General features: G+C 37.7%; 4 protein-coding genes across 9 annotated transcripts; 3 read left to right on the forward strand and 1 right to left on the reverse strand.

The window, feature by feature from the left end:
- Positions 1–16,512: 16,512 nt before the first annotated feature.
- EI24 (EI24 autophagy associated transmembrane protein) lies at positions 16,513–35,409 on the forward strand. Of its 2 annotated transcripts, none has more exons than XM_079102845.1 (11): positions 16,513–16,638; positions 20,078–20,190; positions 23,818–23,963; positions 24,846–24,906; positions 25,585–25,651; positions 26,182–26,306; positions 26,866–26,985; positions 27,334–27,445; positions 28,304–28,415; positions 30,373–30,447; positions 32,072–35,409. In XM_079102845.1, the coding sequence occupies exons 2-11, from the start codon at positions 20,149–20,151 to the stop codon at positions 32,232–32,234; spliced, it is 1,023 nt and encodes a 340-aa protein (XP_078958971.1). In that variant the 5' UTR covers positions 16,513–16,638; positions 20,078–20,148; the 3' UTR covers positions 32,235–35,409. The 2 variants fall into 2 exon arrangements, with proteins under 2 accessions (XP_078958971.1, XP_078958970.1); XM_079102844.1 differs by having other exon boundaries at positions 16,520–16,634.
- Positions 35,410–40,815: 5,406 nt separating this feature from the next.
- STT3A (STT3 oligosaccharyltransferase complex catalytic subunit A) lies at positions 40,816–64,768 on the forward strand. Of its 2 annotated transcripts, XM_079102818.1 has the most exons (17): positions 40,816–40,946; positions 42,180–42,240; positions 44,535–44,656; positions 45,018–45,163; positions 48,590–48,680; positions 49,684–49,790; positions 50,786–50,950; positions 52,439–52,619; positions 53,407–53,562; positions 54,659–54,750; positions 55,399–55,554; positions 55,791–55,979; positions 57,158–57,274; positions 57,388–57,490; positions 61,573–61,761; positions 62,446–62,561; positions 63,415–64,768. In XM_079102818.1, exons 1-17 carry the CDS (start codon positions 40,859–40,861, stop codon positions 63,451–63,453), a joined length of 2,118 nt encoding a protein of 705 aa, XP_078958944.1. In that variant the 5' UTR covers positions 40,816–40,858; the 3' UTR covers positions 63,454–64,768. The 2 variants fall into 2 exon arrangements, with proteins under 2 accessions (XP_078958944.1, XP_078958945.1); XM_079102819.1 differs by lacking the exon at positions 42,180–42,240 and having other exon boundaries at positions 40,864–40,946.
- A 772-nt stretch (positions 64,769–65,540) lies between these two features.
- Positions 65,541–91,969, forward strand: CHEK1 (checkpoint kinase 1). 4 transcript variants are annotated; one of them, XM_079102820.1, is made up of 14 exons: positions 65,541–68,268; positions 68,604–68,721; positions 68,934–69,018; positions 69,833–70,056; positions 71,413–71,477; positions 71,569–71,638; positions 77,738–77,926; positions 79,303–79,407; positions 81,360–81,455; positions 86,207–86,315; positions 87,305–87,482; positions 87,739–87,870; positions 89,284–89,385; positions 90,958–91,969. In XM_079102820.1, exons 1-14 carry the CDS (start codon positions 68,266–68,268, stop codon positions 91,051–91,053), a joined length of 1,572 nt encoding a protein of 523 aa, XP_078958946.1. In that variant the 5' UTR covers positions 65,541–68,265; the 3' UTR covers positions 91,054–91,969. The 4 variants fall into 4 exon arrangements, with proteins under 4 accessions (XP_078958946.1, XP_078958948.1, XP_078958947.1 ...); XM_079102822.1 differs by lacking the exon at positions 68,604–68,721; XM_079102821.1 differs by lacking the exon at positions 68,604–68,721 and having other exon boundaries at positions 65,541–68,180.
- A 14,706-nt stretch (positions 91,970–106,675) lies between these two features.
- ACRV1 (acrosomal vesicle protein 1) lies at positions 106,676–114,378 on the reverse strand. Its single transcript, XM_079105337.1, has 3 exons — positions 112,978–114,378; positions 111,248–111,364; positions 106,676–107,507 (listed from the first exon to the last, which is right to left on the reverse strand). Exons 1-3 carry the CDS (start codon positions 113,525–113,527, stop codon positions 107,383–107,385), a joined length of 792 nt encoding a protein of 263 aa, XP_078961463.1. The 5' UTR covers positions 113,528–114,378; the 3' UTR covers positions 106,676–107,382.
- Between the last annotated feature and the right edge of the window lie 29,801 nt (positions 114,379–144,179).

The following is a 144,179-nucleotide window of genomic DNA, read 5'->3' on the forward strand; positions in this document are numbered from 1 at the left end:
GGAACTACCTTAAAGGAAAAGCCAAAGGAGAAACCAAGTCAAGTTAAAAACCAAAAATAAGCCCAAATGACTGGGAATACAAATCATATCTCAATAATAACCCTGAAGATTAATGGCCTAAATTCATCAATCAAAAGACATAGACTGGCAGATTGAATTAAAAAGAAAGACCCAACAATATGCTGCCTGCAAGAGACTCATCTCATGGAGTAGGACATCCACAGACTAAAGGTGAAAGGATGGGAAAAGAAACCTACCACACACACAGACTCAGTAAAAAAGCGGGGGGTTTCCATCCTTATTTCAGATAAAGTGGACTTCAAGCCAAAGATAGTCAGAAGGGATAAAGAAGGACATATCATACTGTTTGAGGGAACCATAAATCAGGAAGACGTAACAATCATAAATATTTATGCCCCAAACAGCGGTGCATCCATGTACATAAAACAAATCCTTCTCAATGCCAGGAATCAAATAGACCACAACACAATAATTCTGGGTGACTTTAACACACCATGGTCACCACTGGATAGATCTTCCAGACAAAAACTAAACAAAGAAACCATACAACTCAATAACACAATAACTTAGACTGAACAGACCTATATAGAATGTTCCATCCATCAAAGAGCAAATTCACTTTCTTCTCAGCAGCACATGGAACCTTCTCGAAAATAGATTATATGTTATGCCACAAAGAAGCCCTTAGTAAATACAAAAAATAGAGATACTGCCTTGTGTTCTATTGGATCATAATGGAATGAAATTACAAATCAATGACAAAATAAAAAACAGAAATTACTCCAACACCTAGAGACTAAATAATATGCTATTGAATGAAGCATGGATAACAGAAAACATCAGGGAGGAGATAAAAAAATTCTTAGAGGTCAATGAGAATGACGATACAACATATCAAAATCTCTGGGACACTATGAAAGCAGTACTAAGAGGAAAATTCATTGCTTGGAGTGCATTCAAGAAAAGAATAAAAAAATCAACAACTAAATGACCTAACATTACAGCTCAAAGTCCTAGAAAAAGAAGAACAGAACAACACCAAAAGTAGTAGAAGACAGGAAATAATTAAAATCAGAGCTGAAATCAATGAAATTGAAACAAAAGAAACAATTCAAAAAATTGACAAAACAAAAAGTGATTCTTTGAAAAAGTAAACAAAGTGGACACTTAGCCACACTAACAAAGAGGAGAGAGAAAACTCAAATTGCTAAAACTTGTGATGAAAAAGGAAATCCACAACAGACACTACTGAAATACATAACATAATGAGAAAATCTATATTCCAACAAAATAGAAAATACTGAAGACATTGACAAATTTCTAGAGTTTCCTCCCAAACTGAACCAGGAGGACATACACAATTTAAATAGATCAATATCAAGCAATGAAATAGAAGCCACCAAAAGCCAACCAACCAAGAAAAGCCCAAGACCAGATAGATTCTCAGCCAAGTTCTACAAGACCTTCAAAGAAGAACTCATTCCAATACTTCTCAAAGTATTCCAGGAAATAGAAAAGGAGGGAACCCTACCAAACTCATTCTATGAAGCTAATATCACCCTCATACCCAAACCAGGCAAACACACATCAAGGAAAGAAAATTTTAGACCAATATCCTTGATGAATATAGATGCAAAAATCCTGGCAAACTGCAACCAAAAACATTAAGAAGATAGTGCACCACAATCATGTGGGGTTCATCTCAGGAATGTAAGTTTAGTTCAACATCCATAAATCAATAAATGTAATCCATCATATCAATAGACTTAAGGCTAAGAATCATGGTTATTTCAATTGACACAGAAAAAGTGTTCGACAAAATACAACACCCCTTCATGTTCAAAACACTAGAAAAAATAGGGATAGTAGGAACATACTTCAACATTGTAAAGGCTATTTATGCTAAGCCCATGGCCAATATCATTCTTAATGAAGAAAAACTGAAAGCATTCCCTTTAAAAACAGGAACAAGACAGGGATACCCTCTTTCAACACCTCTATTCAACATCATCCTTGAAATACTAGCCAGAGCAATTAGACAGACTAAAGAAATTAAAGGGATATGAATAAGAAAAGAGGAACTCGAGCTGTCTCTATTTGCTGATGACATGATTCTATATTTAGAGGACTCAAGAAACTCCACCAGAAAACTTTTAGACCTCATAAATGAAATCAGTAAAATAGCAGGATATAAAATCAACACGCATAAATCTAAAGCATTTTTATACATAAGTGATGAAACATCTGAAAGGGAAATGAGGAAAACAATTCTGTTTGTAATAGCCTCAAAAAAAAAAAAAAAAAAAAAAACCAAACTTGGGAATCAATCTACCCAAAGAGGTGAAAGATCTCTACAATAAAAACTACAAAACATTAAAGAAAGAAATTGAAGAAGACCTTAGGAGATGAAAAGTTCTCCCATGTTCTTGGATAGGCAGAATTAATATTATCAAAATGGCCATACTTCCAAAAACGCTATACAGATTTAACACAATTCCAATTAAAATCTCTATGACATTTTTCATAGACATAGAAAAAGCAATCATGAAATTCATCTGGAAAAACAAAAGAACCAGAATAGCCTAAGCAATCCGGGCAGGAAGAGTGATGCAGAAGGTATCACTGTACCAGACCCTAAACTCTACTATAGAGCAATAGTAACAAAAGCGGCATGGTATTGGCACCAAAATAGGTAAATCAATGGTACAGGATAGAAGACACGGAGACATACCCACATAAGTACAGTTATCTCATATTAGACAAAGGTGCCAAAAACTTACAATGGAGAAAAGATAGCCTCTTTCAACAAATGGTGCTGGGAAAACTGGAAATCCATATGCAGTAAAATGAAATTAAATCCCTATCTCTCACCCTGTACAAAACTCAACTCAAAATGGATCTAGGATCTAGGAATTAGACCTGAGACCCTTCACCAAACAGAAGAAAAAGTAGGCCTGAATCTCCATCACGTTGGCTTAGGACCAGATTTCCTTAACAAGACCCCCATAGCGTAAGAAATAAAAGCAAGAATCAATAAATGGGACAGATTCAAACTAAAAAGTTTTTTTCTCAAGCACAGGAAAAAATCAATAATGTGAAAAGAGAGCCTACAGAGTGGGAAAAAATCTTTTCCACACACACTTCAGACAAAGCACTCATCTCCAAAGTTTATAAAGAACTTAAAAAATTTTACACCCCAAATTAAAGAACCCAATTAATACATGGGCCAAGGAAATGGGCAGACACTTCACAGAAGAAGATATATAGGTGATCAACAAATATATGAAAAACTGTTCATCATTCCTAGTAATTAGAGAAATGCAAATTAAAACCACCCTAAGATTTCATCTAACTCCAATTAGAATGTCTATTATCAAGAACACAAGCAATAATAAGTGTTGGCATGGCTGTGGGGAAAAAGGCATACTTTTACAATGCTGGTGGAGTTGCAAATTGGTGCAGTCACTCTGGAAAGCTGTATGGAGATTCCTCAGAAAACTTGGAATTGACCCACCATTTGACCCAGCTATCCCACTCCTCGGTTTCTACCCAAAGGACTTAAAATCAGCATACTACAGTGATGCAGCCACATCAATGATCATATCAGCTCAATTCACAATAGCTAGATTGTGGAACCAACCTAGATGCCCTTCAATTGATGAATGGATAAAGAAACTGTGATATATATACACAATGGAATATTACTCAGTCATAAAGAAGAATAAAATTATGGCATTTGCTGGTAAATGGATGAAGTTGGAAAATATCATGCTAAGTGAAATAGGTCAAGCCCAAAAAACCAAAGGCCGAATGTTTTCTCTGATAAGTGCATGACGATATATAACAAGGAGGGGTGGTGGGGGGAAGAGAAGAATGAAGGAACTTTGGATGGTGTAGAGGAAAATGGGGTGGAAGCGGGTGGAGGACAGAAAGATAGTAGAATGAAACAGACAGTATTACCCCATGTATATGTATGATTACATGAATGGTGTGAATCTATATTGTGTACAACCATAGAAATGAAAAGTTGTACCACATTTGTGTACAATGAATCAAAATAAAGTCTGTAAAAATAATTTTTTTTTTTTTTTTGCGGTGCTGGGGATTGAACCCAGGGCCTTGTGCTTGCAAGGTGAGCACTCTACCAACTGAGCTATCTCCCCAGCCCAAACATAAAAAATATTTTAATAAAAAAAATAAAGAGGTGATTCAGAGAAAATGAGATTAGGGAGGAGATATCAGGAAGGAGATCAGGGAAAAGAAGGTTGGGAAAAAGAAACCATGTAAGTTTCAAAGTGACAAGGGATATAGTCAAAGCATCAAGTGAACCCGTGTTACATCTGGGACCAGAGTCCCCTGTGTTTCTCCCTTGCTAGCAAAGCAATAAACTTTCCTTTTCCTTTTTTCTCAAAATCATGTCCTCATTATTGTATTGGCATCCGGGACAAGGACTGAGCTTTCAGCAACAATACTACAAAATGGGAATTAAATTTCAATGCACAAACTCTTGGGAGACACACTCAAACCATATCCAAGCTGTACATTCTCATACATAGTTTAATTTACTTCTCAACATTATTCTGAGGTTTAAACCTCAATACTGCAAAACAAACAAAAACAACAACAAAAATTACTATGAGGTAGATCCTATTAGTACAAATAAAGATCTGAAACTTGGAGAAGCCAGGCATGATGGCACATTCTTGTAATCCTAGCAACTCAGGAAACTGAAGCAAGGGCACAGTAAATTGGAGGCCAGACTCAGCATTTAACCAGCTCCTCTCTCAAAATAAAAAATAAAAAGGGCTCTGGGTTTGTAGCTCAGTGGTAGAGTACACGCCTAGCATGTGTGAGGCACAGGGTTCAATCCTCAGCACCACATAAAAATAAATAAATAAAATAATATTGTATGCATTTACAACTAAAAAAAGTAAATAAATGAAATATATAAAAATAAGAAGGGCTGGGGATGTGTAGCTCAGTGATAAACACCCAGTAACAGAAAAAAAAAAAAAAAAAAAAAAAAAAAGAAAGAAAAGAAAAGAAAAAGAAAAAAAAAAAAACTTGTACAAATTAAGTGGTCTTGCTTAGACTTTGCATGGTATGCAGTCTAAGGGCACTAAAATAAGTACTTTTGCTGCCTTCTAGATAATTTATTTTGCAACACATTACTGCACAGTTGTAAATAACTTATGTGCTGTAACATCACTTTGAGTTACATGTAAATAAATAAATTAAAATGCTCAAAAACAACAACAAAAAAACCAAGCCAAAATAAAAACCAAATGAACAACACAAAACTTTCCTTATGAAAGGTGAAATGGCAAATCAAGGATGTTGACAAAAATCCTCTCCCTCCAAGTATAGCACCATTTCTGCATCTATCACTACTTCAGGGACCTGTTTCTCAAGCTGAAATCTGGGAACACCTGAGTACAAAGACTTGGAGGGCTAGTATCAAGTGCAAATTCCTGGGTTCCATCCCTGATACACTGAATCCAAGTCTCTGGTGTGAATCCTCAGAATCTGCATTTCTAATGCATTCCCCAAATGCATTCCCCACTCTTCTCCTCAAGAAATAGAAAGGATCCACAGAACTTCTGATTTTATCCTTTCTTCACATCTCTTCAAGAATCTTTCTCCAGCATACTTTTTTGACTTCTTCAATTTTCCTTTGTTTCTGACTCTTTCTCCTTATAAAAATATTCCATTTTCTCTCAACTTAAGAGTGGGCTATTGTCGTTTTAATGACTTGATGCCTGATCTCTTCTTTTTCAGACTTTTCTTTTCTTCCTTTTCTTTCTTTCTTTTTTTAATAAGCGGTACTTTGAATTGAACCCAGGGCCTTGCAAATGCTAGGTAAGCACTGCACCACTGAGCTAAATCCCCAGACTTAGATTTTTTGATGAAAATTTTTGCAATGAAGTATAACATACATATAGAAAAAGGCACAAATTTAAGTGCACAGCTCAATAAATTTTCTAAGTGAACTCATACATGTAACCCCATCCAGATCAATAAACAGAGCAGTACCAACAACTCAAATATCTTCCTTCTTGTCACTTTCCTTTTTCTTTCCTAAATAAAACCACTAATGTGATTTCTATCAACTAGATTGATTTTGCCTGCTTTTTACCATTGTGTAACTATAACCCTGCAACATGCATATTCTTTTGTGTCTGGGTTCTTTTGCCTAATTTAATATTTATGAGATTGATTTGTTTTCATTTATATAGTATTCTACTGTATAAATATGTTATTTTAAAAATCCATTTACTGCTGATGGATGTCTTGCCTGTTTCTTGAGTTTGGCAGTTAGGACTAGTGCTTCCATGAACATTTTAGGGCATGCTTTTTGGTGAATTCTGAAATTAGAGGAGGTCAGTCTGCAAGACTACTCTTCTAACACCAATGTTCAGGTGTCCCCAAGACAACCCCTAGTTTTGATAATTTGCTAGATGGGCCCACAGAACTCATGGAAATTTACAGTTTATTATAACTTAAAGATCTAGATTGAAATCAGTCAAGGGCAGAACATGAGGAAGAATCCAGAAAAGTTCTAAACACAGAGCCCTCCTCTCCCCATAGATTCATGAATAGCATTACTTTCCCAGTACTGATGCATGACAATGCATCAATAAAGTATTGACAACCAGGAAACCTCCCCTGAGTCTGTGTCCATACTTTTTTTTTTTTTTTTTTGGTACTGCGGATTGAACTCAGGGGCACTCTGTTGGCATCAGATCTGCTATTATTCTCCCTCCCCCACACCATTTTACAACCCAGATTGTCAATCTGTGAACATCCCAGCCAGCTCTTGGTCCACTCGTCAACCTGCGAGCATTCTCTGCAGTCATTGGTCCACTCATCAGCCTGTGAACATTCTCAGCAGTCACTGGTCCAGACTGTTAGCCTATGAAATTCTCTTCAGTCATTGGTCTGTTATTAGCCTGCAAATTATTTAAGAATAGCTCCCCCGCCATTTTCTCTCTCTCTCTCCTCCTCACTTTCATGCACTCTCCTTCTGGCTTTCATTCTCTTTCGTGCTCACGTGCTCTCTCTCTTTTCCTCTCACTTTCTCTCTCTCTCCCTGCAGGTAGACATTCTGCCTATTTGCTTAATAAAATCTCTTGCATTAGTTTTCTCGCCTGAAGTGGTTGCTGGGTGCTTTCACACTCAACCACTGAGTCACATCCCCAACCCTATTTTGTATTTTATTTTAGTGGCAGGGTCTCACTGAGTTGTTTAGTGTTGGGGGCTGTGCCATGTTGGCGGTGCCGGGATGGCCCCTGATCACATCAGCAGCGAGGAGGTTAATTGACATAAGCACACTCAGGTGATTTTCTCGTCCACGCACACAATGTATGCGCATGTGTTCTCGAGCACTAATTGCCTGCTCGGAGCATCTCGCCTAATCTTTGCATAAGAGGCGTGGCCCTGCTCTCCGCCTCCTGGAGGTGATATAAGCGTAGGCGGAGGGAGACAGAGACACAGCAGCCATTAGCAGAAAAGCAGTAGAAGAAGACACACACAGGGAAAAGCAGCTAGGAAACGCGGGACAGCAGCTAGTAGGGAAAAGCGGCACAGCAGCGAGTAGGGGCAGTGCGGAAGGCAGATCGCGGAACGGAGAACTGAGACGCATCACTAGGGCACCTTGGGTGGACGTACCCTTAGTTCACAGGATGCAGGACTTTAAGGTGTAGCAAGTCTCTTCCTCTAAGCTCTAAGTAAAGCCTGTCTTTCTCTCAAAGTTTCTCTCTTAAGCAAAGTCTCTCTCTGATAAGCGGGGTCTCTCTCTCTCTCCTCTCAAAGCAAGTAAACCTCATTTCCTCTATCCTCTATAAACAAACAAGCAAGAAAGCAGTGCACTAAAGAGAAAGATAGAAGTGCCTCAGTTTCCACTCCACCACCCATAAGACCCTTGCAAGTTGTTGCTGCAAGCGGTGACAAATATCCACGGATTTTGTACCGCAAAGAGCCAGCGACAGTTTAGCACCTCACCTTTGCTGCAGCTGGCTTTGAACTCACGATCCTCCTGTCAGCCTTCTCAGACTCTGGGATTACAGGCACATGCACCACCGCACCCAGCATGTGTCCATACATTTTACTGGGGCCTCATCACATAAGCATGGTTGACTCCCCACATGATTGATAGGTCTTCAGTCCCTTTGGAGGTCAACTTGATACCATATGACAGACCCAACCTCAATCACATTGATAATAATTCTGTGTGACCAAAGGCCGTCAGGTAAGCAAAAATGCTCTATCAGGTATGATATCCCAAAAGTTTGAAGATTACCTCCTGGAAGCTCTCTGGACAAGATTACATTCTTTACTACACATGCACATATGCACACTGGACATTCTTCTGTTGGATACTGTCTTAGTTGGGACAACTAACAAAATATCATAGACTGAGAAACAGACGGTAATGATTAATTTGAATTGTCAACTTGATTGGATTAATAGACGCCAAAGATTAAGAGGCTTCTGGGTGTGTCAGTGAGGATGTGTCTAGGAATGATTGGCATGTGGGATAGCAAACTGAAGGGGAGACCCTCCCTAAGCGTGGGTAGCACCATCCAATAGGATGGTGGCTTGGATGGAATAAAAGTTGGAAGAACAAGGAAGTTGCAGCAGATGGAAACTCAGTTCTTCTTAAATGGGTTCATGATTGCAGTTGCAATCTCTTGAGGATATCAGACTCTCGCTCCTTCACTCTTCCAAAGCAGACTCTCCAGTGATTCTCCAGGGAGTTTCCAGATGCCTTCAGTCCTGGACTAGTGTAACACTGTTGATCCCTCTGTTCTGCGGCTTCAGCCTCTTGGACTGCGCAGTTACTGGTTCTTCCAACTCTCCAGCCTGCAGACCGGCCATTGTGGACTATCCAGCTTCTGGTCATGTAAGTCAATCTAATAAATCCCCTTTTTATCATACTTCCTATTGTTTCTGTTCCTCTAGAAAACCCTGATTAATACACAGATGTTTGTTTTTCAAAATTCTGGAGGCTATGAAGTTCAAGACATTGAATTACTTTCATGATCAAGTTCTTGATGTGGGACCTCTTCTGGCTTTCTGATGGCCACTTTCTCACTGTATAGTTGCTTTATTCATGAGAGAGAGAGCTCTTGAGAGCAAGGCACTAATCCTGTCAAGGGGACCCTGTGCTCATAACTTCATTCAAAGGCAATTACCTCCCAAAAGGCCCACCTCCAAAACATCAGGGTTTAGGGTTTTAACTTTGACATCTGCATTTTGAAAGAACACAAATATGCAGTCCACAAAAAGTACACATTTAAATTCCTTCTTGAAACTCTTTTCTCTCTTGGTTTCTGAAAAACAAAAAACAAAAAAGAAAAAAACAAAAACAAGAAAGAAAAAACGCACTTCGCCCAGGTTCTCTTTTAGGCTTCACTGTTGTGTTCTCTGATTTTATTCCTCAAATGTTGGTATTACTTGAATTTTGGTGCTCAGTCATCTTCCTATTCATTTCATGCTTCCTTCCCTGAGTGATCTATTTCCTTTATTTCAACTATCTTCTGTATGCTGATAATCTCCAAACTTATTGCTATCTAGAATTCTTCCTGACTCAGATCCAATTGCATGCTAAATAAATATTTCCATTTTTATATATAACAGACACCTGGAACTCAACATGTCTAACTGAACTTATTCTTTCATAATTCCTACTCCTCTTCCATTTCCAATTTCAGGTAATGGCATTTCTATCCATCAATCTGTCAAGTTAGCCAACTTAGAAATGTTCAAGTCATTTTTGAGTTTATCTTTCCACTTTTTTTTTTTTTTTTTTCTTTTTGGTGTTGTTGATTGAATGCAGGGGCGCTTTATCACTTGGGCCACATCTGCAGCCCTTTTTTGTATTTTATTTAGAGACAGGGTCTCCCTGAGTTGCTAAGTGCCTCGCTAAATTGCTGAGGCTGACTTTGGACTCATAATCCTCCTGCCTCAGCCTCCCAAGCCACTGGGATTACAAGGCATGTACCTGTGTGCCCAGCTATTTCTCCACTTCTTTACTCAATCACCAAATCCTAAAGATTCTTCCTTCTTCTTATCCTGCTAAACTGTTTAATGGAAGTTCAGATCTTCATCATATCTCTCTTAAATGTTGGAAACAACCAGCCTCCTACTTTTCACATTCAATGCTGTCAATTTTGTTCCTTCAAATCCATGTGTCTTGATGCTACTAGAGTGGTCTTTCATAAATACAAATATAATCATAGCATTCTCTTTAAAGTCTCTCAGTGACTCCTTACTCCCACCAAGGATGTCCAAAAGATGTGGATTGACATAAAAAGTGATTACTAACTGCTTAGCTCAACTTCCCTTAATCTTTTCACTTATTCTTCCAACAATTTGTTTTTCTCTATGGACGGACATAATACCTTTTTTTAATTAATTTATTTTTATGTGGTGCTGAGGATGGAAACCAGTGCCTCACACATGCCAGGCAAGTTCTCTACCACTGAGCTACAACCTCAGTTCCATCTTTCAACATATTTTGAGTACCTCTTCCAAAGCTAGACACCATGCTAGGCACTAGAGATACAAAAATGAAAAAAAAAAAAAAAACAAACAAAAAAACAGTAATGGGGCTCCTCCTAGTCTACTGGGCAGACAGATAATTAAGCAAATAAATAGAATTTGGCAGGACTGGTAATTTTTTTTAATGAATTTTGTTTATTGTAGGAAATAGTTTCATGGTATTTTCAGAATTCAGAAGAATTTCTATGAAATGAGTTCAAATCTGTGAAGCTAAGACAGCTAGGAGGAATTTTTTTAAGGAAAGAAAAAGTAATCAAACAATCAAAAGACGCATTTCACAACCACAAGAATGAGAAATTGTACTCCATGTATATATAATATATCAAAATACTCTCTACTGTCATGTATATCTAAAAAGAATTTTAAAAAAGAAAAAAGGATGCATTTCATATAACAAAATATAAAAATGGGAGCCAAGCAACAGAATGAAAAAGATACCTATACAATTGAATTTTAAGAAACTCTGATATATCCATGTGACTTGTGGCTAATAGTCCTCTTTATCCTTCCATTATTGTATACTTAAAACAGGTCTGATATTTTAAATGGCCTTGCAAGACTTTTTAAGAGTAAAAGGAATTACTGATAAAAAGTTTAAATACTTTATAAATACTATTAACAAAAGTAATTATTTTACTTTTTGTCTTGCTTCATTCAGTGAAGATGTCCTTTTAGGTTTGGTTTTTTTTTTTTTTTTTTCTTTTTTGTTGGGGAGTCAACTGGGGATTGAACTCAGAGGCACTCCATCACTGAGCCACATCACCAGCCCTATTTTGTATTTTACTTAGAGACAGGGTCTCACTGAGCTGCACCTGGCTTTTGCTGAGGCTGGCTTTGAACTCGAGATCCTCCTGCCTCAGCTCTCCCCCCACCACCAAGCCGCTGGGATTACTGGGCGTGGGCCACCTCGCCCCATGGAAAGGATTGGTATTTTGATAAGGGAAGTTCAGGGGACTCTTGCAGCTCAAAGGAGAAATGGGGAAGGCTTCGTAGGGGGTGTGAGTGATGAGTAGGACTTACTGGTTAAGTTACAGTGTAGGGTACAGCAGGAGTAGGGAGGCAGAGGGAATGCCATCTGAAGACCTGGGAGAAATAGAAACATTGGTACACTTTACAAAAAATGGCCGAAATATAGAGTGCAGAGGGAGTATGGTTTAAGAAATATGTAGGTAACCATACTCAGAGCCCTGGGAATTCACTATATAAATATGGAGTTTGGATCTTATTGTGATGAGAATGGTAACTGGAAGTTACTGATGAGTTTAAGGCAGAAAAGATGATAACATTTTGATTTTTTTAAAGCTCTATCTGGCGGGGTGCAGTGACGGGAGGCTGAGACAGGAAGGTCTCGAGTTCAAAGCAGCCTCAGCAACTTAGCGAGGCCCTAAGCAACTCAGTGAGACCCTATCTCTAAAATATAAAAAAGGACTGTGGCTGTGGCTCAGTGTTTAAGCACCCCCCTGGGTTCAATCCCCATTACCAAAAACAAATAAAACTCTCTGTCCACTGTATGGGGGAATGGATTAGTGATGGCTGACTAGGGACAGGAAGACATTTGTAATAATTTAGGTGAAACACAATAGTGGCAGTAGAGTCAGGAACAAGGGGTGGGCTTGAGATGCTTTTAGGGGGTAAAATCAAAACAATTTGAATGAAGCCAGACATGATATATTCATATTTGCAGCCACATTTTTGTGCCTGGCTCGTATTGGGCAGATTTTTTCCTTGGGGCTTATGTACTTGGTTTCCTCCGTTAGCCTCACATCTTACATGGCACACTCCTCTGCATTCAGATCTCAACCCAAGTGAGTTCCTCAAACTTTCCTCCTTCCTACACTTCAAATAGTCAATGGTGACCACCTTGCCAGATATTCTTTGACAGTTCCATGTTTTATTTTTCATCATTTATCAATATTTGAAATAATATTGCTTTTTTGCATTTTATTTTATTCTTTCCTACCTTATCTTACTTATCACTCTATTGAATGTGAGCTCCATTAAAATAGACAGCTCATCTGCCTTGCTTATCACTAAATCCTATTATTTGAAAAAGAGCCTGGCAAGTAGAGGGCACTCCTGTTTATTATAGAAAGTGTTTCTCTTGCCAATTCTCTTCCTATTCTAAATTTCAACCATGCCAAACAAATTATAGTGCTGTAAAAATGCCAGACAATTTTGCTTGTACTTCTTCCACAGTGTAGAATTCCCTTCGTACACTCATTATATTGCTTTACCTTGTCTGTTTTCCTATTGAAAATAAAGCAAGTTAAGGGCATCATGTGTCTCAAACATCTAGCCAAGATAGATAACAGGCACTCAGTAAATGTTTACTGGGATCACTTGGGAACTTGTTAGAACTACAGAATCTTGGCCTTCACCCCAGATCAACTGAATCAGAATCTGTGTTGAGCAAAGCCTCTATATGGTTTGTTTACCTATTAAAACTCAAGGAGCACTATATTAGTGATGGTGATACAGGAGATACAGAGTCTAAAATTAACTGGAAGACTTTGTAATAACCTATAATGGAAGGCAGAAGTAGTAAAGAAAAGCATGTGGCATTGGGTATGGGACAAACCTGGTTGGAATTTTTAAAAAACCAGTTGCAACACAAGTGGTTGTGAAATAATAGACATAAAAGGCCTGGTGTATTGTAGATGCTTAATAAATGATAGTATCTTTCTCCCTTGGAAGATTCTAAAGCTAGAACCAGAGTTAGAAAAGACCTTCACATAGATACCATATATTTTAGCAGTTTATGTTTCTGAAGATTTTCAACCTAAATTAAAAAACAATCAGTTTCTTCAAAGAATACTGACATTAATACATTAATTTGAAAATAGCATTGCAATAGAAATATAAATGCTGTAGTAAACTATGGACATAGTCAAAAAGGTTGAAGCAAGGGCAAGTTGCTAAGGCTGGTCTATTTTTGTTTTGTTTTGTTTTCATAGTTGTAGCATGCCTTTATTTTATTTCTTTATTTTTTTTCATATGATGCTAAGGATTGAACCCAGTACCTTATACATGCTAGGCAAGCACTCTACCATTGAGCCACAGCTTCAGCCCATCGAGGCTGGACTTGACTTTGCCACACTCCTGCCTCAGCCTCTCAAGTCATGGGGATTACCATCCTGGTTTACATCAGATATTTTGAAACAATAGTCCTTTGTCACAATGATTAATAACAACAGTGGTGTCAGGTGCTTGGGAGATGTCCTATGAGGTTTGTGGTACCCTCTATGCAAGCTTATGGTTCTGGCAGTCTTTTGCGATAGCTAGCTATCATCAGGCAAATACAAGAATTTTTCCTTTATAACCTTCAAGTTTCATTTACATTTTTGTCGTTAGAACTGACACAAGTGACACCATTTTGACTGATAACTTCCACATGTCTTTCACAGGATATGGAAACTAAGGCTCATAGCTAGCCAGAGAGCTTCCTTATTTGTAAAATTACTAAACTAAAATGCCTCCCCTATTTGTCTCACAGGTGGCATTTAATTCTACAAAAGTATGTGAAAATTCTTTAAAAATGCAGGGGAAGTAGAGGGTGGTACATGTGGTTGCCGGATGGTAGTAAATAAATAATTCTATTAAAATAAAATCCCAAAATAAATAAAAAGCTTTTCTATATGGTATTTTCTTATAATAAGCAATTAAAGAGATTTACCAACATGGAGCAAAAGATAAGTTTAGGAATGTTCCCTCTTCATGGTGGAGTAAATGAGGTACTAGATTTTAAGAGCAGAGGATTTGGGAGGATATTCCTAGATCTTTTTTCAGTGAAAATAAGGTTATTGCCCATGGCCTAATAGAACAGCAACAACAAAAGAGTCTTGCTGTAGGAGTTTCCATATGTAAATGTTGGCCTTTTACTTCTGGGCTTCTACTTTATGTTGGCCTTTTACTTCTGGGCTTCTACTTTTCTTTCTTGACTCTTTTGGATGCTTCATTCCTTTCTCCAATCTTTCTGGTTTTGAGTCTCCTCTTCCTTAAACAGAAGGTAAGGTTTCAGCAGACTGAAATAAGGGGTGAGTTTACTCTGGAATGGGGCTGGAAGTTGGGCCAGGGAATAAAAACCAACACTTCCCAGACCCACTGAATTGGAGGAGAGTCAAGAGGTCTGGGTATTTTTTCTGGCACTGGTCTTGACATCTGGACTTTAGGCTTCCTTAAACAGGAGGTTGCACTGAATAGCTTGTAATTGTAAAATTATGAATAGGTGGTCCTAGGACTAGCAGCTCTAAGTATAGCCAGAGACAAAGGAAGACAGGCAGTGGAAAGAAGGAGAAATGAGTGATAGAAGAGGTACCAAATAGGAAAGAAAAAGCTTGTAGTTGAGGCTTAATGGTTCAGAAAGGTGGGAAAACATGGCTTATCCTTTTGCATAGGAATTACTTTGAGCTAAAGGCACTTAAAAAATAAAAATGCTAGATGAAAGAAAGGTAATTTTAACTCTACCCTTTTCTTTCTGAAAGCAGGAGATAAAAACCTCCACGTGGAAGATGGCTTCCCTATATCAGTAGTAACATCAAGAACAGAAGTTGAGAATTCTATATAAACATTAAAATAGTTATTTTACTTTAGTCTACTCACATTTTTATCACAATTACCCCTTTGTTCAATGTAACATGAAAACTTAGAATTTGCCTCATTTTGAGGTCTTCATTTCCTTCTTATGGCTGTCATGGAAAAACTAATATTAAATAAATTTGTATGCTTTTCTTTGGTTGATCTATTATGTCAGTTTAATTCATAGGCCCAGCCAAAAACCCGTAAGAGTGAAAGAATGAACATTTTTTTAAGCTGTTTTAAAGAATGAACATTTTTTAAGCTGTTTTATCTTAACTCCCTAAGGTCACCCTCCCAGTGATGGGAGCAAAGCCCCTAAAGCTGTTCCAGGAAATAGCCCCAAACAGAGAGTAAAAGAGTAAATTGAGCCAGATAACTAGATAGTGCTCAAACGGTAGGATTACCAGAAACTATTGACCAGAATCTACGCCCTGTTGTAAAACATTGTAAAACGTGTTGTATGTTATCAGACAACTCAGACCCCCTTTGGAATTTCCCGGCAGCTTTGTTCCCCCATTTTTTCTTTTTTTTTTTTTCCTTTTTCTCCCTTTCATGTGCGACCCCTCCCGATGTGTGGTTTTCTGCCTTTATTATAAACTTGTAAGATTTTCTGCTAGGGACTCGACCCTTGGACTCCTGCGTGAGTCACGAGTCCAGCGTGCTGGAATAAACACCTCTTGCGGTTTGCATCAAGTGACGCCTCCTGTGGTTGATTGGGGTTGCCATCAATCCGAGGGATAGAGTTGGGGTCTCCTTTTTGGAGGTCCTTCAAGAGGTAGAGGTGAACTTTTGTCTTCCTTACAGTTTCTTGCCAAGAAATTGACTTTCCTATTAGAACTGAACTGGTGGGGATGCAGATGAAAAAAGTAGGCTGTTTTTATTTCAAGCATCACGTTACTAGAACACACACTGTAAGGCAGCTGAAGTGAAGGGTGGCTTGTCCAGTTGTAACTTTGAGTGAAGCTTGACCTAAACCGAGCATTGTTTAGTAAACTTTACAGAAACTCTCTAACCAATAAACCAAGGTGACCCCTACTTTATTGTTGTGTTATTAGGGTTCCAGGGTTTTAGAAAGACCAGCAATGCTGTGGAGATAAATAGTGAAGGGGAAAGAGAAAGGAGGGATCAATGAGCCGAGCTTTAGGTAGGAGGTGGTTGAGGGGTTCGCGCGGCCGCCAGGAGGAGCCCACAGACTACGCGTCCCTACACCCGGCCCACTGGCGGGTTGCGTTGACTACATTTCCCAGGCTCCGCCGCCTCGGCCCGCCCGCTTAGCCACCAGCCCCGCCCCCTTCACAAGGCCCCGCCCCCGCCCGGCGGCCCAGCTCCGCGCCCGCCTGACTTCCCAGCGGCCCCGTGCGGCCCGGGCATGCCCAGTGCGGGCGCAGCGGCCCCGTCCCTGGGAGCGCCCCGGCGGAGCGGGCAGCCGGGCGCGGAGGGGTCCAGACGGCCCGCGGTGGGCTAGGGAGCTGCTGGTAGGTGCGCGGTGCGGCGACCCGGGCCCGGGGCCAACGCGCAGCCGGTTCTGGGCGGCAGGGGCCGAGAGGGCGCGGGAGGGCAGGCCGGGCCGGGGAGTGGGTCTGAGAGGTTTCGCAATGACTGCGGGAGAAGACCCTTGACAGGAAGAGACCCGGGACGGCAAGGAGCCCGGGGAGCGGGGCCAGGCCGCAGCGCCCGACGTAGCCCTGACGAGCCTCTGCCCAGGTGTGGCGCGGCTATCTTTAGCTCTCCGTGTGACCGGACGGGAGCGTGGTCCGCACCTCGTGCACAGCTGTGGTTGAGGAGGGAGACCTGTTTTCAGCTTAATTGCCCAGGAGCTACGGGAGAGGCGGGTCCAAGCGCTCAGGGATACGGAGGCAGTCGGTGGAGCCTGGAGAGAAGTGAGGATGTTTACCTTCACCCTACCTGGAATGGGATATTCCAGCTTCCTGCTTTCTCGGACTTGGGTTTATAGCTTTTAAATCAAAGTGCAGGACTGTGCCTCAGAAGTTACTTCATCTATTCTAATGACTGTCAGGAATTTAATGTGTAGCTGTATTTCAAGATTTAAGAAACCTTGTGTGTCCATGGGACGCTCGGGTTAGACAAAAGCCCTCATTGCAAAACTTAAGCAAAAAGAAGTCCTCACCGAGGGGATGGAATGTCAGGGTTCTGAAGTTTGCTGTGTCTTTTGCTTGTTGTGACGCTGGACAAGCCAATGAACTACGAGACTCAATGCTACCCCTGTAAAATGCTGTGAACCAGATGCATCTTAATCCCCTCAGTTGCAGGATCCCCACGGTGTCTTTCAGTCAGTGTGTCTCAAATTGTGGCAAGTTATTTTTCTCTGCCTCATCTGCTTGTCAAACTAAATAATTCATACCAACTATACTTGTAAGAAATGTTAGGATGTTAATATAAAATTAAAGTGACTTGTCTTTCAAAGGCCTTTGGTCAGTAGATACCCTGCCGGTTGTTACATGCAGAAGCCAGGTGTTAACTGGCTAAGATTAAAATAACAGCAATTCTGGACTGGGACAGACAGGCTCCCTGTCAATGTCCTGTAAGAAATCCGGACGAAGTGCTCCAGAGGCTGAGGCAGGAGGATTGCAAGTTCAAAGCCAACCTCTGCAATTTAGCCAGGCCCTAAGCAACTTAGCGAGACCTTGTGTCAAAATAAGAAATATGAAAGGACCGAGAATGTGGCTCTGGGCTCTATCTGCAGGATTGAAAAAAAAAAAAAAAAATCCGCATGAAGTAATGGGCTTCCTCACACCTCCAAGCTGATACATTGTTTAGTGGGATTATGTTTATACAGAATTTTAAGTTTTTTTTTTTTATTCCATTGCATTCTGTACTAAAAAAATTTACAAAGATTTTTAGTACTCTTAATTTATACATAAGCAAATAGCTGGTTAGGAGGGTGGATCCATGGTGGTCTTTACAAACTGATTCTTGTTCATTATTGAGCTCTTATCATTCACCTGGCTCTGAGTTTTCACTACAACCTTGAGAACCCTGTCTATACCTGTACTCACATGCTTGGAACTCTGAGGTACATGTTTTTAGGAGGGAAGAGTAGGAGTATTAACTGATGTGTCTTAACTCTAGAACCTTCTGTTCCTGAAGTGAGCACATCTGGGTAGGATATGACCTAAGGAGCTCATAGTAAATATAGTGTTGTGCAGGTTGCCTTCTGTCTGATGTATTCCCTGCTCTACCAGTTTTGAATGGCTTTAGTCCAGTTGGGTTAATGAAGTGCTCTTTAGTGAAGTGTTGAAAGGTCATGGAAAGTGCTTATGTTTTGAAATTTGAACTTTTTATAAACTGTGAAATTGTTATATTAAGGTTATACCTTTTAAATTGAGGACCACACAGTGTGATTTAGTGGGGTTGGAGAACGTTAGAATACTAAGTTCTTAAAAAATTTCTAGGTGCTGGGGATGTAGCTACATGTACCTGCCAAGTATACCTGGGGCCCTAGGTTTGATCCCTAGCATGGATGGATGGGAGCATTTCTGCAAGTGGGTTTTCCATTCACCTTAGAATTCACTTTAAATACTATTTATATATGTGAATTTTCAGTTTCTTGACTTTTGAAGTTAGATTTACCATTTATCCAAGAAATAAAATGAGAAAAACCTTCCCGTTTTGAAGACTATACATAGGAACTTTTTCTCTGGCCTAGTGTATTTTATGGTGCTGGGGATTGAACCCAGGACCTCACACATATTAAGCATAGTTTAACATTGAGCTACACAGCCTTGGCCTAGTTTAAAATTTACTCTGTTGCATGCTTATTAAGATTATACACACATTTATATATGTAAAGTTGAAAACAGACCGATTTGGAGGTCTTGGTAGGTAGCTTCACATCATAATTCAAAGCTTTCTGTGTTCTGGAGGGCTCTGTGTCTGAAGGAAGTACATATTTAGTAACTTTTAGAACTTTTTCTTGCTCATTTTCATTCAAGTGTTTGAAGATATGCAGCAAACATAAAAATTGCTTAAGAGGATATTGAAATGTTATTTTTACCCATCTCCAAATCCTCAAAAGAGCTCGGAGTCTGTACGAGGAATAGTTTGGACACCAAGATTCAGAGATGACCGCTGGTCTAAGTCCATTTACCTAAAGTAAAAATAAAAGGGTGGTAGCTGGGCATGGTGACCCATGCTTGTCACCATGCCTGTACCATGTCACAGCATTTGCAATCCCAGCTACTCAGGAGACTGAAGAAGGATTGCAGGTTTTTTTAAAAATTTTTAATTCTTTTTAGTTATGACAGTAGAATGTATTTTGCCATATTATACACACATGGGGTATAACTTCCCGTTCTGTGGTTGTACATGATGTGGAGTTAGTTACGCTGGTCGTGTATTCATATATGAACATAGGAAAATAATGTGTGATTCATTCTACTGTCTTTCTTATCCCCATTGCCCCTCCCTTCCCTTCATTCCCCTTTGTGTACTTCTATCCCACCCCCTCCTTATTGTGCATTCTGCATAAAGGATTGCCAGCCTGGGCAAGTTAGTGAGACCCTGTCTCAAAATAAAAATTAACAAATGGGTGTAACTCAGTGGTATAGCAACCCTGGGTTCAATCCCCAGTCCTTGGGGGGAAAAGTCCAGGTGCACAGAGCACGCACCTGTAGTTCCAGCTACTCAGGAGGCCTAACATGATTACTGGAGCCCAGGAGTTCAAGACCAGCCTGTACAACATAGCAAGACCCCATTTCAAAACAGGCCAACCCAACAAATAATTATATGGATTTTAGGTTTCAGCAGTTAGAGGTACTTAGTTCACTGTATTAGTGCTACAGTCTATTGCTTCCCTATTAGAGCCACAGGAATATGGGGTGGTCATGTAGAGGTGTACCTGAAGTAATCTATCTTTAAGATAAATATTTTTCTTCCATTATGCTTCATCTGTTTCCAGGTCCTTCATGATGAGAGATTCTGGGGTGCTTTTCTCTCTTCTGTGTAGTTGACAGTCTGGGTGGTGAGGAGATGGCTGACAGTGTCAAAACCTTTCTCCAGGACCTTGGCAGGGTGAGTACATCTTATTTCAAGGAATTTGTCTCTTGACCTTTTTGCCAAGAAACTGACAAGGAAATTCTTCAGGTGCTTTTGGAGATTTTACATTTTTGGGTCCTTCTTATATAGTTTCTCATTTTAGTCCACACTACTCTGATAGAAATCATCCTGTACCATGTAAGAGCTTGGGAGACCTGTCCAGTGAGTGTTTCTAGGATTGGAACCCTGGTCAGTTTGACTCCAGAGCCTTTATTTTAACTTTTTACTTTAAAATAGTTTTAGAATTATAGAAAAGTTGCAAGATAGTAAAAGCGTTACTCTATATCCTTCACCTACTTCCCCAAATGTTAACACCTTATCTGACTGTGATACATTTGTCAAAACTAAGAAATAAACATCGGTACAGTATTATTACCTCAACTACTTTATTTGGATTTATATTACATAGTCTTATTTTTTACTCCCATTTTACAAGTGCATTGAGGAGGGTGCTCTAAGACAATGCCCTAGAAAGATGTGTTTAGGACCTGGTCACACAAATTTTCAGTGTTACAAGATTCTGTTACTTGTAATGGGTGTCTGAGGTCCAGTGTCTCCTCTGGAACTTCTCTTGCCTTATTCTGAGCAGGAGGTTCTTCCTTCAGTGAGAGTTTAAAAGATTATCGCCCTAAAGTTAAAAAGGAGAAACCAAAGGAGTATTATAGAAAGGTTAAAGAGACTGCAATATGATCCACTTTTAATACCTTTATCTTCTTTTCTCACATTCTTGACCTATAAAATTTTAACCCTGCATCAGTTCTATAATGTGTCATTTATATGTTTCTCTACCTTACTATACTGTATCTAAGAGATGGGGATCCTGTGAGCACATTGGCTATTTGAATTTTATTTTCTCAAAGATTGGAGTTTTCTGATTAAAAAAATTATTGGTGGACGATTTAAAGGTTAAAAGCAAAAATAAGATTAACAATCACTCAAAAAAGATCAAATGCACATTATCCGTTTATGCTGTCATCAGTAGGTAAGCACAAGCTTGCCTACTTCTCTGTCTCCTACTGATATTTCTAAAATTTGTTTCAGCTAATAATAGTTGATGAGAATGCTGTTCTTAAATTCAGCTTGGCCATTACCTTCACAATACCTCTTTTTGCATCTTCCTAAAGTTGAACAATCCAGTGCTATTGGTCTACTTTAGATGTAAATCTGTTTGGTACTTATTGAACTATAACACAATTTTGGGGGTTTATTTGAGTACTTTTCTGGCTAAGTTATAAATTTCTTGAGCATTTTCATATGAACAAGGTGTATCTCATTGATATGTTCAATATGTGGTTGATTGAGTAGATGGATAAGTGAATATAGTTCTTTGGGCTAGGTGACAGGTAATTTTGGTATTTATACTACCAACAATTACCTGGAACTTTTCATGTTTGGTTGGCAGTTGCCTGTTTCTGTCTTTATAGACTTAACAACTCTTTTCCCCATCATATTTAAAAAGGATATTTTCTCCTCCAGCTAACTTACTATGTTCTTCTGTTCTTCTGTCTTATGTGGTGGTCTCTTATCCTAGAGTTCACATTTTGCAATAATTTCTTTTTTCTTTCATTCTTCTTATAACAGTATTTCTTTAATGTCTTTCTTCAATGTTGGTCCAGCCCTAGTCCTTTCTAGAGACCAGTGTTTTATTTATCCTTCTATCTCTCTATTTAGCAAAGGATATAGGAAATACTGTAGATATTTAATCGATACTGAAAGAGTATAGGGGAAGACAATTTGGCTTCATAGTGTTGATAAATATGGAGGAGTTGGAAAATGTTTTGCAACTTGTTTTTCAGGATTGATTTGGACAAGAATTGAGTGCTAAATCTAGAGGGGAAAACTTGATAAGAAAGATGTTTGCATGATTTTGGAAGTGTCTCCCCACAGATTGCTTATTAGTTGCAAGAGGAAACAGTTTGAATCATACAATAGAGAAATTGGACAGTACCTTGACTGGATATGTAAAATTAACGTAATCACAAGGGGAAAGAGCTATCATTTTTTTTTTTTTCTTCAATACTGGGGATTAAGCTCTATGCCTCACACATGCTAGGCAAGTATTCTGCCACTAAGCTGCATCCCTAGCCCTTTTTTTAGAAAAATTATTTTGAGACATGTCTTGCCAAATTATCTAACCTATCCTTGAACTTGCACTCTTCCTGCCTCGACCACCTGAGTAGCTGGGATTACAAGTGTGTGCAACTATTCCTGACGATATCATATACCTCTTGATATCATATACCTTGAGGGGCACACCATCACTTCTATGATATTCCTGCCAGAAATGCTTAACGGTGTCTAATTATGAAGAAACAAACCTCAATTGGAGGGAATTTCATGAAATAGCTGGCCTATATTTTCATTTTTGTGTGTGTGTGTGTTGGGGATTGAATCCAGGGGCACTTTACCATGGTGGTACTTCCTCAGTCCTTTTTATTTTTATGTATATCACCAAGTTGCTCAGTCTGACCTCACACTTGCAGTCTTCCTGCCTAAGCCTCCCAAGTCACTGGGATTATAGATACATGTGCTACCATGCCTTGCTGGCCTGTATTTTTCAAAAAGACAGACAAAGGCTGAAGAATTGTTACTATTTTAAGAGACTAAAGAGACATGATAACTAAATGCAGTCACAGTGGAGAAACTGGACAGTACCTTGACTGGATATGTAAAATTAATGTAATCACACGGCGGGAAAGAGCTTTTTTTGTGTGTGATTCTGGACTAAACATTCCTCCCCGCCCCCTCCGGTACTGGGGATTGAACTCAGGGGTAATTTATTGCTGAGCTATATCCCCAGTCCTTTTTATTTTTTATTTTGAGACAGGGTCTTACTCATTAAGTTGCTGAAGGTCTTGCTAAGTTGCTAAAGGCCTTGCTAAGTTGCTGAGGCTGACCTTAAACTTAGAATCCTGCTTCAGCCTCCTGAGTTGCTGGGATTACAAACATGCACCTCCTCACCTGGCTGGACTGAACTCTTGAGGGGTAAAATGCCATAGAGGGCATTATTGAGACAAATGGAGAAAATTGTGATGTATACTATAAAGTATTTCAATATTAAATTTGAATAACTGTCTTGTTATGTAAAAATATTTTTCTTAGGGAATATACACTGAAAAATTAAAAGAGAACATGATATAGTAACCTATTTAAATCATTCAGAAAAAAGTAATTATTTGTTAATATGATAAAACATTAAACTGACACATCTGGAAAAATATATTTGGAAGTGCTCCATTATTCTAGCAACTCTACTGGATTGTGGGAATCATTTTAAAAAATTAAAAGAAAAAAATAAAAACTAAGGGCTGAGGGTATAGCTTAGTGGTAAAGTGTTTGCCTATCATGTATTAAGCCCTGGGTTTGATTCCTAGCACTGCCAAAAAGAGTATATATATATATTTTTAATATTATATATTTATATATGAGAAATATATGTTTATATACACACATACGTACATATACGTACACATAGCAAAAGGCCTTTTAAGCTCTGTAACAAAATTAATACAATGGTTTCCATTCTCAACTTATATATATGTAACTGTGGAAAATCTTCTCCAATCTGTAATCTCCCCTCTTTAAAAATATCCTTGTCTATAGGGAATCAAAGACTCCATCTGGGGTATTTGTACCATCTCAAAGCTAGATGCTCGAATCCAGCAGAAGAGAGAGGAACAACGTCGAAGAAGGGCAAGTAGTGTCCTGGCACAGAGGAGAGCCCAGAGTATAGAGCGGAAGCAAGAGAGGTAAGGAGTGTAGGCCCATGTCAGAAAATGTCCCAGGGAAAGGCACTTTAGAAGTGACTGATTCTTAGGTAGAATAAAGACCTACAGAGTAACTTAGAGATTCAGCACTCCATTGTTTTTTGTGTTTCTTCACAGAAAAATGTTATGGTTGAATCATTCTCCCACGCTGACTTAAACTAGGATATAGTAATACACCTTGCTTAAAATTTCAAAATGTTGCCAAGTGCTTTGGGGCACGCCTGTAATCCCAGTGACTGGGGAGGCTGAAGTAGGAGGATTACAAGTTGAGGCCAGCCTCAGTAACTTAGCAAGGCCCTCAGCAACTTACTAAGACCACCCTGTCTTAAAAAATAAAAAGAACTGGAGATGTAGCTTAGTGGTAAAGCGCCCCTGGGTTAAATCCCTAGTATCCCCCACCCCCCTCAAAAAAAATATTCATCATGATTAAAAAAAGAACAGAATACTAAATAAAGAACAACAGCAAAAAAAAAAAAAAAAAAAAAAAAAAAAAAAAATTTGGTTTATTCGTAGGAAAGGCTATGTAGATTTACTTATTGATAGAAGAACCCCAACCAAAGCCTTTCTCTTTTAATCTTCTATAACCTATTTCATAGTTCAGAACATACATGTTTTATATATTTATATGTGTATGTGTGTGTGTGTGTGTGGGTTTTTGTTTTTTTCTTTAATCTGGTTCCTGAGAAATATTCTAAATATTTTCTCATTGACTGAATTATAACATTGGAACATTGGGGGAGCAGTAGGTGCCGAAAAATAATATGGTACCAGTGGAAGGAATAAAATGGAGAGCTACCAAATTGACAATTAGCAAGTAACCTAATTTATATGTATTATAAGCTAAATGCATATGATCTTTTCCAGTGAGCCACGTATTGTCAGTAGAATTTTCCAGTGCTGTGCTTGGAATGGTGGAGTGTTCTGGGTAAGTTCTTCTTTCAAGGTCCAGGTGCTTATAAGTATCTTCAGATTATTGCTAGGCTAATAGTTCCTGTTTTCTTCAAAATGATTCGTTCACAGATGTTGTTATTGTTATAGATAACAATTTCTGTTGACACTTCATAATCATTTTGGTTAAGAGATCTATGGGGTTCAGAAAAGGGCAGATATGACTGGATAAGGTTCTTCTCGCTTTTGATGATAGCTATTGATTAGAATTGATTACTATTGAAACCCAGAGCAGAAGAGGTTGCCTACAGTTAATTGAGAACCAACATAGACTAAAGTGGAATTTGGGTACTTTAAATATGAAGTTAAATATTTCCTTTGACTTGGAATTCAGTAATTCAATTTATCTTAAACATTTCACACATGTTTTAAGATGCTAGCTTTAGACTTAATAAACATTACCATGTACTTTGTATATGCCTATATACTTTGGCCTGAATACTATTTAAAATATTCTTCTTTGAACCAAAAAGTTTGCAATATCAGGTTTTACCACTTGAGTTTTGGGAAATAGAAATGGGTGTGATTTTTTGGTTATTCTTCAAGCCTCCTAATTTATATTATATATTTCCATTTGGAAAATCATTACTGAAACTTGAAACTCTTGTTTTAAAGAAGGACTTTTGATGCTTACCTTTTTGCTTCTTTCCTTTAGTTCAGTCTCCTCCTGTTTTATCGTGTGTTTATTCCTGTGCTTCAGTCAGTAACAGCCCGAATTATTGGTAAGTACATACTTGCTTCTTGGTGTCTGCTAGGGACAGGGGAGATGATGTTTCTAGTTCCTCAGTTCATTGAATATTTCTTGTGCGCCAAGAGTTTTAGATGTTTTTAACCCAGACTTCTCAACAACCCTTTGAGATAGGAACAGTTGTTCTATCCATTTTATCAATGAAGAAATGGAAGTTATTACTACAGTTAAACTATTAGTAAGTGGCAGAGCTGTGATTTAAACCCAGGTGGTTTCCTGCCAATTGTATTCTGTTAGTCGCTGTGACACTTCAGTGGTTACCTGGTGAGCAGGTTTGTTTTAAGATAAGCAGCATGTATCTATGGCTATGCTGAATTGGAGTTGTGGCCAGAATATACTGTGTTTACTATGAATAGGTCTCTTTGAGTTAGGTATTATGACATACTGGCAAGAAACAGAAAAATGTGTGGGGGGAAGAAGAATATTTGCAAAAATAGGGGTTCCATATTTGGTCTTCTGATTTTCTATTTCTTGCTTTAAACTACTATTCTTTTCTCTTTTCAGGTGATCCATCACTACATGGAGATGTTTGGTCATGGCTGGAATTCTTCCTCACATCAATTTTCAGTGCTCTTTGGGTGCTTCCCCTGTTTGTGCTTAGCAAAGTTGTGAATGCCATTTGGTTTCAAGTAGGTCCAGGGCAGAATGGAGTCTGGGTCCTACAGCATGATGGGTTGACAGGTGACAAGTTTTAGCCTGTGAAGTTAGTGGTCATATAAGACCCTATGTATTTTTTCTGTCTTTTTTCTTTTCTTTTCTTTCTTTTTTTTTTTTTTTTTTTTTTTCCACCCAGGGGTGCTTAACCATTGAACCACATTCCCAGCCCTTTTAAAAAAATTTTTATTTTGAGGGGTCTCATTAAGTTACTTAGGACCTTGCAAAGTTGCTGAGGCTGGCGTAGAACTTGTGGTCTTCTTCTCTCCACCTCTTGAGCCATTGGAATTACAGGTGTGAGCCACTGTGCCCAGTAGGACCTATTTCTTAGCCTTAACTTTTCAGTAGCCAATGAGTGATCTATTGCTCTTGTAAAATGGAATTATTATCTTAGGTCATTGAAGCATCCCATTGACATATGTCTGGGGGCTTTTCTCTCCTGGCAGTTCTAGTGTCAGACCAGTGGTATTAGCTTTGGAGATGGATAACAAGGACATTTATTCATGTTTTGGTGTACTATTTTCTCTTTTATAGGATATTGCTGACCTAGCATTTGAGGTATCAGGGAGGAAGCCTCATCCATTCCCTAGTGTCAGCAAGATAATTGCCGACATGCTCTTCAACCTTTTGCTGCAGGCTCTTTTTCTTATCCAGGTGAGACAGTCCTTCAGGACAAATTTAAAAAATACTTCACTGGAGGGAATATCACAAAGACAGGATATTGCATTTATATGGTGGTATTAAGATGTGTCTTGTGGAAGGTAATGATATTTAAATCATTTTTCACAGAAACAACTAGAGAATTTACATACCATAAAATTAAAAGAGATAAGAATTTACTTGTGCTTTCCTGCCACCCTAGTATCTTCACTCCTGCTGTTCAGAGGCTTGAGAAGCAGCTAAGAGACTGTCTCAGTAGGAAGTGAAGATTGTAGAGTAGTGGGTGAATAGTGTTAGGTCTCTGGTGCTTTGGAATTAAGATTTGCCCTATTTGTTCTTCAGGGGATGTTTGTGAGTCTCTTTCCCATCCATCTTGTTGGTCAGCTGGTCAGTTTGCTGCATATGTCTCTTCTCTACTCATTATACTGCTTTGAATATCGTTGGTTCAATAAAGGTAGGTACATCTAAAGAAACCCAGAATATAGAGGCCCAGTTTAGAAATGGCTACTGCTAAGCAGACTACACTTAAGCCCTTAGCAAATCATTTTTGAAAGGAAGAAGCCACATTGGCAAGAGGGAGCTTATATTTATATTAGTGAGTTTAACTCTTAATTTTGAGACTGGGGGCAATGCAATGTGGAATTATGTTTTTTGTGCTTAATATATTATAACACTGACTGGACCAGAGGTAGCATAAGTGAGCATGAGTTGTTCTGATTTAGCAAAATTAAATTAATATCAGCATATTTAGATTCCTTGGGGGATCTTTTAAAAGACTTTGGCATATTCAGCTGGGTGTTTGTGGCAGAAAGAGGTTAACTGATTTCTGCAGGTTGGCATCCTTTTTTTGGGGGAGAGGTTTGCAACTGGGATTGAATACAGGAGCACCACCATTGTGCTTTCTTTCCAGTCCTTTTATATTTTTACTGTGAAATAGGATTTAGGTTGCCCAGGCTGTCCTCAAGCTTGTGATCCTTCTACCTCAGCCTTCGAGTAGCTAGGATTATAGGTTTGTGCTACTGAGTTTGGCTTATTTATCAGACTATTTGTCAGACTAGTTCTGACAAAGGATGCTGGTACTGAAATTCACAAATCATTTACCCTATCAACTTTGAAATTGTGATTATTGAATTGTAAACTTTAAAAGAAACTTTATATCAGTATTCACAATTCTACTTTATATGCTATAGCTATGCTCTTTAGATGGTAGCTCCGTATCTGAATCCCAAACCTCAAATAGTATGCCTACAATAGGTAGTCACTTGATTAAAAGAAAATAGGCAGTCTAATGGCATTGTTGTCCTTGTTCTAGGAATTGAAATGCACCAGCGATTGTCAAACATAGAAAGGAATTGGCCTTACTACTTTGGATTTGGTTTGCCCTTGGCTTTCCTCACAGCAATGCAGTCCTCATACATTATCAGGTAATTTGACTAGAGAGATTTAAAAGATACTAGTAAAAGTAAAACTCATGGAACAAGCATCTTTTCTTTGCTTGGTTCTATGCCAGGCATTCTGTGTTCTTTTTTCCTTTAACTTGTTCTACTTGGTTATACATGACAGTAGAATGCATTTTGACACATTATATACAAACAGAGCATAACTTCTCATTCCTCTGGCAGTATGCGCCAATACCATGCCACGTGATGCAGAGTCACACCAGTCATGTGATCATACATACATATAGAGTAATGATGGCTGTCTCATTCCACTGTCCTTCCCACTCCCATACCCCTCCCCTGTACTCCCCTCACTCCTCTCTGCCCCATTCAAAGTTCCTTCATTCTCCCCACCAGCCTCATTATGGATCAGTATTCACTTATCTGAGAAAACATTTGGCCTTTGTTTTTTTGGGTTTGGCTTATTTCGCTTAGCATGATATTCTGTAACTCTGTCCATTTACCTGCAAATGCCATAATTTCATTCATCTTTGTGGCTGAGTGATATACCATTGTGTATAATACCACTGTTTCTTTATCCATTCATCTGTTGAAGGGCATCTAGGTTGGTTTAGCTATTGTAAATTGAGCTGCATAAACATTGATGTGGCTGTATCACTGTAGTATGCTGATTTTAAGTTCTTTGGGTATCAACTGAGGAGTGGGATAGCTGGGTCAAATGGTGGTCCATTCCAAGTTTTCTGAGGAATCTCCTTACTGATTTCCAGAGTGGTTGCACCAAATTGCAGTCCCACCAGCAATGTATGAGTGTGCCTTTTTCTCCACATGCTCACCAACACTTACTGTTGGTTGTGTTCTTGATCATTGCCATTCTCACTAGAGTGAGATGAAATCTTAGTTTTGATTCACATTTCTCCAATTACTAGAGATATTGAGCATTTTTTCATAATTTGTTGATTGATTATATTTTTTTTCTGTGAAGTGTCTGTTCAGTTCCTTAGCCCATTTATTGATTGTGGTTTTTTTTTTTTTTTTTTTTTTTTTTTTTTTTGGTGTTAAGTTTTTTGAGTTCTTTATATATACTGGAGATTAGTGCTCTATCTGAGATGTGTGTGGTAAAGATTTTCTCCCATTCTGTAAGTGTTCTCTTCACATTACTGATTGTTTCCTTTTCTGGGAAGAAGCTTTTTAGTTTTAATCCATCCCATTTATTGACTTGATTTTACTTCTTGCACTTTAGGAGTCTTGTTAAGTTAGTCAGGTCCTAAGCCAACATGATGAAGATTTGGGCCTACTCTTTCTTCTTTTAGGCACAGAATCTCTGTTCTAGTGCCTAGGTCTTTGATCCTCTTTGAGTTGATTTTTGTGCAGTGTGAGAGAGAGGTTTAATTTCATCTTACTACATATGGGTTCCAGTTTTCCCAACACCATTTGTTGAATAGGGTATCTTCTCACCAATGTATGTTTTTGATGCCTTTGTCTAGTATGAAATGACCATATTTTGTGGGTTTGTCTCTGTACCTTCTATTCTGTACCACTGGTCTACATGTCTATTAAATGTGCCAATACCATGCTATTTTTGTTACTGTAGCTCTGTAGTATAGTTTAAGGTCTGGTATTATGACAGCTGCTGCTTCACTCTTCTTGCTAAGGATAGGCATTCTGTTTTTCTATTTGACCTTCAGGAGACCTGTAAAAATTTTTCTCCTTGACAGCTAGTCATAGACATTTATCAGTTAGTATTAAAAGTAGTCTGTATGGCTTTTATCCCAAATTCTTTCTTCTATGTTGACTTCTGGAGCCATGCTAAATATTCACAGTGCTTAGAAAAAATATTTTGTTCTTTTTGAAAGTTGTATTTGATATATTAAGACTTTCAAGCTGTGGTGTTTGCACTGCGGATAAAGGAGCTTTGGGCCTTTAATATCTTCTTCAAACTCATGACTGTTGTGAAGGTGACTAATTATTATTTTTTTTACAGTGGCTGCCTCTTCTCTATCCTCTTTCCTTTATTCATCATCAGTGCTAATGAAGCAAAGACCCCTGGAAAAGCATAGTAAGTATCAGCTAGTAATGAAGTTTTTGCTACGTAAAGGAAGGCTGTAACATCTCAATTACGTCAGACCTTTTTTTTTTTTTTTTTTTAATAATCTCTTACATTGCAGGTAAACCTTAATATATATTTAAGGAGAGAAATACTTCTGGGATAAATCCCAAACTTTCAAACTTTCCCATGAATATGTGCACATTGGTTTTTATGTATTTCCTGAACTGATACTATTATACACACTATTAAAATTTAACAATCCACTGAATATTAGGTACTTGTGAACATCTTTAGTTTTAAGCTCATTTTTGCATGAATGGACAGCTAAAAAAAAAAATAGTGCGTTACTAGGCATGGTGGGACATGCCTCAGGAGACTGAGGCAGGAGTATTGCAAGTTAAAAGTCAGCCTAGGCAACTTAGGGATACCGTGTTTCAAAATTATTAAAAATAAATAAATAAATAAAAGACAACAAAAAACAAAACCAAAAAATTTGCTGCAGATACTAGCATGCAAGAAGCCAAGGGTTCAATCCTAGTACCACACACATACACAACAGTGGGCTATATAATCTGGTCACATGAATTTACTGATAATAATAGTAAAATGTTTTAAAATGAGTTTGTAGCAATAACAAGTCTAATTACTTCAAAGAAAAGCCCAATCACTTAATTTTTGATCAGTTTTGGTTAAGTCAATGAAGACACTAAATTAGAGAAATTTCAGTTTGTTTTGAGGTTTTTCATTCTCTTGCTATCCACTGGTACTCAGTGTTTATATTATAAGGGATAACTGACCTTTTTTTTTTTTTTTTTATGGGTACTAGGGATCAAACCTAGGGGTGCTCTGCCACTGAGCTATATCCCTAGCCTTTTTTTATTTTGAGACAGGGTTTCACTAAGATGCCCAGGCTGGTTTTGAACTTCTACTCCTTCTGCCTCAGCCTCCTGAGTCGATGGGATTATAGGTGTGTGCCACCATGCTTGGCTTGATTTTATTATTTTTTTTTTAACTTTATGTATTTTTGGTGCTGGGGATTGAACCCACACATGCTTTACCACTGATCTACATCCTCATTCCATTTTTGGTTTTTTATTTTGAGATAGAATCTCATGAAGTTTCACAAGCCTTTGCTAAGTTTCTGAGACTGATCTTGAACTTGCGATCCTCCTGCCTCAGCCTCTTGACTTTAAAAAAAAAAAAAAAAAAAGGTACTTCTTAAAAATGAACCACAGACATGTTACATCTTTAGTTCGAAGTTTGTATCCTGAAATTAGGCATAGAAAAGTACCTTTAAAATTATAATTAATCTAAAGTATAATTTGATTTCTGCTAAGAGCCTCAATACTTCAAAACTAGTGATTTGTTTTGTTTACAGAAACTGCAGGACCCAGATTTTTTTTTTTTTAATTACAGTGTTGGGTCCTTGCTCATACTAAACGTTCTACCACTGCACTGTAGTCTCACCCACTTTAGTTGCTTGTTCAGCCCATGTGTCTGATCCCTGTTCTTCCTTGATAAATTTTAATTATCTTTTTCTATGTATTTTAATTTAATGCAGTCAAATAAGCTGTCACATGACAATAATTTTGCTCAACGGAGGGGCTAACAATGTTGAATCTTTTTCCTTTAGCCTTTTCCAGTTGCGCCTGTTCTCCTTGGTGGTATTCTTAAGCAACAGACTCTTCCACAAGACGGTCTACCTGCAGTCTGCCCTGAGCAGCTCAGCCTCTGCAGAGAAATTTCCTTCACCACATCCATCTCCTGCCAAACTGAAGGCTGCTGCAGGCCACTGAGCTGCCTGCCATCTAAAGGGGATGGGTGGATTGGAAGGAGGCTGTGGAAGCTCCTCTCTTTGTCCTACCCTGGCTAGAGAAGGCAGGACCCACTCTGCCAAGGGCCCTCTGTGTATTCCCTTCTCTTTGAGGAATTGGAGTTTTTGTCTCTGGTGCATGTAAGGCAGAATCTTTCTGACACCAGTATGGATTTTTAATACCACCGTGAGTCTGAAAGGACCACAGGTTTTTCTGCAGCTATTTTCTAGCATTTACCAGCCCCTGTGCCTGGACTGATTTGAATACTTTGTTTTTCTCCCTGTGCCAGTTACCCTCCCACCTCTCCTTCCTGCCTTCTAGCACCCTTGGATGAATGGGTTTTGTAATTCTAGCTGTTGTATTTTGTGGATTTGTTATTTTTGTTGTTTTTCTGTGAAGCACATACATTGGATGTGGGAGGTAAAGGAGTATCTCAGTTGCTCCTTGTTTATTCCCTTTATAGCCATCACTGTCTTGTTTCTTGTATCTCAGGTTAGGTTTTGGTCTCTCTTGCTCTACTGCAAAAATGTAAAAGAAAAAGGAGAAAAAAAAAAAAAAAAAAAAAAAAAAAAAAAGAGCCTGAAGAGAAGATGGGACAGAATGAAAGACCTCACAGCCAGGTTGACTGGGTTTTGAGGAGTCATTTTTTTTTTTCTTCCCCTTGAAGGGGAAAAAGCTTTTTTCACTGGTACATTTAAAGCTCCCCAGCTATGGGGAGGTACCAGTTCTGGACAAGTGCCACTGTAACACAGAATTGTCAGAGAAACTGAACTTTTCAACTCTGGAGGGTGGAAATTTACTCTTGGTCACTGCCAGGTCTGACTGGTATTTCAAAGGAATATTGGGTGCTGCAAATAGGAACTAAAGGGGTAAACTTATTAAACCCATTAAACCTGTGATCAGTGATGTTTTCCTGTCATTTTAAGAGACTAAATATGGGCTGGGAGGGTAGTGGTCAAAATACTTGTATAATTTTAAAATGTCACAATTAAATGTGAGCTGGTTTCCCACAAAGTGTGTAATGACTGAATTTGCAAATTATGACACTGAGATATGTATTCATCAAACACAAGACTTAGTATTGGATAATCTGGTTATAGTTTTTAGAGATTAGCCCTGAAGAATGTCCCCTGAGAAAATTTGGGTTATATAATTATAATTTTGTGTGTATTTCTTATGAAAGACTTTGGGTTATTTAAAGTCTATATGTGTATCTTGTGTATTCATGAAGGGAGGAAGGTTCATCTAGATTTCAGTGTACTGAATATGGCATTCATTTGTCAAGGAAAAAGAATCAGACATTTGGGTAATAGAAACCTTCATGTATACAACAAAATAAGGAATTAAAAATTGTTGCTGGAAATTGTAAACTAAGTTTGAAGTGCTTATGCAATTGATGGAAAGAGGGTTTTTTAATAGTGGGCATCTTAGAAGTGATCACTATTTCCAGCTTGTAAACAAACAATCTGTGAAAGACAGTTTAAAATATACTTCTAGTATTCCTGTGATACTTTTGGTCATTTGATGGTATTGCAGAGAAGTACTTCCTGGTTGTTGGGGGCAGGATGGTGGTTGAACAAGGTCTTACCTAAAGAGTAATGGCTTTATTTAAGTGTAATTTTTTAAACTAAGTTTTAGAAATAACTAGTTATTGAAGCAGTCACACCTTTACTACCTGAAATTAGTTTTTATGCCAAATAGAAGCATCTTTAGTATAGAAGGCTGAGTGGATGAAAGTACCTGATTTTACCCCTTGCCCTCTGCTTCTCTATAGAAACTTTTTAAGGCTTATTTAAAGTGAGAAATCAATAAAGTTTTATTAATATATTTGAGAGGACAAAACTGTAAAAAGGCTAGGTTAGGCATATCTGCAATAGTAGAAATTTGACAAGCAAACTTTGTATTTTTTCACCAGGGTGTGGGCACTGAGCAGTGATTAGGAAACTGAGGTCAGAGGGAAACAAGGCCTTATTTTTGCCCAGTTCAGAATGGCAATTTGAGGCAAACTAATAATTAGTAACTAAAAACACGGGAACTAACGTTACTAAAAATGAAAGTTACCTTGAGTTTTAATAACTCATTCAGTAGGATCTGAAGAATTACAAAAGTTCTATTCAAGAACAGAAATGACAGCTTGGACAAGCATGTGATTCAAAACACTAACATTTTTATTCTATCTTTACAGTCCAGTTATCCTTTTTAGCAACTCTTGAAGAAGTAGAAAGTGAATGCTTCAGATCTGAGCATGTTAAACTTTTTTTTTTCTTTTTCTTTTTCTTTTTGCAGTGCTGGGGACCAAACCCAGCGCCTTGTGATTGCCAGGCAAGTGCTCTACCACTGAGCTACACCCCAACCCAACCTTTTAGATAGACAGATCTGTGCACTGACTTCTGTTAACTGTTGTGCATTTAATCAAGTCTGCTAAAATAAAGGATTAAGAGGAATTGTGACAAACTAGAACAAATCTAGATGATTTTAACTAGTGCTCAGATGTTTATAAACCACCTTGAAAAGATGACATCTATGGGGGAAAAAAGAGACAAAGGTTAACAAATTATAACAATTACACAGAAATTTGAAGTTACTACACCCATAAAGTAAGAACAAATTGCTGTGAAGAGGAAATAGAATTATTGGAAACTAAAGCAGTTGTGGAAATTAAAATAAGATGATTAATAGAAGTGGTACTGAGTAGGCTAATTAGGGAACTCCAAGATAAAATCATGGAAATTTCCCCAAAGCAAAAAGACATGGAAAAATTGTGGTAATCAAGAATCAGAAGATCCAGAACCTGCTAATAAGAACTTCAGAAAATAACAAAAATGGAGACAAGAATAAAACCATCCTGGGTTTGAACCTCAATGTTTTAAAAAAAAAAAAAAAGAAATTGTTTTTCAGACATAAAGAGCTTATCAAGTTTAAAGCAGGAAAAATAAACAGATGGCTAAAGAAAAAATAACCAGAGAAAAATAGATAACCTATAAAGGAATGTGTCTCAGATTGGCATCAAACTTCTCAAGAACAACACTGAATGATAGTTTTAATGCTTTGGAAGTATACTTTTATGTGTGCTTATGTGTATATATATATATGGGGTAGGTGAGTCCTAATTTTTTCCTTAAAATTCTAAATTTAGCCATGCTTTTCAAGGACAAAATACAGGCATTTTCAAACATGCCTGTTGGTTTTCCAATCAGCTTTTCTGAAAATATGTGAAAACACTATCAAAAATGAAAAATCGAAGAAATAGACGTTTTATTAAAATACCCAAACAATATGAAACAGCAGTGGAATCCAGAACTGCATTGGGAGGAAATATCAGTCTTAAAGGTTTCAAGCAGCTGAGGAAAGCTGTTTCTGGGGAGAAAGAAAACATCCTGTTACTCCAGTGTGCCACAGATGAGATAGAGGCACATACTTCTTTTGATCTATGATAGTGCTATAGTTGGGATGTTCAGTGCCCCCCCCCCCCCCAAAGGCCAAGGTATGATGTGTTCAAGGCCTGGCTCCTCCAACTCATGGCACTTTTGGGAGTTGGTGAAACTTTTGGGAGGTGGGGCCTAATGGAAGGAATTAGTCACTAGGTGTGTGCCCTTATAAAGGGGATATTAGGACCCTGATTCCTCCTCTTCCTATTTATTTATTATGGTCCTGAGAATTTAATCCAGGGATACTCTACCAGTGAGCTACATCTCCAGCCCTTTTGATTCAGGGTTGCACCTAGTTGCCCAGGCTGGCCTCTGACTTGGGATCCTTCTTCAGTCTCCTGAGTTGCTGGGATAATGGATACAGGCTACCATGCTCAGCTCCTCTTTCTTTGCTACTCACTTGCACAGGGTGAACAGGACTTTTGTCTCTGGATTTCTGCCTTTTGTATATTTCCAACTAAAAGCCCAAGTAGGACAGAACCAACCAATCAGACTGAAACCTTTGAAACTATGAGCCAAAATAAATCTTGTTCCTTTTTAGTTATCTGGGATATTTTTTCATAGGATCAAAAATCTGACTAGCACAGATAGAAAAGGTATGTAGACACTTTCAGAATGACCAAAAACTCTCAAGTCATGACTTACACAAAACATTATTTTGAGCAATTAATGGAATAGTAAGAACTGCTTTCTGAGACAACTAAATCAAAATTTCTGGTCAGGGGGGAAGAGACCTGATATATTGAATTTACCTATAATTTGTGGGTTTACAATATATAGTAACTTTTTGATTTAATTTTTCCTGACCTTGATTTTATTTATAGATTAGCTTTTTCCTATAGACTTGTATCAAAAATTCATCCTAGGGTCTGCGGGTATAGCTCAATGGTAGAGTGCTTGCTTGGTATGTTGGGACCCATGAGTTCCATCCCCAGCACTGCAAAAACAAAAAACTCATTTATTTAAAAAAAAAAAAAATAAGCTTAGGTTTTAAACTTTTTTCCTTAATATAGTTCACTTTGGTTTTTGCAAAAGGTGGCTTAATTTTATCACCGAGAATTTAAATATATTGCCTTTAAAAAACGTGCAATGATTTTTTTAAAAAATGAGAACACAGTAGTCTTAAAATTAAAGTACTTTTTTTACCTTTAAAGGAAGAAATGCCCTTTTAAAAAAAAGAAAAACTTGTTTTGAGGACACATTTACTTGAAGTTCTATGATTTCTTCATGTGCAGCTTCAATTTTCACCTGTTAAAATTAATGTGGAATACTTAAAAACGGAACAAAAGCGGTCTATTCAATTTTAACAGCCCTGGGAGGATCCTGGTCATGTGTGCACTGTGCTTTTGGTACAGGGGATTGAACCTGGGGGCCTTAACCACTGAGCCACATCCTCAGCCTTTTTTTAAGATTTTAAGACAGGGTCTTCTTAAGTTGCTGAGTCTGGCTTTGAACTTGCTATCCTTCCGCCTCAGTCTCCCAAGCCGCTGGGATTAGGCATGCACCACCGCGCCCAGCCCGTGTATGTTCTTTCACTAAGTTCGATCAGTCCGTGTCATGGGAAAGGAAACGGGAACACAGGTAGCGGCATGGCACCAAATTTGAAGAGTGGCCAACGCTTCCTACTTAGGTGTAGCCTGAGCTCACTGAAGCACGTAGGGAGCGGGAGTGAGTGAACAGATTGGTGTGTCTAAAAGATGGATTTGGTGGCTTAAACTGTGCCCCCTTCCCTGCCCTCAGCAACATTCTTTTTTTGGGGGGTGGGGGCGAGTGGGAAAGAGAAGAGAGGCAAGAAGGGGTGGGGAGGCAGCTCTCTCTGGCAGGTGTCTTAGAGAGCGGTGGACTACTCAGGCGGGCTGGGCTGCCTCCCAGGTCCACAAAGAAACCGCCCTTGAGAGAACTCTGCTGGAGGCAGCGACTGTCCCTCAGTCGGGCAGTGTTGGTCCTTCCATCTTCACCTGGACACCCCTTTTAGGCCTACAAAAGCTCTTTCCCAAAGCCGGGCGGAAGAAATGAAAACGCCTAATGAAATCTTTTAGGGGTCCCTTGTCTACGGCAGTTACCAGAGCAAGTAAAAAATAGCCCTCGAGCGAATTAGCAGATGAATCCTGTACCAGATCGAAAGGTCGGTCTGGACCAGGAAGCGTTTGAGTTTTCACCGAGAATAGTACGTTTTTCGCGCCTCTCCTTTAACTTTTTACTAGACAACGGTCCATTTCTTCCTTACGAAACAGAGACAAGCAGCTTCACGATCCCGCTTTTTGGGATTTGTAGTGTTAGCTAGTACCTAAGCGTAGTTTCCGTTTCTGGTCACATGACTGGGGTAAACGGACCACACCTTCGCGACGCTACTTCTTCCCAGTCCGCAGACTGACACGTCACTCCTCGTTCCTCAACCAAACTGCTCCAAGCATGCTCTTTCCCGGCTCTTCGCTCTCACGGGCCGGCCTATCACAGCTCGGTGGGAGCACATAGTCCCGCCTCTGGACTGATAAAGGATAGTTGTTTTAACCAATTAAGAAGTGGAATTGCGACTTGGTCCCCGCCTCCGAGCCTGACAGACAATGTCGTGATCTTATCGTTCCTCCGAAGTGTTGTATTGGCCCGGAACCAGCCAATGAGGAGCGGTCAGGGAGGCGGACTCAGCCGTTGCCAGGGTTGGGTGCACCGCTGAACGGATGGCAGGAGGAGCCGAGCGGGTTCTTGAGGAACGCTGGCCAGGTGAGAAGGCCGTAGGCTATAACTTGAGAATTAGCGTCTGGTAAGGTCCCGGGTGTTGACGGGCGTAAACGAAGTTCACGAGGTAGGGCTCTAAAAGGTGGTGGGGAGCAAAGCTTAGGGCCTTGCTGAGGAGGGGGCGTGGGGTGTGGTGTGGGGATCTCCTGGAGTGTGAGGATGTGACGGTCTGGGGAAGGAGGGTCGTGGGGACGGGGCATGCGCTTAGGCCAGGAGGGCGTGGGAAAGGCTGAACGTCGCCACTAGTGACGGGGGAGAGGCGTAGGGTGCTGAGGTGGTGGTGGGGTCCCGCGATGGGTGGGGTCGGAGGTGGTCGGCTCTGTGTGGGTGGAAGGAGAGGGAGGCAGGACCTGCCAAGGAGAGCCGAAGGGAGGAGCGGGAGCAGAGCTGTGTGAGGGTGTGGACACGTGCGTGGGAGAACGGGGCTGGAGAGGTCGCAGTCGTGGAAGCTGGGTAGGGTGGGACGAGGTGCCACAGTTTGCAGGACACAGTGAAGGAGGAGAGCAGAAAGAAAAGTATTTTAACTACGTGTCTTTGCCCTTATTTGCTTTGGCGCTGTGCGAAAATGACCGGAGAGCACAACATGAAAAGTACCTTGATGGTCCGGCCTTAAATGACCAGTTCCTTTACTCAGTTTTCAGGTTGAGGTACAAGCACACTCATTTCCTCTGCTTACTCTTATAGGTGTGTGGGCCATATCAAAACAGTGGTGTTAAGTTTGTTTCTATTTCAGTCATTCCAGAAAACAGCTTCAAACTTGAGAGATAAGGCTGGATTGTGTACCTCCTGGAGTTAGATCTTCGCATCAGAAGTTTTTACCTTCGGGATTATAATTAAACACATCTATAACTGCTCCTCTGCCACGGTTAATTATAGGAAATATGTTTGAATTCTCAGTGTTGAGGCTAGGAATGTGTGTTTCTCCATGCCTTCCTCCTAGTCCATGTTATTTCCCCCCCTTTACTGCAGTAGTAGTGGGAAACAGATTAGGACTGATGTAGGTTCCTTTTGTTTCCTGCATAGTTTTGAACAATATTATTTGTTATTATATTCATCCCTTTGCCCTTGGTCAGCTTATAATTTAAGAAGGTAGTACTGTCTTGCACAGAAATGGCTAACCTGCTATGGTTTAAGAAATGCTGTGTAGCGCGTGTCTATCAAGTGATTATTTTTTCTGAAAAGTCTGTACACTACTTCCTGAACATTTTATTTTAATACAGTTTTCCCCTCCCCCTGCCTTTTTCTGCTTCAGTAGGAAAAATTTATTTTCTTTTCCCTCAAGATTAGCATCTGGTTCCATGAATTATCTTTATGTCATGAAATCAGTCGTTTCAAATCAGCAGTGTAAGTTACAGAGAGGCCTGGAAATAGATAATTTAATAGATCTGTGCAGTAGTTACAGTATGATGTAGGGATTAAAAGTACAGTGGTCTATGTATGTTTATCTTCCCCTCTTGGGTGCATGCTTTCACTTGCTTTAGTGATCAGTCAATGCTCTTTAGTTGACCCTACAGCCCTTTTGAGATTTGGAACAGAAAGAAACTTGTAGCCAGTCAATTGAATCTTACATTTAGGGCTTGAAATTGTGCCGATGCAGTCATGACTTCTTTTTTTCCTCTTTTTACTTTCACTTCTGTACTTAATGTTTACTCCCTGCTCCTCACCCTCCTCCCATATATTTGTGTCTTTTTCTGAGTGTTTTCTTTCTTCATTGTTTTTTCTCACTTTGTCTTTCCTATTTATTTTTGCCTCTCTCCTCTGCACCCCATTTTGTCTTTCTGTTTCTACTTTACTCTTTTCTTGGTGCTAGGGATTGAACCCAGGGCCTTGAACATGCTCAGCATGTGCTTTGCTACTGAGCTGCATCCTTAACCCTGCTTTACTCTTGTGTGATAGTATTGCCAGTCATAGTTATGTATTTATTAGGTGTGAAGGAGTGGGAAGCATAATCATGAGTAGTTTCTTTTGATAATTCCTCTTTAGGGTTTTTTTGGGGGGGGGGGTGTATTGGGGATTCAACCTAGGGACATTTAGCCACTGAGCCAAATTCCCAGCCCTTTTTATTTTTTATTTTGAGACAGGTTCTTGCTAAGTTGCTTAGCGCTTTACTGAATTGCTGAGGCTGGTCTCAAACTTGTGATCCTTGCCTCAGACTCCCAAGATACTGGGATTACAGGTGTGTACCACCACATCTGACTCCTTTTTAGTTTAATCTCATAGATCCAATTGTGTCTGCTTCCTTGCCAGTGTATCATACTTTGGGCAAGTTTTGGGTATTGGTACTAAGTTTGTTCTCTTTTTGTGAGCTCATATGTCCCTTATGGTTCTCTACTACCACATAAGATGAAAGTTAAGTAAATTGAGGGTGTTCAATATCCTATGATCCTGACTTTTCCATTTTAGCTATTTGCTTGTCTTCTGTTGCCGCCCATTGATGTCAAGATGACTAAGCTTGGATTTTTGCGGTTGTCCTACGAGAAGCAGGACACACTTCTGAAGCTTCTCATTCTATCAATGGCTGCTGTGTTATGTGAGTATGCACACGGACATCTGTTTCTTTGGGAATAAGAAGAATAAAATGTTTAAAAAAGTCAAACATGGCTTTCTTAAATGCTTTGAGATTGGGTTTTTTTTTTTTTTTTTTTTTTTTTTGAGAGAGTGTGTGTGTGTGTGTGTGTGTGTGTGTGTATAGAACTTGGAATTTAACCCAGGGAGGCTCTACCATTGAGCTGCATCCTTAGCCCTTTTTGTTTTTTATTTTGGGATAGGGTCTTGCTAAATTGTCCAGGCTGGCCTCAACTTGCGATCCAAGTAATAGGGATTTTAGGTGTGTGTCACTGCACCTGGCTAAATGCTTTGTTCTTTTAATGGATGGTAATTTGTTCTTCTTGCATTTTTCCTTCATGATAATTTTATGAAGGCAAAATGAAAGAAACAAGGAATATAAAAGGACTGGCAATCATCTGGAAAAGAACAAAAGCATACTAATTGTGTTTTCTCATAGGGCTGAAAGAGATAATGGGGACTGTTGGATACTGAATTTTGTAGAGGACAATTTTCTTCAGTTTAGGTACTTAGTATTTTTGACTGTTCTTGAGAACTTACTTTTATAGATTTTCTGGTTCTTCATAGTCATAAATATAGTCACGTTTGACATAACTTTTGGGTTGCTCCAAGATTAAGGTTAGTTGTGTGTGTGTGTGTGTGTGTGTGTGTGTGTGTGTGTAGTCAGCATTTACAAAAGATGAGCATGTAAGCTGAATTGAGTATTAGTAGGTAAATGTAATGTTAATAGGCTTTGTTTACTACAATAAGTAATTAAATGTGTTCTACCTAAGTGTAAAATGTAGATGTCACTGTCAAACTTCTTTTGTTTCCTGTGTGTGGGGAGGGATGGATAAAAACTTTATTCAGAAAATTCTTTTATATTTTATGTGAGCCCCTGTGCTGAATAATTCTATTTTCTTTATAATGCTCTTATTTATCTGCTATTGTTTTCATGACACACTAACATTAAAATATTTGCCTAGTGTGGTGGTGCATGCCTGTAATCCCAGCACTTTGAAGGCTGAGGTAGGAGGATCATGAGTTCATACTCAGCCTCATGAATTTACTGAGGCCCTAAGCAACTCAGGGGACCTTGTCTCTAAATAAAATACAAAACAGGACTGGGGATGTGGCTCAGCGGTTGAGCACCCCTGAGTTCAATCCCTGGTATCAAAAAAAAAAAAAAATTAAATTATTTATGCTCATGTTTTTGTAGCTTTCTCCACTCGTCTCTTTGCTGTCCTGAGATTTGAAAGTGTTATCCATGAGTTCGATCCGTGAGTACCTTTACTTGGTCTGGTATTATTTCCTTTGGGAGGCATTCAGGTTCATGGGTTTCAGATTCAGATTTAAGTCAGCTCTAAGGATTGGGGATGTGCTTTCAGTACATTGAAGGGGAAAATCCTGGAAGTTTTCCAAATTTTTGAAAGATTTCTGTTGGAATTGACCAGCTAAGTCTGGTAAACTAAAAAATGAAAGAAGCATTGCTGGTGTGACTGCCTGTCACTTAAGATCTGGCTATGCTAAGAGAAGTCTGACTTGAGTTTGGTCAAAACTTAGAGATACAGATCGACAGAAAGGAACCTGGTGTATATTTCAAGCTCAAAAGAGAATTAAAAGTCATGAACTTGAGAGTCATGACTTTTTTTTTTCCTGTTTACCATTTATAGGCTAGAAATTGGACTATTGTTAAATTCTAAGGCATTGAAAAATAGTAAAGCTATGAATTTTATTAGATTTTATTGAATTTAAAAGAATGTGGGTTAAAACCCTCAGTTTTCATTTACCGAACATTCATTTTCTTCCAAGCACTGTTTTACAGATAATTTCTAAATCCTTACAGCAAACAGTAAGATGTAGGTACTTCCCTTTTTATATATGAAGCTCAGGCTGGGAGAGGTTATCCAAATTTACAGTTTAGTAATGGAGATGCCAAGATGAATGTGGATTTGTCTGACTCCAGAGACTGGTGTCACTGTGTTATGTTACCTAGTGTTAAGGCTTATGAAATGTTTGGAAAGCCAGAATCAAAGGTTCTTTTTTTTTTTTTTTGCGGTGCTGGGGATTAGAACCCAGGGCCTTATGCTTGCAAGGCAAGCACTCTATCAACTGAGCTATATTCCCCAGCCCACCATAGGTTCTTGAAGTATCATTTGTATCTTAAAAATATTCACCTGCTGGAACATTGGTTCAAAAGTTTAATGCCTGCATTGGTATGCAGATTTATCATTTTGTTTTGTGTAGATACTTTAAAGCATTTTAGAGGCATTACAGATATTCTTTTTGGGGCCTCCAAAATCAACTTAATTTTTTTTCTCATGAATGAGGAAACTTATGTTCTTATGATCACAGTCAGGGTTTCTTTCTCAGATCCTCTAATTGAGCAGATATTGAGGAGAGACAGGGAAAACAAAGGTATCTGCTTTCTTCCAGTTCTATGACTGGAAAAAATCTACTGGTGTTCCTATCTCAGAGGCCTTGTTTTCTGGGTGCTTTAATACTCTCACTGCTCCTGTTGCCTACCATGTGCTAGCCTGGTAAAGTGTCCTGCTTGGGTGCTTTGTGGTAACAGGCTCTAGTTTTATTTCTTCCAGTTCTATGACTGGAAGAAAGCATAAAGATTATGGGATTTGACCATCCTTTTTTGGAGAGGAGAACCTTGTCCCACTAACATACTGCCTCTGTATCACTCTGCCTCCTGTTAGTAGGTAAAGGACATAATTCTGACGTATGTTGACTGCCTTCTCCCCTCATCCCTTCTCTCTCCGATGGTTACCAAAATAACATTCTTCAGTGATGAACAGAAAGAGATTTCTGCCATCCGTTGCTTCTCTTACCTACTTCAGCCGCCAAAACTTGATTGACCAAAGAGGAGATAAGATTAGGGAGGGCAGGAAGGACATAAGTCATGATTAAGACTTATTTGTTTATGTATTTATTTTAGTCTGCCTTCCTTCTTCCTCTTCCTCCTCCCTCCTTCTCCCTCCTTCTTTCTCTTTTGTCCCTCCTCTCCCTCAAGCTTGGTGTGTTAAAATTTTTCATTCTGCATATGGTGTTATACCAACATCTTTGAGGATGCTTATCACTTGAATTTATCTATGTGTCCCCATGTGTGGTATATAGAACTTTTTTTTTTTTATGTTCCTGTCAATTAAAAAATCTACTGGTGTTACTATCTCAGAGGCCCTGTTTTCTGGGTGCTTTAATACTCTCATTGCTCCTGTTGCCTACCATGTGCTAGCCTGGTAAAGTGTCCTGCTTGGGTGCTTTGTGGTAACAGGCTCTAGTTTTATTTCCTTATGAGAAAAGCATTGCTTTAGTTGTGGCAAGCATGGAGTAGAAATAAGGAGACTTATAGTAATGTAGTGACTTTTTGGTACTGAATATCACCATATTTCTGATGTAGTTATTATTAAAAACTATTTGTATAATTTTAATACCAAACTGACTTATATTGAAGTAATGGTAAGTTCCTCAGTGGTATACCCTGAGGAATAAAATTTACTGTAAATTAGTATAAGTATTTGGATAGGAAGAAGAGGAGACACAGATCTTTTCTTTCCTGCTGTAGGTATTTTAATTATCGGACTACTCGGTTCCTGGCTGAGGAGGGATTTTATAAATTCCATAACTGGTTTGATGACCGGGCCTGGTACCCTTTGGGACGAATCATTGGAGGAACAATTTACCCAGGTGAGAGGAACAGAACTTTTTTTAAAATACAGGACAGTATTTGTATATTATAGAACAGTTTCTTATATTTCTAATAGTTTCATGACACTCATAATTTCATCCTGATTATAGATTTTTCAACAGTTTATCTTATATAAGACGGGAGAGTATGTGTGGGAGAAGGGTGATGGATGGTTTTTCATATATTCCAGACTTTTCATTGAATCCTTAGGAAAGAACTTTAGAGGCCTACTGCAGTTGCTGTGTTAGTGTTCTGGTGGTTTGTCAAGACCTGTGTAGTGACTTTACTAATCCTTTCTCTTTCCCTGAAGTTCTTTGTCTTACCAGGACAACCTAATAGAGTTTCTCCTTCCTGTTTCAGGCTTAATGATCACCTCTGCTGCAATCTACCATGTTCTTCATTTTTTCCACATCACCATCGACATTCGGAATGTCTGTGTGTTCCTGGCCCCTCTCTTCTCCTCCTTCACCACCATCGTCACGTACCACCTTACCAAAGAGCTCAAGGTGAAGGATTTGGGGTGACAGGAGACTTGGGAATGAATGTTGTTCAGCCTTTCTAGTTGATGCTAGAGGGTAGGGAACTGAGAACCTTAGAAGAATAGGAAGCTAGAGGCTATGGACATTGTTTGCTAGACTATATTGAGTTTACTCCAACCCTTCCCTAGAATATGTGGTTCTTACCATCAGCATTTATTTGCCCATAGGAGAGAATATTTGAAAATCAAATGTAAATTGCTATTGAAAGAGGGAGAAAAAAATCTGGACATGTCTGAGGCAGGAGGATCTCAGGTTTGAGGCCATCCTGGGTAATTTAGTGCAACTCTGTCTCAAGATAAAAAGGACTGGAGGTGTAGCTCATTAATAATGCACTTGCCTGGCATATGTGCAGCCCTGGCTTCAATTCCTAGTACTCCCCACTCCCCACCATCAACAAAATAAAACATTTAAAATGCATAATGTGAACTTTTGATTTTAAGCCCTCACAATGTAAGGAAGAAGAAAAAAATAACTATACAAAAATTTCCAAGGTAGTTTGTTCTTTCTACTGGAAATAAGCACTTACAAATTGTTTAATTTTTTTTTTTTTTAAGTATTTATTTCAAAATTTTTAAGCCATCTGGCTTTTCTACTCCCTAAGTGCTGACTCCTTTTTTTTTTTTTTTTTTTTTTTTTTTCAGAATTTCAGCTTTGCTGATCCTGGTTTCCTGTAATCTATTCTTAGTCTCTTAGTCTGTGGTTGTGTTATTAGGGGAACACCTGAGAGATGATAGCCTAGTAGAAGAGCTTTAGAAGCCTGAGTTTAATTTGGGAAACTTTTTATCCTTCTCCTTGCTGCCTTTGTCCCAAATTTGACTCTTATCAACAGACAAGCCCTTTTTCTTTAGGAGTGTGGTTTATATTTTGTTTCTACTTTTTCCCTGAATTCCAATAAGCCTGGTGATACTCCAGCTTTATTACCTAAGTTCCTGGTATCTTCAGTTCAAGTGGATTATCACCTATCTTTTTTGCCTTTTTGACTTACATAATAATTTTCTTCCTTTGTTCATCGTTGCATGGCTTTTAGAGGTATGCCTGGTATTCCTGTGCAGTCATTGTTAGAGGAAAGAACTGATAAACCTGGGAATACCTGTAGTCAAACAGCCCATTCTGTGGATTGGGGACATGGCTCCGTGGTAGAGCACTTGCCTGGTATGAACAAGTCCCTGGGTTCAATCTCCAGCACTATAAAACAAAAACAAACCAAAAAACCCCCAAGGCAGCCAGGTGCAGTGGTGCATGTCTGTTACCCCAGCAGCTCAGGATGCTGAAGCAGGAGGGTTGCAAGTTCAAGGCCTCAGCAATTTAGGGAGATCCTGAGTCAAGATAAAAATACATATATGAGTGAAGACCTGGGATTGGATGGTACATATACACAGTAGAATATAAGCCATAAAGAAGAATGAAATTATGGCATTTACTGGTAAATAAAAGGAACTCTAGAGACTGTCATGCTAAGTGAAATAAGCCAATCCCAAAAAACCAAAGGCTGAATGTTCTCTGATATGTGTCTGCTGGCTCACTTTGAGCAGGGGAGTGGAGGTTCATCAAACAGGGGGAATGGCGGGGGAGAAGGGGAATAGGAATGGGAAAGCAGAATGAATCAGACATTACTTTGTTCATATATGAATATATGACAAGTGTAACTTCACATGTACAATCACAAGAATGGGTTATTGTCTTAAATCAGCTCAGGTTATTCTGTTAGAAGTAGTACTTCTGCAAAACACTAACAGGCAACAGTTACAAAGTTTTACAAGGAATACAAAATGAACATAATAGTATCTTTGGTATCTATTTAGCCTCTACAAAGACACATGTATTTATCAGCTCAGTTACGTACATGTTTTACATAAAATAAAAAAAGCTCTCACAAACCTAAATACCTTTCACAATTTACCCAAGCCTTTACTTAAGTTTTGTATTTATCCCCTGTTTGGGGATCATAGTAATCTTCACAACAAAAAAAAACTATCTTTTGAATGCAACTTTAAATAAGCTTAGGTCTAGCCTACTTTGGAACCATCCTATAATGGAGAAGGATGAGAGAGGCAGAGCCTTAATTCAGGTGAGACTGGCCTCTTGACAAATCTTAAAGTGTTTTATATCTGAATCTGATCTTTGCCTCTTTTTTTTTTTTAAAAAGTATCAATCCACAATGTTCTCTTGTGTTATTTCCTGAATGTATCTGAATAACAGTTAACATAATACAACATTACATCTAAAACATGAATTAAACAGAAGTACTAAGAGGGTTTCTAACTTCCTTTTTATGGAAAAAGTGGCACAATGTTTTTATGTTCCACACTGTCATCCTTTGAACAAATCAGGCTCTCCTTATTACCTTTTGAAAATTAATTTAAATCCCATCCCAATGTAAAGAGTAACACAAAATTTTATATATAACTTATAACAACAGGTTACCTTTATCTGGTTGTAAAACATTAAATGACATAAATAAATACCAATCAAATTTGTTATATCTATATAAATCTAAAGGAGCCTATTGCTGCAGATAATTTTTGTTTGGGACAACACCAACTTGGTAAAGTGTTCTCCTAAGTTTTACATTTTAAAAGACTTGTATACTTGAAGAACATTAATGCACCTAATACATCTAAGACATCTGTGTCACAATTACACATGTCCTTATGTTAATGATATTTAACCTTTAAAGTAAAATATAGAATCCATAGTGTATGGTAACAATAATCACAGGTCTTCATGGATTAGCAGTACTAATAAAAATTGAAGGATAGTCTTGAATTCTTATACATTTAGGAAACAGTGTTGATAACCAAAAATGAACTTAGTCAAAGTAAACAGATATAAGATAGTTCTTCAAATGATAGTGTCACCCTCCTATGTCAGCTACAATGTATAAAAGAGCACATTTATTGGATACCTTGCCAGTAAACCTACATAAACTTTCATTTTACAAACTTTTACATAACAGATAAGACCCAGACAAACATAGTTCGCAGATGTATACATATCTTTAGTCACATATATTTTTTAAAAAAATGAATGGGAAGTTATATTGCATGCATGTACAATATCTCAAAATACATTCTGTCATGTATAACTAAAAAGAAAAAAAAAAAAAAAAAACGACCTGGGGTTGGGTGAATGGGACCCAAAAAAAAGCAAATAGCACATTCTTGGGCAAGCGCTGATATTTAGGTAGTTTACATGACTTACTGTATCATGGTATCATGGGTACTTGGTTATAAAATTTTTAGCTTTTTGGTGCTATGAACATTTTTAGTATTTCACCTCTGCCTTGGAAATTGTTGGGTGCTCTCTCAATCTGTTATAATCAGAATGGACCAGTGGGTCATTTGTTCTCTCTCATAGATGTGTTGGTGTTAACTCCTATTATTTTTTCTATAGGATGCAGGGGCTGGGCTTCTTGCTGCTGCCATGATTGCTGTAGTTCCTGGATATATCTCCCGATCTGTGGCTGGCTCCTATGATAATGAAGGTAGACTTGTTAAAATGCTAAAGGGGATCTGTTCACTTCATTAACTTCATTGTCCAAAAGAACTTCACAAAGTACTGTAGAAATTGGGCTCATATATATTGCTCAGCAATAATAAAAATGATACGTAGTAAGAAGATTAGAAATGAGCAACAAGGGATCTTGGACAAGTTTGTTTTCTCCTTCTGTCATCCTTGTTAGAAGGTAACTGGTAAATCTTAAAAGCTCTTGGCTCATCTCAGGACTCAGAGTTAACTCTGGTTTTAACATTATAATCATTTGCTTTATTTTCCTAGATAAAGGGGTTTAGTTGTCCTTAAAATTATAATGACTTTTATTGAGTTTTTAGTTTAAAAATATTCTGGAAGACAGTGTTAAATATTATAAAGATAGATGATGAATAAGATTATTTTGGCTCATAATTAAAGGGATAGATTATAAATATTATGTTGGCCCATAATCTGGTAAGATAAAAATGGACCTGTAAAAATACTCCAGTAACAGGCAAGTAATGCTTTGTGCTATGATAAAAATACAAAGAGTACTTTGAAGTGAAGTACAAGGAAAGATTAATTTGTGTTTTCGAGTTTGAACTGGGCCCTGAAGTTGGTACTTCAGTAGGCAGATATTAAGGTTAGTTGCAATCAGAGCCAGCTTGTGTTAAGATGTAGAGGCAGGATGGCACATGATAGTATAGTACTTCTTTAGAAGTAGCAGGAAATATAATGCCTGGAAAGAACAAAAATAATAATGGCAGACATTTACTGAGTGCTTACTGTTCTAAATTCTGTAAGTGCATTGTTTATGTTTGTCTTCACCACAGTTTTAGGGAGTAGATACTAATATAGACACCTTTTTTATAGGAAACTGAGACAAAGGGAGGTAAAATAATTTACCTAAAATCACAGTGTTACTAGGTAGTAGATCAGAGATCTTAATCCAGGCAAGCTGTTCCAGAACAGTATTCTTAGTGGCCTCTTGAACTTCGGGTGTGTTTTTTCTGCAGGGATAGCCATCTTTTGCATGCTCCTCACCTACTACATGTGGATCAAGGCAGTGAAGACTGGTTCCATCTATTGGGCAGCCAAGTGTGCTCTTGCTTATTTCTATATGGTAACTTTTTCTATGTGTGTTCTTTTTTTTTGCTTTAACCCAGGGCCCCACACATGCTAGGCAGATGCCTTACTACTGAACTATATCCCCAACCCCTCTACATGTTTTTCATTTTTTGAATTTTTTTTTAAACCAGTACCAGGGATTGAACCTAGGGGCACTTGTAACTTGTACCACTGAACTACATCTCCAGCCCTTTTAATTTTTTTATTTTAAGACAGGATCTCACTAAGTTGCTGAGGGTTTCACTGAGTTGCTGAGGCTGCCCTTGAATTTGTGATCTCCTGCCTTAGCCTTCCGAGTCACTGGGATTACAGGTGTGCGCCACCACACCCAGCTTTTAAGTTTCTTTAACTATTTCCTGTGGGTACATATTAATTGACCAACCTCTTCTGATTATGTTCCCTCTAAAATTTTCCTTTTCCAATATATTTTTTTCTGTTTAGTCTTACATACATACTTAGACTTTCGTCCCTTATCTAATTCTACTTGCTTACATATCCCTAATTCTCTGGGGGACCTTAAAGTGGGTTGCATCTAGATTTACTCTGCTGCCTTGGATATGTCTTCCCATATGATCATAATGCTAGTAGCCATAAGGGAGCTGGTAATGAATTTACAATAGTGGGTTTGAATGTAATTTTTCCACCAAAAAAGAAAAACAATTATTTAAACTCTGTGTGTGTGTGTATGTGTGTGTGTGTGTGTGGTGTTGCAGTTGAACTCAGGAATCCTCTACCATTGAGCTATATCCCAACCCTTTCTATTTTTTTACTTTGAGATAGGGTCTCTCTTAGTTGCCAGGGGTGGTCTGGAACTTATGATCCTCCTGCCTCAGCTTCCTGAGTTGCTAGGATTACAGGTGTGTACCATGTGTCTGGCCTATTTAAACTCTTTAAGCCACTTGGCGTAAGTAAAGTTTATAGTTACGGTAAAGTATAGTGGTGGTGGTGTGAGGAGGAGTGCTCAGAGTAACTGTTCCTTTTCCATCACAGGTTTCTTCATGGGGAGGTTATGTGTTCCTGATCAACTTGATTCCTCTCCATGTTCTGGTACTGATGCTCACAGGCCGTTTCTCTCACCGGATTTATGTGGCCTATTGTACTGTTTACTGCCTGGGCACCATTCTTTCCATGCAGATCTCCTTTGTGGGTTTCCAGGTGAGTTTTAAACTTAGTGTTTTTAGCAGCTTCTATTCTAAGCAGCTTCAGCTAGATTGATGTAACTTGGCTTCTGTTAAAAAGAGTAGGACTTTTTCGCAGCTTTGATCTTGTGTTAACCAAAGCAATAGAATCATTGGTCATTTACGTCTGCTTCCAGAAACATGTTAATATTTGCTCCACAAAATTTGAATTTAACAACTTATAATTTAGCTTAGGTTGTGGGAGGGGAAGGATGTTTCAGTTGAGCTGAGTTGATATGAGTGATCAAAGTTATGTATGTGTATATATATATATATATATATACACACATATATATATTATATATATATATATATATTTTTTTTTTTTTTTTTTTTGGTACTGGGAATTGAACTCATGGGCACTCAACCACTGAGCCACATCCCCAGCCTTATTTTATATTTTATTTAGAGAGGGTCTCACTGAGTTGCTTAGTGCCTTGCTGTTGCTGAGGCTGGCTTTGAACTTGTGATCCTCCCACCTAAGCCTCCAGAACCACTGGGATTATAGGCATGTGCCACTGCACCCGGCTCAAAGTTATAATTTTATAAACAAAAAAGTTATAATTTCCAGTCCCTTTTAATGCTTATGATCCCATTTAATAACAGTGAATCCTGATATTAATGGGATCTTTGTGTAAGTCCTTCAGGAAGCAAAGTGCAGACCTTTTAACCACATTGCTCTGTACACAATGATGTGTTTGATTTCTTATGTAAAATTCTCATGAAAGTGGAATCTTTATTCAGAGGTCAACAAATATTTCTTTCTTGATCAACTACTATTTATAATTTGCTAATCACTTTGAAATATAAAGATAGTAAAAATTTGTCCAGGTTCTTAAGGAAGTTAGTCTTGTTGGGGAAAAGAAATATATGCAGCAATCTACAGCCTATAGTATACTGGTTCTCAGAAAGTAGTTCTCAGAACCAGCAGCATCAGTGGAAACTTGTTAGAAATGCATTCTAGAGCTCCATAGATGTGCTGAGTCAGAGACTCAAGTTGGGGCTCAGTAACTTGTTTTAACACTAAAACAAATGTTTTAGTGTTAAATTACGATCCCACTAAAGTTGGAGAACCACTGGTCTAAGGCAAATAGTGATTTAAGTGCTAGGAGAGATCTAAAGTACTGGAGAACATGGAGGGGAGGGATTGGTTTGGCTAATTTAGAAGAGATGGTGTTGCACTGGGTCTTGAATGATGAGAAATCAGTGAATGGAAATTTCAGGAAAAGTGCAGTCCAGGCCAAGGAAATGGCCTGAGCAAAAAGAGATGTGATTATGATGGTGTATGGTATGCTCTGGGGGACTCTAGCTATATTTGGAAAATATGTCAGATGAATTAAACCCTCCCCTAGTTTGGGCCTAATTCCTTTTGGAAACCTCAGAACTTATTTGACCCCTGAAGTAGATCAGGATAATGTAGGTCTGAGCTGTATTATCACCATATATAATGTTGTTTCCCCTACAGCCTGTCCTTTCATCAGAGCACATGGCAGCCTTTGGAGTGTTTGGTCTTTGCCAGATCCATGCCTTTGTGGATTACCTGCGCAGCAAATTGAATCCACAGCAATTTGAAGTTCTTTTCCGGAGTGTCATCTCCCTGGTAGGCTTTGTCCTACTCACTGTGGGAGCTCTCCTCATGCTGACAGGTAGGGCAGGATCGCTCCTTTTAGTGTTAAGTAAAATGGATACATAAAATAAACTCCAGAAAGACAGAGTATTTCCTGACCGTAGGAGATTCTTTTACTCCTATTTCTCTTTATTTTAAACACTAAAGTTCTGCTTTTTTACATTCAGTTCACTTGTCACTCCCAGTGTTTGGATTCACCATAGTAGAGAATGTCTTGTTAGAGATACTTTTAATTACACACAGTGAAAGAACTGTATCTTACTTTGTTAATCTTTTTCTTTTCTTTACTATTGGTTGGTCGGTAGACATTCTTCCATTCTTTGTTATACCTTACATTATGGCACTTATCTAATCCTATGGTAACTTAGTCATAGCTATTCAGATTGGTTGGCCTGCCACATTTTCCTCCTCCATTTTCCTTACTTCCACTTCTCAGAAGCTAATTTGTTTTTGCTCAAGTATTGTCAAATTTGGAGCAGGAGTAGAGGACATGTTTTATTTAATCTCTGGAGTTTTCCAGATTAGGCCTAATGCCTTTTCAGGAAGCTCTTTTGACTCTATTTTTCTCTCTGAATTTATATATAGTCTAATTCCTATTCTGCTGGCTATTTTGACTGAAGTACTCCCAAGTTTGAAAGAAAAGGAGTGAAACTCTTAAGTATTATTGGTAGCATTGAAGCAAAAACTTAGTCCTTCTCTGTCTCTAAGAGTCTTAATAAAGTGGAATGTTGTGATTAGTTAGGTTAGGATGTTTATTTGTTTTAGGAGTATAGTATGTGAAATATTTATTGCTTCTTTGCTGCCAGGAAAAATATCTCCCTGGACCGGGCGTTTCTACTCACTGCTGGATCCTTCTTATGCTAAGAACAACATCCCCATTATTGCTTCTGTGTCGGAACATCAGCCAACAACCTGGTCATCCTACTACTTTGATCTGCAACTCCTTGTCTTCATGTTTCCAGGTCGGTCCACCTTGTGTTCTGAAGCGGCCTTCTTCATAAGAATCACCATGTGATTTCAAATATATCAACTATCCTCATCTTTGTTCTTATTTGCCCGTTTATGATGTTCCAGACGGAGGATGGCTAAGCACATTTTCCAGATATTTGAAGCAGTAGGAGTCAGAAATTGAAGTTACAGATATTGGCAAGCTTAGTTCCTCCTGGTTGTCTGTTCATTTATGTTATGTTAAAATTCAACCCTCATTCAGGTTTTTTTGTTTGTTTTTTCTCTTTTTCTTTTTAGTATTTCTGGTATATACTCCTTTGCCTTCACCTCATTTCTCTTATTGCAGTATTGAAGTTCCATAATGGGCACTACTAACTGTAAAGTCTTTTCATTATCTTCTGGCCAATTCAGATTATGTTTTAGAACTTACCAATGTCAGTGGTCTTTTTCTTTTATAAAATAACTTAGACTTTCTTTTATTATGAAAGTATTTGTGTATTGTGAAAGCAATATAAGTAAGTAAAAACATGGTAAAATTGGAGTTTTTACCACCTATGTCTAACTACTATTGATATTTTAATTTATATTCATCCATTTATTGATATTGTGAATATCAATATATATTCATTCACTTATTTATTGAATAAGAATGAGATCGTACAGTTTTTCCCCCTGATCCTAAAGAATCATGATAGGGTTGAGAATGTGGCCCAGCATGCTCAAGACTGTTCAGTTCCTAGCACTGAAAAAAAAAATTTAATTTCTCTGTGATTTAGTATTATTTTATAGAAATATTTAAGATATATTATTAATTTTGTTGTTTTAGTAGAGAGAGGCAGAAAGATGTATAAAAGGGTAAATAGTCTATAACCTTATATAGCGATGTCTTAATTGATGTATTCTATTTTTAAAATACACTGTAATTAATTAGCTCCTTTGCTGGTCTTTTGCACATTTCTATGATTTTTTTTTTTTTTTAGGATAAATTCCTGGAAGTGGAATTACTAAGCTAAATGTGTAGAATCATGTAGTGATATAATGAAGATAATTTCCCTTGTAGGTTTCTGCCTACAGGGCTCACCTGCTTACTTCTCCTTCCCTCTTTTGTAGTTGGTCTCTATTACTGCTTTAGCAACCTGTCTGATGCCCGGATTTTTATCATCATGTATGGTGTGACCAGCATGTACTTTTCAGCTGTAATGGTGAGGAACTCCCTCAGTCCTAGCAAAACTTTTTACCCTTAACTCTGAGGTGCTTTTTTTGTTTTTGGTTTTTCCTGGTAGGATTCAAAAAGTACTAAAGTTTGTGTAGATGATTCCCTCTGAGCACTTTAAGGACTGAGTTGTAGAGCTACTTGCTATTGTTGATTCTTGCTCGGGATGTACAAGACATTCATACGTTCTGGTTGTGGTGTTCAACTTTCTTGGGTTTTTATAACCCTGTGTTAGTAAGGCAGTTTTGCATTTTATTGAATAATTTGACCCTGGATAACTTAAAAAGGGAGATGATGCTTTTTTTCTTGAAGGTGTGGGAGGACTATCTAGGGATAGATTATTAAAAGAGAGGAGAGATTTTATATATTATAGGAAGACAATATTTCTCATACTGTTTTGATCCCAAACCACAATTAGGAATATACTTACATCATTTCTCAGGACACACACTATGTACCTATGACAAAGTTTAAGAAATATATACTTCTACTGTAGGTATACCAAATATTTTCTATTCTTTCTTCACTGAAAAATCATGTTTGATGAAAACCCCTAAATTGATGTCATGGTCTACTAATAAACCAAAATCTATAATTGTAAAACATTGGTTAGACTGATTATTCCTATCTCTTTTAGGTACGTCTAATGCTGGTGTTAGCACCTGTTATGTGCATTCTTTCTGGCATTGGAGTTTCTCAGGTGCTGTCCACATATATGAAGAATCTGGACATAAGTCGCCCAGACAAGAAGAGCAAGAAGCAACAGGATTCTACTTACCCTATTAAGAATGAAGTAAGAATTAAGGGACAGTATAACAGACTTGGGAAACTACATGTGTGCGTGTGTGCACACGTGTATGTTTGTGTTTTGAGTCGGGGAGTAAATTAGAGCACTGTAACAGGTGGTTAGAATCAACTCAGATAGCCCCTGACTTATTTTGATTCATCTCATTTATATTGTCTGCATATAAGAAATTGTTCTGTTTTAATTTAGTTTGGTTTACTATGTAATTCTTTTTCCTTGTTTAGGTGGCAAGTGGGATGATATTGGTCATGGCTTTTTTTCTAATCACCTACACCTTTCATTCAACCTGGGTGACCAGCGAGGCCTACTCTTCTCCTTCCATTGTACTATCTGCCCGTGGTGGGGATGGCAGTAGGATCATTTTTGATGACTTCCGAGAAGCATATTACTGGCTCCGTCACAATACTCCAGAGGTGAAAATATGAGAGGAGTGAAATTGTGGGGTAGGGATTAAGGGAGAAACACTGGATATTATCGTGAATCATATGGCTTTTATATAGGTGACAAGCTAGAAGAAATTGGAATTTTAGAAACCCAGCCTTGAATGAACTTTAAAGGTCAGCTTCCATTCAATTCAGGGAATTCTTCTGTAGTGATTTTAATTATCTAGACTTTCCATAGCCACTTGCATTGATATAATGGTGGTTTTAATATGAAATAGACCATCCTTCCCAATAGTAAAAAAGAAAAAAAAAAGCTAGTCATGGTGGTGCACACATATGATCCTAGCAACTCAGAGGACTGAGGCAAAAGGATCACAAGTTTGAAGCCAGTCTAGGCAACTTAGCAGGACCCTGTCTCAAAATTTAAAAAAGGGCTGGAGATACAACTCAATGATAAAATACTTCTGGTTCAATTCCTAGTACTGGGGGGGAAAAGTTATATAATACATGTTTACTGTAGAAAAATCAGGAAACAGAAGCAAGGAAAAAGATGTAAATTTCCATCAAGTTAACACCTAATGATAACAACTTTTTAACATTTTAGCTTATACCTTTTGAGAATCTGAAGTCATTTCTTTTGGAAAAAACTATTAGACATGGCATTTCTGAGCATATTTGTTAAGAGTCAAAACAAAGAATCATCCCCCCCACCCCCTGCAGTGCTGGGAACTTTGCATATGTTAAACAAGTGCTCTACTAGTGAGATACAAGCCTCAGAACTAAGAGTCTCTAATCCTTGCCCATCACATCGTGTAATTTTGTGTTTTTCCTTCCATCTTTATAATAACTGATTTTTGTGATAGTGTTAGAAGGTCATTAATTTAATAAAGTTACTTAGCGATACTAAGTTATTCATTTGGCTGTATTGCACATTTGGCTGTATCCCACATATTTGTGCTTATTTATATAAAGTGATCTGGAAATGTTGGGTTGTATATAACTTGTGCTGAATTTTCATGATCATATATAAATGGAGGAACAGATGCCAATATTTATTTTCTGTTTTGGAGTGCACTATGTAGTGAAGAAGTTGGTTATTGAGCCAGGCCTCACTTTGTATCTGACCACAGATGCCCTTCTACTCCTTCTCCTGCATTTTATTTTTAGGGGTAGTAAGAATCCTGTTCTTTCCTTTCCTGTTCTTTCAGGATGCAAAGGTCATGTCATGGTGGGATTATGGCTATCAGATTACAGCTATGGCAAACAGGACAATTTTAGTGGACAATAATACGTGGAATAATACCCATATTTCTCGAGTAGGGCAGGTAAGTTAAGGAATCTTGTGAATGTTTGATATGCACAGTCTAGTGGAAAATACTCATGAGGAGATTTTATGATTCAAGGTTTTGTTCTGAGGATGGTACATTCATTTTTCTAGGCAATGGCATCCACAGAAGAAAAAGCCTATGAGATCATGAGGGAGCTTGATGTCAGCTATGTGCTTGTCATTTTTGGAGGCCTTACTGGGTATTCCTCTGATGGTAATGTACTTGATTCTATTACTAACCACAGGGTACAGATTATGAGAAAACTAGATGAATCTCTTTATTACTCTTACCAAGACTTCATTTCTTTTCTTTTGTTTTCTCTTCCTCATTCCTTCTCACAGTGTGACATGCATTAATTGTTTAAAGACAGAAGTATTTCCCTGACTAGTAAAACAAAGACTGTAAGACTTATAACAGTGAACTTAAGAATTAGCATTATTTAGTGGATTTAAGCCATGTAATCATTTGCCAGCTTAAAAAAAATATATGTAGGTATATTCTTAAATATATGTAGGTATGAAATGCGTTTACATATAAAAATGTATATGTAAGTATACACATAAACATATGTACCACCCTGTTATTTATGAGTTACACATCCATGAATCCAGTGAAAATACTGGGGAAAAATGTGATAAATATGTATAGACTTTCTTACCATTATTCTTTAAATAATGTAGTATAGTATAAAAAGTATTTACATAACATGTTGTATCAGGTATTATAAGTAATCTAAAGATGATTTGAAATATATGGGAGGATTTAAGCTATATGCAAACACTATTTAAGGGACTTGAGCATCTGTAGACTTGTTTCAATGGGAGTCCTAGAAGCAATCCCCTGCAGATACTGAGTGGCAACTGAACTATAAAAGAATAAGTGTTACCATGTTCTTTGTGATAACTGGCAAAAAGATAATTTTAGAAGAAATATGAAAATATAGTTTACTGCTTTAAAAATAACTTTTACAAGATTAAAGTAATATGTGTTAATTTTCTAAAAAGTCAAACAGTTCTGATGGTTTATAATAAAGAATGAGAGTCTTCCCTAAACTGGAGCCTCTTTAACACCAGTCCCCAGAAGCAATTATTCCTAGCATTTATGTTTTTTTTTTTTTGGTGCTGGATATTGAATCCATGTTCTCATGTGCATGCTAAGGCCAGCACTCTACCACTGAACTATACCCTAGCATCTCATAATTTTAAGTAATCTGCGTATTCTGTTATTCAGTGATTGGTCAGTTTTACATATACTTTATGAACTTCTTAGAGTAAACAAGGAGTTTGGCAGTTTTTTTCGCATTATCCCCTTTTTCATTTCTTACCATAGTTAATTTATAATTTTTGATTAAATCCAGAAGTGTTTTCAATATCAACTTTAAATATTATTGACAGCTGAGTCGACTAGTACACTATAACTTGTTTACCTGCAGTTAATGATTACTTTGTGTTTGTAGCTTTTTTTTCTTTTTGGTGCTGAGGTTTGAACCCAAGGTTTTTGCTCATGCTCAGCATACAGTTTACTCCTGAGCTAACCCCCCAATCATAAGGCTGTTTCGTAAAGATGTTTTCATATTTTAAATTGGCTTCTAATATAGACACATGACAATTCCATCCAGATGGTATATATAAAGTAATAAGACTATGTCATGTGTGTCTTGTTTGAGCAAAGTAAGAATGATGATAGTAGGGACCTGTCACCAGACTTCAGCTTTCACAAACAATTGAACCAGAACTATTTGGTTGTGTGCAACTATTTTTAGGTTTTGTTTTTATTATAATACAATATTTCTAAATACTGTAGAAATATTTTTATGTATATATGTGTACATGTTTTTAAGTGCATACATACATGCATGCTGTGTATACATATGTGTGGTAGAAGGGGAAAGTCTTAGGATTAACTACCATTAAGTAACCATTGTTAACAATATTTTATTATAGGTGTTCAACACCATATTCAGCTTATTAATTAGGCTTTATTAGTAAGAGTTTTGAAAATATTTAGAGGTTCTATATAATACAAAAGAGTGAACCTAAACCTGAGAATTGAACAAACAATTCTGAGAAGTGAACAAACCTGAGATTGTTACTATTGCTGTTATTTAATCATGATAATGTTCCAGTTGATTCTGTCTGAGCATACTTTTAATATTTTAATATAGCAATCCCTACATACATATACACAGGTATGCCAAAAAGTAAATCTTGGTATTTGACATTGCCTTAATTGCTCATCCCCCCATCAGCTCCTTTTGTTTTCAACTTCAACTTCAGTCATTATTCTTGTCTATCTTGAGTCTATTAAAAACCAACCAGTCAACAAATAAGAAAAACCATAAAAAACAAAAACCTATGGCTTGGGCTTTGAAAGCAATCTTTTTTTTTTTTGTAATGCTGAGGACTGAATTCCAAACATTGGGTGGACTAAAGATGCACTGTGGCAGAGTTACACACCCAGGCAATCTTAAATAAATTCAAAATGTTTTGAATATTTTTATGCTGAGTGTTATGGACTCCAAAAATGACATTTTCTAACATGATTAATAGGCATTTGGGTAAAAATGCTTTTTAAAATGTTTCATTATTTCATGGTCATATCTCACTGCATTTCTTACATGTTCTTAATTTAAATTTCCTTTGAGTGTTCATGTCATGGACAAAATTTTTTTCTTTTGCATTGTTATATATATTTCATTTTACTTTCTATTGAATACTTATGCAGATTTGAAACAAAAGTTAGATCTGATCATAGTGCAGATTCTCTCCAATGAGAGATTGATACAATATTACCTTTATTTAAATTTTTTGTAAACAATTGTATCTTTGAAATTAATTTTTTCATGAAATTATTATTATTATTATTATATTGGTAGTATTGGGGATCACACCCTAGGGCCTTATACATGTAAGCATTCTACCACTGAGCCATCCCGCTAGGTCCTTCCTATTATTTTTTACTCTTCCATTTAGTAAGCTTGCCATATTTTTGCCTCAGATGTATTTGCCAGATAGCTATAGTAGCAGAGTTCTGTGATATTGAGTTGATACTTGAGTTTTGTTTTGGGTCTTGTTTGTCTGCATGATCTGGGCAAATCTATACCTCAATATTTCCATATATAAGATAAAGGCAAGAATATAGATACAACAGGAGGATGGTAATATTGTTCATTGAATGCTAACCTTGTGACAAATGATACAGTAAGTGCTTTTACTTACTTCTACTCATAATACTTAATACCATAGCAACCCTATTATTTTTCCAGTTTGATAGATGAGGAAACTGATATACAGAGAGGTTAAATAACTTGCTCAAGGTCCCTCACCTAGAATTGGTAGTGCTAGAATTCCAATCCAATCCAAATAATGTGGATTCAGGGTCTTTTCTTAACCACAAGAATATCCTTTGGAACCCATCTTAATAGTATATTAGGAATTGTATTTTCCTATGGATCAGTAATACTTTTTATACTAAGCATCCAGTTAAACAGAGCAACTGATTTCCCTGAAGCCATAAATAAGCAATAGAGAATGACATATCTAAGAGAGAGATCCTGAGTTGATGTTAGTGTCGGTATTAATAGAGTCTGGGAGTATATTTGACATAGAAATGTTGACCTCTCATGTTCATGCTTTGGAGGGAGGTGACTGAAATTGTAGGTCAAGAGGGAGCAGCACACTCGTATTTTCCATTTTGGTAAAGCTGCTATCCCTTAGGTTAGTGCACTGGCCAACAGAAATACAACGGGAGGTACATAGTCATTTTAAGTTCTCAGTCACATCATAAATGTAAAGTACTTGAAATTAATTTTAATAATTTATTTAATTGAATATATCAAGACATTTAACAAATAACCAATGTTTTACCCATTTTGTGTGTGTGTGTGTGTGTGTGTTGTACTAAGCCCTAGAAATCTGGTGTATATTTTACTTTTATAGTATCTCTTAATTTGTATTAGCCACATTTCAAGTTCTTAATTAGCTCCATATGGGCTAGTGGCTACTATATTCAATAGCTCAGCCTCCAGCTAATATGTAGGAATAGTGACATTTGTGACATAAGACTGGATCAACAGCATAGGATTTCAGGAGTCTAATAATCTCTAAGAAAAATTATATATTTTGAGGAAAAATATTTTACTCACACATTGTCTTTTATACATTAGTTAAATGGTAGCATTCCCTATTAGAAAAATATGGAGAATTTCCTTAGAAATAGTGACTTTTTCATTAGGGTATTTAGTTCCAGCAACCTTTCTGATGCAGCAGTTTTTTTCTTTTTCTTCTTTTCTCTAGATATCAACAAGTTTCTTTGGATGGTTCGGATTGGAGGAAGCACAGACACAGGCAAACATATCAAGGAAAATGACTATTATACTCCAACTGGGGAATTCCGTGTGGATCGTGAGGGTTCTCCAGTGCTGCTTAACTGCCTTATGTACAAGATGTGTTACTACCGCTTTGGGCAGGTCTACACAGAAGCCAGTGAGTGATTCACAGCATTAGCAATAGTAGTAGTAACAGAAATAAATAGCTAGCAAACATTGTGTGCTCTAAATGCTTTACATCTATTAACTCATTTAATCCTCACAGCAACTCAGAAAGCAGACACTAATATTATTAGTATTTCATATATGAAGAAAAATGAGGTACCAGTAGGTTACTTAACTGGCCAACTTCACATGACTAAGTGGTAGAGTCAGGATTGAAACTCAGGCAGTGTAGCTCTAGATTCCATGCTTTCAGATGTCTTTTGTTGTGTCTCAGCAAAGCGCATTGCTAAGGAAAGAAATAAAGGGATCGAGAGACAAAAGACTTCATTTCTTCAGATGGATACACTGAGGAATTTGATCAGGTTGTCTTTCCTTTGGTCTTAAATTTTATGGTTTGCATAAAATTTATGCAAACCATAAATTTTATGGTTTGCATAAAATTTAAGTGCATGCAGGTCTTTGGCTTCTGATAGGTTCTCTGATCTATGGTAGCCTTAGTTGTGTGTTAAAGGACTTGAGTTAGGGTAACACTTGATTTGCTCTCACTACCTGATGCTTTTTTTTGCAGACTACAGTCTGAGGAATAACAATCTGAATATTATAAGACGTACTGAATCTTATCTATTTTCTCTTTAATAAAGCAGAACCATAGAATGTATTTTTTGTCCCTTTGTAGAACGTCCACCAGGCTTTGACCGTGTCCGAAATGCTGAGATTGGTAATAAAGACTTTGAGCTTGATGTCCTGGAGGAAGCATATACCACAGAACATTGGCTGGTCAGGATATATAAGGTGAGCAGATGCTATACTATCTCAGAAAGTGATCCTCAGGTTTTCCAGATAGATTCTAGGGCTTAAATAATGGGTCACCATATTTCTTAAATAGGGGCATTTCTGAAGACACCTGTATCTGAAAGATACTTGCAACTCACTCAGAATTTTACTTTTAAAATTTTAGATATGCTTAGAGAGTAGACCTCCCAGTGGCTTCATTTTAGCAGTTGTTGCAGCAACATTTTTCCAGCTGGTGTTCACTCAGCATGTTTTATGATCAGGCTTGAAGGGAGAAAAGAAAGATAAAATTCATGTGTTTGTTTCTGAACTGTTTTCTTTTCTCCTACTGAGGAATTTATGGCAAAAAGAGACAGGCATCGCATATGAGTGTGTTATATCTCTTACACAAAGAAAAGATTGAGCTGGTTGCAGTGATACACATGTGTAATCCCAGTGTCTCAGCCAGGCTGAGGCAGGAGGTTCACAAATTCAAAGCCAGCCTCAGCAACATAGCGAGACCCTAACCAACTTAGCAAAGTGAATAGGGATGTGGCTCAGTACTTAAGTACCCCTGGGTTCAACCCGTTACAAAAAAAAAAAAGAAAAAGAAAAGACTGAGAGCGCCTTTGATACATGAGAAGGGAAAAATTTTTACTACTTCTCACAGAAGTACTCTGAAAGGTTAAGCGGAGCAGCTAGTTCTTCTAATTCATGTTTATTTATTCACAATGTCAAACCACACAGCAGAACTAAACATAATCCATCCTCCTCTGGGCGAACCCATTTCAGTAGAAAAAACTCTCCAAAGTTGACCAGGTTATCGATATTAAATTGACTTTTTTTTTTTTTTTTTTTTTTTTTTTTTGTGCAGGTAAAGGACCTGGATAATCGAGGCTTGTCAAGGACATAAATGTCACACATCCAGCTCTGATACGCTTTGCACTGAGCGCATCATATTTAGAATGTTGAAGATTTTTTTTATATGCAGTTTATAAGAACAGAGCCGGATGGCATTAGAATTGTCTGGAAGTTTTGCCCTGGACAGTATGGGCTGGGCCAAAATGGAATGATTTTTATAATTCTGAGCAGGTTACCAAATGAAATGTCATGGATTTACTTTGGTCAATTAAAGGGGGGAATTTTTTTTAAAAATGTGCCTTATTTGTTTTGACTTAATGGCCGATTTGAAGACAAAAGTTTGTGCTGGGTTGCTCAAAGGACATATAGCTAAGAGCTCTTATCAGTGCTCTTAGCTCCCTGAGCCAGGTAGGAGGAGCATTCATTTTCTCTAATATCAGGAAAACTATTAAGGACTAGCTCTGATTCTACAAACAGTTTTGTCATACTGTCTGTATTGTAGCACTTAGTATGATGCCTTGCACATAGTAGGTGCTCAATAAATTTTTATCAAATGAATAAATGTTTATGGAACAAGAGGAGTGCTATTTCTGGGCAGGAAAGACAGCTTCTTGCTATTATGTCTCTGTTCATAATATCTTTTCTTTAGAGGCTCTTTGACTTTATAAGTGACAGAAAGCATCTAGCCAGATCTGATTTCACCTGTACTTTTTGGGAGTAGTGAGGGCTTTTATTTTTCTAGAGCAGGAATAAATCAAGCGTGACTAAGTCAGCAGTTTCAAAGACTCAAAACAGTGAAATGTTATCAGCGGAGAGGGGGAAACTCCTATGTATAGAGCTCGATAATCAGTAGATGTTTCTGAATCAGCTTAAATGTAATTATACACATCTTTTGAAATTTAGTTTTTCAGTACTTTCACTTAACCTGTGGCTTTAGTTTCATTTCCTTTAGTGTTTGCACTAAAACTCTTGTGGGTGTTCAAAGATAAGTTTCTTCTCCCCTTGTCTCAGTCTATTGTTTTTATATACCACTTCAGTCAAGCTTAGTTACCTGGTTTTGAAGCCCTTGTTTAATAAACTATAATTTAGAAGGAGGACACATTTCCATTAGTAGTACCTAGAGAACATTGCCAGCCTGACTGCAAGAAAAGAGAAACATCTTAAAGTTTTTTAGCTCCAAAGCACAGTGGACCCATAGATATTTAACATCAAGATAAACAGGTTCCTGTACAGTTCAGTAGGACATTTTATGTATTTTATCAGATAAGAAATACATCACTGAAGTATATAATCCCTAAGTCTTTTAAAATATATGAGGTAACTGTTTAGTGTTACCCATTTAAGAAAACAGGAGGAATTTATGGCTTTTGGACAAGTCAAAATAGTACAATAGTACCCTGAAGGATATGCTTGTGTGTTCTTTTATACCTAGGGAACTTAGCCTTGCAAACCAGTTTATATACCATGTGGTTGAGGTTTAGATTTAAAAGATTAGATTTACTCTGTGTAAATATATTACTTGATTTATATACAGAACTATACCCAAATGCTAGAAGTTATTCTGAGTCAATATGATAATGCTAATTAGCTGCTTCTGTGGTATAAATGGGATAATGCTTTGTCACTACAATTGTGGCTTTTCAGATTTTGTTAGTCTCCAGATTACATGGAGCACACCCCCAACCTTTTTATTTCAAGACAGGGTCTGAGTTGCTATATTACTCACTTTTGGATCATTAAATTACGCTTTAGTTTGCTAATTTATAGTATTTCAATTTTGTGTATCTTTGTAAACTTTCTGATCTATGGACACATTGTTACTCTCTTCTGATTATAGTTATATCCTATTCTAAGTCTAATTATTCTCTATTCAGTTCTATTATAGTTATAATTTAGGTTAAATCAATAATTACTTCTAACCTGGATATTCTTAATTAAGCCATATATACTGTTACTTTTTTCCTAGCATAACTTGTTTTCTTTCTTTGTACTTGTCACTAATTTGTCCCCAGTTTGCCCAGTGTCAGTCTCTTAATATGTTTGAACACATAGGTATTCATTCTTTGGGTGTCTTCTGTTTTGGTATGTTCTAGTTTGAGTTGGTTCACTCTCCAGGTTTGCTTGGTTGTATCATTTCACTGGTGTGTGTGTGTGTGTAATACTGGGGACAGAATGCAGGGCCTTGTGCATGCTAGGTAAGTGCCCTACTACAGAGCTACATCCCCAGCCCTATTTGACTTCTTTCTTGATTTATCACTTCTAAGTACCTTTCTGAGAAAGTGTATGAGAGAGAAATTTTGGGGAGATTTCACATTTCTTTTCACACAATTTGTAGGTTCACTCAGTATATATTGGGAATAATTTTTCCTTAGGATCATTAAAGGACTGACTTACTGTTTTCTGTCTTCCAAATGTTGATAAATGTAGTACTATTCTAATTATTATTCCCTTTCTCTTATTGATAGTTATTTGGATGTTGGACTTCCTGAATTAGTCTCCTAATATTCTCATATTTACTCTTCTATTTTTCATCTTCTTCCATCTGGGAGAGTTTCTCAACTGTACTTTTAAAACTATTTAAAATAGTTTTTTCCTGCTTTCATATTTTTAATGACCAAGAGCTTTTTTGTTTTAATATTCCTCTTTTGACATCTTTCCAATTGAAGACTCTCAAATTCTTAGTTGTTTGCTCTTTTTAAAGAGTGGGACATAAAAAGCTGATTGAAAAGGCTTTTTGATGGTGGGTGGTGTATATTCATGTGGTTTTCAATCTACTGTGGTCTGGCCAGGCTATTACACAGGAATATCTAGTACTGGTAGCTAGGTATTTTTCTCTTACATAGATAGGATTCCCTCAAGGTGTATAATAACCTTTTACTCAAGGATATAAGCCAGGCTACCAGTTTTCTGGGAGTAGCAGAAAAGGTCTACAGTCTCTATTTTCAGTGCATACAATTAAAATTAATTCCTCAGTTTTCAGAAAGGTACCCAAGCTTTTAACTGTCCTATCCTTATTTATCTACAGTTCGGCTACCACGTATTGACTGACTAAAGTCTTAACCCAGCTTTGGGGAGAAGCAGTTCCTTTGGGGAGAGATCTGTTTGCTTCTTAAAAGTCTTTCATCTCCATATTCTGAGTTGCCTGGTGTCATCAATTCAAGTTGAGGTTTTTAGGATTTCTGAGATGTAAATCATTGCTTTACTGAATTCTTATTGCTAGTTTAGGATTCATCTATATTTTATTTAAGTTAGTTACTTTCCATGTCAAGGCTTTTCACTTTCCAAAATTGTTTTTCATACTCATTCTTGGAGGTTATTATCTTCTAAAAATTTATCTTTTACTCTTATGTTAGCCATTTCCAAAGGGCACAGAGGCAATTCTCATATATGCCGTCTTTAACTGATACTGTGTCTACATCTGTATTTTTTTATTTTTTTCAGGATAAAAAGAAATTTTAATTCTGTCCAGGAACACTGGAACTGTACAGATCCTCCTCTTCTTCATATATTTGTTTTTCCGCACACAGAGAGGAAATCAGGGAAGATGGAGTAAACTAGAAAACTTGTTATTTATATTACATGAAATCTAAATTGATGGCATGGTTGAAAACTTCACACCCAAACATTTGCAGTTTTAATGTTTTTGTCCCTGATTTTGCTTCTTTAAAACAGAGGTGTGCATTCTTCTAGGTGTAACATTTTATACCCATTTTACTCCATTTCTAGTATTACAAGTTATCTTGAATGTATTTGGCTTGGTTTTGAAGAAGGGGGAATTTAATGTTCTTGCTTATGCCTTTACTCGTTTCAGTTTTCTAGGACTATTTTGTTTTCAAGTTACTTTCTTTGGAATTTTCTTCTCTCTTTAAATGGGCTACTTTAAAAGTTTTGCATTGTAAAATTTATACTGGCTTTAACTTGCCTGTTTCTTACACATTAAGAAAAAGTTGCTAGAACTGAGCTAGGCAGATGGTCATCCTTCAAAATACTTCAGGCTGAACTAAAGTATTGTTTGAAGTCTGTTCACCCACAGGCAAAATTGGTGATCCTGACATTACCTCGAATTCTCCCAGGATTACCCACTGCAGTACTACTCCACCCCCACGCCCCCTTCCTGAGTGGCCTTTTCGACGGCTCTCACCAACACAAAATCCCTCTTCACGGTATCCATTTCCACCAGCTCCTGCTCGTAGGTACTCGGCTCTAACAGTATAGGTCCTGCACTCCAAAGTTCAGAGAGACCTCTGCAGTGCTTCTTGGATCCTCACTGTTCTGTCGGGCTGCCAGGCCAGGCGCTCAAAGGTCCCAGGCTGGCGGTGGGTTTACTTAGACAACGCTGCAGCCTTTCCAGGCTCGGAGCGACCCGGGGCAAAGCGGGACCACCGCCAGGAGGCGCAGCCCACGGGTGCGCTGTGCGGGGATGGAGGCTTCGGCCCTGCCCCGGACGCCCGAAGCCGCGCAGCGGAGTTCCACATACCGGATGTCACTTCACACCGGCCCAGAGGTCAGTTCGCATTGGTGCTGGTCCGCAGTTCATCGGTCTTTTCAGCCAGGATCTGCCCCACACCTAGAAGAAACGCGGTCGGGCCAGCTCGGACTGGCAGACCCAACGCGCGGGTCTTTCGGAGCCGCCAATCTTCAGAGCCGCGGGACACGGGAACGCGCGTCGTCCTGCTTTACGGCAAGGGTGCGCGCATTTGCGGCAGCATGACGCAAGCAAATTTTGGCGGGAAAAGTGCTGCATTTGGATTCCTGTGGTGGCGGGCAAAGGACACCTTGGTGAGGAGGGGCGGCCGGTAGGGCGAGAAAGGGTCTGAAGAAGGAGTTAGGAGTCTAGATTAGTGAGGAGGAGCACGATGAGATAATGGTATTGTTGAGCGGAGGGGATGGGAGGTCCTCCAGCGGAGGGGCGGTTTTGGAGAGAGGAGGCGTGTGGTACCATGGGGTCTCCATTGTAAAGGGGAGGGCAGGAGAGGCTACCTTTCTGCTAGCTGGGGACCTCTGAAGTTTGGGCGCTGTCCTGGGTCCCAGCCCTTCCTTCCGCTTCTACGGGCAGTTTGGCCCCGCCCCGGGCTCCTCCCGGCCTTTGGGTCGGGTGGGGTGGGGGTGGGAGTTGGAACTGTGCAAGTGGGGAGGAGGGGCTGCAGGAGCTGCAGTTATTCCAACCCCTCTTCTAGCCAACATCCCGGTACTCTTCCCCAGACTCCCACCTCTTCTACCCGCCTCCCCAGTCATTCACCGAAAGCACCCTTCTTCCCGCTTCTCACCGCACCTTTTAAATTTCCCGGGAGGCCCGAGGAGGGCAGAGTTTCAGCCCTCGGTATGCACGGGGATGGGGATTGCGATTTAGGCAACCAAATGCCTAAACTTAGAATACTTGTTTGAGGTTTGAAGACGTGGATAAATGTGAATGAGATGTAAGGGGAAACGAAGCTGTTGTGAGGGGTCTTGGCAGGAAGCAGAGCGCGGTGACTTTACAGGTGATCTGAACTTACGCTCGTCCCTTATTTTTCGGGTTCCTGCCTTTTACAGCCGTGGTGCTCGGTGGAGTCATGGCAGTGCCCTTTGTGGAAGACTGGGACTTGGTGCAAACCCTAGGAGAAGGTGCCTACGGAGAGTGAGTTTGAATCCGAATATTACGTTGCTTTCACGCTTGCTTTAGTTTTCTATCGTTTTGTCTGAGTATGTATTTATTGTTTGGGACTTGTTTTTCCAATACAGTGGCGATTTAGAGATCAGATCTTTGCATTTGGAAACCAAGGCTTTTAGCAAGTGATGTCACACAATTTTTGTAAGGATTAATATCCTCCCCCCCTTTTTCTTTATCAAGAGCTGCAAAAGATTTGTTGAAGTTATTGTTTCACATAGCCTTGGACTGTAAGCATAGTAGCTAAACGAGCAAATGAACAGACTTTGGAGACCACCTGCCTGGTTTCAGATCTCAAATCTATCACACACTGGTCTTGTTTTATGGACTTAGGCGAGCTTCCTAATGTTGTATGCCTCTGTTTCCTCATTTATAAGACGGCAGTAACAGCCCCTACTCCAAAGGTGCTTAGTACAGTTATCACAGGCATATATAGCATGAGGTTAGTAAATATTAGGTAATGCTATTAAAATTATGTGAATAGAACTAGTATATATGTGATATAGAATGTTATTTTCCCAATTTAACTTACTTTATTAAGCATTTATTAAATGACTTGCATGTACAGCATAATGACTTCTTTGGAATAATAGCCATAGTAATTCACATTTCAGAAAGGGGCAGTATCTGTTGAGAATGTGGCAGAAACCATTTCCTTGGTTTCTCCTTGGTGGAGAAGGTAGGAAAGGTAAAGCAGTTTTGGATGTTTCATGTTTAATCTTTTGAAGCTCTAAAAGAGAATTCAAATGTCTAGAATGTTATAACTCTTCTTTTCCTTTTTTAGAGTTCAGCTGGCTGTGAATAGAATAACTGAAGAAGCAGTTGCAGTGAAGATTGTAGATATGAAGCGTGCCATAGATTGTCCAGAAAACATTAAGAAAGAGATCTGTATCAATAAAATGTTGAATCATGAGAATGTAGTGAAATTCTACGGTCACAGGAGAGAAGGCAATATCCAGTATCTATTTCTGGAGTACTGTAGTGGGGGAGAGCTTTTTGATAGAATAGGTATGGAAAAGATTTAAGATACTGAATTCTACTAAAGTTTCTAAATTTGTTTTTTAGTCTTGGATACCTAATCCATCATTTTCCCTTTAAGTTTATGCAATATTGAAATTGAAGTAAAAATTCCTTTTTTTAATTTTTAATTTTACTGATACATGAAAACATATAGTAACAGTGAAAGAATACTGTCTTCTGAAGTTATAAGTGATTTTGTTCAGGATTGCTGTATTATGTAGTTTAAAAATGATAAACTGTAGTTTGATGGTAAAGTATAAATGCATCATAAACTGAGCTCAGTGGCACATGCCTGTAATTCCAGCTACTCAGGAAACTGAGGCAGGAAGATGACACGTTCAAGGCCAGCTTAGATAACTTAGCACGATGTTATTTCAAAGAATAAAAGGTACTGCAGATCTAGCTCATTGATAGAGGGACCCTGAGTTCAATCCCCAATACCACAAAAACAAAACAACAAAAAACAATGTGTTGTTTGCCTATACAGTTTTTTCTTTGTAGACATTCTCTTTACATGATCATTGCTTATACTTACAGGTCCAAAATGATAGCATATTAATAGTTATTTTTTCCCCTTTATTTGTTGAAGTGAAATGATTATATATATCAAGTAAATTGTTTGCTACTCAAATGTTCTGTGCAAATTCAAATAATTAGTGTTGCAGAACACTAAGAAGTACATAAAATATATGCTGTTGGTCTAAGTTTATTATTTGAAACTTTTATTAGTGGTTAAAAACTGATTATTAAAATCTCTAATGTGAATCTCAGGAGAGAACTGAGGGCCAAAGAAATCATGAGTTAATGAGAAAAATATAAAAGGTAAAAGATAACTGATCATTGAACATTTCTTAATAAGACTGTTTCCTGAAGAAACTTCATGAACATTTGGTATGAGAGATTTTATAAAGTTTAAATCTGTTAAAAATTTAGTGAAATAGGTTTAGATTTTATTAGGCTTTTACATTGACAGTTATATTGCAGAAATGGGAAAAATACTAACATAGCATTTAGAAATGTTAGGGCAGAATTTAAAGGATACCAAGTAGATGTTAATATAAGAGTAAATCAGGAGCTTTCATAAAATGGATTATGATCCTGATTTTGTTGATAGTTTGTTATTTCTTTGTAATGTTCTCAGGATAGTAGTTTATTTTTGCTCTTTAACAGATTAGAAAATGTTGGTTAGTAAGTACTGTATTTGTTAGTGCACTCAATCTTTTATTAGTATAAGATGTGTGCTCAATTATAATCACAAATGTTTAAAATCAAATTAAGGAACCATGTGGTCAATGCCTGATTGTATTTATCTCATAAACTAACTTTTGTAATTAATTCTTGTAGAACCAGATATAGGCATGCCTGAACAAGATGCTCAGAGATTCTTCCATCAGCTCATGGCAGGGGTGGTAGGTACAGTTATATCTTTTCCTTTTACTTAAAATTAGTATTAATAAAGTAAGTTGCTAAGTTCTGGTGTGTTTCTCCACTTCCCCTTAGGTTTATCTTCATGGCATTGGAATAACTCATAGGGATATTAAACCAGAAAATCTCCTCTTGGATGAAAGGGGTAAGTTTAATATTTCATTACTACTAATTTTAAGCCATTCAAGGCAGGAAAAACCATTCAAGGTTTTTGTATTTCTAAAATCTCAGTATGAAAATCTGAGAAGCCAAGGAAATTTGGGAGATTCAGTATTTTTGGAATTCACAAGTCTTTCACCATATAGTTGTAGATGAAAAGTCTTTATAGATCTAGGGTAACTCACTAGATGAATAATAAGAATGCTTGAAAACAACTTTTTTAATGGATTAATAAAGGTAAGTTCCTATTGTAATACCTGAGACTTTAGCCATGAACTGTTCTTATCTATGGCTTGCATAAGATACAAGAAGTTTAGTTTTATTTTATGGATGTCATAAAACTGAGAGGAATGAATAGTGAAAATGTTAGTTTATAGAGTCAGGACCCAAAAGATGACAAATCAGCTCTATGAGGTAGTGGCTTATGTCTGTTATGTTTAAGGCTGTCTTCCTAACATTAGGGTAGTTCCTTGCAAATAGCAGACTTTTTTTTTTTTTTTTTTTTTTTTAAATATATATTTTTTAGTTATGGATGGACACAATACCCTCATTTTATGTGTGGTGCTGAGGATCAAAGCCAGGGTCCCGTGTGTGTTAGGTGAGCGCTCCCCATTGAGCCACAACCCCAGCCCTGCAAATAGTAGACTTTAAAAAATAACTATTAAATAAATTAATCTAGCAGACCAGGAAGTTGGGCTGAATCTAACAAGTTGTTTTTTAATAGGAAAAGATCTGAAGTCTACTGTTTGGATTGAAAAAAATTAACCAAGCATAATTGAATAGCTTGTTCTAGGCAGATAAACAGTTTTTAAAAAACATTTTCTGGGCATCAAACAGTCACCTGTGTGATCTAAGAAAACTAAGGTAATCCTGCCTGAAATGAGGAAAGTAGTGGTCCAGTATTACTCTGGTGAGACTTCCCTGGAAATAGTTTTCCAGGGCTTTGTTGTAAGAGGTATGTAGATCACCGATGTACTTTTATAGGAAAGTGAGCAAGTGAAGAGCTGTGAACTATGCAAAATAAGGAATTATTGAAGGAACTCAGGGAAACTTGCTAATTGTTAAATATGGTCCTTCAGAACCTGTGGGTGAAAACTGTTTAGAAGTAATTTGGATTAGCACAGGGATGAATCTGTGCAAAAAAAGAGTGGGTTGCTTTGGCAGTAGTGAGTTCATAACATTGAACAATGGAGTATTAATTATCAAGGATATTATAAAGGGAATTTACACATTGCTTGGCTAGTATTTTCCAACACTGAGCTTTAGTTATTTAGCTTTCTACAAGTTATTTCATAAGGCACACAGCAGCATTATAGATAGTCAGAAAATTTAGTGTATAAAAAAAGGAACTGTAGGATGATTTTGTTGATGAATCCTGAGACATGAGCACATAGCACAATCTGAGAATTCTCATGCTTCTGTTTTTCATACTATTCCCATTTCTTGTTGAATGGTAATAGCCTTGATGATGTTAAATTCCATTCTTCCCTTTCCTCATACAAAGCAAGTCCTTTTTGAATTAAATGCAGGTTTCAAGATACACAAAACACCCTGGAAAAGGATTACGTGTCTGTAAATATGAAAGGCAATATAGGATAGTGTTAAGAGCTTGAACTTTGGAGTCATTTGAACCTAGGTTTAATCTAGGCTACCTCTTGCTAGACATGTGGCCTTAGGTAAGTTGCTTAACTTCTCTCTGCCTCACTTATTTATAAAATGGGGATAATAACGGAATCTATTTGAGTTATGAGGATAAAGGATGAAAACACATATGTTTTTGCTGAAGTACATACCTGGCATGTAGGAAACAGATATTTATATCTATGTAATATATACACACATGCACTTTAGAAATGCATAAATGTGTGTGTGTGTATTTTTGTTATAGTAGGTACCTGGTAAATAGTTGGTACTGAAAAAATGGTGACTTATTACTCTGTAAAAGTTAATTTACATTAAAGCTTAGTTATATGCTTTTTTCTTATGTGCATGTGGGTTTGATGTTTTTACCCTTTTAAGTTGTGTTTACATAGCATAAAAAGTACTTTTATTTAAAACTTAATTCAGGTACCCCAAAATTTTCATAAAATAAATTACATATTGTAATAAAGTATAATAAACACCTGTCTATCCACCTGACTTAAAAATAAAATAGTACTTAATTATAAGAATGCTCACAGTTCTGTTGTTGAGTAGAAAAATTTGAAACAACCCATGTCTATCAGCAGTAAGAAAATACGAAATGGATAATTTATAGCTACAATGACATAGTTGAACTTCAAGAATATAAGGTCATAGAGCAAAAAAAAATTGAAAGAATTCATATGATCTTTTTATGTGAAATTCAGAAATATATAAAACTGGTTATATTGTTTAGGTATGCAAACATGGCAAAAAAACATGGAAACAAACAAAAGCAAGGACATAATAAAAGTTGGAATGGTGGGTGTCTCAGAAGGTAGGGGAGGGAATGGGTGTTTTCTTTTTCTTGGGTGTTAGGTGAGTGGATCTTCATTATATTGTTGTATAATTTGCATTTTGTTTCTTTTCAGTACTTAATAATCTTTTAAAACAGAAATACAATGAGTATTTATAGTCTTTCTGTATTTATTAACAGTATACCCTTCCTTTATTTTTGTCAGAACCATACTTCTAAATATCAAGTATATTACTTGTAACCTAACCGAGTATTAGATTGCAAACAAAATAAAACAACAAAATCCAAGGAATACTGTAGTAATCTGTTAGTATTTTAAGTGATTACCACTTGGAACTCTTAATCCCAGTGGTTTGTCCAAATTGTGTTATATGTAGCTATTAAAAAGTATAGCCAGACGTGGTGGTGCATGTCTTATCCCAGCAGCTCAGGTGGCTGAGGCAGGAGGATCCCGAGTTCAAAGCCAGCCTCAGCAAAAGCGAGGTGCTGAGCAACTCAGTGAGACCCTGTCTCTAAGTAAAATACAAAATGGGGCTAGGGATGTGACTCGGTGGTTGATTGCCCCTGGGTTCAATCTCCTGTATTCCTGCCCCCCAATATATATATGGATATGGATATATATATATATATATATATATATATATATATATATCACAGTATCTACCTCCAAGAGTCAAATACAAGTAAATATTAATGACATATTAAATTGGGTGATTGGGTGAATGTGCTTGGTTTTTAAAGGATCAAAGAATAGAGAAATGATGAGTGTTCTATAACTGCATAGGCCCAGTACAAAAATTGAATCATGTTATAGTACTTGTTATAACACTAGCCTTTTTCCACTTATATCCTGTTTCATGTGTGTGTGTGTGTGTGTGTGTGTGTATATAAATGCCTTGTTTTTCTGGGCATTTAAGTTATTTACAAATAATATTGCTATGAATGTCCTTGTTTGTGAAGTTATGGGACTATTTCTGTGGCTGTGTTCCTAGAAGTGGGCATTGCTAGTTCAAAGAGAAAATATTAAAAATTTTGACACCTTTGGTCAGATTGCCCTCTGAAAAGCTTATCACCATTGGCAACCTCTAATAATAGGGGGCCTTCTATAGCTCCTAAGACTAGGTTAGAACCCTTCGCTATAGGATCCTGTCATGCTCTATATTTTTATAACCTTCTTGGTCATTACCTATTATTTATCTTCCTCATTGATTTGTTTACTGTCTACATTGGCTAGCACAGTAATTGTTATGTGGGTATAGTAGATATTTACTACGTGTAGGTGAAGTTGAAAGTCCTGTCTGCATTTTTTGTGTGCTGGAGATGGGAAGATTAGTGTGAAAGTTAGTTCTTTTAGTTTGTTTTTTGTACAGAGTTCCTCCTCTTTTTCTCTACTTAGCCATTTGGACAAGAAATTCTCATGGATTCTGGATCTTTTTTTTTTTTTTATTGTAAACAAATGGGATACATGTTGTTTCTCTGTACATGGCGTAAAGGCATACCATTTGTGTAATCATAAATTTACATACAGTAATGTTGTTTGATTCATTCTGTTATTTTTTTCCCTTCCCCCCACCCCTCCCACCCCTCTTTACCTTCTATACAGTACTTTCTTCCTCCATACTTGCCCCCCTCCCTAACCCTAACTCTAACCCTAACATTAATCCTTCCCTCCCTCCCTTTATGTGTCATCCTCCACTTATTAGCGATATCATTCGTCCTTTGGCTTTTTGAGATTGGCTTATCTCACTTAGCATGATATTCTCCAATTTCATCCATTTGCCTGCAAATGCCATAATTTTGTCATTCTTTATGGCTGAGTAATATTCCATTGTATATATATACCACAGTTTCTTTATCCACTCATCAATTGAAGGGCATCTAGGTTGGTTCCATAGTCTGGCTATTGTGAATTGAGCAGCTATGAACATTGATGTGGCTGTATCTCTGTAGTATGCTGATTTTAAGTCCTTTGGGTATAGGCCAAGGAGTGGGATAGCTGGGTCAAATGGAGGGTCCATTCCAAGTTTTCTAAGGAATCTCCACACTGCTTTCCAGAGTGGCTGCACTAATTTGCAGCCCCACCAGCAATGTATGAGTGTACCTTTCTCCCCACATCCTCGCCAACACCTGTTGCTTGTATTTTTGATAATCGTCATTCTAATTGGGGTGAGATGGAATCTTAGGGTGGTTTTGATTTGCATTTCTCTTATTACTAGTGATGTTGAACATTTTTTCATATGTTTATTGATTGCTTGTACATCTTCTTCTGTGAAGTGTCTGTTCATTTCCTTAGCCCATTTGTCGATTGGATTATTTGTATTCTTGGTGTAGAGTTTTTTGAGTTCTTTATAGATTCTGGAGATTAGTGCTCTATCTGAAGTATGATTGGCAAAGATATTCTCCCACTCTGTAGGCTCTTTCTTCACATTACTGATAGTTTCCTTTGCTGAGAGAAAGCTTTTTAGTTTGAATCTATCCCAGTTATTGATTCTTGCTTTTATTTCTTGTGCTATGGGAGTCCTGTTGAGGAAGTCTGGTCCTAGCCCGAGATTCTGGATCTTTAGTGTTATGTCTTTACACATTTTCTTCCTACCAGCTGATTTCTTTTGCTGCTGAGAAAGTTGTGCCTCATATTTTACTTATGTTTCATTCCTGCCTTTTATACTACTCATTGAAGGACTTTTCTCTGCTTTCAGCCGAAGTTTGGAGTGTTCTTTTCCAGGAGAACAGCCCCTTTTAACTCCAATATCTTTCTTTAACTTGGTCCAAACTGTTTGGTGTGTTGATGACATTTTTCTTAAGTTAATAGCAAAGATAAGTGTTGGGGGCTGTGCCACGTTGACCACATCAGCAGCGAAGAGGTTAATTGACATAAGCACACTCAAGTGATTTATTGTCCACGCACACAATGTATGCGCCTGTGTTCTCAAGCACTCCTAATTGTGCCTGATCTTTGCGTAAGAGGCGTGGCCCTGCTCTCCGCCTCCTGGAGGTGATATAAGCGTAGGCAGAGCGAGACCGGGGGACACAAAAAAGCAGCTAGAGGGAAACACACGCAGCAGCGAGTAGGGGCAGCGGCGGAAGGCAGATCGCAAAGCGGAGAACTGAGACGCATCACTAGGGCACTTTAGGTAGACACACTCTTGGTTCACAGGATGCAGGACGCACCAGTAAGAAGTAGCAGAACTTAAGTGAGGCGTAGCAAGTCTCTCTTCCTCTAAGCTCTAAACAAAGCCTGTCCTTCTCTCAAAGTCTCTCTTAAGCAAAGTCTCTCTCTCTCCTCTTAAAGCAAGTAAACCTCATTTCCTCTATCCTCTATAAACAAGCAAGCAGGGAAGCAGCGCACTAAAGAGAAGGATAGAGGTAGCTCAGTTTCCAGTCCACCACCCATAAGACCTGCGCAAGTTGTTGCTGCGAGCGGTGACAAATATCCACGGATTTTGTACCGCAAAGAGCCAGCAACAGGTAAGGCCTTTTCCGAGTTTAGCATGGGTTATTATGTCTTTTAATTTATCTTTTCCAAAATTTTTTTCTGTTTATTTTGGTCATGTCATGGTAGAGAAATTCTACAAACCAGGTAATATATCCAATAAAACGTAATCTATCCTTTTTATCCAGTGCTATTCTTTTTTTTTTCTTTTGGTTTAGATAACCTCAAAATCTCTGACTTTGGCTTGGCCACAGTGTTTCGGCATAATAATCGTGAACGTTTATTGAACAAGATGTGTGGTACTTTACCTTATGTTGCTCCAGAACTTCTTAAGAGAAAAGAATTTCATGCAGAACCAGTTGATGTTTGGTCCTGTGGAATAGTGCTTACTGCAATGTTGGCTGGAGGTAAGAGCTATTTAGTCATGATGAAACTGGTTTATGGCCTTGTGTGGTGGCACATTGCCTGTTATTTCAGTGGCTCAGGAGGCTGAGATAGGAGGATTGCAAGTTTGAGGCCAGCTTCATCAACTTAGTGAGACCCTGTCTCAAAAACAAACAAACAAAACAATGGTCTGGGGATGTGGCTTATTGGTTAAGCACCCCTGGGTTCAATCCCTGTTAGCAAACAAACAAAAAATTTCTGTTTATGGAAAGTCAGATTTGCTATGCTAAAGTAAATGAAATAAACCAACAGAATTCATATTTAGGTGATATTATTTTAATACTTTCAATCAGTTTGGGCTGCTATAAGACAGTACCATAGACGGGTGGCTTATGAACAACAGAGATTTATTTCTCACAAACCCTGGGATGAAGGTGCCTGCATATTCTGGTAAGGATCCTTTTCTTGGCTTGCAAGTAACCAACTGATTATGTCCTCATATGATGCAGAGCAGAGAGAGCAGAGCTCTTTTTACTGTGTTTTCATAACAGCAGTGATCCCATTCATGAGGGATCCTACCTTCATGGACTAATTCCTTCCCCAGGAGGGCCCACCTCTAAACACCATCACATTGTGGGTTAGAATTTCAACATGAATTTTGAGGTAGAAACAAATATTTAATTATTGCAAATGGTAACTTATTCATAACTAACTTATAATCCCAAAATTTTTTTTTTAAATTAAGTTTGTGTATCTATTAAATGAAAAATCAAAATAGCCGTTTCTTTATAAGTCATGTAAATGTTTTTTTGGTGGTGCTAGGGATTAAACACAGAACTTCACACATGCTAGGCTATTGCTCTACCACTGAAGAACATGCGCAGACCTTTTTTAATATTTTGTCGTGAGACAGGGTCTCTAAATTGCCCAGTCTGTTCTTGAATTTGTGAGCCTTCTGCCTCAGCCTACCTAGTAGCTGGGATTATAGGTATGTGCCGTTATGCCATGCTTCATGTAAATACTTTTGAAAAGAGTAGAGCAAGAAGTGGCTCATCTGTCTTTGAAGTGCCTGTAAAGTTTCTATGAAACTTAGTTTTTTGTTTTTGTTTTAATTTTTTTTCTTTTTTTAAAGTTGTTGATGGACCTTTATATTTTATTCATCTATTCGTATGTGATACTGAGGATCGAACCCAGTGCCTCACACATGCAGGGCAAGTGCTCTACCACTGAGCCACAACCCCACTCCTGTCTTTGTTTTTTTAACGAAACTTAGTTTTTTAGTTTGTAAGACATTGAATTTGAAGGAAATTGTATGGGTTTGTAATGATTATTTTTCCTTGAAATCTTCACAGTATAATTTTGTGAACACTCAGGATATTGTCACTTGTTTTATTTTTAGAATTGCCATGGGACCAGCCCAGTGACAGTTGTCAGGAATATTCTGATTGGAAAGAAAAAAAGACATACCTCAATCCTTGGAAAAAAATTGATTCTGCTCCTCTAGGTAACTGGGTTTTCTTGACTGATACTGATTTCTTAGATAGTGAAATCTTCTGCTATTTGAAATATTTTCTTAACATTTTTTTGTTTTATAATATTTTAATGATTATATAAGTAACCCAGGATCTTCGTACATAGGTAATGTAAATAAAAATGAAAAAAAATCCTATAATTCTGTCACTTAGAAATAGCATTTTAAAGATATTTTGTGTGCTTCTGTACTTTGTTGTAAATACATATAATGCTTATATGTGTACACAAAAAGTTAGATCATAACTATAAATGATATTTCATAACCCATTCTTTGGCTTTAATGTTCTTTAAATATTTTTCCATGCCTGTAATTGTAGGTCTCTATCATTGTTTTTAAAGGCTGTGATGATATTTTGCTATATGGATGTGCTTTTCCTCATTAAATTCACTTCATTGGAAATTTAAATTATTTTCTAAATTTTTACTGTTTTAAAACAGATAAGAGCTGGGCACAGTGGCACATGCCTATAATCCCAGTGGCTCTGGAGGCTGAAGCAGGAGGATCACGTATTCAAAGCCAGCCTCAGCAATTTGGCAAGATGCTAAGCAATTCAGTGAGACCCTGTCTCCTGTCTCTAAATAAAATACGAAATGGGGCTGGGAATTGAACTCAGGGGTAACTAAGCAATTCAATGAGACCCTGTCTCTCAATAAAATACAAAATATGGCTGGGGATGTGACTTAGTGGCCAAGTGCCTGAGTTCAATTCCTGGTATAAAAAAAAAATAACAAAAAAACACATATGATAATTATTTATGTAACATAATCTTCATACATATCCTTAAATTATTTATTTAAAATAAACTCCCAGAAACAAAATTGCAGGGTCAAGGATGTATGTAGATTTTTAAGTATTTTATCTTATTTTGTCAAATTGCTTTTCAAAAAGTTGGTACCATTTCATCAGTTTTACATTTGAAAAGTGAGTTTAATCTAATAGGTCTGTTTTTAAATTAAATTTTTATTATAAGTTTAATATTAGTGAAATGGGAACCCTTTGAGTATTTATTAGTTTTTTGTCAGTTTTGCTTAGTGTTGGCAAGATTTTCTTACCCTTTAAGGACTTTCCCCAGGGATGCTATACCACTGAGCTACATCCCCAACCCTTTCTATTTTTTTATTTTGAAACCGGGTTGTACTGAATTGCTCAGACTGACCTCAAACTTATGATTCTTCTGCCTCAGTCTTCTTAGTCAAGGGTTACAGGCGTGTATCATTATACCCAACTTTGACCTTTGCATTTGTTACAAATATTTTCCATGATTTGTCACTTATTTTCATTTTATTTGACATGTAAAATTTTTTATTTTCAAATCTATAGTTTGTCATTTGTGATTTCTCACTACCTTGTCATGTTACTATTTTTTTAAAAGTCCCCTATGCTTTCATTGTTTTTATGACTTCATTTTTACATTTAAATCTTTGGTCCATTAGAAAATAATTTTTAATGTTGAGAGATGTCTGACTTCTTTTTCCAAGATAATTAAAATACCTTAGGATGATGGTTGGTTATATTACTCTCTTTGAAAAAGTTATTCATAGTAAACACAAAACTGTGAATGAGGAAGTAACATAAGAACATGATATGTTGGAATGATGAAATTTGGTATTAAAAATGGATAGAAGGTTTCTTTGTATCTTTTTGTTGATGCCACATGGGGATAAACATTTCTTTCTGAATCTTGTTCTGCTTATTTGCATAATTGAGAATTAGATCTGGAAGAATTTTCTAAAGTGTAGACAGCAGCAAAGGAAAACTACATGACTTTAAAGCAGTAATGTAGTAACTTTATTCTTTCCCTTCCCCAGAAATAATATTTAGACATAAGAAGTCCAAAAGAATGTGTTCCTTAACCCTAAGTTGTAGAATTTTCTAATATAGTATGTCTTTTTGTAAATGTTGCTTGAATATTTTGTTTTCAGCTCTACTGCATAAAATCCTAGTTGAGAATCCATCAGTAAGGATTACCATCCCAGACATCAAAAAAGACAGATGGTACAACAAACCACTCAAGAAAGGTATTATTCTTAAAATACAAACATTTTTCTCTATGAAAGAATGAAAAGTCAGTATCATAAGTCACCAATATAAGATAGCTGGGGTCTCTTTCCTCATGGAGATTATTAGTCTAGTAGGGAGAACAAATTTAAAAAGTGGTTTGTTTATTAATAACTACAAAGGGGAGAAAATTGGAGTACTGTAACTAAGTGTTTGAACAAATGTTAAAGGACAGTGAAGACTTTTCTTCCTGAGGAAATGACATGAAATTTAAGATTTAAAGATTAAAGGGGAGCTAAACAGGCAAGATGAGTGACAAATCTAATTCTGAGCAGAGGGAACAGCATTTGGAAAGTCTTAGATTCAGAAACTCTGGTGCATTTGAGGAACTTTAAACAAGATTAGTATGGCATGGCCCTTGTCTGTCTTAATCCTTGTGTCAGCAGTCATTAACACAGTGTAGGTATGTTGCAGGCACTCGGTAAAAGCTTGCTGAGTGAATGAGTGAGTAGAGAAGTGGGAGAGGGGAGCCCGTTGAGATGACACTGGAGAGGCAGACAGCAGCCAGGTTATAAGGATGAGGGCCTTGTGAGCCATGTTAAGGATTTTGGGCCCTAACTTACAGCCATTAGGGAAACTTTTGAGAGACTTTAAGGATGAAAATGACAGGGTCATAATTTGGTTTTCAAAGATTTTTCCAACCACTACTCTTTGCCATTGTTTTTGATGAATAGGAATAGGTTAAAGGTAGTGGATTCGATGGGAAAAGATAGTAGCTTGGAGTAGGTTAGTTGTAATGGTATTAGAGAAGAGAGGTAGATGCCTAAGAAATTTAAGAACTTAATTGATATGACTGGTGATTGTTTAGATGTGGAAAATGAAGGGAAATGAACAATCAAGGGTGACTCTTTGGTTCTGCTAACTCAGGAGGAGAAACAGATTTGGGAAGAAATTTTGATTTTTGAGGGAAATGAGTAAATAAAAACCATCCAATAGTTTTGTATGTGTGTGTGTGTGAGAGAGAGATTCAGGAGATAAGACTAGGCTTGAGATAACAGTTTTGGGAATTTAAACCATACTAGTAAATGAAATTGATTAGAGATTTTGAAGGGATACCAGTATTCAAGTGGTAGGTGGAAACCAGGGAAACAGTAAGCAGAGAGATGGAAGGAATAACTGGAGAATGTGAAGTAATGGAGGCTAAGGGAAGAAAGTTCATGGCAATGACAGTTGCTGTTAATTGGACTAATACCATGAAGCCTGAATTTTGTCCATTTAATTTCATGATATGGCATTTATTCATGATCTTGGCAAGAATAGTTTCTAAATCACACTGTTACAACCTTTTTTTGCCCATCAATTATTATTTTTTTCAGTGCTAAGGATCAAATGCAGTACCTCATGCGTACTAAGCAAGCACTCTACCACTGAGCTATACTCATAAATCTGACATAGTTAAACTTTTTTTTTTTTTTGGTGGTAGTACTGGGGATTGAACCCAGTTCTTGTACATGCTAGTCAAGTGCTCTGCCACTGAGTTATGTCCCCCTTTATTTTTCCTTAACTTTTAATACTTTCCCCAATCTCACCCTCAGGTGGTAATAGTACTTCCTATTTCACTGGAAAATAGAACAATGTAGAATGGAAATTCACAAACTCCCACCACCATCCCCCCCCCCAACTGCCTCTGTGCTCATAGCCTCTACTGTATATCCTGTGGCTGTGAATAAATCACATATCAACTCTTGCCTACTCAAGGACAACTAACAATTCTTTTTGTCTCGCAATACTTGTTTTTCCTTCTCTGCCATATCTTATTAGTATACCAACATGCTGTTTCTTCCATCATGAAAACAAACAAAAGTTAATAAATACACAATTCAGTAAGTTAAATAGTAATAAGACTTCTCTTAAACCCATTTCTCCCTATTCCATTTTTCTTTTTCTTTTACAACTGAACATCTCAAAAGAAGTTTCTACTTTCTGACTCCTCAAAGCCAGATTTGAGGATTTCCATCTGCTTTGTTGCCAAACTAATAATCAGTTCTTGGACCTCCTCTTATTCTGTCTGATCAGCAGCATTTTATGCAATTGGTCATGCCTTCTTCCTTTAAAAGTTGTCTTCATTTGACTTTCAGATATTATACTCTCTTTAATTTCTTCCTTATTGGCTACTCTCTTTCAATATCCCTTTACGAGCTCAACTTCTTAATAGTGGAGCATACCAGGGCTCAACTGATGAACTGTCCACATTTACTCCCTTAATAATTTTTTTCAGTCTCAGGGCTTTAAGTAAATCTTTATATTCATGACTTACCATTTACCACATTTATATCATCCTGGACCTTTTCTATGAACTCCAAACTCATTTGCCTAATGTTTCAAATGTCCCTTGAGTTTTAAGTGGCATCTTAAACTTTGAAATATCCCAAACTGTGTTACTGATTGTTGCCCTTCATACCTCCTCCTTCCAGAATCTTATATTTTCTTTGATGGTAACTATATCCGTCTTGTGATACACATCAGAAACTTTGAAGACAGCTTTCATTCCTTTCATTGTTTTACCTCCTGTTCAATCTACAGGGAATTTCTGTTAACCTCTACCTCGAATTGATCACCTTTTATCACCTCTACTGCTACTCTGTCAGTTGAAACCAGTATGGTATTTTGCCCCAGAGTGTTCTGATTTAAAAGTAAGTTAGAACTAGGTGTGGTGACATAGTTCTGTAATACTAGACACTTGAGAAGTTGAAGCAGGATTGCAAGTTGCAGACCACCTCAACAACTTGGTGAGACCCTGTCTCAAAAAATTAAAAGAAAGGACTGGGGATATAGTTCAGTTGTAAAGTGTGTTCAATCCCCAGTACCACACCCCCACACCCCCCCCAAAAAAAGTAAGATGTTACTGTTAAAAATGTCACTGTTCTAGGCTGGGGTTGTGGCTCAGTGGTAGAGTGGTTGCCTAGCACATGTGAGCCACTGGGTTCAATCTTCAGCACCACATAAAAATAAACAAATGAAATGTATTGTGTCCATCTACAACTATAAAATATATATTATTTTAAATGTCACTGTACTCAAATATTCCAGTGCTTTACTTCTCACTCAGAATATGAGCTAAAATCTGTTCATGACTTACAGGGACTTATACAATCTCTGTTTTATTACCTCTCAGACTTTAATTCTGCTTTTCCTCTTGGTCATAGCTCTATTGATCTCCTCATTATTCTTCAGTTATTACAGGTACACTTTTACCTTATTTTTATAATGACTAATTTTCAGTGACTGGGACACCCTCCCCTCCCCTGCCCCATGAGACTTAGTCATATATATTGTTCTCTCATCTTATTTGGGTATTGAAGAGGCTGAAAGTCTTAATAAAAAGGAAGTAAGTAGCAGAGCATCAAGATCTCTGAGGAGGTAGGAGTGTATGGGCTCCATAGTACAAGCAAAGGGTATATTTTGATGAACTCCTTCTGATGGGAGGATGCAGAGGAGGAGAAACAAGATGGGTAAGAATGCAAATAAATTTGCAGATTTGGTAGTGACATGTTAAGGTAATTTCTATCAAAAGGCTTTATTTTCTCTATGGATGAGAGATGGTATCACATGTTTAGTAAGGGGATGGTAGTGTTCTTGAAAATTTCAGAAGAGTGTTGAAGTTTCAAAATAATACTGCTGGAGAAAGGGAAAGAGAACTGACTAGAGAAACAAATAGGATTGACTGACAGTGTTGAGGATCTGGCTGAGGATCATAACCATGAGTTTGTGGTATCATCATTTTCTTTTTTTAATGTTTTATTTGTTCTTTTTAGTTATACATGACAGTAAAATGTATTTTGACATATCACACATACATGGAGTCTTACTTCCCATTCTTGTGGTTGTACATAATGTGGAGTTTCACTGGTTGTATATTCATACATGAACATAGGAAAGTTATGTCCGTTCATTCTACTGATTTTCTTATTCCCATCCACCCTTCTTTCCCTTCATTCCCTTTTGTCCAATCCAGTGAATTTCTATCCATTTTGCCTTGTTGCGAGTTAACATTTGCATATCAGAGAGAAAATTTGGCCCTTGGTTTTTGGAAATTGGCTTATTTTACTTAGCGAGATAGTCTCCAGTTCTATCCATTTACTGGCAAATGCCATAATTTCATTGTTCTTTATGGCTGAGTAATATTCCATTGTGTATATGTCCAGATTTTCTTTATTCATCTGTTGAAGGGCACCTAGGTTGGTTCTATAGCTTAGCTATTGTGAATTGAGCTGCTATAAACATTGATGTGGTAGCATCATTTTCTTTTTTTTTTTTTTTTTTTTTTATCATTTTCTATATAATGATTATTCTTGGTAAAGCTTTTCTTTTCCAGGGCAGCAGAATGTTGGATAGAGAAGATTCATAGTGTCTGTTGCCATTATCAGAAATTAATTTTCATTTTGAAAAGTTTTGCTACTTTAGCTAGCTGTCTCTGTCTTTGTAGAATATTGTTGTTACCTTAAAAGATGCCATTAAAATTGTGCCCTTAGTATGATACCCCACACTCTGAACATACTTGAGAAGTACCTAATTTGATAGGTGAGTCTTTGTCAGTTTCTAACTTGACTACATTCCTTACAAAAGCATGAAGGAAGAGCCATTATTTGTATTATGAGTATTCTGTTCAATAACTGGTTTTTGATGTAGTTTTGCTTATTCAAGTTGCCAGTTGGATTTATTAAAAATAATTGCTTAGAAGACTTAAACCTGTGTTTTTTTTTTTTTTTAGGGGCAAAGAGGCCTCGAGTCACATCAGGTGGTGTGTCAGAGTCTCCTGGTGGATTCTCTAAGCACATTCACTCTAATTTGGACTTCTCTCCCATAAGCAGTGCTTCTAGGTAAGACTGATAAAAGATTAAGTAGTTTTGGAAGGATTCCCCATGAAGAATAATACATGCATATATGTATTTTTAAAATAATGAACATAATTTTATCAGTGTAGTAATGATTATGTGGGATTGGGATTGTGGCTCAGTGGTAGAGTGCTCACCTGAGCACATGTGAGGCACTGGGTTCAATCCTCAGCACCACATAAAAAAATAAATAAGTAAAGGTATTGTATCCATCTACAACTAAAAAATAATTTTTTTTTTTTTTTTTTTTAAAGAATGATTGTGTGATAAAAGAAAAGCCTGGTGGGGTTTATTTAAAAGTATATTTTTTGGCTGGGCATGGTAGCACAAGCCTGTAGTCCTACCTACTCCAGAAGTAGGAGGATAGCAAGTTCAAGGCCAGCCTGGGCAACGTGGCAAGACCCTATCTCAGAAAACAAATTAATTAAAAATTTAAATTAGGCATGGTGGTGCACGCCTGTAATCCCAGTCACTCAGGGGGCTGAGGCACAAGGATCGCAAGTTTGAAGCCAGCTTCAGCAACTTAGCAAGACTATAGGCAACCTAGTGAGACCCTGTCTCAAAATAAAAAATAAAGGTCAGATGGTGGAGAGTAGAAGTACAGTGAATTAGAGAAAGGGGAATGAAGGAAAGGGAGAAGGGATAGGAATAGGAAAGAGTTAAATGAATCTGACACAAGTTTCCTGTGTATATATGAATATACCACAATGAATCTCCATATCATGTACAACACAAGATTGGGATCCTAATTAGAATAAGATATGCTCCATGTTTGCATAAATATGTCAAAATATATTCTGCTATTATATCTAAGAAAAACAAAAAAAACAAAAAAGGCTGGGGATGTTGCTCAGTGGTTAGCACCTCTGGATTTAATCCCCGGTACCAAAAAAGAAAAGAAAGAAAGAATAAAGTCATATACTTAAAAGGAAAAAAAAATTAAAGTCATATTTTCCTTTCTCTTAATGTCTCAGTGAAGAAAATGTGAAGTATTCCAGTTCCCAACCAGAACCACGTACAGGTCTTTCCTTATGGGACACCAGTCCATCATACATTGATAAACTGGTGCAAGGGATCAGTTTTTCCCAACCGGCATGTCCTGATCATATGCTTCTAAATAGTCAATTACTTGGCACCCCAGGATCCTCACAGGTAAGGGAATTTACTTTTCAAATAAATAATCGTTGTCCTTTATTATCTTCAAGTCTTTTTAAAATGTGGAACTCTTAGATATATAGTAGTAATATTTTTGATTTATACATAATTTTTGGACAAGGAAGAAAGAATGAATTAGGAGAATTTCATGGAAAAGAATTCTAAGTCACAGAAAAAATTTTTAGACTGAATAGCTATGTTGTGACAGCTTTTGGTCACAGGGGACTTACTCAACTTTCTGTTTGGCACATAGAACCCTTGGCAACGTTTGGTCAAAAGAATGACACGATTCTTCACCAAATTGGATGCAGACAAATCTTATCAATGCCTGAAAGAGACTTGTGAGAAACTGGGCTATCAATGGAAAAAGAGTTGTATGAATCAGGTATGTTGATTTTCATGTGTTTTCCTGCAGAACATTCAATATGTGAATATAAACTATCATCATTAGTATGTTCCAAAAATACAAAGCAGTTTAATTTGAAAAAGAAATATTGAAATTGGAGGAATTTTTTAAAATAAAATATTCTTGATCTTAAGGAATAATGTTTTTTCAAAAATCTAAGGTTAATAAAAATATTGTGATTGAAGTCATTGTTTTCTTAAAAGCTATATATACTTAAATTGTAGACAGTAACAACTGATTTCTCTCTATGAAAGAGGGAAAAGGAATACATTAGTAATCCCATATTTCTTTCCATCTCTCTTGATCCCACCTACTAATTTTTTCTTGTTTATATTATTGTAGCATAATTATAACATTTATTTTTTAGTCTAGTCTGTCTTTAGGCTTTATATCATGAAAGACAAATAGAAGGAGTTAATCTGTATTAAAGGAGACTAAAGAGTCCTAATACTAAATGCAATGCATGATCTCATACTAGATCATAGATTTTAAAACAATTATGAAAGATGTCATTGGAACTATAGGGAGAATTAGAATATGGACTGTATATTAATGTTTTTATAGCATTGTGAAGTGGTGTGATGAAGTTATTGTTTGTAAAATGTCCTTGTTACAGGAGATACATGTTGAAGTACAGTAGAAGTAATGTTTGTAACTTAGTTTAAAAACTTAAGAAAGGCAAAGATGTCCTCATATTTATGTTTATGTCTTGATGTTGTCTGCTGGCTAGGCATTTCTTTTCTTGTCACTCATGTAGGCCATAGGAACATTCTAAAAGGCTGAAAGTGGAAGTTGCAAGTCCTCTCCAGATCTTTGCCATCTTCTTCTGATTACTGCCCTAACTTTTTAGCCACAAACCTAGCTTCTCTTTTTTCTCTCTTATATTTTCATAATTTTGTTTTCTAATTACATTTTTATTGTTTCTTCTTTCAATTGTATTTTGGTAAAATGCTAGATTTCTTTCCTTGCCCAGGAGTTACGTGGACACAATCCATTTTTGTAGGGTGTTTTTTAGCAGGGGCAGGTATACCAGGGATTGAACTCAGGGACACGCAACCACTGAGTCACGTCCCCAGCCCTATTTTGTATTTTATTTAGAGACAGGGTCTCACTGAGTTGCTTATTAGCACCTCGCTTTTGCTGAGGCTGGCTTTGAACTCGGGATCCTCCTGCCTCAGCCTCTTGAGCTGCTGTGATTATAGGCATGCACCAACCATGCCTGGCCTTATAGGATGTTTTGGCTTGGACACACATGTTCATCCATGGGGCTTGTAAGATTTTCACGTATTTGGTACTACTGGTTATGAAACTACCTTGTATGTTTTTATCATGGAAGTATCAATGACATGAGAATGTGGTTTTTGTTTAATGGTTTTTATTGTTTTGCCTCAGGTCACCGTATCAACAACTGATAGGAGAAATAATAAACTGATCTTCAAAGTGAATTTGGTAGAAATGGATGAGAAGATATTGGTTGACTTCCGACTTTCTAAGGTATTTTTGATATATTTCATTATAGTGTTCTATGGAAATATTTCTATATGAATTTTTTTAAATGGGAATATATTTGTACACAATAGTCTCCCCATCTGCACTTTGCTTTCTTTTCTTTTTTTTTTTTTTTTCCAGTTTTGGTTTCTTGAGGTCATCTATACCCTGAAAATATTAAATGTAAAGTTCCACAATTAAATAATTCATATTTAAATTGAGCATAGTTCTGAGTAGCATGACCTCATCCCACCTAGTATATGAGTTATCCCTGTGTTCAGCAGAAAAATGTGTAAATTTTTATTCATGCTGAATACAGTACTTGTCTGTTACTCACTTAGTATCTGTTCTGGTTATTACATTGATCATCATAGTACTGCAGTATTTGTGTTCAAGTAATGCTTATTTTTCTTCATAGTGGCTCCAAAGTGCAAGGGTACTATGGTTGTAGTTGCTCTAGTTTATTATTAATTATTGTTAGTCTCTTACTATGTCTTATTTACAAATTAAACTTTATCCAAGGGATGTGTTTACGTATATACGTAGAGAAAGAGGAATGCATAGGGTGTATATAGTATAGGGTTCCATACTCTTGATGGTCTCAGAGGGTTTTGGAATGTATTACCCATGGATAAAGGAAGACTGCTAATTTGGCATTCGTAAATATATGATAACTTGCTTTGTGTTCTTCTTATTATCTGTTCTTCCAAAACATGATTTTTTTCAACTGATACTTTCCTTATTAAAAAAGTTTTTGTTTCTATAGATAATGTAGATAAATATGAAAATAAAAATAATCTCAAATTATGCTTCCCAGCAGTAATCACCCTTAATATTTGAAACATTGTTTTTTAAATTCATTTATAATGTTTGGATTTTTAATATTATGATTTATAATAAATGTACATTGTAACATAATGGGCCTTACTACCATAATAATTCTGTGATTTATTTTCTTATACATTGATTTTTTTTGGTCACATTCCTGATTATTTTTGTTTTTAAAGCTCTTGACATGTAAGACCAAAATAGCATTTTCTCTCTTTCCTGAGAGATTGTATGTGGCTCTGAAAAAAAGTTGGTGGGAGGGTAGTTCACTTTTTTTTATATTGAATGTTTGCTACAATACTGTTCTCTAGATGCTTGCTGTGAAATTAAATTGTGACAGAGCCTAATGTAATGAAATCCTTCTTGTAGCTGAATCTGTTGACTTCATTGCCACAGAATGATGACAACACTTGAGTGTCCTTGTGTAGTTTATTTTTTCAAGTTTACAAATTCCCACTACCTATTGAAATCAGTGGTTTAGAGATACTAATCTTTGAAAAAGGCCTGGAGCCATTTTTCTTGCTCTCTGAGCTCAGTATGGGTAGTGAAGGGCACAAAATTGGGTCAAAATTATTTATGTAGTCATTTCCTTTACTAGAATATTTAGTCTTTATAAGAGCGCCTGAAAAGTATTGTAGCTGAACATATCTAAGAGTGTTTGTTTCTCTTTCCTAGTAAAGAAAATTGATTTTATGGCATAATCTTTTTTTTTTTTTTTGACATTATTTTTATATATCATTCTTGCTATAGGGTGATGGATTGGAGTTTAAGAGACACTTCCTGAAGATTAAAGGGAAGCTGAGTGATGTTGTGAGCAGCCAGAAGGTTTGGCTTCCTGCCACATGATTGATCCATTATCTCTGGGGATTCCTGGTGAATATAGTGCTGCTATGTTGACATTATTCTTCCTAGAGGAGATTATCCTATTCTGCAAACTGCAAACAATAGTTCCTGAAGAATTCTCTTCCCCTTTATCCAAACATCTTCCAATTCATTGTGTATGTTTTGCATACAAATAATTACTATATCTTAATTGTAATAATTTGGGGGAAGGGATGGGTAGAATTCATTAGGTATTTCTTTAGCAGTGTTCAGTATCTGGATTTGAAATCCATCTGGTGGAAACCAGGTTTTGGGATACATGATTTTACCAGCTTTTATACCAACATAATATCCCATTTTTACCAAAACATTTTGTTTCATCCAAAAGTACCTTGATTTAATTATAAGAATAAATTAGCAAAGACTAACCCTTGTAACTTTTGGATACAAAAGTAGATTTATCAGTCTATGAGGTGAAGCCAGCTTCAAAAAATGTATCCCCAGATCTGTACTTACATTTTCAAAAGGGTCTGACCAGTTATACATACCTGTTTTTGAGTTATAATGATTAATTAAAATTGCAAGTCAGTGTTTTTTCTGGTGTAGCTAGTAACATATAAAATGCTAATTGGTCTTTCAAAAAGTTGAGCATAAATTGGTAATGCTTAACTAACTTTACTCAAAAAATTAATATTGCACATCTTAAGTATTTTCTATATTATTTTCTACTTTCACAGCCATATTTTAATTCTTTACTATGGAAATAAATTCTATTTTGAAAATGAATACTTAACTCTGTGAACTTATTGGTGACCAGGCTTCTAGGTAATAAGCGGGAGGGAAGAATATAGAAGCTATCATAGAAATAGGTCTGGTTCCTGCTTTCTTAACTGTTAGATTTACTAAAACTTCATTCTTTAAATAAAATTTATATTAACTTCTGAATAAATGGTTGGGGTCCTATATTCCTTTTTCTAGATAAATTTAAAAAATAATCACTTATCTCAGTCTGAACAACATGTAAAATTTTATGGTTAGAGTTTGTCACATATCAGTGTATACTGACATTGTTTTAATAGCAGCATACCCAGAGGAGGAAAAAATTTGAATCTATTTTATTTATTTGAACCTACTTAGGGGCCTCTTGAAAATTGTGCCAGTACATTCTCAAGTACGGGAAAATTTTTGTTCTTTAGGATTTTCTGCCAGCCTTTATTATCTATCAAAAACAAAGTTATCTTATTTTGAGCTCTTCCCCAAGCCTTTGATAGCCACCACCCATTTGACATTTCCACTTGAATGTCTACTAGGCATCTCATGACCACAAATAGCTTCTGATTTCATTTCTCTAACCTATTCCCCTTCCAATTTCCCTCATCTCAATAAATGTTACTTTTTTTTCATATCAAGGGATTTTTTTTTATGGTTCATAAGTTATACTTAACATTAGGATTAATTTTGACATATATAATGGATTACAGTTTGCTCCAATTAAGTCCCCAGCACTTAGCCTTACTCTCTTCATCCTCCTTCCCCCTGTTCCCATTCCTCACTTATCTTTTTATTTACATTTTTAAAAAATTAGTGTCTTGTGGGTAGACATAATGATGAGATTCACTGTAGTACATTCATATATGTACATTAGAAAGTTAGGTCAGATTCATTCCACTGTTTTTTCCTTATCTGTCCTCCCTCTCCCTCAATCCCCATCTTCTATTCCCCTGATCTTTCTTTTATTTTGATGGAATCCCCCCATTTTCTCTCTCTCCCCCATCTACTTTCAAATCCCCAGTTCCTTAAGCCAAAGCCCTAGAAATTAGCACTATTTTCCATATTCTACTTTTGATTCAACAAATCCTCTTTAATTCAGCAAATATATTCAAAATATATCCTGCTTCACACCTTTGTTAGTACCACTAGTTGAAGATAGTCATCCTTTTGTAGTATCCCTCAGCAGTTATTTTTTTTTTTAAAGTAGTCATAAAGAGCCTTCTAAAAATGTGAATCAGATGTCCCTTTCCTGCCCTCAATTCTTAAGTCTTTTTTCATACTTAAATTTCAAGATTCAAAATTCTGTATGAGCTATACAACTTTATGTGATTGGCTGGCTGCTCAGCTGGTTCATTTTACTCTCCTTCAGCTTATTGTTCTCACAAGATGAGCATATTCCCTCCTCAATGACTTTTTACTTGCTTTCCCTCTTCCTTGAGTACTTTGCTCCCAGATATTTGTGTGACTTGTGCTTCACTTTGCATCTCTGCTTAAATGTCTTTTTCTCTGCTAAGTCTTCCCCTAATTTATCTAAAATAATACTCTTCTCTGTCATTTTCTCTCCTTTAGTTCTTTTTATCATAGTGCTTATTACCTGACATGATATTTTTGTGTTTATTATGTTTTGCCCATTGGAATATATAATATATAAGCAAGCTCCTGGAGGTCAGGGATCCTGTCTGCCCGGTTCAGTCTGTATCTCTGGCACCTAAAACAGTGCCTGTTATCTTATAGTATGCAAGAAGTACCTATTCAATAAAGAAGTCACCACTCTGAGAGCTGATCTTATCTACCCTAAAAAATGTTCAAAAACTGTTCCCTTGGTTCCATTTCCATTGTTTAGGCTTATTCACCTTCTTCCTGGATTTCTGTATTATCATTGCCCAATCCCCTTTCCCTTAAACATTCTTTTCTTTATATAACCCCTAATTTTTTTTATATAAATTTTACTGTATGTGGGTTTGTTTTGTTTTGTTTTGTTTTTGCTTAAAAATCTCTCACGCCTTCCCATTGCTGCTCTTTAATATGACCTACCTGACCTTTCATGATTCACCCTCTGTCCTCTGCTTACACGACTCCAAGCAGAGTTGCTTTCTTTCTGTTCATTTACTACACCAAGGCCCATTTCCCCTTAAGGGCCTTCCTTACTGTCTCCTGTGCCTATAACCCCTTCCAGTTGCTTGCATGGCTGACTGAGAGTTCAAATCTCAGCTCAAATGTTTCTGCCACCACAGTTGATACCATATTATTCTATTTTCTTCGCATAATTCATCACTGTTTGAAATTATCTATTGTCTGTTTCCCTCACCAAAATGTAAACTTAGACCTTGTCATTCCTTTTCTTGCTTGTGTATCTAATATATAGAACAATACCTGAAACATAATGAACATATCTGGAAACAATATCTGAAATATAATAGGTTTCTAAGGTTTGAATATTTACAGACCTTAGAAACTTCCCAGGCCCTGTCCCAATCATAACTCTCTCCTCCCACAAGTAAACATAAAATTGACTTTTGTGGTAATTCTTTCCTAAGTTTTCATTAGTTTTCTCACGGGTATCTTCATAAAATATAGTTTATGCATCTTAATATAGTTTTTGTTTTTGAGCTTTATGTGTAAAATTATGATGTATGTATTTTGTGTCCATTGACTTTCTCAATATTCATACTTTTTCAAGTATAGAATTAATTGAGGGCTGGAGAGGCAGCTCAGTTGGTAGAGTGCCTGCCTTGCAAGCACAAGGCCCTGGGTTCCATCCCCAGCACTGCAAAAAAAAAAAAAAAAATTAATGGATTTTAATTACTGTATAGGATGCTCTTTAAAAGCATTACTAATTATCCATTCTACTGCCAATGGATATTTGGATTATTTACAGTTTCATGCTATTATAAACAATCCTGCTGAGAACATTTTTATATACGTTTATGAATTTCTATCATCTGTAGAGTGTAGGATGTATACCTGGAAGTGGAATTCCTGGATCTTAGGATATACATATCTTTGATTTCAGTAGAGTAATGGCAAACTATTTTCTAAAGCAACTGTACCAATTTACACTTTAATTTGAGAGCACCTTATATATTTGGGGACTGTGTTCTTAGATTACATGTTTATTGTTCCTGTCATTTTTTTTTTCTTAATATATTCAGTTTTTCAAATGTTTGGCATACTAGTCTTCTGTGTGCCAACTTGTGTTACATACATACTCTCCCATTTCTGTCACTTATTGTTCCACACTTCATGGAAGTTTATAATTTTAATGTAATCCTATTTAGGCCTTTTCTTATAGCTAATTATTATTTATTCCTGAAGGACTGATTTTCTGGTAGATTATCTTCTAAAAGCCTTTTTTTTTTTTTTTTTTTTTTTTTTTTTTTTTTTTTTTTTTGCGGTACTGGGGATCGAACTCAAGGCCTTGTGCTTGCAAGGCAAGCACTCTACCAGCTGAGCTATCTTCCCAGCCCTAAAAGCTGTATAGTTTTTGGCTTATTAAGATCTACAATCAGGCTGGGGTAGAGTGCTTGCCTTGCAAAGCACTGGGTTCAATACCCAGCACTGCAAAAAAACAACAGCCAAAAAAAAAAACAAAAAGAGAGCTACAATCTGCCTAAAATTGAATTTTGTGTTTACCATGAGGTAGAAGTCAGTTTTTCTCCCCCACCCCATAGGCTATATAGTTTGACTTATTTGTTGAAGAACTTATCCTTTTCCCACTACTCCTCATTGATCTCCAGTGTTCAGATGCTCCAGTTATTTTTTTATGGTTTGTTTTGTATAAGGATCTAAATGAAGTCCATACTTAGCCATCAACTGATGTCTTTTAAGTTGATTTTAGTCCATAAATTTCCTCTGTATCCTCCCACACCTTTATTTTTTTTCTCTTGCATTTTATTGGTTGAAGAATCCAGCAGACCTACTTCCCAGTTTTCCTGAGTCTAAATTCAGTGTTCACATCACTTTGGGAGTTTCACATGCTTCCTCTGTCTTCTGTATTTCCTCCTTTAGCTATAGATATTCAAGTTGTTAGTGTCAATTATATATGTTGAATATAAGAAGTTATAGCCATAAATTTCCATCTAAGTGCTGTTTTCCTTCATGCCACAAATTATCTAATTCATAGTTTTGTGATTTTTTTTTTTTAAGGTCATAAAAGTGATGTGTGCCAACCCTAAAATTGTGATTCATGACTTCTGACACCTGACTTACTATCTTAAATATTAACACAATAAATTAATTTACTTTTAAAATAAGAAAGATTGTTTACATTTAAAAAATACATAATATACATTATCAGTATAATCCAAAGTCATCCCAGTCAGTAGCTTCCAATTACCAGTGACAAGAAGGTTTTATCTTTGGTCATTCCATCCTTGCAGAAATAAACTGGCTCTAGCCACATGTGTGAATATAGGAAAGACCATGGGAAGAACTTCCTGTCTCAATATTTCAAATTGCTAACACACATAATCACACAATACCTTTTTGCATACATGTTTATTTATCTGTATAGTTTACAGCATTCGAGTTGTACAAGAATTTTGGTACCCACTTCTTTCCCTTGGCCTCATATGGAAATGACAACTGTATATTTCTTTGCATGGATAACAAGTTTGTCTGTATGGTTTTTCTTTTTTTTAAATCGTAAACAAATGGGATACATTTTGATTCTCTGTACATGGAGTAAAGGCATACCATTCGTGTAATCATAAATTTACACAGGGCAATGTTGTTTGATTCATTCTGCCATTTTTTCCCCCTTCTTCCCCACCCCACCCAGTCCTCTTTTCCCTCTGTACAGTCCTTCCTTCCTCCATTCTTGCCCCCCCCAACCCTAAACCTAACCCTAACCCTAACACTAACCCCTCCCACCCCCCATTATATGTCATCATCCACTTATCAGTGAGATCATTCGTCCTTTGGTTTTTTGAGATTGGCTTATCTCACTTAGCATGATATTCTCCAATTTCATCCATTTGCCTGCAAAAGCCATAATTTTATATATGTGTGTGTGTATATATATATATATATATATATATATATATATATATATATATATATATGGCACAGTTTCTTTATCCATTCATCAATTGAAGTACATCTAGGTGGTTCCACAATCTGGCTATGGTGAATTGAGCAGCTATGAACATTGATGTGGCTGTATCTCTGTAGTATGCTGATTTTAAGTCCTTTGGGTATAGGCCAAGGAGTGGGATAGCTGGGTCAAATGGTGGTTCCATTCCAAGTTTTCTAAGGAATCTCCACACTGCTTTCCAGAGTGGCTGCACTAATTTGCAACCCCACCAGCAATGTATGAGTGTACCTTTTTCCCCACATCCTCACCAACACCTATTGTTCCTTGTGTTCTTGATAATGCCATTCTAATTGGGGTGAGATGGAATCTTAGTGTAGTTTTGATTTGCATTTCTCTTATTACTAGAGATGTTGAACATTTTTTCATATATCTGTTGATTGCTTGTAGATCTTCTGTGAAGTGTCTGTTCATTTCCTTAGCCCATTCGTTGATTGGATTATTTGGATTCTTGTGTAGAGTTTTTTGAGTTCTTTATAGATTCTGGAAATTAGCGCTCTATCTGTAGTATGAGTGGCAAAGATTTTCTCCCACTCTGTAGGCTCTCTTTTCACATTACTGACAGTTTCCTTTGCTGAGAGAAAGCTTTTTAGTTTGAATCTATCCCAGTTGTTGATTCTTGCTTTTATTTCTTGTGCTAAGGGGGTCCTGTTCAGGAAGTCTGATCCTAACCGACATGTTGAAGATTTGGACCTACTTTTTCTTCTATAAGATGTAGGGTCTCTGGTCTGATTCTGAGGTCCTTGATCCATTGTGAGTTGAGTCTTGTGCAGGGTGAGAGATAGGGGTTTAATTTCATTCAGTTGCATATGGTTTTCCAGTTTCCCCAGCACCATTTGTTAAAGAGGCTATCTTTTCTCCATTGCATATTTTTGGCCCCTTTGTCTAGTATGAGAAAATTGTATTTATTTGGGTTTATGTCCATGTCCTCTATTGTGTACCATTGATCAACCTGTCTATTTTGGTACCAATACCATGCCATTTTTGTTACTGTTGTTTTGTAGTATAGTTGAAGATCTGGTATTGTGATACCCTCTGTTTCACTCTTTCTGCTGAGGATTGCTTTAGCTATTCTGGGTTTCTTATTCTTCCAGATGAATTTCATAATTGCTTGCTCTATTTCTGTAAGGTACGTGATTTTTTTTTGATCCATGGGTTATTTAGAAATAATCATTATATTCCTTAATTTCTAGACCTCTTAGGAATTGTTATTTTAAAATTGTTTTTATTGAGGGATAACTCACATGGCATAAAATCCACCTCTGGAAGTATATATTTAAGTGGTTTTTTGTTCATAAAGCTGTGCAATCATAACCACTATCAAATGCCAAAACAATTTTATCATTCCAGAATGAGATTTATACTTGTACCAGTCACTGCTCATTTTTTCCCTTCCTTGGTTCCTGGAAAATATTAATCTGTTTTCTGTTTCTATGGATTTTCTTATTCTGGATATTTCGTACATAAGTAGAATTGTATAATATGTCTGGCTTCTTTCACTTAGTGTTTTCAAGGTTCATCTGTGTTTTATATATAGCATGTGTCATTACTCCTTTCTCTCTTTTTTTTCCCCTCTCTTGGTACTAGGAATTGAACCTAGAGCCTCACACATGCTAAGCAAATGCTACCATAGAGCTACATCTCCAACCCTTTTTATTTTTAGAGACAGGGTCTTGCTAAGGTGCCCAGGATAGCCTCAAAGTTGTGATCTTCCTGCCTTAGCTTCCTGAAGAGTTGTGAGTACATGTGCACACAAGCTCAGTACTCCTTTCTTATAGCTCAATAATATTTCACTGTGTATGTTTGTGTATTTATGTATATATGCACCCCACATTCTGTGTATTCATCATTTGAGGGACTTGGGTTCTTTTTTTCTATTATGCATAAGGCTGCTGTGAACATTCTTGTGCAAAATTTTGTATCTATGTTTTCAGTTCTTTAGGGTAAGTACCTAGAATTAGAATTAATTGCTGGATGATGATAGTTTTAGAATATTTCATCATTTATTTTTAGTTTAACTGTATTATGGTCACAAAATATTTTACATGGATTTAGTTGTCTGATATTTGTTGATCTTCAGAAAATAATGAATTTTTATAAATCATATGTCTGGCTTGAAAAGAATTTAGTGGGTATAGTTGTTTGGTGCAGACTTCTATATATGTCCATGTAATCAGATGAGTTAATCATATTTAAATATTCTAAATCCTTATTACTTATTCAATTAAGCACTGAGAGAAATATGTTAAATTCTATTATGATTATGGATTTGTGTATTGTTCTTAGTGGTTCTGTTAATTTTGCTGTGTGTATTTTGGAATTACATTCTTAGGTTGCATACAGGTGCAAACTTATAAAATCATTGTAGTGAATTAAAACACTTATTTACTTAGAAGTTACCTCTTTATAGAGACACCAATTCTTTTTGCCTTAAATAAATTTATCTCATACTAATCTAACCCCATGTACTTTCTTTTGGTTAATATTTGCATGGCATACTTTCCATCCTTTTACTTTTAACTATTTACATCATGGTAAAATGTACCTCTTTAAATTATTATATTTTAATTCAGTCCAAGAAACTTTAACTTTTACCTGGAACACCTGTTTATAATCAGTGTACTTACTAATAAATTTATTTCTATCAGTAGTTATTTCAAAGTAATCATGTTACTTTGGTTTCACTATTTTTCTCTATTTGGGGGTGGGGGTCTTTTTTCGTTCTTTTTTTTTTTTTTTTTTTTTGGTCTGGGTTGGCTTAAAAAGTTATTCTTCCTCTTCCAGTTTGGAACTGTATTTGCTTCTCTTTTTTTTTTTTTTTTTTTTTTTTTTTTTTTTTTTTTTGAGAGTTGTCCTAGTAATTACCATATATATACTTGTTTACATCTGAAGCCAATTTCTTGACCTCTTTCTGAACAAATGTTCTTACATTTTTCCAATTTATATATTACTATTGACTATTTTATGAGTGTTTAAATATTTGTATATACATATTTTTGAGAAACTTCTAGATTTACATAATTGGAAGAATTAATACAGGGAGATCTTGTATAACTCTTACCCAGTGGTATCATCTTATAAAACTGTATAAGCAGGATATAGACATTGATACACCACTCCTCAGTAAATATTCAAAGGATTTAAAATCAGCATACTACAGTGACATAGCCACATCAGTGTTTATAGCAACTCAGTTCCCAATAGCTCAGCCATGGAACCAACCAAGCTATGGAACCAACCTTCAACAGATGAATGGATAAAGAAAATGTGGTATATATACACAATGGAGTATTACTCAGACATAAAGAAGAATGGCTTTATGACATTTGCCATTAAAGGAATGGATCTGGAGATTATCATGCTAAATTAAATAAACCAGTCCTAAAAAGCCAAAAGTCATATGTTTTCACTGATATGTGGATGCTAACCCACAATAAGGGGGAGAGGGGAAAAATAGATATTCAGTAGATTAGACAGAGGGGAAGGAAGGGACTAGAGGAGGGATAGGAAAAGGAATGACAGTGGAATGAATCTAAAATAATTTTCCTATGTACATATATGAATGCACCATAGTGAATCTCACCCACCATGTCCATCCGTAAGAATGTAATCCTAATTAGAATAAGATATATTCCATGCTTGTATAATTATATCAAAAATAATTCTGTCATATATAACTAAAAAGAACCAATAAATTTTTTAAAAAAGGAAAAAAAACAAATGAGATAGAATCTTAGAACCTTTTCATCACTCACTACAAGGATCCCTCATGTCCTTTTATAGTCACACTTGCTTCCTCCAACTTTCTGGCAACCCTAATGTGTTTCCGTAAGGTTGTCCTTACAGAATGATATTAGTCTGTTCAGACAGCTATAACAGAAACATCATAAACTGAGCACCTTACCAACAACAATTTCTCAACTCTGGAGACTCAGAAACCCAAGATGAAGGTGCTGGCAGATTGTCTAGGGAAGGCCTATTCCTCACAAATGGCACCTTCTCGCTATTCTCACATGGTGGAAAGGCAAAGCAGTGCTCTGTAGCTTATTTTATAAGGGCACTCATTACATTCAGGAGAGTTCTGACCTCTGACCTACCTCTGACCTAATAAACTCCCTGTCCAGTACTATCACATTGGAGATTAGGTTTCAGTACATGAGTTTAGTGTAGCAGTTACAAAAACAATCAGTATTGTAACCTTTTGGGACTGGCTTTTTTCATATAATTCTCTGGAGATTCATCAGGGTTGTCAGCATGTATCAAGTTCATTCCTTTTTATTTCTGTGTAGTAGTCGATGGCACTGGTGTATTACAGTTTAACCATTCACCTATTAAAGGACATCTTGATTATTTATACTTTTTGTCTGTTAAAAATCTGCTTGCCTTGCATGTACATAGACCCTGGGCTCAATCCTCAGCACCACAAGGGAAAAAAAAAAAAAAAAAGATAAAGCAGCCAAAAAAAATTACAGGTTTTTGTTTGAAAATAGTCTTTCGTTTTTCAGACAACTTCTGGGTTATGTGGTAGTTGCATATTTACTTTTTTTTCCCCCAATCCCATATTCAGTTTTTGAAGAAGCTGCCAAACTCTCTTTCAGAGTGTCTGTACCATTCTGTATTTCCACCATCCATACATTGAGTAATCCAGTTTCTGCATATCTTCCCCAGCAGCCACTCTGGTAGGTATATAATAATATCTTATTGTGATTTTAATTTGCATTTCCCTAGTGGCTAATGATATCAGATATCTTTTCATGTGCTCATTTGCAATCTGTATCTTTGGCGAAGTATTTCTTCATATCCTTTGTTCCTGTACTTTTGTTTTTTGTTTTGTTTTTAGTAATAGGATTGAATCCAGGGTGCTCTACCACTGAGATATAATCCCTAGATTTTTTTATTTTTTATTTTGAGACAGGATCTTTCCAAGTTGCCAAGATTTGCCCCAAACATGCGATCCTCCTGTTTCAGCTTCCCAAGTAGCTGAGATGACAGGTGTGCCTCGCTGCACCCCGTTTCAGGTCTGTTTTTAATTCTTTTGTATATATACAGAAGTGGAATTGCTAGATCTATTCCATTTTTAATTTTTGTGGGAATTGCCATATTGTTTGCCACAGTAGCTGTACCAATTTTTATTTTACTTTTTTTTTGTTTTGTTTCTGGGTATTGAATCCAGGGGTGCTTAACCACTGAGCCACGTCCCCAGCCCAATATACCAATTTTTATTCTTACCATCTTACAGTTATAATAATCTATTTAAAATTAATATCAACTTAACTTTGACATAAAAAAACTGTACTTCTTTACAACTGTACTTATCCTCCCTATTTAATTTTATCAGTATCTTAAATTGTATCTTTAGACATCATACCAGCTATCATAGATTTATGACTATTTTAATGTATTTTTCTTTAAAATTCTGTACAAAATAAAGTGGAATAACAAACCAAAATTACAATAATGCTGATTTTTTTTTTTTTTTGAGATAGGGTCTCACTATGTTGCTCAGGGTGATCTCAAACTTCTGGACTCAAGTGATCTCCCAGCTCCACCTCCAAGCAGCTGGGGCAACAGGAAAACATCACTCTGCCTGGCTTTTTAATAATTTGCTGTTGTTTTTGTTGTGCTGGGAATGGAACGTAGGGCCTCATATATGCTAGAGATATGCTGTCCCACTGAGCTACATCCCTAGCCCAACACTACTTTTTATATTTATCTTTATCAGAGAGCTTTATATTTTCATATGGTTTTGGTGTACTATTGTTTATCATTCTTTCATTTAAACTTGAAGGACTCTTGCTCGCATTTCTGACATAGCAGGTCCAGTTACAATCAACTCATGTAGCTTTGATTTATTCTGCGAATGTGTTAACTTCTCTCTCATTTGGAGGGACAGTTTGCAGGATATGGAATTTTTTGTTGACTTTTTTTTTCTTTCAGAAGTAAATTTATCCCTTTACTGTCTTTTGACTTGTAAAGTTTCTATTGAGAAAGTGATAATTTTATTAACAATATCTTGTATTACTCATCTCTTGATGCTTTCAAACTTCTCTTTTTCATCTTTGTTTTTTGATTACATTGTGCCTCAGTGTGGGTCTCTTTAGGTCTATCCTACTTGGAGTTCATTGAGCTCCCTGTATTTGTTGATTCATGTCTCTTCTCAAATTTGGGAAGATGTCAGCCATTATTTTTTCAAATGATCTTTGTCCCATTCTCTCTTTTCTATTTTTTAAAATTTGTTCTAATTAGTTATACATGACAGTTGAATGCATTTTGACACATCATACATAAATGGAGTATAACTTCTCATTTTCTGATTTAAAATTACACAGGTCATATACTCATGTATGCACATAGGATAATAATGTCGGATTCATTCTACTCTCATTCCTACCCCGTACCCACTTCCTTCCCTTCACTCCCCTCTGTCTTGTATAAAATACCTCTATTCTCCCCCACCCACCATTGTGAATTAGCATTCAAATATTAGAGAAAACATTCTGTCTCTTTCTCTTTTCTCATGGGATTCCTATAATATGGGTTGCTTGATGGTATCCCATGAATCCCTTAGACTCTTCACTTTTCTTCATGTATTTATTAGTTTTTGTTCTTTAGACTCAGTAATTTTAAATGACTGGCTTAAGATTTACAGATTTTGGGATGTGGTTGTAGTCATAGATAAAGTACTTGTCTACTGGGCATTTTTCCCAGTATTGGATTTTTTTTTCTTATTTATTTGCCTATTCAAGCCTGCTATTGAACTACTGTAGTGAATTTTTCAATTTAGTTTTTGTGTTTATCTCTAAAATTTAGTACCTTTTTATAATTTTTCTTTGTTGATATTCTCATTTTGTTCATACCTTGTTTTCCTGATTATTCTTTGTTCTTTGTTATACTTTAGCTCTTTAAGCATATTTGAGACACTCATTTTAAGGGCTTTGTGTAGTCCTTCCAGTTTATTTTCCAAGGGATTATTTCTGTCACTTTATTTTCTTCCTTTGCATGTGCTGGTTTTTTTTTTTTTTTTTTTTTTTTTCCTTCTTTGTTTGAATTGTGATATTTTTGTTGGAAATTTGGCATTTGAAAAAAAATCTCACCTCTCCTAAATTGGCTTTGTGTGGAAAAAGACTTTCACTAATATTAGGGCCTACTTTGAGCCTTGGGGTCAGGCTGGTATAAAGGGTTGCTCTCTGCTCTGGTTTCTTCTTGGCATTCATCTTGCTTGGGCCGTTGTGAATCTTTTCTGTTTCCCTCTATATACAACTGCTTTATATATCTTAATTTCTTAGTTTCATGCCAGCTTCTGTTTGGGGGTTAGAGATTCTATTGTATCCCTCTTCCAAAACCTCTTGCCCAGTTATCTGCTGATCTGCCATCTCTCTGTAGTTTTAAAGAGCAGTGCCTCTTGCTTCTCATGGTTTTTCCCAACCTGAGAGACAAGCTATTCTGCTTTTCAAAGTATGAGCTCTGAGTTAAGGGAAAAGTTAGAATGTCACAAATAAAGTCTGCCTTGCTCCCCCTAGTTTGAGGGAAACAATTAACAATTGGGCTTGCTCCTTCCAGCTGCTCTATGCTAAGAAGAGGAAGGAACAAAAACTAGTAAAAATATAATTTATACCATGTCACCCTATGTACAATGTTTACATTATTTGGACCAATTTTGACTTTCTATCTTTGAATTTCAGTAGTTTGACTGTTACGTGCCTAAATGATTTTGTTTTTTAGATCTAGAAATTTATTTTCACCCCTCATGGGAACATGTCCTTTAAGCCCCTTTTCTGTCTCATTATCTCCCTGCTATTCTTCTGGGGGTCCACTTTTTTTTTTCTTTTGCAGTGCTGGGGAGTTGAACCCAGGGCCTTGTGCTTGCGAGGCAAGCACTCTACCGACTAAGCTATATCCCCAGGCCTAAACTTTTTTTTTTTTTTTTTTTTTTTTTGCCGTGCTGGGGATTGAACCCAGAGCCTTGTGTGTGTAAGGCAAGCACTCTACCAACTGAGCTAGCTCCCCAGCCCTGGGACTCCACTTTTATATCATACTGTTCAATATTGTTTCATAAGTTATTGAGGCTTTCTTCCTTTTCTTTAATCTTTGAATCTTTTTTTCTCTGTTCTTCAGATTGGATACTCACTACTGATGTGTCTTCAATTTGCTGATTTCTGTGTGACCCTCTATATGATGTTAAAGCCATTTAGTGATTTTTATTTTCGTTGTTACAGTACTTTTCACTTCTAAATTTTTTCCCCCAGTATTGGGAATTGAACTTAGGGGCATTCTACCACTGAGCTACATCCCTAACCCATTTTATTTTTTTGAGACAGGACTCTCTAAGTTGCTGAGGTGGGCCTTTATTACATACTAGACATAGTGGATGATGAATTGTAGAGATTCTGGGCCCTGTATGTTACTGACTTTTGTTCTCTGGATTGTTAATATGGGAACTTGAACTCTGAACTCGGTAACCGTTGATATGAACAGCAGCCAAAATCTCTGCTCAGCTTTTAGATACTATTATTGTCAGCCAAGACAATATTATTTTTTAATCAGCCAAGAATTTGGTTAGAGTTTATCTTAAAATTTGACTATTTCCCCTGTTGTTCTTTTCTTTCCAGGATTTCTGCCAGCCCCAACCTGTGTTCTCTGAAACCTCATATCAGTTTAGATTATGTCTTTGCACTGTCCTGTAATGTATGGATTGAGAAGCTCCTCAGGCACAAACCCACAAAACCTCATCCAATGCTTTTCCTCTCTGTGTATTTTCCTCTCTGTGTAGGGGTGACTTTTCAGTATTTTTTTTTTTTTTTTTTTTTTTGTCCAATGTGTATAATTGTTATCTGTGGAGGGTTAGGTCACCAAAAATGAAAGGCAGAGCTCCCCTATCCTTAAATTTTAACAACACATTTGAACTTATATTTTTCCTTTAACACTTATAGATAGTAGATATTTATTCCTTCCCCTCAAAAAAGGCTATAGTCTCAACACTGTTGACAGACTGTCGCTTTCTTGTCCCCATGTAAACTGAATCTCAAGTTGAGAATTCGTTTGGGTTTTAATTTTGGGTTTTTAATTTCAGGTTTTTGACCTTTCTTCTTGAGTCCCATTTCATCTATAGGTAGGAGTATGTGTTTAAGATAATTTTCATTCAGAAATGTGAAGTTTTGTTTTCTCCCAGCCTACAGTTACCACCAATGAAAAACATGTTACCATATTTTTTGGAGAAAAGGACTATAGTGTGTAATTTTATATATATACATATATACATATATATATATATATATATGTACATATATATGTGAACTTTAAATTTTATATTCAGTAAAATTGACTTTGTTTCTTGGTGTACTGTTCTGGGAGTTCTTAGGCAGGAGACCAAAAGCTCTAGTCATTAAAAGGAAAAAAAAATGATAAATTGGACTTTGTCATAGAGTTGAAAGCTTTTGCTTTGACATTAAGACCATTCCAACTATCTCAGGAGCCTTTAAACTGAGGTACGTGGAAACAGTGACTGAAAGGGGATGAGTTTATGTAGGAGGAGAGGATTGATTGTGGTCTTGAGCTATTCTTGGCTAATATTCTGAGGAAACAACTCAGATTGAGGTCATGCAGATTTGGTTTTGGAATCCAGCCCTGGCCCTCTCTAGTTCTGTGACCTTGTTCAATTTGGAACAATATGGATATAAATAAATAAAACATATCTATATCATATTTCCTTATTCATAAAATAAGATTATGCTATTTTTCCTGTCTACCCTTCTGTGCTCTTTCCTGAGGATTGGATGAGAAAACACCTTGAAGTGAGGGACTGTTTAGTATTCCACCTGCCCCTCTATACTGAGTAGATGATCCAGTAATATTGTGTTGAGAAACTGATTTAAGCATTATGAACTGCTGCATATTTATACAGCAAACAGAAAGGAATATTTTATTCTTAAAAGTGGACTGTTGAAAGCTCAAAATTCCCAAGAGCCAAAGAAAAGTTGAGTTCTATGTACTACAAGTAGAATGGGGGGATAAGGGCAGGAAAGATGAGCGGGTCACAGAGAAAAGTACCTACAGTATTCCTTAAGTCCCATAAAAGATGAATACTTTGCATTCTTCCTTCTTGTCTCTGCCCTGTGAGACCCCTTCACTTTCATATGTATGGAATGGTTAAAAAATCATCTACATTAGTGGGAGTAGAAGGAAGTTCAGACCGACCCTGCAACTGGACTGATGGGAAAAGAAGTCTGTCTGGATCCCATGTTCTCTACCATGAGGGATTTATTGAAAAAAGAAAATTTGGAATATTGAGAGAGTAAGGGGGAAGACAGAGGACAGAGAAGAATGGGTAATGGTATGAATAGGAAAGATATTTGAGCACCCTGTCTGATGCTCAGGCAGAGGCAGATGTGATAAGTTGTTGATGCTATAGTAATATAATATAAATTGAGCCAAGTGGGGTGGTGAAGGCTTTTTGCTGCCTGAGTGAGAGCAAAAAGCAGGGGCACAGGCTTCTAGATCTTGTTGCAGAAAGGTTGATTCCGACAGCATATAATTTGCATCCTTGTTCCATGGGAGAAGAGGTTCATAGATGGGCACATGTTCTCACACCCCTGAACCATGAATTGGAGGTTTCCACCTAAAAGGAGTAAAGACAGATTAGAGTTAGCAGAAACCTTCCTTTATTCATGCCTTTATTCGTGGTCCCCAATGTTCCCATGCAGAACATGGAGGTTGTGGCCAAGTTCTCAAATTCTGCAGCGTTTTCTCGGGACTTGACCCCTCTGCACATATATAGTGCTGTTGGCTTCTTCTCTTGTTTTGAACCGCATGATTTCATTTGTTTTTGCAATAAAAAATGTTGAATATAGAGACACCAAGAGTTGAAAGTGGTTACCAGGAACAGGGAGTGGGAGGTGTTGGAACTTGAGGTAGAAAAGGGGAGATTATAGATCAAAGTGTGAAAAGTTGCAGTTATGTTAATGAATGAGTCTAGAGAGCTAATATACAATATAAGGACTGTAGTTAATAATATTTTAATATGTACTAGAAATTTGCTAAGGCTATATAGTTCAGGTGCTGTTAGAGCAACACAAAAAGTAACTAAGGAGATGAGTTACTTTTTTTAAAAGATACTTTTTTAAAAAAGATACTTTTTTAAAAAGTATCTTTATAACAGTTTTATTGAGGTATAACTCATGTACCATAGTCATCCTTTTTTTATTTTTATTTTTATTTATTTATTTATTTTTTGTGGTCCTGGGGATAGAACCCAGGGCCTGTACATATGAGGCATGCATTCTAAAAGCATCCTTTTAAAGTGTATAATGTAGTGTTTTTTAGTATATTCTCAGAGTTCAAGCATCATCACTAATTTAAGAATATTTTTAGACATTCCATTCCCATTAGCAGACACTTCCTGCTTTTCCCTCATTCCTGCCCCGTGGCAACCATGACTTCACTTTCTGTCTCTATGTATTTGCTTATTCTGGACACTTCGATGCATACAAAATCATGCAATATATGACCTTACATGCTTTCTGACTTTTTCACTTAGCATAGATTTTTCAAGGTTCATCCATGTACTAACATGTATCGGTACTTCATTTCTTTTTATGATATAAAACATGACTCTTCTGACACCTTGGTTTTGAACTTCTAGTCTCCAGAACTGTTAAGAAAATAAATATCTGTTTTTTAAGACACTAAGGTTGTGGTAATTTGGAAAATCTGCTTTTCTTTTGTTGATTGTTCCTTTGGTTGTTGACTACAGTCTCTTGACACTCTTTTCTGACAAGGTCTTCCTTACAGCTATGTCTGACTCCTCTAGATCTATTCACTTTGCTCTCCCAAGTCCAATTCTCATATTCCCAATTTAGGATTATCTCCATATAGACATGCTAAGGACATCTAAAATTTACTCTGCCCAAAATAAAATTCATTACCTTCCTCCCCACACATACTTACTTCCTGAACTTTCCCTTATATATTTTCTGTTCCATACACCTCAAAACCTCTGTCATCTCTGATTCCTCCTTTGCCCTTTCTATCCAATTGGTTCTGAAGGTCTGTCACTTCTGCTTTGTAGTATATGTTGTTCTTTTCACTTTATTTCTATTCATCAAACATTTAAGGAAATTATCAAGAATTGTTGGTGAGGATATAGGGAAAAAAGTACACTCATACATTGCTGGTGGGAATGCAAAATGCTGCAACCATTATGGAAAGCAATATGGAGATTCCTCAGAAAACTTGGACTGGAACCACCATTTGACCCAAGTATACCATTCCTCGATTTATACCCAAAGAACTTAAAATCAGCATACCACAGTGACACATCAATGTTTCTAGCAGCTCAATTCACAATAACTAAGCTATGGAATCAACCTAGATGCCCTTCAACAGATGAATGGATTAAAAAATGTGTATATACACAGTAGAATATTACTCAGCTTTAAAGAAAAATGAAATTGTGGCATTTGTTGGTGAATGGATGGAGTTAGAGAATATCATGCTAAGTGAAATAAGCCAAACCCAAAAAAACCCAAAGGCTGAATGTTTTCTCTGATATGAGGATGCTAATTCACAATAAGGGGGTGGGGAATAGGGAAGAATAGTGTTACCTTATATTAGGTAGAGGGGAGTGAAGGGAGGGGAAGTGGTATGGGGGTAGGAATGATAGTAAAGTGAAACAGACGTTATTACCCCATGTACATGTATGACTGTATGACTGATGTGATCCTACAATACATATAATCAGAAAAATGAGAGATTACACTCCATTTCTATCAAAATGTATAAATGCATTCTACTGTCATGTACAACAAATTAGAACAAATAAAAAATTAACTAAAGAAAGTAAAAAACATTTAAGGGACCCTTATTATGTACCTATGCTAGACACTGGAGAATACTAAGATTAATTACAGCAAGGTCTTTGATGTCAAGAGCTAAGAGAAAGCTATTTTACCTTTCTAAATTTTGGTTCCTTTTCTGTTAACAGAAAAAATCCTATTTCATGAGAATTAAATGAAAGAGCATATTTTAAAGTGTTTCTCACAGAGTTTGATATATGGTGGGGGGAATAAATAAAGGGAAACTTAATGTTAACTTTATCAAGCCATTCCTCACTCAAAATTTCTAGATTCAGAAACTGACATCAGAGGTCTTGGGTGATTTGGCTCCAGCCAACCAAACTTTCCAGATTTATTTTCTTCTTCTCTCTTATTTGCCATCCCCAAAGGCTCTCTGCTATTAGTCCTATTTACATCCTGCAGTAGTCTGACTTTTCCTTCCATCATTTCCTATCTCTGGCATATCCTTCAGCAGTTATTGTCATATGACTAAATCAGTAGAGGTCTCTTCAGTCCTGCCTACAGGTTGGAATCACCAAGGAGCTTTAAAAAATATTGATGAATGGATTATATCACCAGAGATTATGATTTAATCAATACAGCCTGAGCATTAGAATTTTTAAAAGCTGCTCAGGTGATTCTAATATGTAACAAATACTGAGAACTACTGGCCCATATCTTACATATCCCCCCACAGCTTTTTCTGAAAACTACTTCCTCCCTAACTTGTCTGCACCTCTAATCTCTTTCCCCTATGAGCAACCCAATGCTTTGTCTGCCTTAAGACATTTAACAATTTTTCCTTTGCAATATTCTTTTCTATTTCTTTCATTAGACCATAGTCTATTTATTCATAGTATATATTTGATTCATTTTTCTGTAAGGACCTGTGGTATGTTTCATTAATGTTTCTCAGGTGGTGGTGGATGAATGCACACAGTAGAAATGTGGGCAAAATTGTATTTCTAATGAGAGAACAAACAAATCACAGAGTAAGAAAATAATCATTCATGGGATGGAAGTATCCAAGATCCCTTAGTTTGGGAATGAGTGGTGAGCATAAGGGTAGAGAGATGGGGGATATACTTAGTTTTGGCAACCTGTGAACATAAATTTGTAGACAAATGTTAGTTAAGTTTATTTACATAGTATTTTCTAAATACCTACCATGTGTTGGACATTGTGCTAGGTTCAAGGAATATGAGTCATGAACAAAACAGACATAGTCTGAGTTTGCAATCCCTGTCTCAGTGGTCCAAGGGGCAAGACACAACATTTCCTTAATAGAAAGAGATAGCCAATCTCCCTGCCTCCCTTTAAGAACTCTAAGACCTAGTGGAAGGGTCTCTACCTCTCCATCAGTAGTTGGGATTCTACTCTTAATTCCTTTAAAGCATGAGGTTCTTCTGAATCTCCCAAGTTCCTGATCCCTCTCCTAGACCACTGCCCCTTCAACTGCCCCCTATTAGTATTTAAGTTGGTTTATGTGTTTTCTGGCAGACTCCCTCTAGAGGTCCCTACATACCTTCATATATCTTCTTTAGCATGCATTGCTGAGAATTCTGAGTGGTGCAGACTCCCTCACCACGAAGGCATTTTCCTTGCTCAGTCATATAAGCGCATGTATAGCAACTTAACGTACCTGAAATTTTAAGATAAGCTTGATGAAATTCCCAGATGAATCAGGTGTGTATATGAGTCACATATCTGGTGAGTGATAAGTAACCTGGATACAAAATTCATTTCTTAGTTCTTGTTGGATCTGAGGGCCCTGTATTTGATAGAACATATTTTCTGTTCTAGAGGAAATTCCTTCATTTGTATTACTTCCTTTATGAACTTCTTTGCTGATGAATCCCAAATTTATCTAATACTAACTTTTACTCTAGTCCATATCTTCATTGGCTTCCTGGACATTTATAATTAGATGCCTTTCTGTCATGTCTTATCTGATAAGAGTGTGCTGTCTTTTCTACTCCTTGTCATACTCTCACAAAGCACAAACACTTGGATTCAAATTTGACTGATTAATAAGCTATTTTAGAGTAATGATACAAACCCTGTAAAGAGTCTGCATTATTCTCCATTTTAAATTGACCCTGCTTTTCTTTTTTAAATTTATTTAAAAATATTTTTTAGGTTGTAGATGGACATGATACCTTTATTTATTTATTTTTATATGGTGCTGAGGATCAAACCCAGTGCCTCACATGTGCTAGGCAAGCCCTGTACCACTGAGATACAAACCCCAGCCCCTCAAATTGACCTTGTTAAAGGTCGCTGAAATTTTTCCATGTTATCTCTTTCACTATCTCTACCGCTAATCTTCTAGTTCAGGAAGCATAAAGTGGAAAAAGCCACCCCCACCCCCCAAAAAAAAAGAATGTGCTTTAAACAAAACTAGGGCGTGTGCGTGTGTGTGTGTTTGCAGTACTGGGGATTGAACACCCTCCACCACTGAACTAATTATCTCCAGCCCTTTTTATTTTATTTTGAGATAGTATCTCCCTAAGTTGTCCCAGCTGGCCTGAAACTTGGGATTCTCCTGAGTCGTAGATAGACCTAAATTTGAATCCAACCATTGCCCCTTTCTAGCCATGTACCTGACATCTGACATATTATTTCTGCCTTGCTTCTCCCATCTGAAAGTTTAAAATAAAAAAACTTATGCAATGGTGTGAAATACGAAGTATTTATGTCTGTTAGTAACTTGAGGCATCAAACTTTGGGTCTTATTTTCCTTCCTTGCTCAGCCCCTTTTAAGTAGTCACAGAATTGCAGTCTGGAACTAATTTTTGTCTCTAACAGACAAAAGTGTCTGCATGTGTCATATTCTGTTAGTCTTCAGAACTTTGCATTTCCATGAACTGCTTCTAGGGGAGCCATTGAGCATTCATATTCAGAATATCTATGGAGAGTGGAATTGTAGGGGCATCTGGCATTTTGTATTTGTGTAATTGTTCTTAAAAGAGGGTCTTACAAATTGTGTGGCTTTCAGTGTCCCATAAAACCTTGAACAGCCTTTTGGTATTATTGTGCAGAGACCTAGAAAACCTCTGGGAGAACTGTTTGTGAATTGTTAATGGTTGTTTCTTTTATACTCCTTCCCTAAAATTGGGTTTTCCTGATGTGTTTCCCCACTTCCCACCTGAAGCCACTTTGGCTTACCCGAAGGTGTGCTTGCAAATGATTTACTTGAGAGCTGTTCAGCTGAAGACTGTTCAGCTGAAGACTTTTCACCTGAAGATGCTTCACCTGAAGACACTTCACCTGAAGCTGCTTCACCCGAAGACGATTCACCTGAAGGTACTTCACTTGAAGTGCGCTCACCTGAAGACTGTTCACTGGAAATATGTTCACTTGAAGCCTGTTCACCTGAACTATGTTCACCTGAAGGCTGTTCTGCAGATTGTTCTCCTGCAGGTTGTTCTCCTGAAGGCTGTTCACTTGAAGCGTGTTCACCTGAAGGCTGTTCACCTGAAGCATGTTCACCTGAAGGCTGTTCACCTGAAGCATGTTCACCTGAAGGCTGTTCACCTGAAGCATGTTCACCTGATGACTTTTCACCTGAAGGCTGTTCACCTGAAGCATGCTCACTCACATGTTCACTTGAATGCTCACCCTCAGCATGTTCACCAGAAGTGTGCTCACTCTCAGAATGTTCGCTTGAACCATGCTCGCTGGAACCATGCTCACTTACAACATTCTCACTTGAAGAAGTCTCATATAAAGCCTCAACATCTGAAGGGTTTGCAAGTGAAAAGTATTCACTTGAAAGTTGCTGAACTGGAGCTTGATGATCCATGGAGCCCAGAGGCTCATCAGACTGATCTGATGCTCCTGGGATGGAGAGGAGACAGGAGACAAAGGTGAGGGTGAGAGTGAGGTAGAGGTCACTTTTCCATGGAGTGAGACAGTGGAGACTCCTAAGTTTCCTGCGGGTCTAAATCAGGTACTTGAAGACAGTGCAGATGTTGGGGGAAAGTCAACTAACTACCCCAAGAGACCAGGGAGGATGGAGGTGTTCAATAAAAACACAGAGGCCACCTCTGGGATTAAAGGAAAGAACTTTAAGGTATATTAAGAACTCCACAGGAGGATTCACTCATCCACACATCAAAAGCACCTGAAGGGAAATGAAAATACCTCCCTGACAAAACCAGCATCTGAAAATCAATGTTCTGTCACTCATGTCATCTGAAGTCTACCCCAACTCTCCTTTCAATTCCTGTATGGGTGAAAGGCAAGAAGAATGGAGATGCAATAGGAGAGAAAAGGCAAATAGTTTTCAGTAGCTGATAATTCCAACCTAAATTAAGAGTGGACAATTTTAACATTTGGACAAGGTAAACTTTTCAGGTATTCACCTAGTCAGGTATTCACTAAGATGAATTGTGAAGTGTATTGTCCATTGCCAGTACTCAGTTTTCTCTTTTCTGCATACTGGGAGTCACAAAACTCTTAGATGCTCATTTTCTTCTGACTAAATCTCTTCTAATTTTGATCTGTCTCATTAATAACTGCCAGACAAAATATTTCTTAACTACAACTTTCAGTTTATTTGATTGGAAGCATCAAACAGACCATTTGATTATTACTCTTTGATTAGATCGAGCATCCTAGAGGAGGGCAAGTAGACTACAACAGCTGGGCTATTAATTCTGCCTAAAAGCTGAGTACAGGATCTTTAGGCTGAGGTTGTTTTAAGGCCTAAGTTGTCTCACTCTGTGAGAATCCTGCAAGATCTATATATTTAATTTTTTTTTTTTTTTTTTTTGCCGTGCTGGGGATCGAACCCAGGGCCTTGTGTTTGCAAGGCAGGCACTCTACCGACTGAGCTGTCTCCCCAGCCCAGATCTACATATTTTAAAAACAAAGGTAAGATTTGATTTATCTGATAAAGCTTTTGGTAGGTTTTTATTTGAAAAATTTGTTACCTAAATATCTGCCCAACTGATTCTTTAATACTTAATAAAATGTTTAAATGAGATATGCTTCTGGTATAGAAAACAGGTTTGGAAAAGTACACTAATTTTTTAATCATTCCTAGAGTTTATAGTTTATTAGCTTACTACATGACTAACAGATAACCACCACCAAGTGGCTGTGTGTCTTTGTTTCTTTCAACTTTTTGAAAGTCTAACAAGGCAAAAAAACAAAATCTCTGAAAGCCAGTATTGGAGAAGACATTGTCATTTCACCAACAGCTCAGAGCTCATAGCCCTCTTCTCTTGTAGGAGGCAGCCTTCCATAAATAGGGAATTCTGAAAGAGGAAATACAGAACTCGGATTGATGAACATAGCCATGAAGGAGAGACTTGTAAGGTCTCTGACCAAAGCCCTGAGTGTTTTGAAATGGCTTTCTGGGCACATCACCCCCTATTTCTTTGTAACTTTCCTTGGCACATTAAGTATACAAGTATCCTTTACACTCAATTGATGGGAACAGACCTTCACTGAACTTCTGCTGAACTCAAGTCCTGTCCTCCTGTCTCACAGAACATCAGGTACAAATGTTGAATGGCTAAAAGAAAAATACAAACAGGAACATGCCAGGCCAATAGGGCTCTCTGACTGTAAAGCCATAACTAAGGAGAAATCAGCTGGTTCAGGAGCTCTCAGAGCTAGTCTTGTTTAGTTACTCTTAATTCTGATTTGGGTAACTAAGAGACTGGTCTTCCTTCTTCAAGAGCAGAAATGCCTTAAAGGAGGCCCCTTACATACTCACGAGAACAAAGAAGACTCACCTCTGACAGATCCAAGCAGATGAAAACTCATTAGTAAGATTAACTCAATCATCTGGATTTAGAAAAAGAGGGCCTCTAGTGTGGGGCACCTAAGAGCTGCAAAGAAACTGTGAGCAGGAGCTCCCAATACTGAATCAGAGCCTCTGGGAATTCTAGAACCTCAGGAACGACCCATGATTCCTCATAATGGGTTGGTTGTGCTCAGAGGTCCTCATGTGGCCTGTTCAGGCAGGTTGACCCTTAATAACCCATGGCAATTTCCACTAGTGAAGCTTAGTGAGTATTTTCTATATGTAGGATGCAGTGTTGGGGCTATCTGCCCTATCTTAAAAGAGAAAAAGTATTACCAAAATACATATATTCTTTGTAATAAAAATTTTAAAACTGTTTCTTTTAAGTGTTCTTGACAGTAAAGTGTGTTGGGCTGCTTATTTTCTGTTTGGTTCTATAAATCAACTTTTCTTGTCTGATCTGTACCCTGGAAGGCTCATCTCTGTTGATTTCATCACTTGAGTACTGGTTGGGATTTTCTTCAGACTTTAACCAAAGGAAGATTGGAGGGGAGAAAGGGAGACACAAAGAGAAAGAGAGAACTGTTTATACTTTTTCTATTCTTTTTTGACACAGTGGTGTATTCAACCAGCCTGTAGCATATTTTTCTTTCACTTACCCTTTCTGCCTAGGAATAATAATGATTTACATTGGATGCTGGGACTGGAGTGTGGCTGGGTGGTAGAGCGCTTGCCTGGCATGTGTGAGGCACTGGGTTTGATACTCAGCACCATATATAAATAAATAAAATAAAAAGATTCATTGACAACTAAAAAAATATTTAAATAAAAACCTGGATGCTCCAGTTTTGTTTGCTTGTTTTTTGTTTTTTTAAATTTCCTTATCTCCACTCACTAGTGTGAATAGTCTTTTCATACAGACCTATTTCAGTCATGATTTTGGCAGGAAGCAGATTGAAACTCAAATGGGTAACTAAGGAGAGTTTACACAGAAAGGGGCAGAGTAAAGGGACCAGCAAGGGATAGTTGAAAGCTGTACGTTGATCTGTAACTTCTATCAAGGAGGTGGCCAAGCTGAGAATACGGATGCAGGGAGGTGTGCACCTGGTTGAAAGCTGGAATGCTGGAGTGGGCCGAGTTGGGGGAGTGTGCGGCAGAACTCCTCTAACCCCCATCTCCTGCTTTTCTTCCAGCTCTCTTGGACTACTGTGTTACATGTGCCATTGAATACTGGTTCTAGAATAGATGTATCTATCACCATTGTAATTATTTAATATTTGTCTTTCCCGCTGGACTCTATAAACGCCTTGAAAGCAAGGACCCCGTCTCAATCACTGTTGTAGTCCCAGTACCTGGCAGCATGCTTGTCATATCAGAGTAACTTCATATCTGTTGTTTTTCCTGAATGAAGGGGTGAGTGAGTTGCCTCTCTGTACCTCGTGGACAAGAATCTACAGAGAGTGCTTAGAGTGTGTTGGTTTAAGGCCCTGCTGAAAAAAGAAGGGTCAAGCTGGGGGTCAATCCATTATCCATTAAAGCACACTAAATGAGACCTGATATGTGTTATCATCTGTCTGTGTTGCTGCTGTGAATTCATGTGGCAATGAGCTGTGGATAGTTGAGCTAAAAGGTCATTTAGACTCAGTTTGTCCTATTTTACTTGAGTTGAAGGACAAGTATTAGAGAAAACACTTTGTCATTTCACCAGTATAGGTTTTCTGAGCCTCAGATTTGGCTCCTTTGGAGGAGAGAAAGGCATGAAAGAGCTTATCAATAGTTCCTTTCCTCCATGGAAAATGAGTTTGGAGAAATAGATACTTTGTAGAGTATGTAGAAATGAAAGGGGTCTGGGGTAACGGGAGGAACATACTGTTGATACTGTAAAACCAAAACTATAGTCATCTAACCACAGCCTACATGGAAGAAGGCACCTCGTGATCAAGAATTCACTTTGGAACTTGAAGAGTTCTGGACTGAGACACCTACAGGCATTCCTGCCTCCTTCCACTGCTAGTCTCTTCCATCCTCTATGAGCAAAGCTCCAGTTTCTCAAGCCCCTAAAGGAATCAAAGAAATCTCCAGCTCTTGTCATGCGTGCAGCTTGGTTGAAAAGGATGAACTGAGCTAAAATGAGTCCTCTCACAGAAATTTAGAGCTCTGCAATGGAGAGCTGAGTTGAAAGGTCATCCAAGACCACTATGTGAGCCCAAAAGGGCCAAAGGAGAGGAGACGAATCAAGAGATCCAGGAGACAATAGCAGAAAAGAACACAGAGAAGAGAGATAAACCATTTCTCATTCAGTTTACCTTAAATACTGTGAATCTACAAAAACAGATATGTACGAATACACTGCACGTAGGCTGGACTTACTGGAAACCTGAATGCAGTCTGTGATCTGAAAGGTGATTCTGGATACATAGCAGTTCTGGTAATATAGTTATCTTGTAGGCCTTAGTTTCTTTTATTCTTCCTCCCTACCTGTGTTCCTGCTGCTCTTGTTCTGACCTCGCTTTTCTCTGTCCTCTCTGTTTTGTGATTTCTGCTTAATCGTAACTTCTGTTTATTCCTGGCTTATGTTTATCCATGACTTATGACATGTGCCTTTCTCTATCTTTCAGTTTCTGGTCCTAACAGGCACAGTGAATTTTCCTCACATTCAGAGTTTTCAAGAGATAGAAGCTGAATTGTTTAACCTCTTACTATTGTCCCCTTGGCACAAATTTTGAATGCCAAGCTGTATCACATACCTTTTACAAAATCCATGGTGTCCAGAGGTGAGAGGCTGTGTGATACCTAGTGTGGCCATCCATGTTCTGAAATGTGGCGAAGGGGCCATTGTAGCCATTCTGAGGAGCTCACGTTGTGGGGAGGGGGCAATAAAACTGGGAAGTATGCCACTTCATTCATACTGTGCCATGGCCAAGGTGTAGACATCAAGATCTTCATAATATGTCCCTACATTTTCTTCCTTAATCTTATCTTTTTGCTCTTTCCTTTTCTTTCCTCTGTCTTCATCCCAGGTTCCATCCCAAGCCACATCCATACACAATTTATAGTTATTCTTTCAATAACTATAACACAATATGCAGTGCTATCCATATTTGCATTTCCCCCTTTTTCCTGAAAAGTTATTTCTCCATCTCGTCATCCTAATGAGAATTATTTCCTCACAATCCCTGGGAACTCTTATTCATGTCAGTCACTACCTATGGATTGAAGACTTCCCAACTCTACCAATCTGGCCCACAGAGTTCTTTTTCCTTAGTTCAGACCCACACATCTGAACATCCTACAATGTCTGAAACTCAACATCTGTAATGCTGTATTAATCATTTATACTCCAATTTTGTTTCTAGGACTTTGAGCTCAATAACTGACACTGTCACAAACTCACATACTCAAGCTGGAATTCTGAGTGCCTTCTTGTTATTCCCCTCATTTCCCACATTATTTGTTTTATCCCTAGCTCCTCCATTTATCTCTTTTTCCTGAACTGTTGAAAGAAAGTTTCCTTCTTTGTCTGTTGCGTTCATTGAACTTTCATTTTTTTCTGGTGCCAAAATTGACTTCTAAAACTTATATTTACTTATATACACTCTAGAGTTTTGGACTCACAGAGGATGTTGGACTCCTTGATTTTCTGAAGGGGATCTGAAGCTTGATTGACCTGGTATTACATGAGACCAAAGATCCCAGTTGTCTTGAAGATATATTTATCAGGATGAATGTAGTCTCAGCCTTGGAAAGGGAAGGACAGAATGGATGAACATCATGATATTAGAATTGTGAAGCTACATTTATTTATTATTCATATTTTTGTGGTGCTGATGATTGAACGCAGGGCTTTGAGCATGCCAAAGTGCTCTACCACTGAGCCACAATCCCAGCCCTACATTTACTTTTTATTGAAACTAGAATATATCTGTAAGCCTGAAATTAAATTATGTGACACATGGGATAGAATAGAGGTAACTGATTTAGCAGAGCAGAATGTAAAAGCTTATGTATCTACAGAGGGGAATAGTGGCAAGTCAAGCCAATACCACTAACCAGTGTGGGTTGCTGCAAACAAAAAGATTGCTTAAGTTTACATAGAGGAAAGTAAGACTCTCAGCTCCCCACTTCTCTTCCAAGTTCAGACCCAGATATCTAATTTCTATCAATCCCTATTTCACAGTCTAGGAAACTACTTCACCCCCACTCCCTGAGGAGAAGAGGTATATCCTTTGGTGAGGGATTTAATTTAGGGAGCACAAAGTACAGGTTTAGGGAGTGGGGGTGAAGTGTCTCCTGAAACCTGGAGAATTACGTACAAGTCTGCATATTGAACAGGAGGATGTCCAGTTCCCTTCTCTACCCAGCTTCTTGAATACTGGTGGTCAGACTCTAACAACTTCTATACATGTAGGCAAGAGATCAGCACATCCTTTCCTGGGGAAACTGGGTGGTTCCAGAGGAAAGATCCTATAGGTTTGGGTACTTGAGTACTTGCTTACCCATCCTGTCTCTATTATGCTAAAGTGCAATGCTACTTCCTGATGAGTCCCCACATGTCCAGTGGCTATATTAGACTCTATCTAATGTGAACACATGGCCAGGGGTTACCAGACATTTCAGAAAAGCCTCTGATGTGAAAAGCCAAAATGCACAGGAGTATCACTGAGGACCTAGAAACTAGGAGCAGATGAAAACCTTTATATATTATATTTTTAGTGATATAATTTTCCACTACAAAATATAAAGAGAAACTCCTAAAAGTTTACAGAAAGAAAAATTGTGTCTATGGAAAGAATCAGGAAAAAGTAACAGCATTGTATTTCTTAAAAGTCACATGTGAAAGTTTAAAAAAATGAGTATTTTAAAAATGAGTGAAATTATTCAACCTGTATTTCCTTACTCAGTTTGATTTGAGAATAGAATAAAGATCTTTTCAGAAAACCAAAATCTCAAAACACATGAGTTCCTGTATTAGAAGTGATCTTCTACAAATAATGGGATACCAGCCCACTGTGGTTTAAAGTAAGGGTTTGTTTTCTCACATTGTAAGTCTGAAGGTAGCCAGTTTCTTACAATGGGTCAGACATCTCAATGTCAAAGCCAACTTTCTGAAATCCTTTTGCCCTTTCCCTGTTCTTGTTCCTAGTCACAAGATGGCAGCCTATTCTCAGGCATCACATCCAGATAGTGTCAAGGTGGTAGGTGTGCATTAATTTTTCTATCATTGTGTTACAAATTACCAAAAATTTAGCAGATTAAAACAATGCTCACTTTTCTTCTAGTTCTACAGGTCAGCAGCCTAGGACTCATCTGGATTAATGAGTCAGAAGGCTAAAATTACGATGTTTTCAAGTCTGACTAGACTCTTATCTAAAGATTGTGGGGAAGAATCTACTTTTCCTTTTCTTTCTTTTTTTTTTTTTTTTTTTTGGTACTGGGGATTGAACCCAGGGGTGTTATACCACTGAGCTAACTCCTGAGCCCTTTTTTTATTTTTTATCTTGAGTCAGTGTTTTGCTAAGTTGCCCAGTCTCGCCTTGAACTTGCGATTTTCCTACCTTAGCCTCCAGAGTCTCTGGGATTATAGGTGTACACCACCATGCATGACTAGGGAGAAGAATTCATTTCTAAAATCATTCAGATTGTTGGCAGGATTTATATGTCCTTGCTGTTATAGGCTTAATTCCCTGTTTACTTGCTGACTGACAGCCTCAGTTCTCTCTCAGCTCTTGGAGGCCACTCACATCGCTTCTCCTTTGGCCTTTCCATCTTCAAAGTTGGAAAATTTTAATATCTGATTTCTCCTTTTGCCATCATCTTGAGAACCTTCTGCTTTGAAAGGGTTCAAGTGATTACATTAAGCCCCGCAGTTAATCTTCCCCTCACATAATGGTGAGAGTGCTACTTCCATCCACACCAGAGGGACAGATGGTACATGGACAAGTCTCTTTGGGTTTATTTTTAGAATTCCACTTATCTCAGGGTCAGTATGCATATCTTTTGTCAGATAAGTTTTTTTCTCCAGAAACAGCCCTTCCTACCTCACTCTCCGTTCCTTAGGTCACCTCAATGAATGACTCACAGAACTCAGAAGGGAATTAGCAGTTTATTATAAAGGATACAACTCAGGAGCAGCCCAGTGGAAGAGACATAGGTCAGGGTGTGGGGTGGTCACACAGAGCTTCCATTTTTTCCTTCTCTCTCTGATTGTGCCACTCGCCTAGTACATAAATGTGTTCACTAATCCAGATAGTCCCCAAGTCCCATCATTTATGGAGTTTTGTGGAGGTTTCATTACAAAGGCACATTAGATGAAATCATTGGCCATTGTGGAGCTGAACTTTCTAACCTTATAACCATAGATTAGTTTTTCTGGTGACCAACTCTGTCCTGGTTCTATCTAGGGGGCGTTCTGTCATGAGTATCTATTAGCATATAAAAGGACAGTAAATTTCAAGGATGTTGAGTCCTGTGTCATGAACTAGGTACAAAAATCAAATATATATATTTTTATTATACCACAGAGAAATTCCTAGAACAACAACAAAGGAAAAGGAAGGTTCTAATATGATCACTGTGCCACAGGTTTAAAAAACAACCTACACAGATCAGGGCCAAAGAATGGAGGGCTCAAAATGCTCTAGAAAAACAATGGAAGAATATATTATCTGGTAGCTTTGATAGTAGGCATGTGGAAACATAAATTGAGAAGCTTTTGGGAAGTTATGGGAAGCTTTGCTAAAAGTTTAATGTTAATTAAGAAAATGATAAGGTAATTATTCTTTTCAGAAGAAAATATATAATTAAGAAAGCATAATCCTAGTACTAATCTTATTTCACTTGTGAATATGTTTATATCCATGAGGGCTCAATTGTAGGGCGCTATTTTCAGCAGAAAGGTGCTAAAACAAAGATCTGGGTTTACAAATGTCTGGAATAGAGAGTAGTTGATTGTATGCTGGATCTTTGGGAATGGCTCCCTGAACAACACCTAGAACTGGCCTACCAGAGGAGTTGTCACTTCCACAGCAACTGGGTGACTTCAAGAACACCTCCTGCATGAACCAGGAATCAAGAATCTGCTGCCATCAAGACTTTCAGCTGTAGATCTACACTGTAGCTGCCTGATTGGCACTGGCAAAAAAGACTGTCTTGTTCCCCTTCTCTCGATATCATAAAATTTGGGACCTGGATCTTGGAATACTGTTGCTATTAAAAGAACAAAACAATTCATAAATTTTTATAGTATACTTATCAATCAAATACAGGGATAAAGATGACCCTCATTTTTACATTTTACAAGCAATTGGTGAAATTCTAATGGCATTCAAAAAGGAACTGGGAATTGGAGTTCTTAGCTTTCTGTAAAGAAACAGATACTAGAAGGGGTTGGAGAAGATGTTGATTGCTAATCCACCAAAGCTGGAAAGACAGTCTTCCATCTCCAGGAGATCTTTTCCCTTAGTGATAATGGCTATTTCTGTGACCTAATTTAAATCAGTCTCCTTCTGAGCCATTTGTTCAACTAAGCCTAATGTTGATCTCCTCTCTCTGTAAAAATCCACTTTGAGCAAGATTTCTGCTTAACCAATTGAGCAAAAATCCCCTACCCTTGGTATCTGATCTCCTTCTGTTAACCCTGGCCTGCTTTCAGCAAGATTTGTTGAGTCCATCCACCAATAAGTCTGTCTCCCTTACCCCCTATGTTTTCTCTTAGTAATTTCTCACTGACTGATTCCCCATCCTATTCCTTAGCTATAAATTCCCATTTGACCTTGTTGTATTTGGAGCAAAGCCCAATCTCCTCTACTTCAGTATCCTACTGAAGTGTTCCCTGTACCTGTTCTGATAGTCCCCTTTGAATAAAGACTGTCTTATTTTCTTTAGCAAATACCATGAATAGTTTTTTTCTTAAACATCAGATATCTGCTTGTGGTCCTCCCTTAATCATTTAACTTCATTGAAATGAATGAATGAATGGTTCGAATATCACTTCTCAGAGACTCATGCCTAAGATGGATGAATTAAAATAGTGACAACTGTTGCCGCACGCAGCAACAATCCCACAGGAATTTATCGGAGGTGGACTGGGAATGAACTACTTCTATTATCTTTATCTGGGCTACTTCCTTCCTTGCTTGTTTGTTCGCTAGTTTATAGAGGAAGAGAGACTTCGCCTTGAGGAAGAGAGACTGTTGCTTAATTTTAGAGGTGCTATGCTTTCAGAGAGGCTATGCTTTCAGAGGTCTATTGCTTCTTAAAGGTGGGTCGCTTCTTGGAGGTGCGGGGTGTGGCATACGGCGTGCAGCCTGCAGCCTGCGTCCTGCAACCTGCCACCTAGAGGTGTGTTCTTAGTTCCGGCGTTCTGTGATCTAGAGGTGTGTGCTTCCTCCGGCGTTCTGTGATCTCCTCCCAGGTGAAGAGAATGTGTTATATACACTAAGGCAGCCAATCAGCTTCGGATTAAGTAGCATGGTTGGAGCATGCGCCATGGTAACAATTAAGAATGAGGAACATCTGTTGACCACTAGCGCAGAGGAGACATGAACTAATCAGGCAAAAGTAGATCACGCCATGTTAACACTAATTATGCGCCACCTCTTGGCCCAATGTCAGCCGCCATCTTAGAACTGCTTAAACATGTCTCTGCAGACAACAACTTATTATCTCATGAGAACAAACTGAGAAGTGGCTGAGAAGGGTGGGTGTTGGTTATAGTGGCTGGGATCTGGGGGAGGACTTCAGACCTTAATTAGCATGATATGTACTTACAGATATTACCTAATCATCTGAAACTTAGAGAAACCAGGACAAGCTTAAGAGAGGAACTCCACTTCATTTGCCTCCTACAACTTGTTCAATGGAATCCCTTCCTGACCTCCTAGGAGTGCAGACTGAGACCACTGGTCCATTCTGCATCTGGAATCTTCTGGAAGTCTGTGAATCCCAAATGGCAATTATGAGATCTCTTTCTGTAATTTGTGCTGACTTGGAACCAGGCTAGCCAGAGAGGAGGAAAAGAATTGAAGGAGGACCAGTTGTTTCCAGTGCAGAGTCCTCTGCATTGTTTGGTCCCATCCCCCCTGTGAGTAGCTTTTCCTGGCACTGGGTTACAACAGAAAGGGCACTATCCAGATTTCAACTGTGCTGGTTCTGATCTTGGGACCTTTGAAGGAGATTTTCCCTCCCCGAGTGCCCTTGTTTGTAGAATGGGATTAATATCCATTCCTCTCTCAAGCTTCTGAGGACTAAGTGGAGCAGTACAGAGGAACACACTCAGCACAATGTCTGACATGTGGCAGGCACTTGTAAAGAGTAGTCATTAAGTATTAAGATTTGCTTCCCTCTGGGGTTTAAGTTCTGTTAATACTATAATAAATACTTAATTTGTTTACATGATGCTTTACAGTTTTTTAACAATAATGCTGTGAGGCATATATTAACCCTATTTTACAGAGAAAAGGAGATTTTGTGAAGTTATATATTGTTAATTTAGTTTATCTTGATTTCACAGCAGATAATTCTCATGACTCCATAATTTTTTGTGTCTGGTGATAATGTGTACTGGAGGCATTTGAGAGTCACAGCTTCTGCAAGAGTGACCAGGAAGGTGACTGAAGGGAGGAGGAGCCTATCAGCTCTGAAGATCCCCTCAGGTACTTGAGGTCAGCTGCTGTCACCTTCTACCCACTGCTGTCCCTCCCTGACCTGTGCACACACATTGGTCTCTCCCACGCTCTGGTCTCAGGGACACAAGAATGAATAACATTTTCCCAGCAAATAGGTAGTACTTGGCTGCTCAATCCCTTTTTAGGCACCAACTTCTGCAGGGTGATGTTCTAAAAATGGTTGCCTAATCTCTTCATCTTCACTTTAACAGTTTATCCCCCTTTTAACAAATGAAGGACGGATAAAAGAGATTAAAAATTCCCTCCAATATCACACAGTAAATAAGTGACAGCTCTGAGACTCTAATGCATAATCAAACAGCTGACTTCAGAACTTGATTTCTTTTTAAATTACACTCTTTGGTCCCCCAATGACAGCAAGATATTGCAAAAGGAACAAAAGGAAATACCCATTCAGAATAATAGTGAGGCAGAATATGGATTCAATAATATAAGGAAGATTAGGATAAAAATGAAATATTGGGGGCAAGGGGGTGAGGAAAGACTATCAAGAAAAATTTTTATAAAAGTGGCATTTGGAATGGGACACTAACAGTGACTCTCAACTGGGATGATTTTCCCCTCCAGAGGGTATTTGGCAATGTCTGGAAATATTTTGGTTATTATTTTTGAGAGATAGTGGTGCTCCTGGAGTATAAGGTTGGGAGGACTGGATATAAGGCAAGGGCCATTTGGGGGAGAGTCTTGAATGCCAAGCTGAGGAGCTGGTATTTAATTAGGGGGGTCAGAGAAAAGTTTGAGCTGGAGAGTAAAAGGATTGCAGCTATTCTAGGAAGCTAAATCCAAGGAGACATGTGAATTGGATTGGAGCTGAGAGTAAAGAAGCTGGTTATAGCTGGGTGGAATGGCACATGCCTGTAATCCCAGTGGCTTGGGAGGCTGAGGCAGGAGGATCACAAGTTCAAAGCCAGTCTCAGCAATTTAGCAAGATCCTAAGCAATTTAGTGAGATCCCATCTCTAAATAAAATATAAAAACAGGCTGGGGATGTGGCTCAGTGGTTAATTAAGCATCCCTGGGCTCAGTCTCTGGTGCCAAAAACAAACAAACAAAACTTGTTAAAAGCTGGTTACATCCAAGAGCACAGAGACCAAAAAAATGGACAAGGCAGAATTTCATAGAGATCAAGAGGAGCTAGGATTAAGTTATCAATCATTTCACTATTAATTCCTATTCCACAAGATTACCCTAGAAAGACAGAAGTGGTCTGAAAGCAAAAGAGACATTCAATAGACTGCTTACAATCAAGTTCTAACTAGCATACACTCTCTTTTGTCCCTCCCTCCCCACCTCTCTCTCAACACATGGTCATTGATCTTCCTCTTTTTCACCATACCATTAGCATCTGGCAAAGATATTTGAGACATAAAACAAGGGCTGAGGAGATAGCTCAGTTGGTGAAGTGCTTGCCTTACAAGCACAGGGCCCTGGGTTTGATCCCCAGCACCGCAAAAAAAAAAAAAAAAAAAAAAAAAAAAAAAAAAAAGGATTGAGACATAAAACACTGCTAGCATATCAGGAATGTAGAAAGGAATGGGAGAGTTTTTGCTTATTTCCCAATTCTTTCCAAGAAAGCAGTTCATAAGTCATTGTTGATCCAATCTATGATAGAATCAAATGTATGATTCCACTTATGGAAACACAGTCAGAGGCACCATGATGAGGACCTTGACAGTGACTAGATCTATATGTCAATTGTGCAGAAGTTACATTATTGTGGCTATACCTCACGGGCAACTGTCAGATACAAGTGACGTGACTGTGTCCTTAATCAGAGTGAGAGGCTGGCCTGTGCTGTGCTGGGGTCAAGTGTTGTATGTAGTTCACCACTTTATCATCATATATACTGAAAAAAGAGGAGAAAGAAACTTTTTTGTTAATCTACTTGTCAGGTAACAAAGAATATAAGAAAGAGTGAAGAGCAACATGCTTGGAGTCACTGGCCAGGACTGGGGAAGTCCTGAAAACCTGGTTTCAAAGGTCCAAATTTTTTTTTTTTGGTACCAGGGATTGAATCCAGGAGCACTAAACTACTGAGCCACACCTGAATCCTATTTTGTATATTATTTAGAGACAGGGTCTCACTGAGTTCTTAGCACCTTGCTGTTGCTGAGGCTGGCTTTGAACTCGAGATCCTCCTGCCTCAGCTTCCCAAGCCTTTGGGATTACAGGCATGCGCCAATGTGCCCGGCTTCCAAGATCAAGTTTTTAAACATCAGATGAGGATACTCCCAAGGGAACTGAAAGACAGGTCTATGCAGGACTGAAGACATCATTTGTGGGACCTTTGTTAAAAAATTATCAAGAATTTTGAGATGGTGACAGCACAGCATTAAACCAACAGCCCTTTAGAGTGTGGGGCCCACATGTCTTCTTGTGAAGCTGTAGGAGACCAACGTAATTCAAAAACAGTTAAGCTACTAACTGTGCCTTAATGCACACACATATCGAAAAAGAAGACTTCTCCACCATCCCTGAACTCATTTTAAATAAGTCATTGATCATCTGGGATTTCTCCTCCTCCTCCATTTTTTCAATGTGGAAAGTTTCAAACATATACAAAAGTTAGGGAAACCTCCCATGACTTCCACACAGCTTCAACAATTATGCATAATAACTAAGCTTATTTTATCTCTACCCCTCACTGTTCCAGGCACCCATGTGGGCTATTTTGAAGCAAACCTGCAAGATGGATTTTTTGAAAGAATTTTTTCAGCTGAAATATCAGGAATCATGTATGATATTTTATTGCCTATAATTTAATATGTTATCATCCAATATAAACCCAGAGAGAGGCAGGATGGGTGGGGAATAGACTTAGAAGCAATGTTCATCATGCAGTGGGGCCAGGGTAAATTTGCACCAGTGCTTTTGTAGTTCTCAAGGGTAAAACTCAAAGTGTTTTGACAGATTCACCTCAGCATTTCTCTGTGGGAAGATTCAGAACACTTGTCAATGTTCAGTTTCCTAGTCAGTGAAGTTAACATAAGGATCTTGTCAGTAAAGTTTCTCTTAGGCCTTTGCAGAAACTCAAAAACTTCCAGGGTTTTACAATTCTGCCAGTAGTATAGCATGCACAGAGCTGGTTAGACATGTCTACGGGGCATTTTAGAGCAATGAGTTCTCTGTTGTCATTTCAATCAGCCCTGAAAAGGACAGGCCTATTCAAAAATAGGAATATCTTGGTTGTCTCTCAGTGATAAATCAAGTCACTAGGAAGGGGACTAGCTTTACATAAATGTTGCTTAACCATTGGTATGTTGGGGGCTGGCCTGTGTTGGGCTCATGAGAGTCAACTGTTAAAGTTTCAGTAATTTCATGATCTGTTTGTTGAACCAAACTATTTTTAAAAATTAACTGACAGAAAATGATACTAAATTAACATATATTATAAACAAAAGATAATCAAAACACCATCACTTCTTAACCTACATTTGTGGCCATTGTCAGTGCCCTGAAAGTCATTTAGGTTACTCTGCACCAATGTGCTAAAAATAGTGCTTAATGGGTGCCTTCTCACCTCCACCTTCAGTGACACCAGAATGCTAGCTTGAATTTTCCATTTATGTCCCAGAAATGTACAAATGCTGCAAATCAGGACTCTCCTCACCCCACCTCACCCACAAACCAGTTGTTAAACACTTGTAAGTACACAGCTGGGCCAAACCCATGTACTTATAATCTGGAAAAAGTTGATGACCAACTTTTCTTCAGGACTCTGAGACATTTTTAAAATCCTCCAGCACTGGAATTCAAATGTGCCAAGGTAGCTGTTAAGTGTTTTTAAAATTAATAGCCAGGAATTCCACTGTGGGGAAAGCTAGATGAGGAAGGGTGATATGCGATCATGATTGGGACAAATGTATGCAGTTTGCCCCTGGATTTTCCCCGCAAAGGCCCATTTTTAACTGTTGAAGGCGTGGTACTCAGCTTGGCGTTAGAGAGACGCTGAATCTTTGAGAGATAGGACCAGTGGGAGGAGTTACAGTCACTGAGGGCGTGTCCTAGAAGGGGATATTGGGGACCCCATCCCTTCTTACCTTTATTTTTAATTTCCTGTCTGTTATAAGGTGAACAGGCTCCTGCTGTGATGTTCTGTGCTACCAAGGGTCCAAAGTGACAGAATCAATTGACCATAGACTGAAAACTCTAAAACCTTGAATCCAAATAAATTTTTTTTTTCAAATTTATTATGTCAGGTATTTTGTCCTAGTGACAGAAAGCTGACTAACGCAGTCTCATGGAGGTTATATACAGAATAACCTTTATATGAGTCTCTGCATTCTGGAAACCCTGGAGTTCTGTCACCTTTGTGCTGAGTGTAGGTGTTGCCCTGAAAAGCTTGCTGAGACCAGGCACCCAGGACCGTACCTTCCTGGGTTCATCTGTAGCCATTCCTCCTCTCACTCCGTGAGACTCAGCCATGAAGCCAGGCTACCTTCTTGTAGTTGAAGGCAGGGAGAATAACTAGCAAACAGCACACAAATAAATATTTCATGAAGTTACCAGAGTACATGGCTGTTTTTATGTTTATATTGAATAACAAGAAAAGAATTGAGAGAAGCTTTATGGACTAACCCAGGACTAGCTGGGAGGATCCCTAGTTATTTTGTTCCCTGTACTCAGGATAGTAAAGAGGTGAGGCAGAGATTTCAGGAACATCAACAAGGAATCCTGGCTGCAGGTGGGGGTATGAGAGTTGCTGTGAAGACTCTTAGCCATATTTTGTGAATCTGGAGGAGTCGTGTCTGCTGTGAGCTCATTCCGTCGTGAATCAATTACACTGTCTGGCCTGAACTTGCATCTGCCTGGGAAGAAACTGAGCTGCTGCCTCCTCCTCAACCCTCTCTCCACTCACTGATAGTAGCACAGCAGGGTCTCTAGTACTAACCCCACATTATGAATAAGAATGGACATCACCATCTTTTAAAATGCACACCACTTTTGGTAGATATTTGAGATCTTACCATGCCTGAAGATGAACTCTTTTAAACATTCTTGATCGTGGCTGAGAAAGCGTTGGCTGCTTTCTGATATTTCCATGTGCTGAGACGATTTTGTCAAGCATTGTGCAGTTTGTACTAGGTTTTTCTTTTTCAAGTCTAATATATATATATATATGTATATATATTATATAAAATATATATTTGTTATATATATTATATATAATGTATATATTATATAAAAAATATATATATATATATTGTTAAAATGATGCCTGCTTCCCCACCCTAAATTTCTGGTGCTATTCATCCCCATACCCAACCCATGCACAATGCACAATGTTGAGTTCCTCAGCACCCCACAGGCTAAAATGAATCCTGTCTCTTTTCTATTGCAGAAAGGACTGTGAGTAGTGCTCAGGGCAGTTGCTGGCCTTGGGGAGCTTGGGCAACTAGGCCCTCTGAAGGAGACTCGGGCAGGTCCAGGCTGTGGAGAGAAAGGAATTCTTAGGGCTAGGCTGCAGAGCCAGGCCCAGACTCCTCCTCCCATCCACAGTGTACTAGGCCTAAGGCTAAAAGGGACTCCCAGAAGACGCATTTGGTTAAAATAATTTTCTGAGCAAATGACAGAAGAAATTATTTCTTCTGACACATGTTTATTCTTACTTATAATCTGAGATTAGCACTAGGGACCTTCTCTAAGGAGGCCACAGGTGGCATCTCTGGGAGCAGGGATTTTGTCCTTTGGTCCCTGAACACAGTTTGGGAGGCTCTTGGACCCATCAAGCCTTTACGGGCAGAAGAACAGAGTTAGCGAAGTCTGCGGAGCTGGATTTGACTCTGCATTATTCTTTCTGTCACCTTGGCCAGATTGTTTTCTCACAAATACAAGATATTAATAACTAGCACATAGTCTCTTGTACGAGAAGCAAATGAAATGACATTGTTCAAAGGTTTCACGCTAAGTTTGACGTATGTCAAATCCATGTCCTATGTTGTTTTCTGGTGGAGTAGGTGACCCAGGCTTCCAAGGCTTCAGCACTGGGCCAGGGAATAATTACACCTTATGCCTTTGTGGAGTTTTTCCTCCCATTTCAGTGGGTTTCCAGTTCTTCAGGTAGGAGGGAGGGGTAGGCTAACCGTTGAAGTACCATGTTTGAATAAGAGTAGACTCCTGGAGTGTGCCTAGGATTGTGGAGAAGCTACACACCTTTTCCTGGAGAATAGTGTTTTTAAATTCCACTCATCAAGTATGTAAACAAATAGAAAACTCTATCTGGTTGGAATTGCAGACTGCCCTGGAAGATAAATCCCAAGTTTGATATTTTGGGTTTAGTGCTTTACTGAGTAATAGTCTAGCCACATATCCATTTCCAAGAAATCAGGAGCCTTAATATCTGGCCTCACCATGTTGAGGCAAGTAGTTTCCTTCTGTATGGAAGGTCATGACACAGTATGCTGCACCTCACCAGGCTCATCAGTCCCCTGATCTCATAGCTTGTGTGATTGGGTCACACAGCCATGATTTCCTCACTTATTATGGCATTTGCTGGTAAATGGATCAAAAAGGAGAATATCATGCTAAGTGAAATTAGTCAAATTCAGAAACTCAAAGTCAAATGTTTGCTCTTGTATGTGGGAAGTTAGAGTAAAATAAAGGAAAGGGGGGTGGGAAGGATAAGATTACATAAAGAACCAATCAAATATAAATTAATAGACAAGCAAAAGGAAGTCTAGTAGAGCAGAGGAAGGAAAATGGGAGAGGAGAGGGAGCATGGGAGAGAAAAGTGTATGTTGAGAATCTTGTGTAACTATAAAGCTTTAATTAAAAAACAAAGCGGGGAGAGGAAAATAGAAAAAAAAATCTGTCAGAAAGAAGCATGAGAGCACCTGGGGAGGGCCAATGGAGGTAAGCTGAGGTGGTGGGACCTGGTTACACCCCTTCCACCTCTGCCCGCAGGTCCCCAACCCCCACCCCTGGCTCTCTGTTCATGCTGCCTTCTGGGGAAACTCAGTCCTGGCCCGGGTTCCCACTGGCTATCCTTCCCAGCCTGGGGTTATAAAAACCGGACTTGCTGGGGTGGGGCACTAGCAGCTCTGTCCTGCTTTCTGCCGCTCCTGGTCCTCGGGTCCCACCACTATGGGAAAACACCTGTCGCTGCTACTGCTGCCTGCTGTGTCTCTCCTCATTATGGGGATTCCTGCAAGGTGAGCCCTGGGGGGGTTGAGCTGGGTGAGTAGATATAACTGGTGGCCAAGGATTGTTGGGTCTTGGGGAGTTGGGGACAGGGACCAGGCCCTTACCTTATCTTTAGAGGTGATGGCCACAGCCTTCATAAACCCTAGGCCTTCTTTCTCTCTTTGCTTTCTCCATTTTGGGCCCGGCTTAACTCCTTCTCTCTTCTTCTCTTCCTCCCCTTGCTTCTCCTTCAGGCTCCATTACCCTCCTGCCTCAAGTCTACTCCTATACTCCCACTGTTCTCTATCCTTTCTGTTGGACCAGCACTAGATTTGAGTTGGAAGGGGGCAACTGATGAAGCAGAAGACAATGAAAGGATGGGGAGGAGTGGTTCCAGCTGGGTGCTGGGCTCAGGCATCCTGCATCGGGGCCCTCCGTCTTCCTCCCAGAAGGTCCCATTAGTTTCCTAGGAGTCAGTTCCTTCAGTATGGGAATGGCTGTTGTTCCCTGGTCAGTCCTCAGGGCCACAGACTCAGCTGCCTTCTGACCAGTGAGTCTGCCCCGAACCAGCCTCATTCCCTTGCTTTTGTCCTTTCAGCTCTGACATGTGTCCAGTGTCCTCGAATCAGTGCTGACGGGGTTTGCAAGAGCCGGGAAAGCTCCTGCCAGGCTCGTGGCAGCCAGCAGTGCTTCCTGAGGAAAGTCTATGACGGTAGGTGGAACCTGAGAGGTTAGGGGCGATCTTTTCCTGATCTTGACGGGAGAGGCCCTCTCAGGAGATCTGAAGCAGGAGCAGAGCCTGTGGGAGCACATTTTCCCCCTTAAAAAGCAGGAAAAAGTTTCTATGGTTCTGGTACTAGACCATCATTGGCTCTTGACCAGACCAATTATTTTGACCTATTAAGAGAAAAAAAGTGCTTGTTGATAATCCTCTGGATGGTTCTCAAGGACCTTCTAGGAAACATACTCAGGGATGACAGCAACTGGACTTTAAAATTCCACTCCTAGCGCTTTTTGAGAACCAAATGAAGGCAGGGTTAGAAATTGAGGGGAGGATGGCTTAAAGGAGCTACCTCAGTCATCTCAGGATGCCTGGTCTCCCTTCCCAACTGGGAGCGTGACCCTCCAGGGCAATGTGCTATTTCCTTCTCATTCACTGAGTCACTGTTTACTTCTATAAATATTTGTTTACTTCTTCTTGTCTTTCTTGCTCTTCAGGTGACAAAATTCCTGTATGGGTACCAGGGCTGTCGCGACTTGTGCATTCCCATGTCCTTCTTCAAACCGAAAGAAAAAAGTGGATTTTACATGCTGCGGTGACAAATCTTTCTGTAACAGGCTTTAGAGGCCTGGCCCTTTCTCACCTTGTTCTCCTTTGGGCAAGCATTGGCCCTCCAACTCAGCCCTTCCCTGCACTCCTGTAGCCTTGAAACACTCTGGGCTGTTTTCTCTCCAGCACTGCCCCAAGCCTGACACTTGCTTGTTCTCAGTATCAGGTGTTGGCATTTCAATAGCTCACTCCTGATACTCTCACTCTCAGTGCTCCTTCCTCAGATTCTAGTTTCCTTTCCTCTCTCCCTCCATCACTGGCTGGCATATAGCAAGCTCTCCCAGCCCCTTCTCCATCTTTTTCTTTCTTCAACAATTAGTTTTTAATTACTAAACACTCTATGGGCTGATTATACAACAGTGAATAATGTCAGACCTGATCTCTGCCCTCAATGGATTTTCAGCTTAGTTATTTCTTGGGATTAAATCTATAGCCTTGGGCACACTAAGCACTTGCTCTACCACTGAGCTACGCCCCAGCCCTCCATTTACATTTTGCATGTACACACACACACACACACACACACACACACACACACACGTGTGTACGCACCCACGCACACACACACATTGCCTTTTCTTGGCCTTTGGGAAAGGTTCTACAATATCGCTTTTTTCTTAATAAATCCCATGTTTTTGAAGTTGGTGTTGTTTTGCATTTTTAAGTTTTATATTATTAGAATGCATGCTCAAGTTAGAAAATGTGTGTAAGACTGGTAAGAACATAGTGCCATCCTACCTATCATGCAGAGACATATCTTGTTTACATTCTCAGGTATATCTTTTCAGGCATTGTGTGATGGGCTGACAGATCTGTCTACATGAGAATGTTATAGGCCAGACTCTAAGGGAAATGACTAAACAGACTCCATTTTGCTCTGAGACTCCATGTTATGTAGGAAAATAAACTTCTCCCATGGGAACACTCCACCTCTGTACCATCCTCAGTTACTTAGTGTGACATGTTTAACAATACAGAATGACAATTCCTATGTAAAGAAAAACTGCTTGCTCTCTTTTGATTCCTATTGCTCCTAACCAATGTACCATGTGAACAGTGATTGTGTGGATGTTAGTAACCATTCTTTAGTTTGTACCTAGGTAAGGGTCATTTTGACCCATTTCCCCCTCTGTCAATGATCTCATGATGTTAGTTTATAATTTCGAATCATAGCAACCAGACACTTATGATTGATGTGATTTTTTGGTATAAGAACCCCTACAACCCTGTGTCGGGGCTGTTCTCCAATAGCCATTTTTTGGAGCATTGTGTGGTTAATAAAGAATCTTAAATTTGGACTTTTCAGTGGTGATCAGTCTGTTCTTAAGTTGCGTCCCATAACATTTGGAGGCCCAGCGAGATCCTCGACTGCCTGGTGGGTAACCACTCGCTCAACTACTGACCTGGAAACTCCTGTGGAGGGGAGAGGCCACAGCGTTGCCCTAGGGGAAAGGCCCTCCGAGATATGTTCCTCAGCCCCAGGCTGCACAGTCTGTGGAGGCCCCGCCCCGGGACTGAACTAAATTCTCGAGAGTCACCTGTTTCTGCAACCCTGGGGGACTGTTAAGTCTGTTTCGGGTGGATCATATCTGGGGACTCTGAGAAGACTGGATGCAGCATTACTTCCCACAGTACGGGACACCTGGCCAGACATTGCCCAGGCCCTCAGGTCAGGAATCAGGAATGGCCACTTGTCCGTGTCTTTTGGTGTCTTATCTGTTCTGTGTTTGTTCATCTTTATCTGTTTTTTGTTGCCCTTAAGCATAAGCATGGGTCAGTCTCCCTCACGTCAGTCATGTACTCCCCTCCGGTGCATGTTAACTAATTTCCAGGAATTCCAGAAGAGAGCCAGTGACTACGGAACCCCTGAATGTCTTTTCTCTCTCTAAATTCTGTGAGAGAAAAATGACCACACTTTCGAGGTCGGATGGCCCCTCAGAGGACCACCAAATTGGTCTGTGGGCAGCCTGAACATACTGATCAAATGTTTTATAGTCAAATTTGGAAAAAAAAATGGTTAAAAAGGTGTCATGAGGTGGCAAGGAGGAGTCATGAGAAGAATTTGGTCCAAATAAATTGGCTTTATTTAATGCTAATCAACCAGTATTATGATTATCTTAGCTCTTCACACATTAATCAATAAATTAGAATACCATAAGCCCCAAGTAAGCAGACTCACTCCTCCTTTAGACCTGTTCCTAAGGTCCACTCCTACGCGACGTGTCTTAAGTCGAAGAGGCAGCGACTCCCAGGGATCAGTCAGGAGGAGAGCCCAGGATCTTGCTGGGGAACTCCCTTCGTCAGGAGTTCCGATCGGCAAGGACAGTGGGCAGCAAGGGAGGACAGCCGGCACGCTGGGCAGAGATGTCTCTGGGCTGTGCAGGGTGACGCTGGATACACACGGGGCAGCAACGCTGTCATGGAAGACAAGGACGAGGCAGCTTCACAGCCACCCCCCCACCGGATCGTGACGAATGTTCCAGGCCAACGCGAGCAGGTCGTGAGTCTCCTCCAGGCGCAGTTCTGGTATCATAGGTGTCAACTGGAGACTGAGCAAGCTTCGGTCGTCAGTCTTTATAAATCCTTTCTTATCGAAACTCTGCCAGCCAGTCTTGGCAGGGGTCAGTCACATATAGTAACATTACATCATTACATCATTACATCATCACAGCACTCGAGTTGTTTTTACAAGTTATGTTTTGCAGAATACACATCACACAAGTTGTCACACATTATTTTGCTCCTTATAAAAGGTTTTTAGCCATGTTCACTAAAGCCTACATTAAAATGAAACCTACTGCCAATGGAACTTCCAACTATTGGACTTGGTCCACCAAAATGCCGGCTAAAATTTTGATGGCTGCTATAGACCAGAAAAACTGTTTTAGAAACAAGACCCCAACCTGAGGGGGCTCTCCCAAGGAGAGCAGTGGAAGCAGCCCCTGCTGTCTCTTCAAGAACTCCTTCAGGTAGGGATAGGGCATAACCTTTGTCTATATTCTCTTAATTCTTTTTCATCTCTGGTGAGAGGGGACCACATCAGGATAGAGGCCAAAAAGACCTTAAAACTTCTATTTTTTTTGAGTTCATAATTTCAATCTGGTGTGCCTAAGTTAATTTTTGATCAGACCTATTTATCACACTATGAAGTTTTCTTAATGCTCTGTTTCATTCAGAGGCCAGTTTACCAAGGGTTAACTCTCAATCTAATGGGTTTTTAAAAATGAGCTATATTCTTGAGAATTGCCATTCTAATTGGGGGTGAGATGGAATCTTAGGGTAAGTTTTGATTTGCATTTCTCTTACTACTAGAGATGTTGAACATTTTTTTCATATATCTGTTGATTGCTTGTACATCTTCTTCTGTGAAGTGTCCATTTCCTTAGCCCATTTGTTGATTGGGCTATTTGTGTTCTTGGGTGTAGAGTTTTTTGAGTTCTTTATAGATTCTGGAGATTAGTGCTCTATCTGAAGTATGAGTGGCAAAGTATTCTCCACTCTGTAGGCTCTCTCTTCACATTGCTGATTAGTTTCCTTTTGCTGGAGAGAAAGCTATTTGTTTGAATCTATCCCAGTGTATTGATTCTTGCTTTTATTCTTGTGCTATGGGAGTCCTGTCAGTTGAATGAATGGATAAACAGTGGTGTATATATATATATCTATATAATATATATATATATAATACACACACACACACACACACACACACACACACACACACACACACACACACACATGGAATATATTAACTCAGCCATAAAAGAATAATAAATTATAGCATTTGCAGGCAAATGGATGAAATTGGAGAATATCATGCTAAGTGAGATAAGCAATCTCAAAAAACCAAAGGATGAATGATCTCACTGATAAGTGGATGATGATCACATAATGGGAGGTGGGAGGGGGCAAGAATGGAGGAAGGAGGACTGTATAGATGGAAAAGGAGGGAGGGGTGGTGGGAGGAAAAAAATGACAATGACAAACAAACTATTACCCTATGTATGTATGATTACACAATGGTATGCCTCTATTTCATGTACAACAACAGAAAAATAAGATGTATCCCATTTGTTTACATACAAATAAATTTAAAAAACCTCACTTTCAAAAAAAAAAGCTATAAGGTCTTTGTCCATCTGTTTATTTTATGTATATGTACACCAGTGTATTGTCATGTCTACATATATTTGGTACCAAAATTGACGTGAGCTTATAAATTAAAATTTTAAAAAATAGCTGCAAATGCCTTTGATTCACATGATTTAAAAGGTTTTAAATTGGGTAAACAAAAATATGGCTTTCAAGTTACTAACAGTTTTGTTTCTAGGTGGTCAAAAATAAGAAAATGTTAATTTTATAAAAATGTTTAATATCCATTGTTTCTAGATTTTTCTTCAAAAGGGAAGAAATGACTGGTATAGCCCAATACACTTCCCTGATATCTTGGTTTTTAAAAAAATAAATAAATTAGATTTAATATTATGGGATCGATCATGGATGTGTTTGTTAGAGACATCTGATTGGTTTAGAGAGTCAAAATGCTAACTGTTAAATATAACATCAAGTACTCTTGACTCCTTAAATTCCACAGGGTAACATACTTAAAACATTTTTGGTGTTTTTTAAATTAGTAAATAAAAAGGATTTAAATTTACTTTGTGTTATCACTGAAAACATGGTTACTAAAAGTCTTAACAGATATTATTCTATATAAAGGGTCCAAAAGTTTCAACTATATTTAAATAGAGTTCTACAAGTAACAAAGTATTTCATCTGGTTACAATAGAGTAATTTATCTAAATTCAGAAATTTATAAGGGTTGTTTCAGAATGTAAATTTTAAAAAAGAGAATCCACAGATTAAAAAATTAAAACATTACAAGGTTTTAGATATAAAAATATTTAGTAAAAATGTTTCTAGGTAAAAATGTCTTTATGTGATAAAATAAAGCTATACTACAGCTAAGTAAACAGCAAAAGGGTCTAATTAAGAGATTTAAAAAAGTGTAAAATAAGGATAAATTTTAGGGGCTGGGGAGATAGCTCAGTCGGAAGAGTGCTTGCCTTGTAAGCACAAGGCCCTGGGTTTGATCCCCAGCACCCCCCCCCCCCCCAAAAAAAAAAAAGGATAAATTTTAAAAGGTTTATGTGTATATATAAGTAACACAATAGTTAAAACTATTCAAGGTTTTTTCCTAAGGTCAAAAATTAATGTACTGATATAAACCAAATTTTAATCTATATGTTAAAATGATCAATAATTCTTAAAACATTAATTTACTCTTAACATTGTATCTGTTAAGTTTTATTCTAGAGTAACTAATCTTAAAAATTGGGGGTTTGTATAACTCTGGTTAAACAGCAACTGTTATTTTAGAGTATTGTACTATATTACAAAGTCTAAATTTTCCTTAAAAGTTAATCATGATTAATATAAAAACATCAATGTAATTATGATTCTATTACTCTTCTTTATATATTAAATGCATTCATATCTTCCAGGTATACAAGTCTTTAAAAGGTTTAAAACATTTTTCAAGCTGGTGTTCTCCAACCTAAAGTTGTAATGGTAATTTTAAACTTATCAGAATAAGAAATTTTATTGGGGATTTATTTACACCATTTGGTGTTCTGTAACTGGACCTGGACCTTATGTTGCCTTCTACACTGGGATAAAAATGTAAATGTATTTCTAAAATAATGAGAGTCTGATCTGTTTAAAGGTTGATATCATGAAGCAGGAAAACATTTTGCCACTTTACTACACAAAAGGAAAATTAAAGCTCTCTCAACTTTCCTTGGTTCATGTTTTAGATATAATATCATACTGTGTTAACTAACATTCACATAGACTTAGGAAACAATATATATAAACTTTATAAAATGATATTTAAAAAAGATAAAGATTAGCTTTAGAACTAGACCACTTTACCTAAGATGTATGAAGAGCCCTACCTTACCTGAGATAAGGCTCTGCCTCCCACCTTACTTCATGTTACAGAGGCTCCAAAATAAGCCAGACTTCAGTTTATTTAAAGTTATATTCGAAAGATTGGTTTTTTGTTGTGAAATTATTGTGATCTTAAATAGGGGATATAATATATAGCTCAGCCAAAATTTAAGATAGCTATTACACAACTAAATATGTTTTTACTGTTGTTAATTCCATTTTGTATTTTCCTTGTAAACTCTATAACTGTTGCCTAATTAATGTATTGCTGAGGTACTGCTTCAAGAACAATCTGTATTAATTTAAGATAATAAGCCATCACCTATAGGACAGATAATATAGACCCCAATTAAATAAAGTGGGTAAATGACTATAAAGTCATAGACATTAAAGTTAAAGACAAGTACTCTTATTGTGTGACTGGTGAGATTGACTTGCTAGATGTTTAAGATCAAGACTTAAAGATTGAGATTAAATAAAGAGGCCAAGAAAATCAATATTTGGCTCTTGCCCTCAGAGTCAGCCTAAATCCAGGGAACAAGAGAACTTCTCTAAGGAGCTTTGCAACTCTGGGCCACACAACCTCCCAATCAGGGAGATTGATGAGACCACTAGAGGATGAGAAGCCAGTCAGTGCACCTGCTGCAGAGGGGGGTCATTGGAAAAGGGAGACATCCCTAATCTTCCAAAGGAAGCCACCTCATCAAGGAGACCCTACCTAGCAAATGGCACTAAAGGAGCTAAGAAGCTGCTCTCAAGTTCCCCATTAATAACCCCTATGGGAACTCAGCTGACTCTTAACAAAGATAGAAACGAGGTCAATTTGACCAGCTTGACCTTAAACGCGTAGCAAAAACAGTTAAAACTAAAACACAGTCATTCCTGGACATTTTAAAAACTCGACAATAGCTATTTTAATGTAACTTGAGATGTACACTTGTGTTAATCTTCCCCAAAATAAGTAAAACTGGAGGTGACAAAAAAGATTCTTAGACAAAAATGCCTGATAAAATTATCAAGAGACCTGACAGAGTTATAAGTTTTTAGTCAGTTTAAGGCCTACAGATCTTTCTAACCTCTGATACAGGTAGACTTAATCAATGTTTGCTAGTATGATTCTCTAGCCCTAAGTAAAAAAAGTAAATGGATCACTACTAAACAAAGAGATTATGCCAATAAAAAGCTATTTTACAAAAATCAGATGACATTAGGTAACTTCATTAAATGTTGTGTTTACATTCCTGATAACTCTGATGTGTTAAAGATTTACAATTAAGGCCTTATCCTCTCCAGCCTTGTTAGACTTTGTTAGGCCTTTTTATGTAAATAATGTCTCAGCTCTTCCACCTCCTGGTAAAAAATTATTGATTTCTATCATCTTCATGATATTCATTGACATGTTTTAGTTGCTATTTATTTTGTACTCATGGTTTTTGTTTCTTTCATAGAACAAGACTTTTACCCCTAGAAAGTCCCAATTTCTAAAAAGGAACTTTTTACTGCTTGCCCCACCCCACATTGCCCCTCTCAGCTTGAAGCAGCAGGAGTGGTCATCATCCTTTTCTCCTTTACAGCAGTAAAAAGTCCCTACAATTAGAGGGGTAATAGTAAAAAATATATAAATAAATAATAAAAGACAGTCAATATAGATAGATAAATTGGGTTAAATCACAAAAATAAGGGCCGGTTTTCGTCCAGAAAGTTGGAGGCAAATGACCTCTAAGAAATTAAAATGTGAATGCTTCCAGAGCCCTTCCTCCACCCTTACCAAAAACCTGCTCCTGTTCCAACCTGTCAAGTCTCTCCAACAGTTTCAACTTATGACAGAACCAGCCCCAAGAGACCACTGATTTCCAACACCCATTTCAGTCAGAAGATTACGTCTATGTCAAATGATTCCAAAAAGGACTAATGCCTGGCTAAAATGGAGGGGACCTTACTCACAAAATGGACTCATCACATCTGAGTTAAGACAACAGAAAAATTTTGCCCTCAGAGACCCCAACCACCGACTAAAGATAAGACTGAAAAAATGTTAATCATGTTTTTTCTCTTGCTTGGACTATGTCAGGAATAACTCCATGTTTGGCCCTCAACTTTTCAAGATTACCAAATGGAATGAATTCTGTGTTACTGTTCACATAGTTCCCCAGATGGAAATAAGATGGGGAGGGAGAAAGGGAACATATGGGATTCACGCATTGATCTAAACGAGTGGCCCCTGTCTTAGTTCCCCTCCTAGTGGGAATAAACATAGCCAGTTCCTCATTACAGAAAACCAAAATGTCAAAACCTTAAGTAGATAAATAGATCTAGACTTAAGTAAATTTTAAAAACTCTGTAAGCCACTTAAAAATTCTCTTGATTCCCTTTTGTTTCATAAAACAAAAGAGGATTAAATTTGCTGTTTTTAAAACAAACAGGATTATGTATGGCCTTGGGGGAAACCTGTTGTTTCTATACTAACCACTCAGGTGTCATCGTGATAGTTTATCTTTAATTAGAAAAAGATACAAGGAGCTGGAGGAAAACCAAAGACCTGAGGGAAATTGGTATCAAAATTTGTTCTCTTGGTTCTCCTGGTTAACTGCTTTAATAACTGCAATGGTGGGACCTCTTTCCTAATTATGTTAGGGCTTTTAATTGGACCATGCAAGATAATCTGTTTAACTAAATATGTTAGAGATAGAATCCAGTCTGTTACGTGAATGGTGTTGCACACTCACTACAATCACCTATACACTACTAATAAATCAATGATTAATTATGTACAAAAAACCAGTGGGGAATGTGATGGGCTGACAAATCTGGCTCCATGAGAATGTTATAGGCCAGACTCTAAGGGAAATGACTAAACAGACTCCATTTTGCTCTGCGACTCCATGTTATGTAGGAAATAAGCTTCTCCCATGGGAGCACCCCGCCTCTGTACCCATCTTCAGTTACTTAGTGTGACATGTTTAACAATACAGAATGACAATTCCTATGTAAAGAAAAATTGATCTTTTGATTCCTATTTCTCCTAAACAATGTACCATGTGAACAGTGATTGTGTGGATGTTAGTAACCATTCTTTAGTTTGTACCTAGATAAGGGTCATTTTAACCCACTTCTGCCTCTGTTGATGGGTCTCATGATGTTAGTTTGTAATTTTGAATCATAGCAACAGACACTTATGATTGATGTGATTTTTGGTATAAGAACCCCTACAACCCTATGGTTGAGGCTGTCTCCTAGCCATTTTTGGGCACATTGTGTGAGACAGTCAACCAGCCAGCTTAATAAAGACTTTTAAATTTGGACTTCTCAGTGGTGATAAGTCTGTTCTTAAGTTGTGCCCATGACAATTGCAGACATGCCTGTAACCCTAGTGACTCAGAGGCTGAGGCAGGAGGATCACAAGTTTGAGGCTAGCCTTGGCATCTTAGTGAAACCCTGTCTCAGAATAAATTTAAAAAGAGCTGGGGGTGTAGCTCAGTGGTAAAGTGCCTCTGGGTTTAATCCCCAGCACCTTTCCCCCTCAAAAAAGCTCCTATATATAAATATATAAATATTTTTGCACATATATATATAAAACCTGCTTTTAATATAAATGCTAGATATCTTTATATCTATATTACTATTTTTAATGGTTGCTTTAGAATGCATTGTATTTCCTACAAAAATCTATTTAAACAATTCTGTATGATTATTTTTAACTTTTTGAAGATATTATTATGTCATTAATATAATAATGATGTTATGTTATCATTTACACATAGGAAAATTTATACTTTGTAGTTGTACAGCTTCCTGAGATTTGGCAAACATATATCACCTCCTAACTCCCGTGACATATGTGCATCACCACTTTTTGTTCCCTTACTTTGCAATCATGACACTCACCACACTCTCAGACCCTCACAGCCACTGCCTTTCATAGGTTGCTGGATTCATTTGTGTTTTCCTTATTTCATTTAGGCTAATGCTATTTAGATTCATATGTGTCATTGCTAGTATTGTTCATTCTTTTTTTTGCTGAGGAATATTCTGCTGTATGACTAGAGCACATTTACACTTTTTTTTGTTTCATGGTCATTTGGATTGTTTTGAGTTTTGTGTGATTATAAAAAAACTTCTATAAACATTTTTCTATACCACATGGTCCCCAATTTATGATAGTTTAGCTTGATATTTTGACTTTACCATGGCCCCAAAGTGACTCATATTCAGTCAAAACTGTATTTCAAATATTTGAATTTTGATATTTTCTCTGGCTACAATATATAGTATGATACTTTTTTTAGGGTGCTGGGCAGTGGCAGTGACTAGCAGCTACAAGTCAGCCTTCCTACTTCATGATTACCATATGTAAAATGAGCTTTGTGTTATATGATTTTGCCCAACTTGAGGTTAAGGGTTTTTAAGCTTGTCTAAGGTATGATGTTTGGTAGGTTAGGTGTACGAACTGCAATTTTGAGCTATATTTTCAATTTATGATTGGTTGATCAGGATATAACATCCTGAAAAGTTAAGGAGTGGGGTTGGGGTGTAGCTCAGTATTAGAGCACTCGCCAAGCATTTGCAGAGGCCGTGGGTTTAATCGCTGGTGCTAAAATAAATAAATAAATAAA

This window comes from Sciurus vulgaris, assembly GCF_902686455.1.
Source record: "Sciurus vulgaris genome assembly, chromosome: 11".
Classification (NCBI taxonomy): domain Eukaryota; kingdom Metazoa; phylum Chordata; class Mammalia; order Rodentia; family Sciuridae; genus Sciurus; species Sciurus vulgaris.

What these genes read in the sequence shown, in the direction of transcription:
- EI24 (XM_079102845.1), top strand. Translation starts at nt 20,149, where the DNA reads ATGGCTGACAGTGTCAAAACCTTTCTCCAGGACCTTGGCAGG. An exon ending in AGTAACAGCCCGAATTATTG is followed by an intron (nt 25,652 to 26,181) that starts GTAAGTACATAC and finishes TTCTCTTTTCAG; the next exon opens with GTGATCCATCACTACATGGA. An exon ending in TGAATGCCATTTGGTTTCAA is followed by an intron (nt 26,307 to 26,865) that starts GTAGGTCCAGGG and finishes TCTCTTTTATAG; the next exon opens with GATATTGCTGACCTAGCATT.
- STT3A (XM_079102818.1), top strand. Translation starts at nt 40,859, where the DNA reads ATGACTAAGCTTGGATTTTTGCGGTTGTCCTACGAGAAGCAGGACACA. An exon ending in TGGAGGAACAATTTACCCAG is followed by an intron (nt 44,657 to 45,017) that starts GTGAGAGGAACA and finishes TTCCTGTTTCAG; the next exon opens with GCTTAATGATCACCTCTGCT. An exon ending in TGGCTCCTATGATAATGAAG is followed by an intron (nt 48,681 to 49,683) that starts GTAGACTTGTTA and finishes TTTTTTCTGCAG; the next exon opens with GGATAGCCATCTTTTGCATG.
- CHEK1 (XM_079102820.1), top strand. An exon ending in AGAGCTTTTTGATAGAATAG is followed by an intron (nt 70,057 to 71,412) that starts GTATGGAAAAGA and finishes TAATTCTTGTAG; the next exon opens with AACCAGATATAGGCATGCCT. An exon ending in CCCATAAGCAGTGCTTCTAG is followed by an intron (nt 86,316 to 87,304) that starts GTAAGACTGATA and finishes TTAATGTCTCAG; the next exon opens with TGAAGAAAATGTGAAGTATT.
- ACRV1 (XM_079105337.1), bottom strand. Translation starts at nt 113,527, where the DNA reads ATGGATCATCAAGCTCCAGTTCAGCAACTTTCAAGTGAATACTTTTCA. An exon ending in TTCAGGTGAAGTGTCTTCAG is followed by an intron (nt 111,365 to 112,977) that starts GTGAAGCATCTT and finishes TTAAAATTTCAG; the next exon opens with GTACGTTAAGTTGCTATACA. An exon ending in GCTAAAGAAGATATATGAAG is followed by an intron (nt 107,508 to 111,247) that starts GTATGTAGGGAC and finishes TACTCCTTTTAG; the next exon opens with GTGGAAACCTCCAATTCATG.